At 42.9% G+C, this 126,329-nt stretch overlaps 3 protein-coding genes across 5 annotated transcripts; 2 read left to right on the plus strand and 1 right to left on the minus strand.

Annotated features, from left to right (window-relative positions):
- Positions 1–5,961: 5,961 nt before the first annotated feature.
- On the plus strand, positions 5,962–92,702 carry RNF38 (ring finger protein 38; the record flags this gene model as incomplete). Of its 3 annotated transcripts, XM_080638537.1 has the most annotated exons (13): positions 48,007–48,087; positions 50,022–50,110; positions 51,077–51,198; positions 64,435–64,628; positions 69,356–69,569; positions 71,032–71,199; positions 75,157–75,327; positions 77,142–77,303; positions 79,948–80,054; positions 81,392–81,476; positions 82,949–83,070; positions 84,539–84,638; positions 89,205–92,702. In XM_080638537.1, 10 exons carry the CDS (start codon positions 64,522–64,524, stop codon positions 89,265–89,267), a joined length of 1,299 nt encoding a protein of 432 aa, XP_080494663.1. In that variant the 3' UTR covers positions 89,268–92,702. The 3 variants fall into 3 exon arrangements, with proteins under 3 accessions (XP_080494661.1, XP_080494662.1, XP_080494663.1); XM_080638535.1 differs by lacking the exons at positions 48,007–48,087; positions 50,022–50,110; positions 51,077–51,198 and adding exons at positions 5,962–6,475; positions 42,403–42,473; XM_080638536.1 differs by lacking the exons at positions 50,022–50,110; positions 51,077–51,198 and having other exon boundaries at positions 47,968–48,087.
- Positions 92,703–99,598: 6,896 nt separating this feature from the next.
- Positions 99,599–105,448, plus strand: LOC308232266 (tripartite motif-containing protein 14-like; the record flags this gene model as incomplete). The annotated part of the gene is given in 11 exon segments (XM_080638341.1): positions 99,599–99,664; positions 100,513–100,602; positions 101,494–101,729; positions 102,542–102,714; positions 103,182–103,205; positions 103,208–103,243; positions 103,246–103,266; positions 103,269–103,426; positions 103,430–103,443; positions 103,445–103,612; positions 105,391–105,448. Coding segments are annotated over 11 exon segments (1,044 nt in total).
- On the minus strand, positions 104,304–117,188 carry NANS (N-acetylneuraminate synthase). Its single transcript, XM_080638160.1, has 6 exons — positions 117,041–117,188; positions 115,586–115,801; positions 108,984–109,083; positions 108,564–108,718; positions 107,176–107,442; positions 104,304–105,995 (listed from the first exon to the last, which is right to left on the minus strand). The coding sequence occupies exons 1-6, from the start codon at positions 117,182–117,184 to the stop codon at positions 105,786–105,788; spliced, it is 1,092 nt and encodes a 363-aa protein (XP_080494286.1). The 5' UTR covers positions 117,185–117,188; the 3' UTR covers positions 104,304–105,785.
- Positions 117,189–126,329: the final 9,141 nt, after the last annotated feature.

Consider the following 126,329-nt stretch of genomic DNA (forward strand, 5'->3'; position numbering starts at 1 on the left):
CAGGTTAAGCAACACAGCAGCAGCTCTAGGCTGTGGTTTATTCGATCCAGCCATATGGGATTTCCTAAAATTTCTCTTCTTGCAGCACTGACTGTCTGGATTCATTCCAGATATTTTCCCAGTATCAAGCTTATGACATTCACACCTTCCCTACATGCAATCAGGTACACTGAGGCTTGTAGAACGGAAGACATTATCAAGCATACACTAGATGGGATTTAGGGAACTTGGCTCTTCCTTCTACCTTGGCTACATACTTCTTGAATCATCTTGGGCACATCACCCTGACTTTCCAGCCAGTATCCTTGCACACACCTATGGTCATGGTGAGTTTCAGAGCCTTCCTCTTTCCTGGGTTCAGGAAAGATCTTCCTATTGTATGGCTGACACAAGGAATGAAATGCAGTTGCTGCTGGTCACTTTAAGGCTGATGTTTTCACCCAAGTTTTCAAACAGGGAACCACAGTTGTGATCCTGTCCCACGCAAGACTGTGGCTCGTGAATTCACTAGTCCTTGTGTTTCCCTCTTGCTTGCTAATGTCTTAGTTGAAAGGTGAAACACCAGCTGAGTTCTCTTCCCCCTCTCCAATCCTCACAGACAACTCTCAACCTCTCCTTGTTTTCATCAATGCTCTTTCATCTTTATGAAAAATCTTCCACCCACTGCAGCCATTCTGGACTCTCTTTTGATATCTTATGCATCGCTGGAACAGGCAATCTGTCTTCAGAGTCCCCGAAGATGTATATGCTTATTGATGTTTATTTGTTCCACACTGCCTAGATATACTATGCATTGAGAACAAAACCCCTCTCATAATCACACATCCTCCCCAGTTCTGCAGAGCTGTAGTCATAAAGTTGTAACGACACCTCATCCTTCACTATCACTCACTCTAGGCTGGTGTAAATCAAGACTTCCAACAATCATCTGGGGGGTGAGAACTGTTTAATGTCTTTCCACACCAGTGACTGTCAAATAATGCTGTTCATAAGAACTGCTGTTAAAATCACAAATGACATTTTGGTTCAGTTACTAACGGAATAGCTGGAGTCCTCCATGTGTCTCGTTCATCTGCTTAGCCGAGTGGCTTTGAGAGGGCTCAGTTGGAAAGTAGACCAATAACTTGGTCAACATGTTGACAGTAACTCCAACTGCCTCAGGCAAAGAGGCATTCGTTTAACATAATTCATCCAGAAAATCTACTATTCTGAGAAAGATAAAGCAGGGCTGTGCTGGCCAGGAGGGAAATGCACCTCAGTCAAAAAGAAATTACAATACACATCGTATCTGAAGCAAGGCAGCCAGTGAAGGAGTCCTTAATTTAGCATCCTGTCCCATCTTCTTTAATCAAGCTGTAAGAAATATCTTGCTTTGGGAATAATTTTACAAAACAGGGCTTTTCACTGAGAGAACTGCTGAGAAGTTAAGTAAGGCACAGGACACTTAAACTATTGCATACTTGGCCGCATAATTGTCTCCACATGCTGACAGAATACAGTTGAGGGGTCTCTGGGTCTAATACACCTGAAAGTTATAGCAGACAGCATAGGCTTGTGTTCGAAGTGCTGCGCAGGGCATATTCTGTGGAGTTCCTAAAAGCAATGGGTGCTTAATTTATAATTTCACAATTAGGTTCCTTAGGGTGTAAGATTCACCATAAACACCCTTAATACAGTTAGCTTTATGATCCCCATCTTGAGAGGCAATCAAGCAACACCTATCCCTGCACTGGTTAGCAAGACCTATTCCCCAGGAGGAAGCAACGGTGTGAGCATTAACACTCTGGACACGCTCCCTCTCTCCCCACCCCCCCAAGTCCTCCAGTTTAAAGCCCATCTCACCAAACTGGCCAGACTTTCGCCTCTATGAGACAGATGGATCCAATCCCTTCCTAACAGTCTACAATCATAGAAGCATGTATTGAAATGCTGCCTTTTGCATTTCTCATTCTTCAATGAGGTTCACAATCATAGTATCATAGAACCATAGAATAGTTTAGGTTCGAAGGGACCTTCAAAGGTCACCTAGTCCAACCCCCTGCAATAAGCAGGGACAACTTCAACTAGATCAGGTAGCCCAGAATCACATCCAGCCTGGCCTTGAATGCTTCCAGAGATGGTGCATCTACCACCTCTCTGGGCGACCGTGTCTGTGTTTTACCACCCTCACTGTAAAGATGTCCCATCACTTGATGTCCCAGTGGCAGCTTCAACAACAGACTTGCTCTAGTCCCTGCAGATCAGTCCTTAGCCAGATGCTAAGGCAATGACTCCTACAGCAGAAACTCAGCATTTGACAGGACTGGCCTCCAACTCACAAATTGCAATTTAGGCTATGCCTGCAGTAAGCAGCAGACAGCTGCAGACATCAAAAACGCAGCAGTCGTGACATTAGTATCAGTGGAAATACCTCATACTCCACAAGTACTGCACTCAACAAGGAGAGGTTTACACACTGCTGATTTCATATGTGCTTCTCAACTACTTGAAAAACAGATTTCGGTCTGCAGGAAGCTGGATACGCAATTCTTTCTGTACAAGAAATTTGCAGCTTATTTGCCTTCTGAAGTATATCTATCTGCTTTCTGATGAGAGAGGCATCTTTTCAGAAATCTGACACAACTCCCTCTTGAATTATTTTTTTCAACTAACTGCCATCTCATCAGTCTTGCTTGCAGTAGATCTCTTCTATGTGTCCCTCTCATAATCAGGCACTTCAGCAGCACTGAGGGGTACAAAACAAGAGGTAATGAAGGATTAAGGGTTAAGATCATCCCATTGCGAAGTCTGGCTCACAAACCACAAAGCATTAAACACTTCAGCTGTTACCAGATTTTAGGAGGTGCTTGGAAGTGGGAGTTTAACTTACTCTATTTTTAATGGAACAACATACCTACTATCACTGTTTTCAACACTGGGGTATGGTAAGAACCAAGAATCTGGTTCTTACAACTGATTCTGGCAGACCACTTGTAGATATGGAAATCTAGATTCAAATTCTGTGTTGTTTTTTATGCAGAATTAGTTATGAGGTTTGAAGAAACAAGCAGTCCTGATCTGCAAAAGAGCTTACATCAGTGTGAGATGTTCTTGTAGTGATCATTCTGACTCAAAACAGTGGGTTCTGAATTCACCTGAAAAGAAAAAAGCTCTACAATTCTGAGCGCAGGAGCTTTCCGATCATTACAGTATTACAAATTCATGAACTTTAAAATAAAAGTCACAATAGATACAAAAGAAAAAACATGGAAAAAAAAAAAAAAAGAGAGGAGAGAGGAAGGAGAAGAGAGAAGAGAGAAAGACAAACCCCACTTGTTATAACTTTTCCCTGGATCTGTTTCACGTAAACCATCAATGAATTTAATTCTGGACATCCGTATGTTTCTGGTTCGGAAAATGAGTTAAGATACCAGTTGTTTTAAACCTTAAAAAGAGAAAATCTTGTCTTTAAGTACCTGAAGACTTTAAGCAGACCTGAAGAAGGCCTTCCAAAAGCTTGATGGTTTGCCAAAGGTGGTTATTACCCTAACAATGTATTAGGCTTAAAGGCATTACCTCTTCTTGTCCTATTAGAGTTAAAAGACACGTGGATCTAATTCTTCTAACGATATTATCTTGAAAATTTATCTTGATTTAAATTTAGAACCAACAGGAAGATGGAACTCCTCAGCTTCAGAAGTAAATGAAGAGCAATGTACCAGAACTGTCAAGGCAAATTGTCTGCACAGCTGCAGATAGACAGCCTATAGTCTGGAGTGCATGCTGGATTAAGAGTTGAAGTAGCTCCATACTGCAGAAATACATTCTCTTTGTTTATTTCTAGAAGACAATCAAGGTGCAGAGAAATTAAAATATTGTCTTAGTTGAAGGACTGATGCCATTTTCACACCTTTCCCTGTAGTATAAAATACTCCAGTATTCAAATATGCAAAGTTTTGGAGGGCTCACAAAAAAAAGGAAGTCTGTGTCACAGTGCAATCTCATGAAGTAACTTCAGTACAGGAGCAGTTTTAAAGCAATTTCCCTCCAGGAAGTAAGTGAAAAATGAATCATCACAAAGCAACAGTGACTCTGTTCATCTTTTTGCCATCTGTGTATTGCCAGGATCCTCATGTAGCTGCATGTGCTTGCATGCTTGCATGTGCTAACTCTACAGCAGCAATCTGAAAGACCTGCAGATACGTTAGAAAGGTGATACAGAAGACGTGACTAGAAACTTTGCATTCCACAGGATTGCAATAGAATCACAGAATGGTCTGGGTTGGAAGCAACCTTTAAAGCTCATCTAGTTTCAACTAGAACCTCTCTCCAGCTTTCTTGTCGGCCCCTTTATACACTGGGAGCTGCTCTAAGGTCTCCCTGGAGCCTTCTCTGCTCCAGGCTGAACAAGCCCAGCTCTCTCAGCCTGTCTCCAGAGCAGAGCTGCTCCAGCCCTCACAGAATCTCTGTGGCCTCCTCTGGACTCGCTCCAACAGCTCCACATCCCTCTTGTGTTGTTGCCCCAGAGCTGAACACAGGACTGCAGGTGGGGTCTCCCCAGAGCGCAGTAGAGGGGGAGAATCCCCTTCCTTGACCTGCTGCTCACACTCTGAGGATGCAGCCTAGCACACGGGGGGGAGTTCTGGGCTCAAGCACACACTGTGGGTCATGGGGAGCTCCTATCACCCAACATCCACCCAACACATCACAAGGCAGGAGCTGTTGTAGTTGTTTCCTGTTTTGGGGCTGGAGCCATGAGGGGTTGACTCCGTGGACTTTAAGCAAACAGTCGAGGAAGGCTTTGAGCAGCCGGGATGTAATCGCTGGGACAATGAACCATGTCAGCAGTAAGAAACAAGTCTCCAAGGTGTTGGCCTCTGCGTGATCATGATCACCTCGTCCCACCGCAGCTGAAAGCCTCCATCAATGACATGAAGGAGAGAGGGGAAAGGGTGGCACAGCGGGGTAATGCTGGCAAAGGCAGGATATGCAGAAACCTTTTCCACTCACAGCATTGCATAGGAGAAAGTTACATGCGGTACGGAAAGAATTCTCAATCTGCACATTTCTGTCTCGCGGGATAGTTGTTCTATCGATGACAGCAAGCACATCCCCCCAGCTATCAGATCTTGCCAAATAGCGGTTTTTGTTTGGTGATGCATGTATCGATCTTGCCTCTTTTTGCTCTTCCCGAAAGCCAAACCCCGCCGGCCCAGCTCGGTAAGCGCAACTTTCACCCCAGCAGAGCCGCTCGCTCGCACAGCGCCATTCCCACTGCTTTGAGAGAAACCCTCAGCAGCGTTCCCCGCACCTCCTCATGCCAATGGATTCGCTTGAACGGCGCTTACCTGACACCACCGCCATAAACCGCAATTACCGTGACAAATTCAGGCGTTTATCGACAGCTCCGACTTTTCTGCTCACACCCGACCAAGCCCCGGCGCAGTCCCTGCAGCCGCCCGCACGCCCAATAGATCCGCGGCCTTTGCCCGCTCCCGCGGGCGGTCGGTCTCATCGGAGCACGGCGGTGCTCGGCGCGGCGCAGGTGGGGAGGGCGGTGAGGCATCAGCGGCCAAGGGCCCGCAGCATACCCCGTCGGCGCAACGCGAGGATGACTCCGGGCTCTGCGCGCAGGGTCTGGGTTTGCCTGGGCCGGGCTGAGGCCCCCTGGGCCCCGGGGGGCTCAGCCGATCGCGGCGTGAGCCGCGGCTGACCCTGTCCCTGTACTGCTGCTTCCGTGCAGCGCTGTGCGGAGGGCGAACGGCCTGGGGGAGGCTTCGCGCTGAGCGCTCCCGCCCGCTGGGCCCGGGCGGAGGAAGCAGGCGGGGCAGGACTGCCTCCTGGGCTGCGAGCCGGAGGGCTGCGGTCGCGTCTCCCCCGGGATGGCTCGGCGCCCGCTCCCACTGCCGGTCCAGGCTCTGTCGATGTCTCCCCGCGGGCTGTAACCGGCCCCGCCGTGCCCCGGCGCCGCAACGGAGAGCAATGCAGGTGGCCGCCCGCCCGGCGCCCCGCGGGGCTCAGTCCGACGCCCGCTGCCTACACCCCGCCCGCCAGCGAGACCACGGTGGCGCTCCGCGCGGCGAGGAAAGCGGCAGCGAGCGGCCGCAGCCCCTTCAGCAGCCCGGTGAGGCGAACTGGCACCGCCGATGCGCGACTTCTTCCGCCGCCCCCTTCCTGCCTGCCTTCTCCTCCTCCTCTCCACCGCCCCCCGCCTCCTCCGCCGCCTCCTCCCCCGCTGCCGAGATCGCTGCCGTCGCTTCCCCCTCGGCCGCCTGCCTCCTCCTGCCGCCCCCCCAGACCCGCGCTCGCTTCGGCTTCCCCGGGCTCGCCATGAGCGGCGGCTCGGGTCGTTTACAGCCGACCCCCGCGCTCTGCCCGCCGTCGCTCTCCCACGGGCCGAACCCACCAGAGCCAGGAGCTCGCAGCCAGGGCCGGGGCAGCCCCGCCAGACACGGCACACCCCGCGCCGCCCCGGGCGCCAGGGGCCCACCACCAGGTGAGCGCGAAGGGCCCGGGAGGGTGGTTCAGCCACGGGTGTCCGCCGCCGCTTGGCTTAGGGGCCTTCGAGTTGTCCTCGGCAGCGCCTGGAACCGCGGCCGTGCCGCGGGGTGACCCGTACCCGGGTGGGGTCCGGTAGCTGTGGGACCGAGCTGGGCAGGTCGCAGGGCGGCAGCCCACAGGCCGCGTGTCGCCCGTCAGCAGCGGGGTGCCGAGGCCTCCGGTCGGCTTGGCTCGGCGTTGTGAAGCGCGGCGCTGCGGGTGTCGCCTCAGGTCCCCTCCGCGCCGCCAGCGCTGCCCCGCCGCCGGTGCCGCCGCGCCTCGGGCCTGTCCGTGGTGCGCCCTAGGCAGCGCCGGGGCCTGCCCAGCCTCGCCCGTCCTCCTCCTCCTCCTCCTCCTCCTGCAGCGGCCGCCGGCCTGCAGCCAGCCCGCGGGGATGCGCTCCCAAAAGGGGTTCTTGGGGTCCCTGTCCCTGAACCAGGCGCTGCCCGTCGCAGCGGGCTGCGGTACCTGCGGGAATCCTGCTCACAGCGGCATGTCACCTCATGTTTCTGCGCGGAGCTCTGACGTGCCTTGGAAGTTGGGGTGCCTCCGTGGGAACCCCGGTGGACGCCTTTGGGGCCCACGTGTTCCTGAGTTCCCTATCAGGTATCGCCCGCAGCTGGATCTCCCTGAGCCGGAGACTCTCTGAACTAGGGTCTTTCTGTTTTTCGTGTCCTGGAGCTTCGATGTTTTAAGGACTGGGGTCGCAGTATCTGGGCTTATGTGCTCGTTGTCAGAAGCCAGAACTGCTTCGGGACTGCCTGGGAGGTTCCCACACGCTAAAATTTAAACTAGAGCCTTTGGTGTTTCGGGACTGGGGCCTTTAGATGTTTTCCTAAACATGATTTTGTGAATGGCAGCCAGAAGGAAACGGTTCTTATGTGTGTGTGAAGTCAGGAATTAGGAAGTGATGTGGGAGAATGACAGAAAACCAGACATTCTCTGATCCTAGAGGGTGGAGAAATAAGATATCTAATTATTCTTCCCTTAGAACATATTTTTAGTGATGCTCATGACATGGGGACTGACTGGGATGATTTACAGGCGTTTGTAGTATTGGTGTTCATACTGATGGAAATCTTGCTCTGAAATCACATAAGTTTAATAGACAAGTCCCTCTTGAAATCTGTGGTTGGCAGCATATTAAATCTAATAATTCTAAATCTAAAAAAATATAAAATTAAAATAAAATATAAATTGCCATGTAGGAAGTTGAGGAAGATCTTGAATTTTTACCTTTGAATTGTATTACATGGCTCAAAAATAGCTTTTGCTGTATGCAGTGACCGCGCAGCACAAGGGGAATATCAGTCTCATCCATCCTGCTGTCTGGGCCTTCTAAATAAAATATTTAGGAGAAAAATATTCTTCCAATATATGTCATCTAGACATTGAGGTGTTACCTGATAAAACTGTATTTCAATTTTTTTTTGCTTTTTCCCTTTTAATTGCTTGGAGTGTAGGTGATGACATTATCCTAAGGCATGGTCTCAAAACTTCTCCTAACCTTCCCAGGCTCTTAATAATCTGATAGACAAATTGACCTGGTATGCTACTGCTGAGAGATAAAAGCTTTTGTATCTCCCATGATTTGGAAAATCTTGGTGAAAAAAGGAACTTTTCATATACGCTTATCATACAGTGAATTCACCACAGGCCTAGGTGGTATGCAAGGACCTTACTTAGGAAATGATGAGCTTTTTATTCTGCAAAAAGGGAAAAGGTTTGTCCTGAAGTTTTGGTATTCCCTAGAACAGATCCCATGCTTAAAAGTTCTATGCTGTTACCATTAACATTGTAACTGGTGTAGCCAGAACCAGTTTGCTCAAAACATCCCTCACAGATGCCCTAGTTAACTGATGAAGTTGTATGATATACTTAAGTGACAGTAGCAGATTTGTAATAAGTTAGCAGTAGTTCATTGTCAGCCATGATCTCAAAAATATAGAAAGTATCTTCAGGAAGTATGATCTCTGGTTCTTTTAATTTTGAGATAATGTCATAATTTACAGACAAATGCAAGAGATTTCTAGATTGGGGACGAGAAGTGTATTTGTTTTTCTCCAAAGATGGTTATTCTGATTTTGTGGAAGTCTACCTGTTTCATTCAAGTATTTGCCACCAGAGTAAGAAATATTGCACTGGACCCTGGTGTCAGGGCTGAACTTGGGTTTTTTTTGCTGAGCATCCTCTTGGTCATGCTCTTGAAAGTGGTGCTCTCCTATTGCTAGTCCTAATATCTTATTTTTTGATATAAATCTGTACTGTGGTCTGGTCTTGAAACATTAGGGGTTAGTGAAATTACTGTAGTTTATATGCAAAGGTGGGAGAATGTTTACTATTTTCCCCTCAGCAGAAAAATATTTAGTGATGACTGGTTTGTCTTTTTTTTCCCCCCCTTTTTTTTTTCCATTTTGCTGTTATTGTTTCTCTTGCATTTTTCTGTAGTGGACTAGAAAGTGCTGGACTGAAGAGCTGATTCTTCGTTTCATTCAGGAAATTGATCCTGATCTTAAGAGGCAATTCACCTTCCATAAAGTACTTTGCTTTCACTGGGGTATATGCATCTCCTCTGTGAAAAAGAGAAACTTACCTAGAGGCAAGGTTGGCAGCTAGGAAAAGAGAAGTGTGTCCGTAGTGGAAACAGGTAGACTTTTTCAGCTTCACCTTTTTGGTAAGGTCTGTATTAACATTCTCAGGTTTTGCAGCATTTGGAAAGGAAAGATGTCTTTTGAAAGCTGTGTGAACTTAACAGTACTGGTGTGATGCATATAGCTGATGGGTGCAACTTTTCTTTTATGCTTATCAGCTTTTTGGATGTCGTCCAGTTAACTTTGCTAAATTTAGTCAATACTGCTCGCCCTCCTTAGGTGGCAGAATCTTTAGTTGGAGTGACTTAAAGATTATTGTGTAAGATGCACATGAGGCTGAGTCCTATCAGAAACCATTGTGGGAAATAGTAATGGGAGGTGCACAGTGAGTCAGATAACCTAATGCCTAGTCAGGCGTCTAATAAGTTGTTCAGTTTGGAGATGCTGCTGATGAAAGGATCAGTGCCAGTTTTTAAACATGCACAACTGCAGACTGTGAGGGGATGGACTTTCTTGTGAAGACAGTACAAGTGTGTTAAGTGCAGTAAAAACATGTTTGAATTCATAGTGATGCTGCCTAATGCTGTATACACTAAGCAACTGAAATATAAGTAGGAAAACTCCCTGTATGCTCGTATGAGCACGTGTAAGCTTTTGTACCTTTAACGGCTGTGTGTAGTTATACCACCTATGCGTGGTATGTCTGGTTTGTTCTCAAACTGGAAAGCACTTACAGTGAGTGTCATGCTTAATTCTGGCGTGCCTGGAGGTAGGTGCAAGGTCTCTGATTTATATCACGATGATGCCTTCACAGCTTTATAACCATGTAAAATAAAGCAAGATGGAAAGATAACTTCTTAGTCAGAACAAGTGAAGCACTTTCAGCATGTGGATTATTTTGAAGAGTTGCAATTGGTTTTGATAGATAAAAAACAAACAAACAAAAATAACCCAAAGCTGAAACTAGTTGTAGCACCTTAATTTGAATTGATTGAAGTACAATGTTCCTAAGTAAAGAAGTGGCTTGGTGGTGCTTCTTGTTTAGAGTTACCACAATATTGTAAACCTGTTACTCTGTGTGTTTGTTGCATAGAACTAATCTGTCTTGGAAGATTGTGATTAGCTTTAGTATTTCAGAATAATTTGTTATAATGTTAGTGTGATGGTTTTGCTAGTGTTGAATTATAAAGGAAGATAGAAGGCTTAGTTTCCTACTTAAATTATTTGTACTCTGAACAGATTGTAGTAGTGGAATTAACATTAGCAGACATGCGTTCAAGAAGTTAGCTAGAAAAGATATGAGTTACATATTTGTGGGATTAATTTGGGCAATGAATGCAAATGTACTTCCATAATTACTTTCAGATAATGTACATTCACTTTAAGTCATTCTCAGTGACTAATCTATCACTCTATTCTTTTATTTCACTTTGACTTTCTTTGCTAGATTAACTTGTGCCTATATGAACTGGAAACAATAATATTATGGCCTGAAATTGTTCTATGCCATAAATGTATTGTATGAAGTTACTTTGGAGGTATCTTTTTTGAGTGCAACCACTAACTATCTGAAGTGAATACTAGCAGACGTTGATACTTCCCCATGCTGATGTAGATGTTTACAGGTAATGTGAGATTGAGATAAATGTATTTTAAGGAAAATTAATAAAATGAAACTGATGTGCAGATATTTTAATTAGTTCTTACAGTGTGAGCAATTTTATCCTTGCATATACTTGCATATTTCAAATGTAGAATGTGCAGGAGCACAGGAATGAAAAAGTCTAAATTGTCTCTACAGTACAAATTTCAGTTTAATAATAGGAAGAAGATCAGAGATAAGCGTACAGTTTTGAAACATATGCTCGGCTTTGCAACATCTGCTTGTGAAATAATCTGAACTATCCTTTTGTTCTAATCCATCAAGACACTGAGTATTGTCAATATCTGTTGATTCCAAGTGGATAACCTACTGGAGCTGACCCTTCAGCTGTCAGAAGGACTCTTGAGTTTGGGGACCTACACAGAAGAACATAATACAGAGCTGTAAGATAGCTGGCAATTGATTTTGTTGGAAACTTCACACGTCCTTTGTTAGCAACTGCCTTGCTCAAAGTTGTTAATTGCCTAAAAAAATGGGATAGAGATTAATTTTCTTTAAGAGGAAGGGTGTTAGATGTGTGTGTTGACATTTTTTTACTGGTGTCACTCCATAGGCATTGCAGCTGAAAAGCAGTTTTGGTCTGATGTCTGGTACAGTTTTTGGTTAGAGTTTGTCTGGTTTTGAAGCTGATGATCTCATGTCAGTTGAAGTAACTAGTAACAGGTGATAGGTGATTCAATATGCGGTTCAGCCTCTGTTCAAAGAAAAGGAATGTCACATAAAATCACAGGAATACATCTATATGTGTTTGTGTATGTATTAGCTTTGTTCATGTCCTAACAGTTTCCTCTCATGCATGCCTGATTTTCTGTATTTGATGGCAGTGCTACAACATTTGCATTTTCATATCCATCCCAAGTTGGCATCTCAGCCACATTACATGTGCTATTTGAGCCTTAAGGTATTACTTTCCAAGATGAAATTACTGCAGAAGAAAGTTAGGTAGCACAGCAGATTTTGTGTTCTCACTCCTTCAGCCATGCTTTCACATGAGTGTTAGGGACTGAAAAGTCAACACCCTTCTCAATACATTATGAGAAGTATGTTTGCCTTGTCACAAAAAGTTTAAAATGAGAAATTGCTTTAGAGAATACTAGTAAACATGGTTGTAAATATTGCAAATTCTTGGGAAAAGCTGTGCTCAATTAAAAAAAAAAGTGGTGGTTTTTGTTTCTTTACTTTTTACATTTAGTTTTTACTGCTTATATAGCAGGGTTTTTTTTCACCTCCGAATTATCTTGGCAAAATGAAATCCACAGGTGCATGGGATCTCTTTGACCTATGGTGTTTTTTTCTAAGAAAGATCGGCTTTGAATCTTTTCCAACCAATAACACTGCAGCTTTTTTGCTTAATTCTTGCACTTCAGGTATTCTGAGTGGTCTCTTGCATGGCATCTGCTGCACAGCTGAAGTTCAGATGGAGATGTGTCATCTAAACGTCAGAGTTGTCCATGTTAATGTGATGCAAGACGTGGGTGGGTTAATGAGAAGGTAGAGTACCAAAATGTCATACAACATTGTGAAGTTTGCAGTGGGAGCTACCTTTGCATGAGTTTTCTGTATAATGGTGGTGCTTTCTCCCACCTTTGTTTTTCTGGGTTTTGTCTGGTTTATTGTGGGGTTTTTTTTGTGCTATTTATAGTTTTTAACACCTTCTTGTTGCATTTTTCTATGCTTGTTCTAAGCTATTTTTTTCTTCTTTGTGTATGCGAAGTACTGTGAATGCTCAGTGGTTAGAATTCCCCATTCTTGAGGGGAAAAATGCTGCTGTTGTTCCCTGAGGACTTAAAGCTTCCTTCTGGAAGTTACTTGATGTGTAATGTAGAATGGAGAAAACATACTTTGCTTTATTCAGGGAAAGATGCAGGAAGTGGTTTTTGAAATAGTAAGTCATTGGTGTTTTCAGAAGTGTTTAAAGCAAGGTCAGTGTACAGGGGGTTTGTTTCCTGAGCTTCTCAATTGCACACATGTGCTTCAAATGTTCATTCTTAAAACACTCTTCTCTAGGTCTTTCTCAGTTGAGAGCCTGGCTTCCCAGATCTCAGCTCCAGCTGTTGCTTTTCCCATTATCCCTGGCATCGTGTTTAGGTTGAGCTTATACATCTTCCCTCTCATGCCAACCCTTTTGCAGCCATGATGTATTAAAAACTAACATCTGTGATCAGTCTGTTGGTGGTAAAGTGTGTCAAAACGTTTCTGTCATTTCTGTTGTAATGACCAGGGCTCCCCATCCACACTGATACTCTGTGTTGCTTGCCGCATTGTTGAGCAGCTGGTGTGGTTTTCTTGGACATGGGCTGTCAAAATAACCAGCCTTCAATGAAACACTGTAGAATTTCAGAGCTCAAAGCTCTTGGCACTCGGGCTTGGTTACCAGCTTCTGGGAAAATCACAAATGGCAAATGGTAGTCTTGAAAGGAGATATACTGCATCACTTTAATTGAAAAACAACAACAAAACCAAAACAAGAAACCCCAAACCAAACACACCTTCCTTCCCCTTCCCAAAACCCCAAACCCTTAAAATCCAACCAACCAGAAAAACTTACCAGAAAAAGTCTTTCACTGAATTGTTGTTCTTCTGTATAATGTACACAACTGTAGCACCAGGGTATGCAGCCAGTATCAAAGGAGCATTGATTACACTGTTAAAGGGTTTTTATGATTGTTTTCTCTGTCCCTTATGAATGAGGGAATTCGGCTTTTCCCAGCAATGCTGCTGATCTGTGCTTCAGGGCACAGTTTTTTGGAAGGAGAGCAGGAGGAATGTTGTTAGTTATCTGATATATTTTCTGCCAGTCTGTACGTTGAGGAATGAAGTATGAATTCTGTGAATCTTATCAAATTGCTTAATGATCTGCATACCTGGAAAGCTGCCTGTTAGGAGGACTACTCTGAAATTGTTTACAAATTGCTAAGCCATACACAGTGTTTATTCGCATGGCTTCTATTTGTATGAGAGCCTGAGGAGTGACAATTAAACCACAAAGGATGGCTGGTATATAGAACAGTTGGGTCTGCTGGAGAAGACGTGAAACAGTACTGTATGATTGAACCTGCAGTAAGAAACTGCAGCATAACAGTTTGGAAACATTTGCTGCATGTTTTATTCGCACAGCTCTTTATGTTTCTCTGCTTTGCACCTGGTGTTTGTTCAGGTTCCAAATAAAAACATTAGAGATCTATATTTACTATCTGCTCATGCTCTTGCTCTGCAAAGATTTGTGTTTTAGGCATTCTGCTTTCATTAGGTGCGTGTGCCAGTATCTGCGGGATCTGAACTGTGATGGGCTTTTCTTCCCTGCCTACAGGTTGCCATTTTAAAGTGATGTTTTCATTCCCCTTAAAAAACATACTATATGCCTATTTTTAGTGTGTGCAGACTTTCTGTATAGATCTTCCGCATGGCATCACTTTTTCCCTGTTTGTAAGTTGACATGGCACCAGGAGCAAGCAACAGCTTTTAGAGAGAATTTTTGTGCAGATGTAGTAGTAGATTGTTGAGTGTTTTGGCTCAGAAACCCTGGGAGTCTATGATCCTTGTGGTTTGTGTGCATTTTTGGGCAGGATTGCTGCTTGTGTGATATGATCTGGAAACTGTGTTTGTGATATGATCTGAAAACTGCTTTTGCAATTGATTTTAGGAGGTTGGATGCAGGTTAGATTTGTGAGCAGTTTCAGACATCCCCTATGATTTTAGAGGCTTGGCAGAGAAGTGTGTTCAATTTACAGAAATCTGTGGTTGTGCTTGTGAAGAAGTGAAGCAGCAAACGGTGGTATGTGCTGCAACGGCCTATTTCAAGAAAATGGAATCCAAGATATATTTGAAGTCCTTCATGGCTGTGTGTTGAGCTAGACTGAAAAAAACTGAGGGAGACACATCCAGAATTCTTTTCTTTTTTTACTTTTTTTTTTCATTAAATTAATTTTTAAAACACTATCAGTCTCTTGTACATGTAGCATCTTCCACTTGCTGGCTGTAACTGATCAGTCACCCATGATGCTGAGGCATAGAAGTTGTGTCTATAAATCCTTCTTTAAACCAATAACCTGCAACAATTTTGAGTTGATGAAATGTTAAATGCATTTATTTTTTTCTTCGTAATTTGAAATCAGTGTGACGGTGGGAAGACTTGGTCATCCTGAATGCGGATGGTTGAGCAGTCGAGTCAGTTACATCCTGAAACCTGAAATGGAGTTCTCAGGAGAAAATGTTTAGCCAGTCTGTAAATCCATAATGTGCTGGTTAATTCCTAATATGGAAAAATGGATATTTTCTTTGGAGGGGGGGAAGAAAGAGGAGATGGGATTTAAATCTTACTGGTCCTGTTTTTATGCAGTGAGGTACAGAAAGTACTACTAATAAAGAACTTGAACATTGAAGAAAAACGACTTCAGTGATTTGTTGTATTTTGGCTGCTTCTTTAAAAAGGACATAGTGAACATGAAGAATTCTCCAAAGAGCTGTGAAATTGGTAAAAATAGTGCGACGACAGTGGCTGGGATGGTGTCAGCAGCAAACCCCCCCCCATTACTGAGCATGTCTCTCTGGTGGAATAGTGAACCTCCAGCTAGTTTGCAGGTAACACTGCTGTGGGGACCAGTTGATATGCTGGGTGCAATTCTACTATTAGAGGGACCTTGACATCCCAGAGAACCAGGGACCTGATGGCATCCAACCCAGGCAGATTTGCAGTGGGGCAGGATGACTGAGTGCGGAAGGTCAGGCTGGATTGGTGGGCACAGCATTGCTGGAAAGGCAGGTACTGAGTGGACTGAGCTCCCTTGAGGACACCAGGATGATGTAGGGGCTGGAGCACATCACCTGTGAGAAGAGGTGGAGAAAACTGTGTTTGCAGAGCCTGGTGAAGAGAGGGCTCCAGAGGGATCTCGGCACTCTCTTCCCTTCTCTTGTGGGAGGATGCAGAAAACATAGAGCCAGACTCCTGTGTGCTGTTACAGCAGGGACTGTGAATATGTCTCAGGCTGGAACACATGAGGAAAAAATTTTTTTCACTCTTCAGGTGATCAAGCACTGAAGCAAAGACCTGGAGACATTATGGAATCTATAGCTTTGGAAAGACTCAAATGTTAGGTAGTCAAGGTGCTGTACATTGGCCTGGTCTGAGGAGGGAGATTGCATTACTTCCAGCAGTCTCTCTCCACCTGAATAGCTCTCTATGATGCTGTCATGGGCACATTATCCTTGGGGGTGCCTGCTGTAGGCAGGGTAAATGGAGAAGTAACAGTGGGACTGTGTTAGTTGTAGATGGTCAGAAGTGGTGGTAAGAACTCAGTTTGCTTAGGCATACTGGTGTCACCTGTGTCTTGGGATTTATTTTTTTTTTCCAATCTTGATTTTTTTAACATGATCATCTTAACATGCTTCCTCCCCAGAAAAACTTTTTGTGATGGGTGTTTTGTGTATAAATGGCTTTGGGTAAAACATCAATAGCTGTATTTAAAGGTGTGCTGAATGCAAAGTCACATTTCTGCCTCTCAGTCTTTCTTCCTAATTTGTTTGCTTGCTGTTTGATGTACAAGTGATCTGTTTTCTTCTGACAGGCAGAAGTGTGCATTTCAATTTTAGTTTTTATTTTTTCATTCTTAGAGGTGTAGGGGGTGTTGAGTCTTGTCTCTGCTGTCATGCTTGGTACACTTTCTCAAAAGGTGTCAGATAAATGAATTGAGATGTGTTGTTCAGTAATGGGTGGGTTTTTACTAAGCTTGTAGGGTATGTGATTAAAATATCTACAAATAAAAAAATATAAAAGATACTAATTGATGTATTTTATCCTGGGTTCAGTTATGCAGAAGTACCTGGGAGTTGCCCAGATCTCTGCTTGGGTCAGGATGGGTATCGGTGGGCAGGTAGTGAGCCATTATAGTCTCTCCCCTTGTTATTTCCCTTATCATTATTATTATTGGTGGCAGCAGTAGTGGTTTGTGTTATACCTTAGTTACTGGACTGTTCTTATCTCAACTCGTGGGAGTTACGTTCTTTCGATTCTCTTCCTCATTCCTCCGGGAGCGGGGGGAGTGAGCAAGCGGCTGTGTGGTTCTGGGTTACCGGGTGGGCTTAAACCACAACAGTTCTTTGTGGCGCCCAACATGGGGCACTAAGGGTTGAGATAACGACTGATCTGACCAGAGTGTGTCTAATCATATTTGTGATAAGCGTTCATTGTTTAGGATTAATCTTCACTCAATACAATGTTGATTTATTTGCTGTCAGAGTTGTTGTGCTTGGTCTCAGAGTTTCAGCATGTCATATCTTACTTACAGCCAGTATTTGCTGTTTTAGTGTTTATCAGCTTTGGGGCCTGGGCTAAGGTTATTGTTTCACTGTACTTCATGGTAATGACTTGTAATACAACAGATTTATTGATCATGAAACTGGGCTGTTATGCATCCTCAGTGTGGTCATCACCTCTATAGTATGGGAGGCATGTAATGGGAATTTTTAACAATTATACACCTTTTTCCTTCCTGCGGGGCATCCAACTATGGAGGAGATGTTCCCTCACACCCTCTGCTCCCCCACCAGGCTGTTTACAGTGGGAGTATATTCTGGAAGAGTTAAAGATCCTGAATATCCTTTCAGTGGCCTTGAAAGCACCCTGCTGCTCTTGCTGGGAGCCAGCTTGCTGCTGCATATGCTCTCTATGATTAGCCTACGGTGTGACCACCCTCAAAACACCTGATCTTATCTGATCTCAGAAGCTAAGCAGGATGTGGCTCAGTCTTGTCTAGGGTTAAACAATGATATAGGAAGACCACCAAGAGATTTTCCCTGAGGCTGGACAGTCATGAGTGGCAGGGTGTGTAGGACAGTATAGGCAAGTATCTAGTCCAGTGGGCCCCTCCAGTGCTTTGGAAGCATCGGAGATGGAAGGCAGCTGTATGGAGTCCTCTGCAACAAGTTGCAGAAGCTACTGAAGGAGAGAGTGAATCAAGTCAGTTTGCTGAGGTGAAAGCCATCTAGCTGGCCTTGGACATTGCTGAACGAGAAAAGTGGCCAGTACTTTATCAGTATAAATCATGGATGGTGGCAAATGCCCTGTGGGGGTGGTTGCAGCAAAGGAAGCAGAGCAACTGGCAACGCAGAGGTTGTTGGGCTGCTGCACTGTGGCAAGATATCACTGCCCGGGTACAGAACCTGATGGTGAAGGTACACCATGTAGATGCCCATGTACCCAAGAGTCCGGCCACTGAGGAACACCAAACAACCAACAAGTGGATAAAGCTGCTAAGATTGAAGTGGCTCAGATGGACTTAGATTGGCAACATAAAGGTGAATTAATTTTAGCTCAGTGGGCCCATGACGCTTCACACCATCGAGGTAGAGATGCAACGTACAGATGGGCTTGTGATCGAGGGGTGGATTTAACAATGGACACTATTGCCCAGGTTATTCATGAGTGTGAAACATGTGCTGCAATTAAGGAAGCCAAGTGGTTAAAGCCTCTTTGGTATGGAGGATGATGGCTGAAGTACAAATATGGGGAGGCCTGGCAGATTGATTATATCACACTCCCACCAACCTGCCAAGGCAAGCGCCGTGTGCTTACCATGGTAGAAGCAACCACCAAATGGCTGGAAACATACGCTGTGCCCCACACCACTGCCCAGAACACTATCCTGGGCCTTGAGAAACAGAGTTTGTGGTGACATGGCACCCCAGAGAGAATTGAGTCAGACAATGGGGCTCATTTCTGGAACAACTTTATAGACACATGGGCCAAAGAGCATGGCATTGAGTGGGTATATCATATCCCCTACCATGCACCAGCCTCTGGGAAAATGGAACGGTACAATGAGCTCTTAAAAACTACACTGAGAGCAATAGGTGGTGGGACTTTCAAACATTGGGATACACATTTACCAAAAGCCACCTGGTTGGTCAACACCAGAGGAGCTGCCAACAGGGCTGTCCCAGCCCAGTCGGAACTTTTGCATACTGTAGAAGGGGATAAAGTTCCTGTGGTGCACATAAAGAATTTGCTGGAGAAGACAGTCTGGGTTATTCCTGCTTCAGGTAAAGGTAAACCCACTCATGGGATTGCTTTTCACTCAGGGGCCCAGATATACTTGGTGAGTGATGGGGGAAGATGGGGAAGTCCCATGTGTACCTGAAGGAGATTCAGTCTGGGGGGAAAACAGCCAATGAACTCAATTATATGCTATTGCCTGGTATATAACACTTTTATAGCCCATCAGCTGGATGCCCATCTCCACCACTCTGGGCTTTAAAAAGAAGAAATGTGCTGCCATGATCATCAGCGGAGAATAAAGTCATGGGGAAAGCCAGCAGCAGCAGCAGGACTGTCCTCATGTCACCATCGACTGACCCTGACTTTCCTCCGATCGTCACCCTAACAAAGAATGAAATGGGAATGGGAAACTGGACGAGCTCAGCAGTGACCAGATGAGTTCCATGGTGTTATCAGCAGGCAACAATCCAGCACTGCACACTGTCTCTCCTGTTCTGAAAGACTATTACAAGAGATGGAGCCTAACATGATGGACTGGATGAATTCAGCAACTTTATAGGGATTAGTCCATGGACTAAGGAATGATAGCTCTCTTTTTGTGCGTGTGTGTGTGTGTATATATGTATATATATATACATATATGTATATGATATATATATATGAGATGTGTATATATATGAATATGTAGGTATATATACATACATGTATGTATGTGTATATATGTATATGTGTATATATACACATATATATAAAAAAGACAAAAAGCACTGGTATGTTTTAAAATATGGGATCTGAGCATGATGTGAACGGAATGGAATAAAGGGTGGATACTGTCCTGGTTCAGCTGTAGTAGTAATTTTTCTCCTTCTTAGTAGCTGGTGCAGTGCAGTGGTTTTGACTTTCAGCCTGGGAGCAATGCTGATAACAGCAATGTTTTTCGTTGTTGCTAAATAATGCTTATTCCAATCAAGGAGTTCTAGTCTCATGCTCTGCCAGTGAGGAGGGGCACAAGAAACTGGGAGGAAGCAGAGTCAGGACACCTGACCCAACCTAGCCAAAGGGGTATTCCATACCACAGCACGTCATGCCCAGTGTATAAACTGGGAGGAGTTGCCTGGAAGGCCCAGATCGCTGCTGGCATCGGGATGGGTATCGATTGGCGGGTGGTGAGCGGTTGCATTCTCTTCCCTTGTTATTTCCCTTATCATTATCGGTGGTAGCAGTAGTGGTTTTGTGTTATACCTTAGTTACTGGACTGTTATCTCAACCAGTGGGAGTTACATCTTCCGATTTTCCTCCTCATCCCTCCAGGGGCATGGGGAGGAAGAAGAGTGGGGGAATGAGTGAGCGGCTCTGTGGTTCAGAGTTATTGGCTGGGCTTAAACCACGACATATTTTCATCACTTTCTGTTAGTCTCTGCCTAGCTAGTATTTATGATGTGATGAGTCTACTAAAGCATTAATCTTCTATAGTATTTTTAAGGGAAAACGGTACAACTAAGAGTCCTGTCAGTAACATAGATTATAAGCATAGCAGAAAGTAGGCAAAGAGCAAAAACCTGTGGTGTATTACCACCCCAGGTCATACAGTTCCCACCCAAATGTGAAGTTGGTGTTCTGTTTAAATCTGTCATGCTTGTTCCTTTATCCCTCTTTCTGTGTAAATAGCTTCTGATTGGAGGAAGACTTTGTCATTTCTTAAAGAGAATCATAAGAAATTGGCAGTTAAGTAGAAGATAAATTAGCCTGCACCTGAAGTAGACACTGTGAAGGGAGCTGATGCTGTTCTGTTAGTAATTTATTTTTGTAGTCTTTAAGGGTCTAGTAGGCCATACAGGTTAAATTTCAGGCAGACCCACACAGCAAACAAGTGCTCTGTAAAAGTAAATAAATAGTGATGGCATTGATTTATTTATATTTTTGGTTGTTTAAAAAGCAAACTTGTGGATATAACAATAAAAAGAACAATAATGATGAAGAATACATACCTGGGAACATGGGAGGGGGAGAAAAAGAGAAATTATTAGTTATTTCAGGGAGAAAAAGGTTTCATTTTCTGTTGCGTGCAGCTCTATGGTAATGCAAAGTGAATGAAAAAATTCCCAGCTGCAGTGGCCTCAGTGTGCAGATGCTTCTTGGAACTTTACTTTCGTTTATGTGGTTTGGTTTGTTCATGAATGAAAGAACAGCTTCATTTCCATACCTGCACTTTTGATCATCATCGCTAATCAAGAGACTGAAGCATGAGGCCTCTCATTGTGCGGGAGGTGATCCTCCCTCCCTAACCCTTTCCTCCTGTGCTTATGGTTTTAGTAATGTGTTTGGTGCTTCTTGCCTTGTGTTTGACAACAAACAGGCAAATACAATATAAACAGTATTCGAGACACACAATGAACACTAGCTAGCTTCTCTTTCTTACCAAGTAAAAAGCAGAAAAACTGAATTACCCAAAAGCATACTATCATTTCACAGAATTGTGTCAACCTTGTCCTGCAGATCATCTTGCTATTCTTTTTCTTTTATTTTTTTTTCCCCAACTGAACTGTTCAGTAAAAACATTTTACCATCACAGTTATTTACGACTTTAGAGTTCATTCTCATAAGCTTTCTAGTACAGTTGCCAGTATTGGAGAGAGACAATTTCCTCTAAAAACTGGGAGAGTTGCTGCTTTGGTTAAGAAAATAATATAGAAAACATTGGCAGCTAGACAAGAGGATCTGTGTCTAGAAATCCAGAGCATAGCCTAGTCATTTGGCTGTCCGAGAGCTAACGTTAAATGGCTTTTTGAAGCAGGCTGCTGATAGTACTTGAGTTATAAAATCTGGATTGTGCTTTTCCTCTCAATGTAGCTCTTGAAAGGAGGTCTAGACATAGGACAGTAGTCCTATACAGGAGCATGAAGCAGGGTCTTCCAGTCTTTTATGGCTTCTGAGAGACTGCCTGCACTTAGAGCACTTACTTTAGTTGCTGCTTTGTGTTGGGTTCTTGTTAAAGGATACTTTGAACTCCTAAGATCTCAATATTGGCAGAAGTGGGAATCTTTATAAATATTAAACAGTCCCCAAATTGAGCTTATGACTGACGGGTGTTCTCTCCAGTTCCTTTTTTCCTAATGTTTAGTCTCAGAAGTACATACCCTTGTTTATTTCCTTGGTACTCAGATCCTAACTCCTAATAATCTTCCCCTGCCTTCCAGTTTATCTTATAATTCATCACCTCTGGGTATCTTGAGGAAGAAGAGAAAGAAAGGTATCATTTCCAGGGGATGTATGCAATATTTTATTTACTATTTTCCTCTCTCTGAACTTCTCCAGACCTAACCTTATGTGCTGTTCGTCCTGTAGTTTCAGTTTCCGGGTACCTGAGCACAGAATGGTCTATCATCTGCTAAGTGTTAAGCAATCTAAAGAAGGTTCAGACTCTCCTCAGTTGTCATATCCTGCTAGAAATGAACATCTGACCCTTGGTCATGTTCATAGGCTTGGTACCTGGCTTCTGAACTGGCAAGTAAGGTGGCGTGCTGTTTTGCTTTATGGGGCAGAATCTTTTTAACTTGCATTGCTGTTGTGCTTGGGGAGGCTGTATTTTGCAAGTGCTGCAAGTGGCTAGTACAAAACAAAAACTGGTAATGAAGCAGGACTGCTTTCAGCTTGGAGGGAAAGCATCATAAAGATCATATGTCATATAGATACAGAAAGTATCCGACCTTGTGCCAGGATGTTTCTCTGTTCAGGCGCTTGCCAGTCTGTGATAGGACTCCTGGGGCTGTGGAAGACTACTTGTGCTCAGTGAGACACACAAGGACTGCTGATGGATTTCCTATGCTGAGAGAGGGCCTGCTGTTGGTGCTGCAGGTCATGTTCCTGTTTGGCCTTGCAGCTTCCTGAGGCCACATAAAAGTACTGAACTGCTTTCCAAAACCTAGTCTAGTACAGCTAGACTTAAAAACCTGGAGGGATGTTTGTGGAAGCTGAAGGGTGATCTTGGGTCAAACTGTTCTCATATTGTTAGATATGGATGAGTCCTAGATCAGTCTAGATTGTACCCATTGCTACTCTTGAATGGGGTTTGAGTGGGACACAAACCAAGTAATTCTTCCCATTGTATTACCCAGGCTTCAGGAAGTCATGGTCAGGGACTTTCTGAGCTGGAAGCTCTATGAGGTACATGGTGTTTAGTGGCCTGGACTTTTTTTTTAAGGCAGTGAGTAATGTTTCTTTGTGCACCTTCTCTGTGGCACTCATGATATTCACTCAGTCACCTAATTTCTATGCCAAAGAGTCCAGGTCTATATATTGTCTTCCCCTGCCCCTGCTCTACTTTATCACAATTCTGTGACTCTAATTACAGGCTCTTAAGATTGCAGTTTTAAGGTACTAGCAAACCCCAAGTGTATGGAGTTTTCAGCCTTGTTCTGTAGCCCTGTCCTGGTTTAGCAGTAGCAGTCATTTTTTCTACTGGTGCAGTGCTGTGTTTTGACTTTTGGCCTGGGAATAATACTGATAAAGCCGATGTTTTCAGTTGCGGGTCAGAATGTTTAACCTGACCAAGGACTTTGTGAGTCTCATGCTCTGCCAGGGGAGAGGAGAAGCCGGGAGGAAGCAGGGACAGGACACCTGACCCAAACTAGCCAAAGAGGTATTCCATACCACAGCACGTCATGCCCAGGATGTAGAACGGGGAGCTACCCGGAAGGGCACGTCCTCCTTTCGGTCGGGCTCTTTTCCGGCGAGCGGTATCATATTTTCTTCCCTTGTTATTTCTCTTATCATTATTATTATTGGTGTTAGCAGTAGTGATTTGTGTTATACCTGAGTTACTGGACTGTTCTTATCTCAACCCGTGGGAGTTACATTCTTTCGATTCTCCTCCCCATCCCTCTGGGGAGTGGGGGGGGGGGGAAGTAGACTGCGTGGTTCTAATTTACAGCCGGGGCTTAAACCACGACAAGCCCTTTTCTGCTAATTCTATCAGAAGATTTACAGAGACCATTTCCATTTAAAGGTGGGGAAGCAAAAGGAAGCTCTTCGTCCACAAGTGTAGTTGGGTTTATTTTTCTCCTTGTCTGGGATCTTTTGTAGCTACTGGCACTGAATTTCACCTCGCTTTATTTGCCACTCGCTGTTGTTAAACATGTCATAATTCATAAGTTTTATTTATCTTTCATTTGACCCCAGTTCATGTCTTTTGCTGATCTAAAATGAGGATTCCTTTGTCTAATATTGCAGAGTTATGCTAGACAGCTGAGGATGGGCACTCCTTAGTCAGACTGTTCTGCTTACACTTCATTCAGCACGTTGCACATCATGGAGGTGGCTGGGTCATGTCTCCCTCATATGCTCTGCTGGCAGTGTGCTGCATCTCTCAGAGATGTTCCGGGAATGCCCTGGGGAGAGGGACAGAGGTCTGCAGCAAAGGCAGCTCCCTCTGACTTCACTCATGATTCTCTCTTCTTGCTCCCCTTTTTATCTCCTTGAAGGTATACTTTGTCCCTCTTCCTGATTTTATTTATAGAATCACAGAATCAAATCAGGTTGGAAAAGGCCTTCATGATCATCAGTCCAACCATTCCCCCGGGGCTGCCAAGTCCACCACTAAACCATGTCACTAAAGACCCATCTACATGGTTTGTGAACACTTCCAGGAATGGTGGTTCCTCCACTGTCCTGGGCAGCCTGTTCCAATGCCTGACCACCCTTTCAGGGAAGAAATTGTCCCTAATATCCAGTCTAAACCTCCCCTGGCGCAGCTTGAGGCCATTTCCTCTTGTTATATCACTTGTTCTTTGGGAGAAGAGACCAGCCACCTCCTGGTTCCATCTTCTTTTCGCATAGCTGTAGAGAGCAGTAAGGTCCCCTCTGAGCCTTCTCTTCTCCAGGCATAAACACCCCAGTTCCCTCAGCTGTTCCTCATCAGGCCCTTTACCACCTCTGTTGCCCTTCTCTAGACCCTTAAGAAATTACTTAAAACATTTTCCCTCTTTAAAATGGTTATTAATTTCTTATCAATAGCCTGGATTTTAATTGCTATGAATAATTAGGAAGCTTTTATAGTAACCCTCTCTGCTTTTTCAGAATGATTTATGAATCTTCTGATCCCTCCTTCCCCTGCTTTCTGGGAATGTCTGCTCCGTTCTGCTGCTGGGATCATCTCTTGTCCATATCATTCCTGGAGAGATAATCTTGTTTTCAAGGCAGAGTGTACAAAGCTGTAATTCACTAGAGCTGGATGAAGATGAGAAGATCTTAAACTGCCTGCACAAACCTGTTGTTTGCTGAAAGGAGTGCTTCCAGCTGTTTGCTGTATTCCCATTTTAGCTTGTGTTCTTGCATGTGCTTGATAAGTTTGGGTTCTGGCCACTAACTAAATCAACTTGCTGCTTCCTTGAAATTAGCAATACCAAAAAGTGTGTCTCACATCTGTTTTGTTTGTCTTTTAAACAGAGAACAAAAGAATCCTCTCCATGCCTTGATTATCCTGAGAGCTGTGCACATTTCTTGGATAAGGTTTAAACAGTGCTATTGAGGAAAATCTCTTGAACGTAACTGAAGGTGGCAGTGGAACACTGTGGTCAGTGTCCCTGCTCCAAGAACTTTGCTTTTCAGTGGCAGAGTAAACCATGTTCTTCTGACAATGTTCCTCTGAATATAGTGGCTTCTCACTGGGGCGGTGTCACAGAAGAAGGCTGATGGGCTGAGCCCTTGAGGGCTTTTGCAGTAGTGAAAGTGCTGGAGACCAGAATATGTATCTTGCGTTTGCAGTTGAGCTGGTGGGAAGAGCAAAGGCAAAAGGATAGACCCTGGGGAGTTGCTGTACTTAAATCAGTTTGGTAACCACATCTCTGTTTCCCAAATAAGCTTTCACTGGAGTTCCAAGCTTCTGATACATGGCACCTGCTTGCTGTCCAACCCAAGAAATGAGCGTTTGCATCTTCTGCTTGATGGGGTAGCTGAAGTGTCCTGACTGGATAGCATTAATGCTTTCTAGTATGAGGTTTTCAGTGAGATGTGGATTGCCAATACCATGCTTGTTGGCCTAGATTACTGGCTGGATGTTTAACTTCATGTTATCGATCGTGTATTATTTGGCCATATGCCTCTGGTAGTCAGTAGTCCTCAGGCTGAAAGAAAGATGAGTGAAAGAAATAATTTTAAAAGCACTGCAGTGAGAGAAATGGACATTTTGCTACTATTTTTTTGGGGTGGGATAGCAGATCTAGTTGCAGTAGCAAAGAATTATGGCGCATTTGGAGTTAAGAAAGGAAATTGAGCAGCTGGAACAGTATGTGTGGTATGGAGGCACTGCATGTTCAAAGGGTGAGCTTCCAGGAATGCTCCAGAAACTTCTGTGCGGTGGTTTAATTTTTGCTATATCCATACAGACAGTGGGCAGCTTTTCTGTTTCTTGTTTCTGGGTAAGAAAAGACTCTTTAATGAACATTCCTCAGTGTTAAGGCAATTACCTTACCTTTTCTGCTGTTTTTCTCCTGTGAGCAACACCAGCAGCTGCTTGTCCCTGTAAAGGCTTAACCCTTAAAGCACCTTGTATAACTTAGGAAACTGCAGGTTAAATACCATGGTGTGTGATTATCGCATAAATTATTATAATTTGTTACAATTTTTGTTATTTTGTTAATAATAGAATTGTTATAATCTTCATGGCAGATACACTGTTGATTTTTCCAATGCCTCCTATATCAGTGATGCTCCTCCTGGATAATTTCTTTTAGAAATCCTGCAAAGTTGCCCTGCATAACTTACGTTATGCCCCTCAATCTTTTGCTTTTTCTGCTCATTTGGCCTCCCTAAATCTTCAGAGACAGTTCCTTGTCTAATCACTGACTTTCAAACTATTATCTAAGCTTACTACTCTGTGACATGTTTCCAACATAAATTTCTGCAGCAGATTAAGTTGATTTATGTCTCTGCCTTTTATGTAACCAGATTCTGTCCTGATTTTTGAGTTTTCAGATTTTCTGTTTGAAACTTGTCTATTCCTCCTGTCCAAGGGACATACAGGATGTCATACAAAGGACGAGTGAAGTCAGCTTGTTAGTATTTGTACAGACCAAAAACCTTCTATGCAGTTAGGTTATTTGTGCTGCCTGTTGTGTTAATGCTATTGAAAACCACCTTAAGAACTAGAAAAGCTTTAACTGCTGTCCTGGTCTCAGTTTTAATGTAGTACTTTGGTAACAGCAGCTTGTGTGTATGTGAATTCTTGTTTCAGTAATGGAGTATAACACTGTTGACAAGTACTTGGTATTAAAAACTTGATTGCAAGGTTGTCTTGTAAGAAGTGTGGGAAGAAATGTGACAGCACAGGGAAACCTGGGAGGGGCCGGGGCAGGAGAAGTGTGGAGGTGGCCTCCATAGATTGGCAGCACTTCCCATTGGATTGGCAGCACTTCCCACTGCCTTCCTAGAGCCTTTGGGAAGTGCTGAGTGATTAATCTGGCCTTGTGCAGGAAGGGATGAGACAGAAACCTTTTGCCTGGCTGCTTGTCTGTCAGAGCTGCCAGGCTGTGGCTGGAGACATGTCAGCCGTGACTGCAGAGCCTGCCCGGCAACGATGTTGGGCTGATGGTTTAAGGGTGGTGAGTGATGTGATAGCGCCCCTACAGCTGGCACCCTGTACTGTAATGGAGGTAGTCCTCAGTATAAAGACTCCTTGACCGTTTTTCTGTGGCTTAGCTGACTGGTGTGCATTTTAATAGGTGTTGCTGACTTTAAAGTGCCCACCATTTAAAAAATAAATAAATAAACAAATGTCCACTGGCATTCTTAGTTTCAAACAATGTTTCTGCCTTCTCAGGGAAGCATCATAAGTGAATGCCACAGTGTAGTTAAACCCGTGTTATACATCCATAGAAAATTAACTGGAAGTACCTACTGTAGTTTTATTTTAATTTCATAATTGTCACTTAAAGAAGTAGGCAAATGCCTTATTATTTATGTTTTTCCTTCAAATATTGCTGTTATTTTTCTATATTGTTTAGACAATGTCTTTGTCTATTGTCATTGTCTTTGTCATATGCCTGGTTTTCTGTGTTCTGTGAATGTTGCTTAAGAATTTATTTTAATTGATTATCTTCTAATTATTCACCATTGAAGGGAAACTACAAAAACTGTAGCTGTCTTTTCTTTCACCCACAGGTACAGATAAGCTTGTGAAGTCCCGTATTAACTTTTTACTGCTGACTAGCAGTAGAGTGAGGACTGCAGGAGCAAATGTTGACTGTTGACAGCCACCTGAATTTTTACCTCCCTAGTGGAAGTTGGATGGTTGTGAGTTTGCTCTCCTGTGCCCGTACTCTGTGCTGCTGACTTGCCTGCTGGCATGGGGCACACAGTCCCTACAGCTTGTAAGCTTGACTGGCTAAGAACAAGTGAAGCAGCATTAATTGTTTTGATTTCCTGGGTTGAAGGAGCTCTTTCGTTCGTACTGCCTGGCCCTTCAGGGCGTCATGGTCAGAAAGATGCTCAGGCTTTGGCAGAAAGAAAAGACCCTCCAGTTGCCAGTAGGTACAATTCTCTTGCCGAAGTTGGGGTTAGGAACACAATTAGCTGCCTAGCAGGTACTCATGAAGGTTTTACTGTTCTACTCTGTTAGCTGGTCATTGCTGGACTTTGTTTCATCAGGGAGGAAGGCGTGGAGCAGTGGGAATACCTGTGCCTTAATGTAGGGTTGAGTATTCCAAAAGTGGGGCAGGAGGAAAGGGAAAGGTACAGCACATTTGGAATAGGAAGAGGAGGTAATACCAGTAGAACTGATCATATGGACACTAATAATGGATCTTTCAGGGACATATAAAACAAATGACGAAACAGCAAACCAAACCAAAAGCAACCACTCAGACACCAACACTCCTTAAATCCTAGGAAACAATTAAAAGAGCATTTTCTTTTCTAAATACTTGAGATTTATCTGACCTTCTAATGGAGATTTTTCTGTTGTTCTTGCTTTTAAGCTTGTGGTCATACTTGTATCTCTAAAAATAGTCTTTCCTGGACATTTCTCATTTGTGTCATTGCTATTCTATTGGATTTGCTTGAAAAAAGTGTTCCGGTTGGATGTAAGCTTTATGATCTGGAGTTGTGCTTTCATTGCCAGCTCTTAAGTGGGAGTTTCCAATTAGGGGCATGTGCTTTTGACTCCCCTTCATCTTCCTCTCTCATCGCTCCATTTGTGAGTTTCTTTATTTCTTCTACCCACAGGTACAGGTACACTTGTGAGATCCCATATTAACTTTTTTACTGCTGGCTAGCAGTAGAGTGAGGACTGCAGGAGCAAATGTTGAATGTACAGTCACCTTTCCCCTTGTAAGTCAAAAACATCCTCAAAGAGATCTCTTTTCCCACAATTACTCTTAGAATGGAAGTGAGGCTGACTGTCCATCCTCCAGTTCCCCGAACTGTCCTTTTGGCGTGTTTAGATTGGTGTGGCATTTGCTTTCTCATAGTCATCATGGACCTTCCTTAACTCCACAGTACTTCAGATGTGAGATTAAGCACCATCTCAGTACCTGTGGGTGCAGTAGTTCTGATCCCATGGACTTGCATGGGTCAAGTTCTGTTAAGCAGTTTCTGACTACATCATCATCAGCTAACAGCCATCCTTTCCCATCTTGCACCCCATCCTTAAGAACACACATTAGAAGACCTTGCTGGTGGAACACAAAGCAAAGACACTGAGTACCTCTGCCTCATCGGTTTCTCTTGTCACTAGGTCACATATTCCATTAGGTAGTTGTCCACATTTTGCTTGTTCAGTCATTTACTGTTAATGTAGCAGTAAAAGCTCTTCTTGTTACCCTTATGGTTGCAGGTCCTACTGTAGCTGAGCTTTGCCTTTCCTGCATGCCCAAGCAGTGTTTATAAATTCTTCCTTTGTAGCCTCATCTTGCTTCTACTTTTTTGCTGCCCTTTTGCAGTGAAGTTACACCATGAGTTCCTTTCATGACTGGGCTGCTCTCAATTCTGCTTTATGTCCTGAGTATCGGGATGAACTGTTCCCGTGCATAGAGATTGTCCTTGAAGAACTCAGCTTTCTTGTGACCCTTCACTGCAGCTTTCAGTGGTCTCACCTACCGCTCATTGAACCTGGCTGTCCTAAAGCCCATGGCCCATCCTCTGTTTCTCGCCACCTTCTCTGCCATCAGGATCTTGATCTCCCTGATGTTACGGTCACTGATCAAGGTTGCCAGTGATTTTGATACCTTTAATTGGTACTTTTCTGCTAGTAAATAGCAGAACTGCTCAGCTGTGCACCACCCCAGGTTCCTCTGGCCAGTACCTAACATCAGGGAGGTGCATGTGCGCTTCAGACAGGTGCCCCTTCAGCTCCTGAAATGCCTCGTTTTCCTGTCACTCTAAGTACTTTACTTTCTACTGCCAATTCTTCATGTAACTATAGGACAAAATCTCCCTTTCCAATTGGAGACGATCTGAGTTAAAAAGTGATTTAACTGAAAAAAAAAAATAAATAGTGCTTTTGGTGATGTTACTGTGCAAAGAGATAAGTGGAAAGCATGATATCCTGCATCTATTCACACTGGCTACCTTCTGCTCTTCAAATCCACTGATACTTCCCAAAATTTTGCTAAGTTGTTTTAGTTTTTTGGGTTAGTTTGTTATTTTTTGTGTTTAGAGGTGGGTTCTTTTTTTCGACTGTTAAAGAAACGGAGCAGAGGAAAAATGGTTACTAAACTCAAAATGGAATTAATAGTTTCATAAAACCTGTTTAAAGCTGTTCCCATTACTAGCACTATAGTTAAAAATTTCTGCTTCCACTATAACCTGATCCATGGCAGAATTTATTACTTTGTGGTGAAAATACACTGCAGGCAATAGATCTTGGCATTCCTGGCCAGAGCCCAGGAAAATATTACTGTTTGGTTTCTTTGTTTCCTTTTTCATTTAAAAACATGATTTCATTTTGATGTGAACGAGCCTAGGTAGTGAAGGTTTTGTGGATTTGGCTAGTGTTTGTGGTTCCTACAGCTATGTTTTTGTATGTATAATAACTGCTGGGTTATTAATTCAGTAATGTGATCTAATTTATTTCCATTGTATGTACACAGCATTAAAGTTCCACTTGCATGTTTTCTTGTTAACTGACAGTAAAACTGACGTCAAGAGAGTATCTTGGGAATTTACTTAATACCCATTTTAATATACTTTAATGCTTCCCTGTAAACACACAGACACAGAGCGTGCACTGGAGTCTGTCATAGCTGGAAAAGATGGAGTTGTAGCTTTGGCAGCTCCCGCTGCAGGCATTGCACAATGACCCCAGTGATCCAGGCAGGTGATTGACAGGAAGTCTCTATTTGTCAAGTGACTTTGAAACAGGGTGTTTTGGACAGAGGCCCATTCAGCAGACATTTACTAGACAGCTGTAGCTCTAGACTTTGTGTCTAATTCTGGTTTTGCTTCCTGGCTTCTGCTGTTTCATAGCAGTGCAGGTGGACCTCGTGTAAAGCTTGAAGTCAAGGTTGTGGACAAATAGCTGGAACAGGACTATCAACAAGACCTTTCTGTAGGGAGTCATAGGGGTGTTGTGTGACAGAGTGTAGCTAGTGAGAATTCACCAATAGGACCAGGAGAAGAAGTTCTCAGCACTGACTCAATTTATGTTAGCAAAAGTATATTCTGCCAGTAAAGCCTCTTCAGTCTCATGTATAAAAGTTACGTTGTCTTTTCTCCTCGAGACTAATTCTGTGTGTGTTCTCAAAGGAGACAACAGCGTTATGTACTGTGTGTCTCCAAGTCTCCCGATTGGAGGCCAAAGTGGACCACTGGTGGTAATCAGTATGGCCAAGGCTGAGGTATTGTTTCAGGGAGTCCTTATATCTCTTCTTTGGGGCACTTCTCTTGCGGCAACTGGTGGCAAGTTCACTGTAAAACACAATCTTAGGGAGGTGGTGGTCCTTCATCCTAGAGACGTACCCTGCCCAGCACAGCTGCAATTTCAACAATATGGCCTCCATACTGGTGACCCTTGCCTGTTCAAGGACAGTAACATTTGACACATAGTCAGTCCAATGGATGTTTAGAATTGTATGGAGGCAGCACTGATGGAAGTGTTCGAGGAGTCACAGGTGATGGCGGTAGATAACCCATGATTCAGACCCATATAAAAGAGTAGACAGTACAATGGCTCTATAGACACTAATCTTTGTACTTTTCTGAAAAAAGACAACGTAGAAAGAATTGCGCCCCGCACCCCGCCCATATGACCCAAGGAGACCTTTCACTGTGCTTTTTTGCAACTGAATTTGCTTATCCCACATTGGCCTTTTTAGTCACCAGTGCACTTGTAGTAAGCATGGGTAAAGCCCTTCCCAAATCTTCGTTCGCGAAGTCAAGCCATGATGATGATGATAAAAGTTATCTTTAACCCAGGTTTGCTTTTGAAAAAAAGTATTGTGTATGGTTTTGTTGGGGTTTTTTTAAGATGTTTATGTTTATATACGTTGTCTTCTTGTTTCAAAACTGATGGTAAAGTAATAAAGTTATAATTAGTGTCACACTATGCTCTGTGCCCAGGCAGGTCCCAAAGTTTTACAAGCTATCGTACAGGTATAGTTATACACAGACGTTTAAAAAGAGAAAAAAAGGGAGCTTGCTGTGGTACAATTAGGATTTTAGTTCAGTTGTTTGGTAGCAGCCTAATGTGTAATAAATCTGTCCAGTATAAGCCTTAATAATCATAGAATCACAGAATAGTTAGGGTTGGAAAGGACCTTGAGATCATCTAGTTCCAACCCCCCTGCCATGGGCAGGGACACCCCACACTAAACCATGTCACCCAAGGCCTCATCCAACCTGGCCTTGAACACCACCAGGGATGGAGCATTCACAACCTCCCTGGGCAACCCATTCCAGTGCCTCACCACCCTCTCAGTAAAGAATTTCTTCCTTATATCCAATCTAAACTTCCCCCCTTTAAGTTTTAACCCATTACCCCTTGTCCTGTCACTACAGTCCCTGATGAAGAGTCCATCCCCAGCATCCTTGTAGGCCTCCTTCAGATACTGGAAGGCTGCTATGAGGTCTCCACGCAGCCTTCTCTTCTCCAGGCTGCACAGCCCCAACTTTCTCAGCCTGTCTCCATATGGGAGGTGCTCCAGTCCCCTGATCATCCTCGTGGCCCTTCTCTGGACTTGTTCCAACAGTTCCATGTCCTTTTTATGTTGAGGACACCAGAACTGCACACAATACTCCAAGTGCGGTCTCACGAGAGCAGAGCAGAGGGGCAGGATCACCTCCTTTGACCTGCTGGTCATGCTCCTTTTGGTGCAGCCCAGGATACGGTTGGCTTTCTGGGCTGCGAGCAGACACTGCTGGCTCATGTTCATTTTTTCATCGACCAACACCCCCAAGTCCTTCTCCGCAGGGCTGCTCTGAATCTCTTCTCTGCCCAACCTGTAGCCGTGCCTGGGATTGCTCCAACCCAGATGTAGGACCTTGCACTTGGCATGGTTAAACTTCATAAGGTTGGCATCAGCCCACCTCACAAGCGTGTCGAGGTCCCTCTGGATGGCATCCCTTCCCTCCGGCGTATCAACCGAACCACACAGCCTGGTATCATCGGCAAATTTGCTGAGGGCGCACTCAATCCCACGTTTTGGTTTGTTTGTAGTGCCAAGGGCAACAACCCTGGAAATGTTAATAGACAAACCCTGTGCTACACGTTTTGTGAAGGAAGCATTTGCAGCTGCTTCATTTTCTGTCCCTTGTCCTGTCCCTACAGGCCCTTGTCAAAAGCCCCTCTCCAGCTTTCTTGTAGCCCCATTAGACACTGGAGCTACTCTAAGGTCTCCCCTTAAGGAGCCTTCTCTTCTCCAGGCTGAACAAACTCAGCTCTCTCCGCCTGTCTCCATAGCAGAGCTGCTCCAGCCCTCACAGCATTTCTGTGGCCTCCTCTGGACGTGCTCAAACAGCTCCATTTGTCTTGTGTGGGAGACAATAATTTCCTAGAGATGGCTTGATTGTACACCTTTAACCATGCCTTCAGAACTGATCTTGTTTCAAATAGGTATCTACAGGGTCAGTTCCATAGACAGTGCCCCATGGTTACCTTCTGCTTTATGGGTAGATTGAACATGCAGTGAAAATAAAAAATAAAATAAACTTGAGGTGTATTTAAAATTCTGGTTCCAGGATTTCACTGTTTCTTGATAAAAGTACGGAAGTGGAAAAAGTTGATCATAAATGATTGTTTTTTCCTGTCTGTGTTAAAGGCTGCGTGAGTCAGACAGCATCAGCAGCGTTTTTACCACTGAAGCCTTCTCTTTTCCAGGATGGGCTGTGTGGGAGCTTTAATGCGTTTGTTTCAAACAAGCAAAAAAAAGTCTTTGTGGAAATTAGTGCTGGGTTTGGTGCATGATGCTATACAGGAACAGGGAGCAGTCAACAAGCCACGGTTTAAAGTTTAACATTTTAAAGTTGTGCTTCTGTGCCTGTTTTTTGTTGTAATGATGACAAGTTTGTATTGTAATGGTGACAGTCAATTTAAGCCATTGCATCCAAAAAGAAGTTGCTAGGCAGTTTACATAAGCAATCATTGCTTTTTCAGAGTCTGAATATGATTCTCAGGAGAAGATGAATTTCAAGAAAATCAGTTTGATAATCTGTTTACTAATTCAGAAAAATAAATGGCTTGAAATTTCAGGTAGCTTTTGAAAGATAACTAACATTCAGGAGGCTCAGAAACTCAAGACAGCCAAATCAAAATCATTACTATAAAGTCCAGTAAGGATGGAAATAGAGCATCATTAAGGGTATCCATGAGCTCTGAGCTGCTCATACCTGGATTTTGATGTAGTTGTCCTGAGTTTTTGTCTGTATCTCTTGCTTCAGCTTCCACACAACTGATGATAAAAACTCAATTCTATTAAGATGTAAAGATTAAAAAAAAAAAAGCAAAAAAAAAAGCTTTGTGGTTTGCCAGTTTTATTTTTTGTAGGATTTATTTACTTTCAGCAAAAGTCAGCCTTGCGTTATTGAAATACTTTTCTTTCCTCTTATAACTATTTGCATATGCTATTAAGTATTCTATTTGGGTATCTTTGGGCTTATGGTGTTGCTGTTAGCCTCCTTTTGTGAGATGACAAGAACAGGAAGAAAGTTCTTTTCTTTCTAGTAGATACTGAACTTCCTGGAGGAGAATGTGCAGCTGACTCCAAGCAGAGCTGTCACTGGAGCCAGACACCATGAACTGAAGATGCTCTTCAGAGTGCGTTTGCAATAATGTCAGTGTCTTGCAGTTTTAGTGCAAAATTTAGGATCCTGTTAGTTTGTTAATATATTATTAATTCCTTTTGATACATATGAGAGATAATTCCAGTAGGACTCTGAATCTTATGGCGCAGCAAAGGAGAGGAGAACAGAAAATGAAATGTTTGTCTTTAATCCCTGTGTCTTACAGTATCAACTTCTGTCTCTGTGTAACTAAGTCTCCTAAGAGTCCTGTAGTACAACAGCTAAGAGGAAGAAAGGTTTTATTGTGTAGCAGCAGAGGTAGCATATTTCAAGTAGCAATTTAAGTTGATGTCAGTTCTTCAGAAAATAAGCTCAGAATGATTTTGTTACAAGAGAAGATCTCAGGAGAATGACTGCTCAGACAGGAAGAACTGATTCTTCTGCTCTTCATTTGGTTTAAGTACCTAACTGCCAAGTCCACTGGGAATCAGCTCTTCAGAATCTGTCGAGCTTGTCCCCAGCAGCATTGAAGTTGTCTGCAAAATGTGTAGGTACATCACCCCTTAAGAAACATGAACCGATTGTGGGAATGAGCAGGTTACTGGAAAATTACTCCCTTACCTACACAAAGGTTGGCATATTTGTTAGGAGGCATTTCTCTATGTCCGGGAAGCAGTTGAGATTGTTCAGATTCAAGTATTTTTTATCAGTAATCCCATGGGCACTTCTCTTTCTTGGCTTCCTTTTGCAAATACCCTTTTAAAAAGGATAAAAAGAAGGACCCTTGGAACTACTGACGCATCATCCCAGTCAGATCATGGAACAGACCCTCCAGGAAGCTATGTCAGATCATATGGAAGACAGGAAGGTGATTAGAGACAGCCAGCATGGCTTCACTGAGGGCAAATCATGCCTAACTAATCTTGTGGCCTTCTACAATGGAGCAGTTGTGTTGGTGGATAAGGGAGGTGCAACTGATGTCATCTGCCTTGACTGTAAGGCCTTTGATATGGTCCCATACAACATCCTTGCCTCTAAATGGGAGACATATGTGCTTGATGGACCATTCAATGGATAAGGAGTTGACTGAATGGCCATATCCAAAGAGTTGCAGTCAATGATTTGATGTCCAAACAGAGATCACACAACATTCTTGCTTCTAAATTGGTGAGATGCAGATACCATGGATAGCCTGTTAGAGGAATAAGGAATTGGCAGGGTGGCCATGTCCAAAGAGCTCAGTGCCCACATGGTAACCAGTAAAGAGTGGTGTCCCTCCAGGTTTTGTACTGGGACCAGTACCATTTAATATCTTCATCAGTGACATAGGAGGATTGAGTGCACCCTGAGCAAGTTTGTGGATGGCACCTAGCTGAGTGGTGCAGCTGATTGATAGGCTGGAAGGAATGAACGCCATCCAGGGGGACCTAACAGGGGTCTTGGGTGAGGAGAAGCTCCCCATGACCCACAGTGCGTGCTTGAGCCCAGAACCCCCACCATGTGCTGCGCTGCATCCCTGGAGCATGAGCAGCAGGTCAAGGGAAGGGATTCTCCACCTCTGCTGCGCTGTGGGGAGACCCCCCCTGCAGTCCTGCGTCTAGGGCAACAACACAAGAGGGACATGGAGCTGTTGGAGTGAGTCCAGAGGAGGCCACGGAGATGCTGTGAGAGCTGGAGCAGCTCTGCTCTGGAGACAGGCTGAGAGAGCTGGACTTGTTCAGCCTGGAGAAGAGAAGGCTCCAAGGAAACCTTGTTGTGCTCTTTCAATATTTAAAGGTTGTTTTTAAGACAGACGAATAGAGGCTCTTTACCAAGGCCTGTAATGGCAGGACAAGGGACAATGATTTAAACTGAAACCGGGTAGATTTAGAAATACAAGGAAGAAAGTTTTTAAGATGAGGGTGGCAAAACAGTGGAAGATGTTGGCCAGTTGTGGATATTGTGGAGCGGCTGTGGCTGTCCCATCCCTGGCAGTGCTCAAGGCCAGGTTGGACTGGGCTTGGAGCAACCTGGTCTAGTGGAAGGTGTCCATGCCCATGGCGGAGGGTTGGAACTGGATGAGCTTTAATGTCCCTTCCAACCCAAACTAGTCTGTGATTCTTTGAAATTGGCTTATGCCCTATTGAATGTAAGCCACGTGAATTTCCCTGGGACTGTTTGAGCAGTCTTGTGACACAGGGCTTGTAGTTGCAAAATTCCTAAATGGTCTCTGGTGTCTGTTTACTGGTTGTCTTCCGTGTTTCACACTTAAATGAGAGACTCGGGAACAGTGTGATTTTTGTGAACTGAGTTCATCAGAGGCAGAAGGATAGCAAAATAACAGAGGGGAATGTTCTAACTCTATCCTTTAATGAAACCTATCTTGAACAACTTCTTTTTAAAAACAGTGTATATTGATGTACATTAATTAGTGTATATTAATGTGTATTAAACACTTATGATAGAAGATTTACTCTGGATTGGCAAAGTGAGTGGGAATGATGTTATAAACAGTGTCATATTGTATCCAAATTGAAGAAATGGCTTTTAAATTTCTATTTTAAAGTAGGCCTTGATTGAACTCTAAGATGCTGTGGTGGGAAAGGGAATAGTAAATATCTGTTAATGCATGCATCATTATCGCAGCATTTTCTTAGAATGGACTTACAGTAACAAATTCTATTTAGTATCACTTCAGGAGGATCGCTGCTTAGTCTCAGATCATAGTGATTGTCCTCAGGATAGAAAGTGACTTCCCCATGATTAAATAGCTTATTTGACACAGTGTTTTTTTACCTTACTGCTTTATGTAGTTGTTTTTTCTCTGCTTTTGTCTTATTAGTATGAACCAGACTTCACAACCTGCCAGCAGATTTTGCTGTGTAGTCTTATCAGTTACATTATATCTCTGTGATATTTTGAATACTGGGAGTTCCAGTAAAACAGTGGTACTGTGTTTATGGGTGTACTAGCATTTCTGTGTTAATCAGATTCCTTGATGGTTTATTGCTGCTGTAAAGTTTTTCCCTGGGTGACTTCTTGCTGAATTGCTCCTTGAATGAGGAGAAACTGATCCCCTGCGAGCAGAGCACACAGCTGTCAGTAAGCTTATGGAAAACATTCCTTACTTTTGTATGTGTGCTGTAAAGATACGAAAATACAAATTTTAAAATACTAGTTTTGCACTTGTGTGGAATCCAAAATAGAATTTGAGTAATGTTTGAGATGAAGAGAGCTAATAGTAATGACTGACTTCTGGTGTGTTTCAATATTTATCTTTTTTAAAGCAGCAAAGTTGAATGTTGAAGAATGTTCCAAAAGTGTTTCTCATGCAGTAATTTTTTACAGTGCATATAGACAGAATTCGTAAAAGCCAACATGAATTCTGTAGCATCTTGTAATTTCAAGAATTCTTTAAATGTTGGAAGGGATGTTCATTTTATTCGAAGCCTGACTCTGATTATTTGCTATAGGCATGCTGGTTTGTATAGCTTATGCATATCAATCTTGGCATGGAAATTATTTAATAATTTGGCAATAAAACTTCATAGGCTCATTGAAAGCCTTTGCTTATCCAGTAATACTGCATTGTTAGTTGAGGAAAAATCTCCAGAAGTTTTTACTTGATTCCTGGCTTTAGCTGCAAATCTAGGGTACATGGGAAAGAATGTTTCTGATGGACGTTCAGATGAATCCATCAGCACTTCAGTGTTGGTGTTAGCGTCGGGACAAACACATAACCACCAGAATGGTTATATGAGGTGCTTTATTAAGGCGCCGAGAACCAGGGGTACGCACCCAAATCTGGTTCTAACCCCGTCACATCGCGTTCGCAATTTATAAGTTAGAAGTTTCGCAATAGGTATCAGGGATTACTTCATCAGTCCCTTACGACATCAGCCTCTCCTGCGCTTGCGCGGCCCCCTCTGGTGGTCGTCTGGTGGTCGTCCTGATGAAGTAAGGAGTCTTCCTCATTCTGTCCTCTTTTTACCTTGTTCTTTGGACAAGTCCCAACCATTATGTGGATACAGCATTCTTTTATCTTCCTTTGGTATGTGGTTCAGGCCTAATCTTTGGTTCTGCTAAGTTGGAGTTTCTCAGTATATTCTTTTCTACATTTCCTTTATTTTACAAGGTTATATTTGTTTCTATTCCTAAAGTCACCATTGTAGTGTTTAGTTATAAAGTAGCTAGGATACAAACCAGCACAATTGCAGCATTCAGTGTATGAAGCTTCTCTATTGATTTATGATTTCTAAACACAATCGCTTACTGGAATAGTGTCTAAAATACAGAACAGCAAAGTTACAAAATTTTAACATATATACAAAGGCTTTCTTTGCAAACTGCAAACTTTTCAAATATAATCACTGTTAGAATGGTTTCAGAAAATTTCACCTTCCCCTAACATTTGGATGACTCAGATTTCCACACAGATAAATGCTTCACTTAAAAATATGCAAACCCTTTCAGAATCTGGACCTTGCATGGTGAAACTGGTTGGTTACCAAAGCAGTGCCCTCTCCATGTGTTAAGACTGCTATGAAGGGGATGAGGCTGTGGTTGAGCCTGTGGGTTATGAATCCACCCAAGGTTTGGTTGTTCCCACTTTTCACTAGAAAAGATAGAGCTGCTAAACTTAATGCAGAAGGAGAAAGGCAATAGCCAGGCCAAAGTTGTTTCCTCTTTGAGGTAAGGAAACATCATAAGCTGATAATACAAGCTTATTATTTGCAATCACAGGAAAAATAATAGTACGTAGATGTATTCTATCTAGGTAATGTAATATCTATTCTATTCCCACCACTACTGTGAGGGCCATTCTGTGGACAGTTCCTGAAGTAAACAGTTCAGTTTGTATTTCTAATACAAAAGAATTCAAAGGTAGTTTGACCAAATTTTTATCCACTCCCTACAGTCAGGGCAGTGTAAATTGGCTTATAGTTCTAGTTCTTTTCAGTCCTCCAGCATCATTTTCCTGGTAAACCACAGTTGAGAACTGGTGATTGAATCATTGATTTGAATCTTTGGGATTCTGTCTGTTGATCTTCCTTGCAGTTGGGTGAGAAGTGTTTTATCTTTCTTCAGGTTTGTCTCAGTGTAACCTGTTTCTGGTAAAGGAAATGCTTTAAAAACATGGTAACTCAATTACTGAAAAGTGTACTTTTAAAAAATCAATTTTAAAATTCAGGGAAATGCTACAGGATTTTCTGGATGTACAACTCAGTGTTACAGATTGCACTGCTGTGGAGCAGAGCCTTTAGCTGGTAATAGTCTGTGTCAGTGTCCCCGAAACTCATACCTCTGCTGGACCCATTCAAGCACTGTCTTTCAAAGAAACCGTTTTCCAAGACTGCTTTTGGTGAGTTTGCTGGTGAGATCAGCCAGGCAACTGCTTCAGGGTAGTCAGGATGTGTGTAGTAAAATCTTCATTTTTGGCAGTTAAGGGGTTATATCTTACATGTTGCCATTGTACTATAGGGTATTAGTAGCTGACCAGAAGTTAAATGAAAATGGTGTGAAGACCATGCAAGACCCTGTTTAAAAGGATCGGATCGAATCAAATCAAAAGAAAGTACTGAGATATCCTCTGCTAACTGCATTTGGTTGTCTGTGGTTCTGTTTACAGAACAGTCAAGTGTGATTGAAACATGAAGATAAAATCCAAGCTATATTTTTCTCTTGGTAATGTGGATATTGTTGGAATTGAAGCTATGGCAACACAATACCTTATGGGCTGCTCAGGGGTCCTACCTTGTGTTATGAACTGAAAGCTGTACTATTGCAGCTGGGTATCCATTATAGCTAGATCAAAGCCAACTTATTGTTATGATTGTGTATGTGATTGCTATTCTTGATAAGCCTGTCTGTAGAGCCTGTGATGTAGCGTGTAAGTTCCACATTTGTGGTTTAATTTGGTGGAGAAAACGTTTTAGGTAATGTTGAGGTTAGGTATAGGTTCTGTACCACCTCTGAAGATTTATTTCGTTATCTAAATACATAGATGCCCAAAACAAGTTTATATATATTTGTCGTAATTTGACAGAATTTTATTATTTTCATTATTTGCTGCCTATCTTTTTTATCTTGGACTAATCCAAGAGGCCATATTTTACAACAGTGCTGCCTCAGGAGTAATGAGCAGAAAGTTGTCAAGCCTTATCCTTAACACTGTGTTCTCTTTGGGTTTTTTTAGCTTGCCTTGAGGTCCAATCAATTCCAGTTTCCAGAAAGCACATGGAGTGTTCCTAGTGAAAACACTTGTGTTTTGCATAAGTCTAAATTAAATGGGAAGGGAACTTTGCATGTTTTGAACAGTTTTAAACTGGACCTTTTTTTCCTTTTCATCTTTAAACTTTTCAACTTGAAACTTCAACTGTGTAGTGATACCTCTTTGCTCTCCCTTCCTACAAAAATACAGAGCACAACAAGTTCTGCTGCTGTTAAAGCCAATAGAGCCATAGTCAATTACTCCTATGGCAATTTTTTTTTTTCTGTAGTGGTAAGTCAGAAACAAGCAAATTTATGGAGCTCATTTCAAAATTATAACAGAAGGACCACAAGAAACTGTGGAGAGAAGTTCTAGGTAGATCTTCTGCAAGGAAAAATCATGAAATGGCGTAGCTTTACAAATGAGACTCTTCTTTTCTCCTTGCCTTTTAAAAGTTGTTTTGCTCAGTATTTGCAAGAAGAAGTCATCTTAGGGAAGCACGAATTCAACCATGGCAGTTACCCCACTCCTATACTTCGAGCAAGGAAACAGCACATTAAACAAAACTTTACAGTAGGATTGAGAGTTCTGTAAATGTGTTTGGGAAACTGCATGGATACACTCAAACTTTAGTTTGTCTTCCTCCTTGGACAAAGTCTCAAACCTTTTTAGAGGTGTGCTGTTCTTTTTTCCCTAGGCAAAAAAAAAAAGAACAAACAAAACCTGTGGAAAGGTCTTAAGCAGGCAGAAATTACACTACAGACAAACCAGATATAATTAAAACCTCTCTACATTGACCTTGGATTTTTCCAATCTTTCTTAACGTATCACTGGAAAGAGACTGCTGTTTTGTGGCTACCCAGGGCTACAGGGATCTGGTACAGGACTATACTACCTAAACATGATATGTGCAGTTTCTCCTTATTTATATGTATGCATATGTACTTCACTGCATATATTTGTTTTGGATTGATGAACTCGTTCTAATTCTATTCTGTTTAAATGTTTAGAAAAAATAAATGTGAAAACGGCACACTGCACAACACGTCTCTCTGGTCTTAGTCTGTTACCTGAATTCAATACATGACTTGTCAGATGTAGCTGCTTGGCAGCTAAATCTCTCTCCTGTGTGTGGAAAAAAAAGAATGTTTGCTAAATTGGTCTTTATTTTTCTGTGTGTTCATGGGAATTGGGGTTATTTTAATGCTTTTTTTTCCCCTCCCCCCCTCTTTTGTAGGTAGCATTGGTACATCGTTTCAGTGCCACTCAATCCATCAAGATCACATTTGTAATGATGACAGTGACAAGGTGAGGATTACATGTATGTTTCCTTCACAAGATGCATATCCATTAGGGTTTTTTTATGTGTTGCTTTTACTATACAAAGACTGTTTGTTTTGTAGATGTAGCAGTCAGTTTTCAGAGTTACTGTTTGAACTGTCTCTAACGTATTAAGAAATATATTTTACTCAGCTTTTAGTCAGCTTATCTTTTACTTATCTTTTAGTCATCTAAGGAGAAATTTTTCTTCTAGTACTATATTGTTCTTTTTGCTTGTATCCTTTGCTGTTCTAAACATTGTGATGTGCCATACTGACATCCTCCGTTAATAAAGAACAGTGATTTTTTTTTTTTTCTTCTGATTTTTAAGTAAGGCAGGATGTCTAGTGGCTTCTGGCTTCAGAGGCAGAGGCTAGCTAAGTGCTCAAAGCCTCTTTACAGCAGCTGTATTTTCCTGTTTTGGAGTTGGGAATGTATAGTTTTACAGCCAGGAAGTTTCTGTTCGGCGCTGACAGCCAAACACAGCCCTAAAACACCAACCTGTGTAGTGGTGTGCAAGTGTTCTCCTAACCTTTTCCTTGACACATTCTCAGATTAGCTTGCGTTGGGTCAGTAGAGTGCTGGATATTGAATGTTCAGTGATACTTGGATCAGTGGCATTAAGTGTGGCATACAGAGAGGAAAAGGTCTGAGGCTGAACTGCATGTGAGACATGCTTTCATGTTCCCGTTACTGTTGATGGTTTTACCTTAAGCTTTATTGTCCATAAAGCAAATTGATTAACGTTAATTCAACACATATTACACTGTTTACAAGTATGACACTTTGTATTAAACTTTTGGGCTTGACATGCCTCGAAAAAGGCATGTATGAGTCAAATTTTAAATGACCTTTCTTAGGAACACAACCTGCATGGCAGCACCTTGATAAGTGCGCAAAGCCTTCTGTTTTGAAGTTCTGGAGTAAGTTAATTTTATAGTTGTTCCAGCTTATCCTAGTGCTAGATTTGTTTTCAGTGCAAGTTTCTTTTACTGCTCTATTGCTTTGTGGTTTTTGTCCCCTCACACTCTTTTTTACCTACCTCCTCTCCTTTACTTTTTTTTTTTTAATTTTATTTTTAGGTGCTATCTTAGATTTGAGGCCTAGTTTAACCTACAGATATTGATCTAACAGGCTGCCTAGAACATGTCAAAACTATTTTAAGTTTCCAGTTGATTAACTGGTCAACAGTTTTCAGTGGTATTCGCCACTTCGATTTTTGCTCCTTGTGCACTCTGTTGCTGGAATATTCGTGGGTGAGGAGCAGGTGGGGGAAATTCCATTTCAGAGCCATCCGGTGCACCAGCTTCGCACTGGCATTCCATTGTAATGCTTTTCCTTTCCTGTCATTACATGGAAGATCACCTCTGTGTTAGGTTGATTGTCTTCCCTTAGTTTTATTCATATTGGAGCAATTGAAACTGTTTTAAGTTTGGAAATTCCATTTTTTAGGTTCTTCATAGGTTTGGGAGGAGAGATTAAGCAGGGGTGGTTTAAATTATTTGGCTTGAATTTCAGAAGAGAAAACAATTTTTCTCATTGGTATTGATGATTTTGGTAGGAATATCACTTAAAGATAAAATGCAGGATTTAATTTATGTTAAAATTCTTATTAATTGGGCTTTTTTGTATTCATTCTAGAAATACGTGAAAAATGTGCCTTCTAAATAGTTTGACACATCTTTGATTGGTAAATACGCATGTTTCAGTGAAATTATTCTGTGCTTGAACATGTGTAACTAGTTCTTGCATTACAGAGATAATCCCTGTAATGGATAGTCATTTCTACATCCTAGAAAAATTATAGTGTTTGACTGGCAATCTGCATGTACTTTACAGTAAGTTCTCCACAAGCCCAGTCTTTATTTCCTGGGCAGCAGCATGAGAAGTTCTGCATCACACATGATAAAGGAATGCTGTGATCTGAATGAAAGCAATTCCCAGGCTTCCTCCTCAATTACTTGATTTTGTTGACTTGGCACATGAGAATCTGGAATTCATGTCCAGTGACACCAGCAGGAAATGAAATTGTAAGATTTTTCATGTGTGGCCCCACTGCAATAAGAAATGTGTGTCATTGAGAGCTACATTGGTACTACTAAGTACCTGCTTCATTTTGTAGCACCAAACCCAGTGTTTTGCCTCTTGTTCCATAAGATCTAGTTTAGCTCAGATGCAGAGTACATTTCCCATTTTACTTTGTGTTGCAAAGTGACTGTGACTGACATACATCTTTAAATAACTGTTGCTTTGGAGGTGGTAACCTTTAAGCCTCAGTGCATTACTCTGGGGACCCTTTTTTTCACATTTACAATTTTTTTTATTTCTCTTTAAAGTATAAGCATGTGTATGTTTAATACCTACTATTTTTAAATTAATTAAATACTTAAAGCTGGAGTTGTCATTCTTAAAGTATTAAATAACAGAACTGAATAAATTTCTTTATGGAGCACAGCATTTAGAAGAAAGGTATTTGTAACAAGGAAATATAATTCCTTGGAATATTATTTTGCTTTAATGCCTGAGCAGTGGTTTCCTACTAATGTTAAATAGAGAGATAGATACAGGTATATTACGCTGAAGAGCCTTTCAATCTTACTCAGTTTATTCAGCTTTAAAAATGCTTTTTGTCCTTTGGGTGATTGTTTCACCAGTATTGTACTTTATTTATTATACTTATTATATTATATTATATATAGAATATATAATATATATTATATATTCTATATAAAATATAATATAATATATCATATAATATAATAAATAAATAATATATTATAAATATTATTATATTTATTATACTTATTAAAGGATGCTAGCTCAATTTGAAAAGAAACTCAAAAAGTGCAACTCATAAGTAGTCTTGTGACATCTCTTTTCAGAGGTCTTATCAAATTATCTATTCCTTAGTTCTCATGCAGTTAAAAACCAAATTAACAACCCAGCAATAATGAAAAAATAAAAGCAGCGTGGAAGCAATCCACTGGATTTTTTTTCTTTTTGTTTTAATTATTACTATTATTTCCAAATATTTATCTTGCTTTACTCCTTTTTAACTTACTTTAATTCATTTTACCTTTCTAGTATTACTATTAGATTCACTTTTTATAATATGTAGGGAGTTTCATTTTGCTTGCTACTTTAAGACCCAGCTACAGAACTACATGTTTTGATTCACTGTATCTAACCTTTAAGTTTCCCAGTCATCTTCCATCTCTTTAGTAACGTCTTGTTTTTAAGCTTATGTTCTTCTCCCTGTCTTGATGGATATCCAGTCTTCAGTCTATAATGCAGAGGGCTGCCAACCCTTTAAAAAGATGGTTGATTTTTTTGTTTGGTTTGTTGGGTTTTTTTTTCACAAGAGGGGAAGTATTTTACAAGTTTAATCCTGAAAAGAAAAAAAAGAAAAAGAAATCCACTTTGTTTTTCTCTTCAGATGGTGTAGGGTCAGGTGGGATAAGTCTAGTAGACTCATCCACAGCTGAATTCAAAATGATTCAGGAATTCAGGTATTTTAAGGTCCATCATACTTATTTGTATGTGAAGACTAAATGAACCTTGTGTGATGCACACCACATTGCAAAATGGCAATATTAGGAGTTTATTTTGCCCCCTTCAGTTTCGAAACTGGAAAAAAGATCTTCCTGTCCAGTTAGGACAGCACTAATTCCTCTTGGTGTACCTCATCTTCCCACCCCTTAGTTTCAGTTAATTCTGCGCATTCTTTCAGAGCAGCTTTATGTATGCTTTTTTCATTTTCATTTCACAGCTGGCAGATACAAGGATGTATTTTAGTGATTTTACACTACTTTCATGCCTGGTGAATTGTCTCTTTTAGAGCATGAATTATTTCTATCATGGAATCATGGTTTGGGTTGGAATGGACCTTAAAGGTCATGCAGTTCCAAACCCCTCCCATGGGCAGGGACACCATCCACTAGACCAGGTTGCTCCAAGCCCTGTCCATCCTGGCCAACCACTGATCAACAGCACATGGTTTATTTTGTTTTCCTGGATCAGATCTGGGGGAACATTAATTAGACTGAAGTACAGGGAGTGGAGATGGGTTCAAAACGTGAAAATAGTTGGGGTGGTGATACCTCCAATGCACTGCATGGCCCTGGTGAGGGTGCACCTTGAATCCTGTGTTCAGTTCTGGGATCCTCACTACAAGAGAGACATTGAGGTGCTGGAGTGGGTTCAGAGAAGGGCAACGGAGCTGGTGAAGGACCTGGAGCACAAGTCTGATGAGGAACGGCTGAGGGAACTGGGGGTGTTTAGTCTGGAGAAGAGAAGGCTCAGGGGGACCTTACCGCTCTCTACAGCTGTCTGAAAGGAAGATGGAGCCAGGAGGTGGCTGGTCTCTGCTCCCAAGGAACAAACAATAGGAAAACAGGAAACAGCCTTAAGCTGAGCCAGGGGACGTTTATACTGGATATTAGGGACAATTTCTTCCCCAAAAGGATGGTCAGGCACTGGAATAGGCTGCCCAGGGCAGTGGTGGAATCACTGTCCTTGGAAGTGTTCACACACCGTGTAGACGAGGTCCTTCGTGACATGTTAGTGGTGGCCTTGGCAGTGCTGGGGAAAGGTTGGACTTGATGATCTTGAAGGTCTTTTCCAACACAGTTGATTCTGTAATTCTGTCTTACTTAAGGAGTAGCTCGAGCGAACCGGTTCCGTGGTACCTCCCGTGTCGCTGAGCTCCTCCATCACCAGCCTCCCGGAGGCACTCGCAGCAGGGGCTCATCACGTTTCGCCGGTGGACGTTGCTTCTATGGGTTCTGTTGATCGTTTTTTCTCGGTGTCGCCGTTTGTGCGCGTCAGGAGCGCCCGGAGCTGCGACGCTGCCGCTGCTGGGACGCTTCGGGTCCCCTCCTACCCCCACCCCACTACCCCCTTCCGGTGACGGCAGCGGGTGCTGCTGAGGCGCGGCCACCCCGTGGACCGCGTTCCCGCGCTCACTCGCTCCTTCTCGCCCGGTGTGTGCTGCATCCCCACGATCTGCTGCCATTCGCTCCGCTCCGTGCCGATCCGTTCCCTGCGGGCGCTGGCAGAACGCGTCCAACGGCAGCCACAGCAAACCGAAACCAAAAGCCACAGCAAGCCGAACCCGCGCCTGCGCAGTGGCCGTCGACGTGGGGGCGCGCGGTTCCGGAAAACTAACGTTTCCGGGGCGTCCTGCCGCCGCGGGTTGGCAGCCTCGCTCCACTTCCGGGCTCCGCGATGGCGTAGGCGGGCTGCAGCTCTTTTACCCCCCTTCCGGTGCGAACAAAGGACGTGACGCGTGGAGAGCGGGGCTGGGCCAACAGGGGGGCGGTGTCACCACGCCCCCGGTACGTTCAGTGCGTGCAGGGCCGCTGCCGCCCCTGTGTGATAGGGGATATGGCGGGCAGTAGCGGCGCGCTCCTAGCGCGCAATGTGATTGGCCGCCGAGGCGGTGCTTCCGGCAGCGTTCGGGGGCGGGGCAGGCCCGGGCCGGGCGACAGCGGCGGGGCCCGGCCCGCTCGGCGGGGCCAGCTGAGGAGGAGGAGGTGGTGGTGGCGGCGGCGGCGGCGGCGGCGGAAGTGCGGCCCCCGCACCCGGGACTCTGAGTCCGCAGGTACTGGTGGGGGGAGGTGGGCGACGGGACTTTCGCGCCCGGCTTTCCGCCGGGCTTCCCGCTGTAATTGGCTCTGCCGAGCCGCCATTGGTGAGGGGCGAGAGCACCGTGCGCCCGCGGGCGGCTAGGGGTGGTTGATGCCTCGATTTGCGGATGTGATCGTTTGGGTCCTGTTAAAATCGATTAATGGGTTTCGGGCAGAGGTAGACTTGGAGCTAACTGTAAGCTGTAGTGACAGGACAAGGGCTGATGGGTTCAAGCTGAAACAGGTTCGACTTAAGGAAGTTCCTCCCTGTGAGGGTGGTGAGAGGCTGGCACAGGTTGCCCAGAGAAGCTGCGGCTGCCCCATCCCTGGCACTGCTCAAACCCAGGCTGGACGCGGCTTGGAGCAGCCTGGTCTACTGGAAGGTGTCCCTGCCTATAGTAGGGGGTTGGAACTGAATGAGCTTTAATGTTCTTTGCAACCTAAATCAGTCTGTTATGCTATTCTATGAAACACTGATTTTAGCAAACGTGTGTTCAGGGTATTCTGTTAGTATCTTTCACTACATATGAGTTAATTCCTATTTTTGCATAACTGTTCCTATTTCTGGGTAGTGATGTATAGGAGAAAGGAAAGTGCAGTTGTTAAAAATTGGGTACAAGATGGGAGAGCAGATAGGTGTCATGGCAGATTTAGTGGCTGGTGAGGGTTGATAGTGATACTGATCTTTCTGAACCACCAAATCTCTAGGGAAAAAAAACCTTATGCATACATAGAATAGCAATGTGAAGAAGGTTTCCAGCGAATTGCTAGCAGGGGATAGTCCATGTTCAGTCACAGTTCCAAGAAGTGATGTATAAATAAAAATGGTTTATAAATTGGGAGTCTCAAAATTCTCCTGTGTGAAACTTACTTTATCATCTCTGAATTACAGAGCAGGTTAAAACTTACTTGATTTGTATCTCATTCACAAATAAAAATATGATAAATGCTAAGTTAAAGTTGTAAGTTGATCAGCTCTTGGTTTGCACCTCCAATCACAGTGTGGCATTGCCTTTCGCTGAAAACACAATTTTGGCTTGGAAGCTGATACGGGTGGCTGTGACACCAGTGCTCTTGTAATTTGTGATGTTTGTGAATCAACTTAACTAAATATAGAATCACGGTCTGGTTTGAATTGGAAAAAGCCTTAAGCTCATCCAGTTCCAACCCCCTGCCATGGGCAGGGACACCTTCCACTAGACCAAGTTGCTCCAATCCCCTTCCAACCTGGCCTTGAACACTGCCAGGGATGGGACAGCCACAGCTTCTCTGGGCAGCCTGTGCCAGTGCCTCAACACCATCACAGTAAAGAACTTCTTCCTTATATCTAACCTGAACTTCCCGTGTTTAAGTTTGAACCCTTTACCGCTTGTCCTGCATCCAGGACAAGTCGCTCCCCAGCATCCTTGTAGGCCCCCTTCAGATACTGGAAGGCTGCTATGAGGTCTCCGCGCAGCCTTCTCTTCTCCAGGCTGAACAACCCCAACTTTCTCAGCCTGCCTTCATATGGGAATTGTTCAAAAATATATTCTTTTCAATGTGGTTTATTGACGTAAGAGGATTTATGATTTGAAGTTATATTTTTGATGAAGTCAAAAAGGGCTGTACTCGGTGCTCCCTGGTGGAGCTCCTCTTGCAGCAGGTGGCTGAGCTGCAGGATGCTGTTAATAGGCTGCAAGTTATCAAGGAAGCTGAGAGGAAACAGGACTGCCTCCTCCAGGCCCAAACTGTGCAGGGGCCTCAGGTGTCCCCTGAAGCTCATGGAGGAGTGGAGGAGGCTGTCAACGCAGGAAGCTGGGAAATAGTAACAACAAAAAACAACAAAAAAAAGAGGAAGAGGACAATTTAAAAAAAGGGGCTTCCTCCTAAAGCTGTTGTCCCCACCCAGAACCGCTTTGCTGTTCTGCAGGGTGCTAAGAAGGAAGGGCACTTGCACCAGAAACAACCGGCTGGTGCGCCTGTAAAGAAGATCACTACTGGTGCTGCCAGGAAAAAGAGGTGGGTCATAGTGGTAGGGGACTCTACTTTGAAAGGGACAGAGGCACTCATCTGTCGGCATGACCTGGTCTCGAGGGAGGTGTGTTGCCTACCTGGGGCACGGATCAGGGATGTTGCAGAGAGGCTGCCTGCTCTAGTGAGACCCACGTCCTATTACCCACTTCTGGTGATCCATGTGGGTGCTAGTGATAGCAGTAGGCTGGAGAACATAAAGAAGGACTACAGAGCCCTGGGAGAGGTGGTTAGGGGCTCTGGAGCTCAGATTGTCTTTTCATCAATTCTCCAGGATACAGGGAGAGACCTTAATAAAGCTAGGAGGATTGGCCAAGTTAATAAATGGTTAAAAGGATGGTGCCATAGTCAGGGTTTTGGGTGTTTTGAATACGGGACCCAAGTTAGTAGGCCAGGTCTACTGGGGGCTGGTGGAGCTGATCTGACAAAGAAGAGGAAGGGTGGTTTTGGTAGGAGGCTTGCCAGGCTGGTCAAGGTTTCTTTAAACTAGATGTGTTGGGGGAGGGGGGCATCGTTCCATCCCAACACACCCAGTCAGTTGCCAGCACCTACAATAAATGCTCGGAGCGATGCAGAGATATTCCAGCCACTCCAGTCAATGAGCCGGCTTCCTTTGGAGCTCGGCTCAGATGCCTCTATACAAACACCCGTAGCATGGGAAACAAACAAGAGGAATTAGAGATGTGTGCACGACTACGGGAGTATGATATAGTAGGCATCACAGAAACATGGTGGGATGGCTCCTACGACTGGAGTGTTGGAATGGAAGGTTACAGACTCTTTAGAAAAGCCAGGCCTGGCAGGCAGGGAAGGGGGAGTTGCTGTTTATGTTAGGGATAGGCTGGAGAGTATGGAACTCTTTCTGGGGATGGGTGAGCAGTCGACAGAGAGTTTGTGGGTCAAGGTTAAAGGGAGAGCAGCGATGGGGGACATTATTGTGGGGATCTGTTACAGACCGCCTGATCAAGAGGAATCTGTGGATGAAGTGCTCCATAGGCAGATAGAAACAGCCTCACGCTCACAGGCCCTTGTCCTCATGGGAGACTTCAACCACCCTGACATCTGTTGGAGTGAAGGTACGGCCCGGCACAAGCAATCCAGGAGGTTCCTCGATTGTGTGGAAGACAACTTCCTTCTGCAAGTAATAGAGGAGCCAACAAGGAGAGGTGCCATGCTTGACCTCGTGCTCACCAACAGGGAAGGGCTGGTTGGAAATGTGACGCTCCAGGGCAGCATTGGATGCAGCAATCATGAGATGGTCGAATTCGAGATCCTCAGGCCAGTGAGAAGAGCGTGCAGCAAGCTTGCTGCCCTGGACTTCAAGAGAGCAGACTTTGGCCTCTTCAGGAGCCTGCTTAGTAAGGTTCCATGGGACACAGCCCTAGAGGGCAGGTGGGCCCAAGACTCTTGGTTGTTATTCAAGGATCACCTGCTCCAAGCTCAGGAGTGTTGCATCCCAACTAGAAGGAAGTGCAGCAGGAGGGCCAGGAGACCTCCTTGGATGGCTAAGGAGCTGCTCAGGAAAATTCAAAGGAAAAAAGAGGCTTATAGAAGGTGGAAGCAGGGACAGGCGGCCTGGGAAGAATACAGGGATGTTGTCTGGGAAGCTAGGGACAAGGTGAGGAAGGCTAAGGCCCAGTTAGAATTGAACTTGGCTAGGGATGTTAAGGATAGCAGGAAGGGATTCTGTAGGTACGTAGTGAGTAAAAGGCAGGGGACAACGTAGGCCCCCTTCGGAAGATATCTGAAGAACTGGCTACCCAGGATTTGGAGAAGGCTGAGGTTCTTAATGACTTCTTTGCCTCGGTCTTCACTAGCAAAGTCTCTGACCGCACCACCCATGTCTTGGAAGGCGAACGCAGGGACTGTGAGATTGAAGATGCTAGGCCCACTGTAGGAGAGGATCTGGTTTGAGACCATCTTAAAAGCCTAAACGTACACAAGTCCATGGGACCTGACGAAATCCATCCACGGGTCCTGAAGGAGCTGGCGAATGAAGTTGCTAAGCCACTGTCCATCATATTTGAAAAATCATGGCAGTCAGGTGAAGTTCCTGACGACTGGAAAGAGGGAAGTATAACCCCATTTTCAAGAAGGGGAAAATGGATGACCCAGGGAATTACAGACCAGTCAGTCTCACCTCTGTGCCTGGCAAACTCTTGAAGCAGATTCTCCTGGAAGACATGCTAAGGCACATGAAAAACAAGGAGGTGGTTGGTGACAGCCAGCATGGCTTCACTAAGGGGAAATCCTGCCTGACCAATTTGGTGGCCTTCTATGATGGGGCTACGAAACTGATGGACAGGGGCAGAGCAGTTGACGTCATCTACCTGGACTTGTGCAAAGCCTTTGACACTGTCCCACATGACATCCTTGTCTCTAAATTGGAGAGACATCAGTTTGATGGGTGGACCACTCAGTGGATAAAGAACTGGCTGAATGGCCGCACGCAAAGAGTTGTGGTCAATGGCTCGATGTCCGGCTGGAGACCGGTAATGAGTGGTGTCCCTCAGAGATCGGTGCTGGGACCGGTCTTGTTCAACATCTTTGTTAGTCACATGGACAGTGGGATTGAGTGTGCTCTCAGCAAGTTTGCTGATGACACCAAGCTGTGTGGTTCGGTTGATACGCTGGAGGGAAGGGATGCCATCCAGAGGGACCTCGACACGCTTGTGAGGTGGGCTGATGCCAACCTTATGAAGTTTAACCATGCCAAGTGCAAGGTCCTACGCCTGGGTCGGAGCAATCCCAGGCACAGCTACAGGTTGGGCAGAGAAGAGATTCAGAGCAGCCCTGCGGAGAAGGACTTGGGGGTGTTGGTCGATGAAAAAATGAACATGAGCTGGCAGTGTGCGCTCGCAGCCCAGAAAGCCAACCGTATCCTGGGCTGCATCAAAAGGAGCGTAACCAGCAGGTTGAAGGAGGTGATCCTGCCCCTCTGCTCTGCTCTCGTGAGACCGCACTTGGAGTATTGTGTGCAGTTCTGGTGTCCTCAACATAAAAAGGACATGGAACTGTTGGAACAAGTCCAGAGAAGGGCCACGAGGATGATCAGGGGACTGGAGCACCTCCCATATGAAGACAGGCTGAGAAAGTTGGGGCTGTTCAGCCTGGAGAAGAGAAGGCTGCATGGAGACCTCATAGCAGCCTTCCAGTATCTGAAAGGGGCCTACAAGGATGCTGGGGATGGACTCTTCATCAGGGACTGTAGTGACAGGACAAGGGGTAATGGGTTAAAACTTAAAGGGGGGAAGTTTAGATTGGATATAAGGAAGAAATTCTTTACTGAGAGGGTGGTGAGGCACTGGAATGGGTTGCCCAGGGAGGTTGTGAATGCTCCATCCCTGGTGGTGTTCAAGGCCAGGTTGGATGAGGCCTTGGGTGACATGGTTTAGTGTGGGGTGTCCCTGCCCATGGCAGGGGGGTTGGAACTAGATGATCTCAAGGTCCTTTCCAACCCTAACTATTCTGTGATTCTACGATTTTTTTAACTCGTTAGTAAGAATGTCTGGAAGAATTACATTTTTTCTGTGCAAATTCTTATTAGAATATTAAAAAATGGTCCAGTTAGGAAGACAAATTACTTCTTCAGGGCTTCTGTTGACTTCAAACTTAAATGTTCATGTTGAATTTTAAAGCTGTCCTACATGTTTGTCCATGGAAGCTTACGTGGGTTAAGTTGCTGGTGAATCTAATGAGAATTTGTACAGACCAAGTCTTAGGCTTCTAAAGGTTTTCTTACTTCATCCTTGTGTGTAGCTTCATCACCCCATGCCCCTAAGGGATTTGAAAGGTGGAAATAAGGCTGCAGGTAGGATGTGAAATTTCTTTTTTCCTGTTCTTAGTCAGAGAGATTTTAGACTGTGGAGGATTGCTTATTGAAAGTTCTGGAAAGATACACATTTGACTCAGCCATTTCACATGGAGAAACAGCTCATGGTTTCCTTTTCTATGTAAGCAGCTATATCAAGTTAAATAATCTAATACAGCTAATTTAAATTCTGGCTTGGGCAAGGCTTGTCTAGGTCTCTGATTTGACAGGGAGGTTTTCATGGGTTTTACTCTTTAGCTGCACTTGAGTGAAGTGTGCAGGTTCCTCTTTTACTCAGCTCTTGAAAGGGCAAGGAAACTTCTTTTGCTTTTTGGTGCTGTCTACTGATTTCTGTTTGTTAAAATATCGAAAGTCAGGGCTTTTTTATTGTTAGCAGCAGTAAAACACTAACAGCAGCAGCTCTATGAAAACCTTGGAAAGCGAAAAGAAGGAAAGGAAATCCTTTTGCACCTTGGTGCTGACCAGCCAGTTTGGTTGCAGTGGAACTGTGCCTCATCTGGTAGAAAAATAGTTAAACAGCATACATCTGTCTCACGTAGTGTCATCTGTAGGCACTCCATCTATAAAATGACTTGTGCCTTTACTATTCCCCTGTAAGGAAAATAGCGTATTTGTCTCTTTAATGTCCATGGTTCCTGGTCCTCTGTAAGCACATTTCAAATTTGCGGTCCTAGATCTCCTTACTTACTGGTTCATTTGCAATAACATTGCTTTCTGTAATTCCCACAACCTGAGAAGTGTGATGCTTCATGTGAGTGACACTACATGCACTGTCTTTTGCTTGCTTTCTGTTTAGGAAGCCCTTTCATCAGTCTTGCAATTTTGTTCTTGTCTCAAAAATCTGTGAACACCTCTGTCCTGAGCGAATTCAGCAATTGCATTAACTCAACCCTTTTCTCTCTGCAGGGCCTCTTACCTTTGCCTTGTGCTCTGCCTTCCTGCCAGGTGTGTTGGTTCCTGACAGAAGTGGCCAGATTGTTATTTTACATTGCAGTAAGAGTTAAATCATTGTGTGAACCAGGATGAGAGCATGCATGGCATATCTTAGGGTGCTTCTGAGCACAGATGCTCTGTCTGACAGTTTTTGTAAGAGCTTCAGGAGATGGATTTCTCCTAAACTTATATGAACTGTTGCTAAAAATTAAATGGCCCATGTAGATGTAAAACAATTACTCTGTAATATGTAGTGCATAATCTAAATATAATGAGCTTTAAAAAGAATCACAGAATCATTTAGATTGGAAAAGACCATTAAAGTCATGAAGTTCAGCCATTACCCCAGCACTGCCAAGGCCACCACTAAACCATGTCACTAAGGACCTCATCTACATGGTTTATGAACACTTCTAGGGACAGTGATTCCACCACTGCCCTGGACAGCCTGTTCCAGTGCCTGACCACCCTTTTGGGGCAGAAATTGTCCCTAATATCCAGTATAAACATCCGCTGGCACAGCTTGAAGCCGTTTCCTCTTGTCCTATTGTTTGTTCCTTGGAAGAAGAGAACAGCCACCTCCTGGCTCCATTCTTCCTTTCAGGTAGTTGTAGAGAGTGATAAGGCCCTCCGTGAGCCTTCTCTTCTCCAGACTAAACCCCCTCAGTTCTCTCAGCCATTCTTCATCAGACTTGTGCTCCAGGCCCTTCACCAGCTCCGTTGCCTTTCTCTGGACCTGCTCCAGCACTTCAGTGTCTTGTAGTGAGAGGCCCAGAACTGAATACAGGATTTGAGGTGCAGCCTCAGCCTCACCCTCACAGGGGGATGATCACTGCCCTGGGTCCTGCTGGCCACAGTATTGCTGATACAGGCCAGGATGCCATTGGCCTTTTTGATTGCCTGGGCACAAGCTGGCTCATGTTCAGCTCCATCAGTCAGCATCCCCACGTCCTTTTCCACTGAGCAGCTCTGCAGCCACTTCTTCCCCAAGCCTGTGTGCATGCTTCTGTACATACATAAATAGCCTAATGTGGGGAAAAAATTCTTTAAGTGGAGTCTAATTTGTTTTATAAGTGTCAATTAACCTGTCTGTGTTGATGTACCTGTATTTTAGTTTCACATGCCTAAATGAAAAAATCAATAGTGGATGCACACTGTACATTGAAACTATATGTAGAGAATACGTTGGCATGAAGACAGCGTTCGACTGGACTTCTCTTGAGATTCCTTGCCCCATCAGCTGAAAGAACAAAATTGAAAACTTGATTTCTTTGAAGTCTGGATTTATCTGAACACCTTGTCTTGATGTCACCTGTTTCCTCTTGCCCTAGCATCATTTTAAGTATACCACTATTTCAGTATATTTTATGACATTTGAAGTAATTTCTTCAGAGTGATGAACATATTTTAATGGTACATGTGCTGAATTTAATGTGTTTCAGCCTTGTATATAGGGAAATTAGCCCCTTTTCTATAAACAGAAAAGCATGATTTAAATTTAAAACTTAACCTCTTATTCTATTTACATACCAAAACAGGAATTCAGGACTGTTGGCACCATCATCTGAAATAGTGTTTTCTGTATTGTGTTAGGGGAGTATTGGTGTCAAAACATGGACACTTTAACTCAGATCTTTGTAGGCAACTTGAAGTGGTAGAAAATGATAAATTGAGAATAGAAAAAAAAAATCTTATTGGATACTCTTACTATTTGTTGCATAACTTGTAACCTTTCTTGGTTTAAATAAGAAGGCTTAAAAATACACTAAACATATGTGACAGGTTTTGCTTACTACCATAGAGCATGCTAACTGCAGGAAACAGCTGCAGGAGCAGTGCTCTTTTCATTTACTATCACCCACACCACAGACAAAGTTCAGTTCAAAATTGAGTCCATAAATTGGGATTTTAAAATAAAATTAATAGTTTCTTTAATAGAGAGGGGTGGTATACCTGAGGGGTTTTTCCCTTATTGAAGTTTGTTTGGTGTTTGGATTATGAGAGGTAATGATCTGTATCTGGGAAAAACACCTTGATGTGATATAAAAATAAATGCTTACTATCTTTTTTTTTTTTTAATAATTTAGCAGCATTGAAATGGCTTTCATTCATTTTTATGAAAAATTATTTCACATTTCAATGGATTCTTGTTTGCATGCAGCAAATGCTGCAAGCAGTAGCGAGTAGTGCTCAAATTCTATTTGATGAACTTTGAGATGGCAGGGTGTTTCCTTGATTCTTAAACTCACTTCAGTTTTAGGAAATGAGATGCTTCAGATATTATATATGCATTGTAGCTTGACCTGACCTTTTTGTATGAGCATTGGAACTTGAAAATGAGGAAGGTGTAGTACTACTAAACACAGTTTGCTTGTTTTCTTTTTGCTGCTGAGTGTGCTAGATAGGATGCTGAGATTTTTTCACCTTTTTAATGTTCTTCTGTGTTTTAAATTCACATGCAGCAAAGAAATATTCCAACATGTTTTACAAGAAATTGTTGCCTAAGAAGCAAATTCTTAAGATTGTTGAAAATACTTACTGTGGGAAACTTGAACAGTTTAGGTTTATTAAATGTTGTTTCTTGCATATCCTAAACACTGGATTAAATGGGAATTGCATGTCAGAAGGAACTAACACAGAGAGAACCTTGGGAATGGCTTGTCAGCCTGATGCCAAATAAACATCAAATTCAGTATTCAGGTTATTAGTGTGTTTTGATCATAAATAAAATGAAGAGGTACATTTGGTGGAATATGGTGTATGCTGTTAGTATAGCAATCGCGTGCTTCAGGTCTTTTGCAAAAATGTGTTGTCTGGAGGATTCATTGTCAGTTCTGGTTGCTGAAGAACAACATTGTCCATTGTGCTTGCCATCAGTAAATAATGAATTAATCCCATTGAACATCAGTGAATTAGGGATGGCTCAGAAAGGCTACTGGTAAGTGGGTTTGGTACAGCTGTTAGGAGCAGTCTAATTGATACATACCATTGTATCTCTGAGAAACACAAAAAATTAAATGGACTTGCATCCTCTTTATGCCATGGGTAGTGCTGTTCTTATTTTACAAATTGTGTTCCTTTTACCAAATACTGTGTAAATTTTCTCTCTTTGATAGAGTTATTTAGGTTAGAAGAGACCTTTAAGATCATCCAGTCCAACCATTAACCACTATTAAGTTTTATGTAGAGGACTTTAACAGGAGCATTCATGTGCAGTAACTGTGGAAATACCCTGCTGCCATTCTTGCAGCAGAAATAAAACATGTTTGGAAACCAGGCTCCAGTGTTCTCTGCAGCTTGATTGTGCTTCCATTTCTCTGATATACGGATTACAGTAGAGACCAAAGCTCTGTCTGTGATACCCATCCTGCATTAATGTATAATTGCATGTACATTTTTTTTTTGCATGTACATTTTTACATCCTGACTGCTCAGTGAGGATGTGTTTATTACAGTATATAACAGTTGAGGTTTGTGTACGTTTTCCTCAGTGGGAATAGCTGCTTCTCTCTTCCTCCTTTACCAGACACAGAACTTTTTCTCATAAATGGTGTCAGAATAGGTTTGGTTTTTTTTTTAAACATTGAATTATTTATGTTGCAACTAGTTGATGGGTTCTTGAGGTTTTCCGAGGGTCAGACTGGTGAAAAGATGCCATCTTTCGTACTTCTTCATTGTCAATACTAATGACAGGTTAGGTAAATGGTTGGACACTGGAAGAATCACATTGCCAGGACATGCTGTGATATGGAGGCACCTCCTGATAAAAAATCTCAATTACACTGCACTTCCAAGAGCAACAGGTCAGTTGAATGCAGGTCTGCAGTGAACTCACCTGTAAACTCTATCTTGTAACGCCAGACCTAAGTTAGACTTCTGCCTCTGCTGGTTTCTGGGGTGAGATGGAATGAGACTTAGAAGACTCTCTGGGCCTTGATAACTCCATCCAGTCGCATAGTGACTTTTGTCTTGGTTCTAGTGTCCTGGGGCACAGCTCTTCCAGACCTTCCTAGACCTGAGCTGGTTTATATACTTTAACTGAGCTTAGTCCTGGCCTGTGAATAAGCCACTGCATTTGGACACAACTGTCTGTTCAGCCCAAGAATGTGCTGCTATTGTAGTTATGATCAGAGCTTTAGTAGAGTGAAAATCAGATCACTGTTTTTGGGACTGCTTAGATTGGTTGCAGGTGCGATGTGCAGAATGCTCTGTTTACTAGTCCATTAGATATACCTATAGTAAAGTTTGAAAATGCTTATTAATTTCATGTATCATGGGAAAAATAATTGCTTTTTCATGCAGTTATATGCATTCATAAAGAGGAAACATGCAGCTGCAGATTTCCAGTCACCCTGGCAGGGTTATATGAGGTATATCCATCAGACTGTAGTTACTGTGTAAAAACATCTAAGGAAAAGGCTATGCTTGAAAATTGTCTTTGAGTATTAGTTTACTTATATTATAAAGGTCTTTGTGGACTGTGGGTAGATGTAGTTTGTTCCCTACATTTGAAATTGAGGGTACCTCCTGGGTTCAGCTGTAACAGTTATTTTTCTCCTCCCTAGTAGCTGATGCAGTGCTGTGTTATGGATATAGTCTGAGAAACAATGCTGATAACACACCGATAAGCTTTAGTCCTTGCTCAGTAGCACTTTCCCTGACTGAGATTTCAGTCTCTCATGCCCTGCAAGTGAGGAGAGGCACAAGAAGCCAGGAGGGAGCAGAAACAGGACACCTGACCCAAACTAGCCAAAGGGGTATCCCATACCACAGCATGTCATGCCCAGTATATAGACTGGGGAGAGTCAACCAGAAGGCCCAGATCGCTGCTCAGGTCGGGCTTGGGTATTGATCGGTAGGTGATAAGTAATTGTATTGTGCATCACTTGTGTTGATTGTTTTTTCCTTTCACTTTTTAGTTTTATATTCTTTCCTCATGTTATTTCCCTCATTAGTAGTAGTAGTTATTGGACTATTCTCATCTCAACCTCTGGGATTTACTTTCTTCTGATTCTCTTCTTTATCCTAGCCTGGGGAGGGAGTAGAAGGGGGTGAGCAAGCAGCTCTGGGGTGCTAAGTTACCGGCTGGGCTTAAGCCACAACAAGGTATGGAGCAGTTTCTTCTTGTACTTGTCAGGACCGTTAAGTGAGAATATGCAGAGGGTTGGAGAGAAGAGTGATTTTCAGATATGGTCAGCAATTGTTTTGGTAATAATTCCCTTCTGCGATGGTTGATCATCTGTGTGTGTGTCTATGTATGCAGTCTTTATAATTTGATTAGAAAGGGAGAATGGAAAAGAAACACCTCAAAGGGTGTTGTGTTGGTGAAAATATTTAGTCTTTCCCGAATGAACTGGAACAGCGTTTAGATAAAACATACAAAAAACTACTGCAAGAAACATATACAGCAGTTTAACAAAACATTTTCTAATTATTTATTAGTATGTTTCCTTTAAAGGGTATTTTACAAGCAGGCATACTGTTTAGTCACCTTTGTTACCATTACACTGTGAGAGTTTAGATGGCACACAGATGAAAACAGGGCAGAATACTGGGGGTGCTTGTGACAGGATGACTTTTGGGGATGAGATGGTAGGTTTTGGTATCCTGGCGTAAGTTGCTTCTTTTACTAGCAGCAATCTGATGCCTTTGTTCTGACATAGTTGCCTTTAAAGATGAAGTAATCTATGTTTCTGTTCATCATGCTCTTTTTGTTGAATTAATACCTAAAATAAGGCAGTGCTTTTACCTTATTCATTAAAAGCTCCATACAATAATCTTAATAGCTGCTAGACATTCTACTCTTGCTGCCTGCTGGGCAGGAGAAATTACATAGCACAATAGCTGTGATAAGCAGCAGTAATCCCAGAGAATGTTTTGAATATTAGCAAGATGCAAATAGAGTGGTTTGGGGATTTGCGGAGCTGCTGTTTTTGCTGGAGGTATCATACTCCACAAATAAACTCTTGAACTTAATGACCAATATAATATAGATTGCAAAATGATACTGGCAATAGTAGATACTCCACGTTTGTTGAACATGCTTGTTGAAAATGACATGAAAACAAATCTTAAATTCTACAGGATATGTCTGTCATTAGCTCCCTCTGCTTTTCATCATTCTAGTATTACCTTGCTGGAATCATCACATGCTAATTAGTTTCTTAATAAAAACTTAAGAATAACCACCAAATCTTACTTGAGTTTAGGTTTGTGTTGAGTTTTTTTCGCATTGTTTGCAGATAAATCTGGCTTAGTTTCAAGTTACTTCTTTTTCAGTACAAAAAAGGACATAATTATATTTTAAATCTATACTTATATACATTTTCAAAAATTATCTTTATTTGCTTTCTAATGGGAAACAATTTTGGGTGAAACTAGTGTTGCTTACTACAGAGGGCAATTACCCTTATTATGGGGTTTGCAATAGCTGTGTGAGTGAGGGTTTTGGAGTGATGATAAAGGCTAACTGCTTAGCAGTTTTTATCTCCACTGTCTTTGAAGTGGTGCACTCCACAAACAAAAGGGAAAAATTATTCAAGAACTGCTTCTCCAAAGTAAACTGCTTTCTGCAGGGCAGGGTATATTAGGGCAGGGAGGGAAAGGTGCCAGATTTAAATTGGGGCAGTAGCAGTGGAAGATCCCCAGTCCAAGACACGTATGGAATGTATCAGGACAGCAGTGGTCCTTTTTTTATATTGGTGTTTCATTTAATGCCAGCTTCACTAAACCTGGTGTTTTGTTCCTCTGTTTAACTTTTCCTTTTGCACTTCCAAGACCCCAGCATATCTTATTTAGCTGTGGGTTTATGACTTATGTTTCTCTTTGAGTGGACTTAAATCATCAGGATATAAAAACTCCCATCCTGAAAGCTCCACTTTGTGCCACAAATCATCCTTCTCTCTAACTCGTTCTGTCACATCAGTGAAACAGATTAAATAAGCAACTCTGAATAGCAGAGCACGTCTGAATGGCGGAACAAATGTTGCACAGTTCCCTTATGATTTGTCCGCTAGTAACATTCTCTGAAATCTCACAAAACACATACTTTCACAGTAGTTTTGCTCTCAAGGCACTTGTCGGAGATCTCTTACAGTTTTGTGACGCTGAACACCTGAGGGAAAAGTCACACTTTGCCTGGATATGTACTTTGCGGAACCCTCATGTGCACACATTCGTTTTGAACTATTTTTCTCTAAAAAATTCAAGTGCAGTTAGTCAAAGAGTTCAAAAGAGATTGAGCCATAAGTAGATGTATCCATTGTCAGCCTGTTTCCTTAAAAATATGTTGATAGTTCTACATCTGTCTAATAGATGTAGAATTAAAAAGGGACACCCCTGTTTACCTTATTTTTATGCTTTTGTTGGGGTTGCTTCTTCTTTTTTGACCCTTTTCTGTTCCTTACTTATATTATAAAGGGTTTTGCAGGCTGCAGGATAGATGTAACAGTTATTTTTCTCCTTCCTAGTAGCTGGTGCAATGCTGTGTTACAGATTTAATCTGAGAACAATGCTGCTAACACACCGATGTTTTAGTTATTGCTACGTAATGCTTACCCTGATCAAGGACTTATCAGTCTCTCGTGCTCTGCCAGTGAGGAGGTGCACAGGAAGTGGGGAGGAAGCTTTACTAGTGATTGCTTGAGATAATGTATAGTAGGGGAAAACTACAATTTGTGTTAAAGTATTTGAAAAGGACTGGAATTTAGTTAAAATGGGCACAAGTCAAAAGAGAGGAAAAGTACCTTTTTCTATTAAACACCTGGACAAAACTTTCAGGTGGTAAGGAAGAGCATGCTTGCCGTGGAAAGAACCTTGACAATTATATGTGTTTCACTGGTAACTTACCAAGAAGCAACTGAGAGTATTCAGAAGATGATCAGCCCCTGTAGAGCCAACAACCAGAAGATGCCCATAGACTGGTCTACAAGTAAATCTGAAATAGGACCTTTAAAAACCTGTGGGTTATTGAGCTCTGAGGGGGCAGGTTAGGAACATAAAGCCATTGCAGACAAGTTCAGTTTTCTGTGCATCAAATGTCTGGGGTCATTTTGGTTAATTGAAATAGTGCTGTGGTGGGCTGAAATAGAAGTGGTGGGTTGAGTGGACATGTTGGAGAGCAGGAGAATACCATGATTTGGCTTGCTGACAGAGTGTTCTGTCAGAGAAGTCTGTGGTGTTTGCACTCAAGGATGGATTCACTGTGGAAGTTCCTGTGTTGTTTTTAGTTCTTATGTGTTCAGTTGGTGAGCTCCTGGGTAGAACTTGGTTTTTTTCTATATTTTCATTTATGCTTGTTAACAGCATGGTGTGTGATAATTTTGATAGAATAGTGGGTTGAAGGGCAGGGACATTTATTGCTTTTATTATTTATTATTATTGATATTATTTGCTTCTGGATTCAGAGACATCTGTAGGATCTTTTGAGAAGAATGGTAGCTCTATTTGATGATTCGGTAGTGAAGGAGAGAGGTGGTTGCGTTCAGAACCAACTGAGAATATGACATGGAGGAGATCCTAATTGGATCTTCGTGATTACTTCACGAGTCTTCATCCGCTGATCTTCTGGAATTCCTACAGTTCTGTCTTTAATCAGATAGCCCAAATACTTGATTGCATGAACAGGAGGAGTATGTTTACCATAGTTGATACAGACTCCTACTGCTTGAAGAAAAATTGCAGACAGCATGGCTAACTGTAGCAATGTACCTAGAGCTTGGGTGGTAGAGGAGGAAGTCATCCATATAAGCAAAAGCCCAGATGTGGAACCTACGAGAAATTTCGGTGGCAAGGGCAGTTGTGAAGATAGGGAGGAGAAAAGGGCCGAGACCGGTGTTCATTACTCATATTACTAGCACTGACAACTTCAGGCACTGTGCAGTGTCTGCAGAATTCTAGTGAGGTACATAGACTTAGCCTCAGATCGGTCATTATTTTATTTTCAGGTTATGTGTTAAGTACTTTTAATGAATAAGTAGAAGCATGAAACACCACTGTACTGAGATAGCAGAGTTAAAATAGGCTGCAGTACTCTTTTAACTGTAAAATAAATACAGATGTCTGTATGAACTCTCTTAAGTACAGACCTAAAAGGAGAGGGAAGCAACACAGAGTGCAAGATCTACATGACATCTGCTCATGACAAGTACGGATTACACTGTTTTGAAGACTGTATATTTTTTTCATGCTTCTGTAGCCTATAAATGCTACGGTAGAAATGGATGTAAAATAGGGTCTGCCTTTTTTTCTTCATGTTACTCTCCTCTCTTACATAGTTTTGCATGAATGTTAGAATTTTTATCTTTTAATGCTGCTAAAATATTATTTAGTACTAATCCTTTTAGGGATTAGGGAGCCATCACCAATTTGTGTTGTAAAGATAATAAATAGGCAACTTCTTGAGGGTGTTCAATTTTATGGTGGTTTAGTGCAGTCTTCAGTAAGTCACTCCTAATGGTAGCTGCAAAGCAATACTGAAATGTGGACTGTAATTCACTCATCCGGAGGTGGGTTTTGGTTTTGTTTTGTTTGTTTTTAACTGGCATAGAGCGAAGACAGTCCTAGTCCAAAGCGACAGCGCCTTTCCCATTCAGTCTTTGACTATTCAGCAGCATCACCAGCTCCGTCACCACCAATGCGACCATGGGAGATGGCACCAAACAGGCAGCCGCCTTTGGCTCGGCCCAGCCAACACCACTTCTCAGGGGAACGATGCAACACACCGGCACGAAACAGGAGGAGGTAAGCAAGCTGTGTAGATTGGGGAACAATTTCCTACTCTTCCTGATTTCAGCTCAAGGGAGGTGTATTTCAGGCAGCATTGACTAAATCACACATGGTAAACACATTAACACTTCCTGTGAACTGTAAGTTGTTAGTTGTAGTTGAAAAGTTACTGGAAGTGTGACTGGTGTGAATAGTCAACTCCAGGAAGGGAGTGGTCATTAACATTTTCAGTCATGAGCTTGATTCACTCTGCACTTTAGAAAAGTGCAAGAAAAACTTTCTCATCAGGTACTTCTAAAGATATTCAGAGCTGTTGATGCAGTACTGTGATTTTCACTGCACAGACAATTATTTCCATACATACGAACAATCTAAACAAAAATCAGAGATGCTGGGTGGGGAGTTTAACACAGTATCATTTCTGAGGTGGGTGATTCACATGTATGTAATAGGAGTTAGATTTTCATGCTGGGTTTAGCCTGTGGCTCTCAATAACCTCTCTAAGCAGAGGTTATCGAAGAAGTTCCAGTGGTCATAGAAGAGTAGAGATGTGGATGGCCAGGGTGAACTGGTGCCTGGATGGCTGATAGTATAGGAAAGCTTAAAACAACAGACTTCTTTACTATTCTAGTTAAACTGGTAACCCAAAACACAAGTTTTCATTGTCTCATATTCTGCCTCAAAAATGCTGGGTCATCTAATCAAAGTTAAAACACACCATCACTCTGTTTTGCTTCTGAGAAATGTTGTGGCTTGGTCAGTACAAAATTTAAATGTCTGTGCTTTTTCATGAATATGAAATACTAGACCTAAGCAATATATAACTGGTTTTCTTCTGATTCTCCAAATCAGATTTGTCAACCATGATCAGTCAGGGATGGTTTTGAGGCAAGAGGCCTTAAAACTTGCTGGGTTTTTATCTTTGCTTCAAGTCCATGAAAGCTTTCAGTGAGTGGCATTCAAAATACACAGCTCTTGAAGCAGCTTGTCAGACATCAGAAAGAGGTTAAATTGTGAACTTGCAGGATTATTGTGAAGACAGGAGATCAGGCCTTCTGTGCAGTTTAGTATACAGATGCTCTGCAGGGCCATTTAATCCACAGTGGTTTTAACTGTAAAATGGTTTGAACTGCGATGCCCAGAACGTGCTGTATTTGGCCTTTTTTGATGTCCAGCCAGCCTACATAAATTTCTTTGCAATGTTCATTAATGTCTCCTGCAGAGTAAATACGGTGTGTAACAAGCTAAATGCCAAACAGCTGAATCTAGACAGTGTGGATGTACTGTGGGATGGAGGAGAAAAATGAGATGTGAAGATGATGAATGTTCCCCTGCGCTTTATCAGGGCATGTTTTAGCTTGGTTGCACTGTTGCATCTGAGTTGGCTCTAGGTCAGTTCCAGGATAGTACCACAGCCAGTCTCCTCTCCTGGAACAAGATCAATAAGGAAAACAACACATATGTGTCTTTTTCAGTCTTAGAATACTCTGGGGCCATATAAGAACTAACAATGATTCTCATGGAGCAGATCATGATTCCTTGAGATCATTGTGAGTGCATCTGTTGTTAATGCTTTAGATGAGGTTATGCATGTGCTTTTGAAGCCAGTTTCCCCTTTTCTCTGCTTTGTTTTCTCTCCTTCCATCACAGACTGGTCTTAGAGTTAAGAGTTTCTCAGATGAAGGTAAGATGAAAGGTGCACTCCAGTTGTAAACGGTCATTCAGCTCAAGGGAACAGACCGGGACACGTGCAAAAAAAAGCTCTGCAGTGTTATGTGGTGTGGGCATCACTCTGACCCACCATCACCAGCATTAACTCTTGCCCTACCAGTTCACTCCTGTTGGTCATCACACGCTGTGCTTGTTTTTATCATCTAGATTTTTTTCATTGCCTGGGTTACTACTCGGACAGTATCTCTTTGTGTTAGGGGGTTTGTACTGCGGCTAGCACAAGAGTGCCCAAATTCATTGTGAGGTTTTTTTTCAGATTCTTTGTAAGCAAATAAACACTGTGTTTAGAAAAGTAGGCTTTTGGTATGAATTTGCAGAAATAATGTTATTTTTGTCCAACTGCTTATGATACAGATAAATTATGAATGTAAAAGCATAATGCATGCCTGTATGAAACAGAGGAGGCCCTTCCAACTTACCTTTATTAGTCATTGTGAAATGGGGAAATCTGTGCCATTGCTGTGCCCAACCTTTTTCTGTGCTTCCTTTCCTCTTGAATGTAATTCTGAACTAAAGGAGTTTTAAGACTATGTTGCTGCAAAGAAATGACCCTTGTTAGGAAATACTAAGATGTGCAAACACTAATTCTGCAGTTCTGGGTACCTTTAGATGACTCTTCCTACCTTAGGGTAGGAATGCGTGCAGTTCTCCACCACTTCCATCCTGTCTCTATGTTTTAACCAAACATTTACCATGTTTGTACTGTGCATGTAAAATCAGAGGCTAAGGTTTTTGTGGGTATTAAGGACTTCGAGCACAAGTTCATTACTGATGTTAAGTAATATTTTTAGTTCCATGTCTTGACATTTCTACTGGAGTAGTTTCCAATAATTCAGGAAGCTTGTAGAGCTATGTATCTGGATGCTCTGAATTTTGCTGAATTAAAACTATAGTTTCTTTGTAATTCTGCAAGGGAAGAACAAACACACAAAAAAACCAAACAAACCTCAAAAGCAAAAAAAAAAAACACTTGCTTTTTTTGAGAGGATCCTTCTCACTTCTCTCCAGAAGTAATCCCAGCTTTTGCTGGCTGCTCCCTTATCATTCTGATTTCATAGAAAAGTAAAGCCAGACTTCGTAGGAAAGACAGCAGTAGGAATAGTTTTATGAGAAGCTACCTGGTCGAAGTGCTGGGGGCAGTTAGAAAACTTCTGTTCTTCTCCTTACAAAGCATTGGGTCTGGTTTTTGTAACTTCCCTCTACCCCTGCAGCTTTTCCAAACAGAAGTCCTTGCATAGACATTTTGTGTTGAAGTATTCAGAGCATTTCTGTTTCATAGCAGGAAATAGCAACTTTAAAGTAACCTTAATACTCAAACAAAGTAGAACATCTTTTTGCGTTAATAGCTGTGTGGTTAGAAATCTTATATACCAGTTTCATCTAATGAGAATGTATCCTGAGGTGTATCATGAGGTGTATCAGTAGTACTGAGATGGAGAGTATAACAAAAAGTGTGGGAAAGGAGACAGATTAAAGCAAGGACGTTAGTAAGGTTAAATGTGGCTTTTTGGTGCTTAGAAGAAAGCACAGCTTGTATGTTCATGGTGATTCGTAAAAATAAAAAGACTACACATTTGGTGTTTGTTTATTTTTAAGAATGGCCTGTGTCAATCTGATGTTATGCCTTCTGTCTGACCTGCTGTGAATGAGCATTTTTGTCAGTTCTCAGAAAGGCAATAATGGCATAACATCCCTGTGAAATAGAGCAGAAGAACAGCGGCTTGAGACATCTTATGTAGTCAGAGTAGCATCTGAATAGCTGGTAACATGCTCCCCCTTCCACAGAGAATATCTGTTCCATGCAGCATGAAAGTTGGACTTAAGGAATGTCTGGGATTTACTAGGCTTCAGGGGTTTGTTTTGGTTTGGTTTTTGTAATAGTTATGGGAGCAGTGAGAGTGAAAACTGTTGTTTTCTCTTCCACGTACCTTTGGAGAAGACAAGATCACATCTCCAAATACCTCTCCTCCTTCTTTCTTTCTTCTTCTTCCTCCCTCCTTTCTTCAGTGCAGTTTGGTTCCTTCAGGCCGTTAAGAAAGTGGAAAACCATTTGTCCTATGTAGCTTTCTTTAATTGGCTGTTCCCTCTGGGACCTGTATTATATGTGTTGTGGAGATGGGAAGGCATGTATTGAAAGTAATGGAGGATGGTTTTTGTGCTTTCAGTTCTTCCCCTTTCCAAATAACTGAGAAGTGACTTGATCAGAACATCTCATAGTGAGTTTGGTACTTTTGTGTGCATCATTATTCTGAGTGTTGAACCTGAGCTGCTGGTCTCTGATAAGACAGGAGTCTTAAGTTTAAGATAGCAGCAGCTCTGCTCAGAAGACACACACAATTACATACATCATAATAGAATATATAATTAAATCCTATGCCTGTAGATCAGTTGCTCAGAAGTGGATGCTCTGGTCTAAATCCATCTACATGACTGTTCTCCACTCTGAAAAATTACCACAGTCACAATTTCCCGGGTTCTTCTGGACAGAACTACATGAGGCACTCAACTGCGTAATGACCAGTGAGAGCTGGAAAATGTATTTGTTTCTTCTGTCTGCTGCTTTGTCACCATCGCTAAATGAGCAACCATTCTGTGCCCTAGGTGGAGCAAGGACCCTCTGGAATTCTGTGATCATGTAATGAAGGCTTTTCACCTAGAATGAATTCACAGAAATCTCTTGAAATTTTGTTGTCTTGACTTTTGAGCACTTGTTTTGTCAATTCAGGTGCCTTTTTTTTTTTTAACAGGTTAATATTTACGTAAAAGTTGTCCTGCTGATATCATTTACGGCATTAAGCTATGCTCCATTAAGCACTTCTGTGCTGAAAAAAGTGTAATCTCTAGGGCTTTTAGTAGTTTTGTCATTAAGAAGTTTTATTCCAATCTAATAAACCTGTTCAGTAAAATTCTTCAGTGTAAAAAAAAAAAAGTCTTGATTCTCTTGTGGGTTTAGTTATTAAGAAGGATTTGTGTCATTTATATAATCTCTAATTTTTTTAATGCATTTCCAGTCCTCCAGTTCGACGTCAGAGAACAAGGAGGGATCGTTTATCTAGGCATAATTCCATTAGCCAGGATGAAAACTATCACCATCTCTCTTATGGACAGCAGCAGGCAATAGAAGAGCCTCGAGCCTTTCGCCCACCGAATGTATCTCCTCGTCTGTTGCACCCAGCAGCTCACCCACCACAGCAGAATGCAGTGATGGTTGACATTCATGATCAGGTGAGAGTTTCAGAGAACAAACAGAGGGTTCTGAAGCTAAGTTAATGCTATAAAGGTGTGATATAATGGTTAAGAATGTATTCCATTTCACATGAAATACCTTTCCGTAGCTTAGTAGTGTTTAAATAGCTAAAATACAATATTTAGAAGTAAAATTTCTGTTGCATGTAATGGTTGTCTACACAATAGCAAAGCTCATGATAATAATGTGGCATAACTAAATCAGCTGTCCAAGCCTAATCAACTCCTCCTTAAATTCCATGAAAAATGAGATATGTGGTTGGTCCAGAAAATAATTAATTTCTCTCTGCAACAGCAGTTGGCATAAAATTCTGTAATGGAGAACCTGTAATAGAAGTTTTGGGCCCCTCACTACAAGAGGTGCTGGAGTGGGTGCAGGGAAGGGCAACGGAGCCTGTGAAGGACCTGGAGCACAAGTCTGATGAGGAATGGCTGAGGGAACTGGGGGGGTTTACTCTAGAGAAGAGAAGGTTCAGGGGGGACTTTATCGCTCTCTGCAACTGCCTGAAAGGAGGATGGAGCCAGGAGGTGGCTGGTCTCTTCTCCCAAGGAACAAGGGATAGGACAAGAAGAAACAGCCTCAAGCTGTGCCACAGGAGGTTTAGACTGGATATCAGGAAGGTATTCCTTCATTTTCCTCACCGAAGGGCTGTCAACGGTTGGAACAGGCTGCCCCAGAATTGGTGGAATCATCATCCATGGAGGAATTTAAGATGTGCAGATGTGGCCCTTAGTGTCATGGTTTAGTGGTGGACTTGGCAATGTTAGGTTAATGGTTGGACTCGGTGATCTTAAAGGTCTTTTCCAACCTAGTTGATTCCTTGATTCTGTTGAGGTAACTGTTGTTGTTTGTTAAATCATCGGCAGCAAAAGTACTTTAGTTGCTACACAGTCATGATTTGGGAACTAGAACTGGTTATCTGGACATCCACTTCCCAAACTGCGTGTGCTTGGAATGTGACTTCAACAGCCCTGCTTAAAAGCTGGTTTGAGTTCAGTGCAGGTGTGTTTCATTATGTGTGCAGAGAATATCTCAGTAGGGAGGCATTTGTGTTTGGGACCAAGTGCAAGGTTTGAAGCTGACTCCATTCAAGCCATCTCACAGCCTTACATGTTGATGAACGATTTTACTGCTGCAGCATCTCAAAAATTCAAATTGTGTTCTTCCTTCATGCAGCAAGATCACATCACAATCAAGCTGGATGAACTGTTTTTCCATCCCACCTCCTCTAACTTCCAGGCACCATCCATGATCAGATAGTGTTTCCAGACTAACTGAGGTCTTCCATGGTGATGTTTTACACCTCAGGGACAGAACATTTTGAGAGGTCATTTTTTATTATTAAGTTTCAGAATGACACCCCACATTGCACTGTATGCTCTACAACACCGTTAAGAGTTTACAGTAAGCCGTTAAACACTTTTTCTCCTGTTGCTGCAGATCCATCAGGGCACAGTTCCTGTCTCGTACACGGTGACCACGGTGGCTCCACATGGGATACCACTTTGCACAGGCCAGCACATCCCAGCCTGCAGCACGCAGCAGGTCCCAGGCTGCTCAGTGGTTTTCAGTGGGCAGCACCTTCCAGTTTGCAGTGTGCCTCCTCCAGTAAGTGGGTCTGTTACTATGTTTAATCTTAGACCTTTGTGTGGCTTTAATTGTGTTGGAAATAGCTGTTTTGTCCCCCTCTGGTAAATTGCAGTGGCCTTAGAGCTGGTAAGCATATGGTACTTACCCACTGTGTTTACACAGTATGACTGTTTATAGGATAGAGTCCGGACGTTTTTAATTCAAACTAAATGGTAGTTTATGAAATGACTTCTTAGCAGCAGCTATTCTGCATGCTTTCAGATAGTAAGAGGAAGGATTCTAAGGCTTATATTAGGCAGCTTACCTAGAAAAAAAATCTTACCTTAGAGACCTTGTTCAGGAATTGGGTATATACAAAAAGGTCTGATATTCAAAAGTCGGTTTTCTTTTGAGAAGTAGTAAGATCCTGGAAGATGTGACTTTAAAGCTGAGAAGGGCTCTTCTGTTACTCAAAATGCTCCCATAAAATGAATTAAAGTGTAAATTTTCTTTAATAATGATGTCTCTCTGTGCTTCTCTGGGAATAAAATAAAGTGCCTTACACTGGCTAACTTGCCATATTTAAAGTGGAGATAATTTGAAGTGTTTTCTCAGTATTTTTTATGTATCAACTCGGAGGTAACCACTTTCCAGGTCATAGCATTCTGATGCTACCATTCTGTGGAAATGTCACCATTAAGTGTTACCAGGCACAGAGATGAAGAGTGTACCTTGAGAAGTTTCAGCAGTACAAATGAAGGTTGCAGAACCTACTGGAAGGCTTGCTTCCCCTCTCCCCCTCCTTTTTCTAACATAAATCTGTAATATCATACACAAATACTATATATAGTGTCCAGTCACTGTTTACAGTGTTGGTATAAACACTCACCTCTGCCAGCTGTGTATTTGCCAGCAGTGAAGTTTTCCTGTTGCATGTTTTGTGACCTGAGGGCATGAACAAGCCTGTGACATTGTAACAGAGCCATTGATGGGACCACCTGTTTCTGTAAGCTGCTCATTGAAGAGTGAGTGTAATGTGCATTTGTCTTGACTGGGTGACATTTGTCCACATGAGTGTCATTTATCCCCTGCAATGTCTATTGCAGACAACAAGGTCTGCAGCACACTGCTGGCCAGTCTGGAGTATTTGTGGGCAATACTTTTCGAACTGGAGAAAATCTGTTACGTGAGTCTATGTGTGCCCCTGAGGCAGAATGAGAGACAACAGTTTTCTTCTGGTCAGTGGTGGTGTTAGTGGAGCAAAGCAATCTCAGACTGGGTACACAGAGATTAGAACAGTACTTGCATAATAAATTCAGGAAAGGAAGAAAGCGACATATCCTAAAAAGCAACAGCAGAGAAAAAGCTAAAATTATTCTGGGTCTTAGAGAAATCCAAACAACAGACACTAATAATCTTACCCCCTGCTTTGAACAGGTATATTACTTGTGTAATTCATAAAATGTTTTATAATTCAACAATACAGCAATATTTAATACACAGGAGTTATATTTAATACACAGGAGTAAATCTCTAACCAGGTTGTTTGGACTGAATGTACGACAGTTAATCAAATATGTTGAGAGAATGGAGGCTGTACAAGTGAATATAGAGAATTAAGGTTGAGTTTATGTAGGATCAGCAGGCAGACTCTATGCTTTCTTCTGTTACGTCACAGAATTGATGAATAATGTAAATTAGGAGGGGCTCTGAAGATCACCTCTTAAGAGCAGAACCAGTTTCCAAGGATGGAGAATTCACAACCCTTCTAAAGCCTCAGCTCCAGTGTTGGACTATCCTTGTGGTGAAGATTTTCTTTTGTGTATCTGGTTGAATTTTCTTTGCTGCAACTTGATTGCACTGGTCCTTGGTCCCTCTCCCAGGTAGAGTCAGGTTATGCATACCTGCTTTCATGAAGTAGCTGAAGGCAATGGTAAGGTCTTTGCTTATTTTTCTCTTTCTAAGGCAGAACAAATGAGTTCTGCAGCCTCTTTTATGCAGTATGCTCCAAATTTGTGGGCATCATGCTGCTGTTTCAGTGGACTTATTTCAGTATGTCAGTGTCTTTCTTTGGCACTGTGGTGGCCAAAACTGAGCTCAGGACTTGAGATACAGTTTCACAAGGTCTCAGTGGAGGGGTGGAATCACTTCATTGGACCCACCAGTGAACATTGCTGGTAATGCCCCCCAGCACGCAGCAGGCCTCTGCAGGAGTACCCTGTGGCTCTTGTGTTCTTGTACTGACAGGTCCATGGGAACTCAACCTTTATTCCTGCAAATCTGCTCACCAACCACTCTCAAAATGTCCTGCTCCATTAGTTATTCTCTTCCAGTGCCAGACTTCACATTTGCCTTTGAACTTCACATGGTTCCTGTCAACCAGTTTCTCCAGCCTATAGAAGTCCATCTGAAGGGCAGCCCTGTCCTCCAGCATGTCAACTTGCTCACCAGCTTCATCTGTGAACTTCCCACTATCTGTTTGTTACTTCAACAATATGTCTTTCTCACTGCATATATAACTATAAAATAAACAAATGTCATTCATGATATACCTTTGTCAGTTTTAACACTTCTTGGAAGCATATGTTCAAACAGCACAAGTTTTACGAAAGTCTGAATGAATAAACAAGGAGTTTTCATCTTTTTACACTTTAAAGGTAATGCAGTCTCATTTGCTCAAACTTAAAAAGTGCCATGGTCATAGCACAGGTCATTCCAAACATAAATTTGAGCTATTGTGGTGATCTTCACCATACAGAATCTTGGGATGCAACATATTTTAGTATGTTCCTGAAAGTGCCTTCTGTTTTAAAGAACACTATGTGGTATTCTACCTGCAACTTTATCTTCAACTATTTCAGAGAAAAGTTCAGTTACTTAAATAGAATAAAAAATGTATTTTAATAACAGAAGCACTTGCCTGTTGTGTTTCTTTTTTAGAAAAATGACTTAGTAACTGAGGGTGAAGAACAATCAGCATGTAAGAAACAACAGTAGTCAGATCAAATTAACCTGCAACTCTTTCAGTGCATGTAAGAATTTATGTTTGGTCACAGTCACAGTAAATTGAGGTGATAGTTCCACCTCCACTACTTTTATCTGATTTTAAACTATGTCTCTACCATTTTATACCATTACAGTCAGTATGCACGATATATTTTGTGCGACATGACTAAAAAGAAAAAATAACAGATGAGTGCTGGGTTCTCCTCATAAGTTTTGATAACAGGTGTCTTATTAATGCCTGACATGCTGATGATGGATCAAAAAGCAAGAAAAAGAGAATGCTGTTTTTCTTGCTCCTCCATATCTAGAGTTGGAAGTAAACCCGAACACTTCCGCAAAGCACATTTCTGTTCCCTTGCAGTGCCTTCATCATTTAGTGTTCAGACTTCAGTGCCCAAAGTTTCTTTTGTGTGAGGAATGTCAAAGAGGAGAGAAAAAGGGCTATTTCCCACAGTAGCTGTCACTTAGGGAGCTGCCTTCAGATCATGGGGCTCACCTGAAAGTGCAGAACTGAGCAGATCCTAGGAATTATTCTTAGTGTATGAGGCAACAGAGCTTTTAAAGCACAGTTTTGGCAGCTGGGAGTCTCTCAGCTCCATAAAGAGCTTAACATGGTTGCAAGGCCATTGCTTTAACATGTCATCTTGAAGGTAATGCATGAGGAAAATAAATTAGCTAGAACAAATGTATCTGCTTATCACTTACAAGTCTCTGTAATCTTGGAGTATTGAAAACTGTAACTCTCACTGTACTTTCTGAGAAGGGGCAGTTACTTTGCACCTAGCAGATGACACACTTTGGTACTTCCAGAGTCTGTTCTGCACTAGTCACTGTGTATTAGAATGAGTTACTATTTAAGTGTGCAGTGGAGGCTTTTCCAAGGAGGCAAGAGAACTGCTTTGTTTAGTGATGTTCCTTTCAGAATAAAGAATGTTCTATAGGGGATGTTTGTGCTAGAGACAAAAATATGTTGTTTTCATTTTATTTCAGATGCTTCAGGCGTGCTCAGTCCAGCACCTACCTGTACCGTACGCAGCATTTCCACCCCTCATTTCTAGCGACCCATTCCTATTGCATCCTCCTCACATCTCTCCACACCATCCTCCTCACTTGCCTCCTCCAGGACAGTTTGTTCCTTTCCAAGCACAGCAGTCACGGTCGGTAAGTAAAGCTTCTCTACCCCTCTCTCTGTACAGCTGGTAAGACTGGTTGGGCAAATAGTGCCAATACCTGGGTGAGGAAACAGAAGGATTTTGTTGAAAGTAATGAGGTTTTGTACTTATGCATCCTTAAGAAGTCTGTAACGACTTGGTGTGAAGATGGAAAAACAATTTCAAAGTTCATGGTGTTTCTGTGCAGATTTCATCAGCTGTTTCTCTGTAGGCATTTACTTCTATTGAAAGGATGTATATTTGCTTCACCAACTATTACTTTGAGTATTCCTTTCCCAGGAAGCAGAAGAGAGCCCAGAGGAGGTCGTGTAGTGCAGTGGTGGTCTCAGAGAAAAGTTTAGCAGAGAGAGAGATTAAAGCACAGAATGTTGCTTTCATTACATGCTTTTTCTGTATTCTCAGTTAATTTTTAAATGATCAGTGCTTTTCCTAGAACATTATGACCTTAGGTTGTCCAGACATTAAAAAGCCTCCAGTATCCCTTTCCCTTTTTGGGTTTGTTTGTGGGTTTTTTTTCTCTTTTTTCACTTACAAGAGTTACTGATGCCTTTGCTTAAGCAGACTTGGCTTAGTGATAAAGACAAATATGAGAAAATGTGACTCTGTTTTGGATTTGGGGGTGATTCGACTTTCAGTTGTGGCCTACAGCTCTTGCTGTGAGGTTATGTGTATGCTCATGTCCATTTATTTGCTCCTCTTGACTAGAAGACGCCAGTATTTCACTAAGACAGAAATAGAGAACAGCTTCTTTGTCATTTACAAACACTGCTGAGACTTCTCCATGCCATGCCTCAGGTGTTGTTAGGGTGGTAATCACTGTGTTGTGTTGATGGCAGAACAGCTGGAAAAATACGGTTTTCAGTGGTAATCTTTATAAGACTTCCCTTTAGAAAATGCATGGGGTTTAACTCAGGTTTTAGCTTGGGTTGCTTACTTAGGTTACTGACTAGGCTTGCCTGTCAACTTTTAGCTCTGGCAAAACACTTGTGTCTTAATGGTTTAAGAGTACCTTGTGTTTAAAGCTTGCTTTGCATCACAGGGAAACAGAATATTCCTTTGGTTTGGCTTTCTTAGCTGAATTTCTTGAAATGGTGGAAATCAATGTCAGGAAGAGAAAGGTGTATTAATGAAACACTGACAATTCCTGGTTATTTCTTGAGTGCTTTTGAGCCTGACTGATGTACTATAGTTGACTAGATTACAGTACTGAACTGGAATCTCACACTTCTGAAGCCTCTGGACTGCATGTTCTTGGTAGGACTGCTTGCATGATCCTCCTAGGAAAGCCTTTGCTTGATTGTTCAGTATCATCAGCAGTTTAATCCACTGGACCTGCCATGTTTCCTCTCCACTTTTCAGATTTTTTGGCACATTTTCAGTTCTTGTCTATGGTTGTTTTATTTTTTTCTCCCGCATAGTTGTACAGTGAGAGCAGACTGGCAAGAAGGAGAGCAAATATTTGTCCTGAAAAATGCAAGACACAGAAAATTACAGCCACTGCTATATTTGCTAGCTCGCATAAATTCCTGGTCTGTAAGCATGGCTAGCTCAAAAAGGTGAATTTACATCAAATGTGTAGTGTTGTCTTTGCTTTTTGGTAGTGTTAATAGCACAGGAATTGTTCACAGAGTTACTATGTGAAACTGAGTACAATCATACCTGTAAATTTAATTCATTTATTTAGTGCCTTATAATGACCGCAGCAGCTTATAATATACATCTAGGGTTGCAGTTTTTTACTCAGGAAAAACACATCTTTCTTATTACAAGAAAGCCTCTCTCTGTTTTTTTTTTTCCTTTTAGCCACTTCAGAGAATAGAAAATGAAGTGGAACTGCTTGGAGAACATCTTCCTGTAGGAGGTTTTACGTACCCTCCTTCAGCCCATCCACCAACATTGCCTCCTTCAGCTCCTCTCCAATTCCTAACCCATGATCCCTTACACCAGGAGGTGTCATTTGGTGTTGTAAGTATTGTTTTCTGCGTTACATTATTGTTCATGCTGCATTGACGTGCTTGATCTTTATTCTATAGTACATTTTGTTCAAAAGTGGCATTTCTTGCCGTGTATTCTGTTATTTGCTATAGCTGCATAGCGTGGTATTTACTTTAAGCTGTTTTAATCAAGCCAAGGGTAACTTAATGATACCAGCACACGATTCCTGCTAATATTACCTGCAGAGTGTCATAGCAGTTATTCAGAAAACATTCCATATTGCCACACAGACCAGGACTTCTACTGCAGAAACTAATTAGTGCAGTTTAGAAAAGCTGCTGTCACTTCTAGCTAATTGTTCATTGTATGTTGAGTTTCCACAAGTCAGGGAAGCTAGAGTGCTTTAGAAATTGCTCATCTTCAGAGTGTTTGGTACAGAGTGTTTCCATAATGTAGACTGCATTAAGATGACCAGTGCATAAAGTTGACGAAAGGTTTTAAAGCATATTGTGATTTAAAATTCTAAGTGAGAATGAAATTTTAGGCCCTGTGGCTACAGGATATACAGATAGCTTCTCTTTAATTAAGTGGTTTTGAAATCACTGAACCTATTTAAATGCTTGCTGCCGTCCTCATAAAGGTTCAGATAAGTCTCCACCGTTAAATACTTAGTTCACTGTTAAACTAAAGGTGTACAGATTTTCAGTGAAGTTTTCAGTCATTGTGAGCCACTCTGGAGACAAAAGCACTTAAGAACTTTCATAAACTGTGTTTTATTAAACATTTTTTCTAGATGAATTACAGTCTGATCACAAACATTTTGGTTGGTGTGAGGCTTTCTTGATTTCCAAGTTCAGTCTTTAAAGTAGATAAAGAGCACAATACCATTTTTTGCAGATTATGTAGCATTTGTCCTCCCTGATGCTTTAGCTGTGGTTTGTATATCACTAGCAAGTAGAATAGAGGTATATTACAAGTAATCATGTGGCCTTTTATAAAGCAATCCTGAATCTTTATGAAATTGTATTTTTATTAAAATTATGGTAGGATGGCTGCATTTCTGATTCCTTTTCGCTCAGTGAACACAACAGTTTCTATTTTTGGATTGCAGAATCCATAAAAGCAGTAAAACTGATACTTGCTATATCTAGTTTGTGACCTTGCTTTCAAGAAGACGACCCATGCTTTTTTGCAGTGTGTTTATAATCATATGTAAATTTTATGTATGACATGGGCTACCTATTACTAATATTTCCATTATAATGTTAAGTGGGGGGTTTAGGCTAGTCATTGGTGGTGTTGGGCTTCTGCATTTTCTTAAATTTCAAACATGGAAGAAGTGCATGTTAGTAGACTTCTACTGTCCTTTTGTTTCAAAAAACCCCAAAGTCTCAAGGCCTTGAAATATGGTTCAATATGAGTGTACATGAATTTCGGTTTTAAAAATTATTTAAAAAAAAATTAGTATTTTGGATATTCCTGGGGAAATACAGTGGAATTCAGGTGTCAATTTTTTAGCCATGCATGTCCCCATGTTAGTAGGTAATGCAAGGAATTTTAAGCACTTACAATGAAAACTTCTATGTACAGGTAAAGAGCTTAGCATGCAAATGAAAAAAAGTATGACAAAAAAGCACTGATTTATCCATGGAAACAGTACATTGAAGCTTTAGGCTTGACTGTCTCTTTAGGTGTTGTCCAGCTGCAGAAATTGTACTGATTAAACTCTCATTGTATACTTCAAAGGCTTCAGCCCTTCTGTAACATAAATGTAAATATACACCACTGCATAACAGTTAAGGGGGTTGTTTACATTTTTTTAAGAGGTTTTTTGAAAATCTTTTTAAAGGCTTATTTACTCAGCTGCTCATGCACAAGTCTGCGGAACAGCACCAGATCTAAAACCTGGGCTTTTATATTTAGAAGGGAGTCAGCAGTTCAAGCCCTGTTTCCCAAACCAGCCTGCATGTGGGCTGTCACACAAGAGCTAGATAGGGTTTGTGAATTATCACTTTTTCATATGGAATGGCATGACAGTATGTTTTGTGAGCATTGTTTCAAACTGAGGCTGAGGTTCTCTTGTGTTTGAGCAGAGGCTGGATTTTTTTAATAATGCGTTATTGAAAGTGAATTTCAATATTCAAGTTTCATTTTATTTCGTGATTAAGAAAACAGAATGTTGAATCACAGACTCAAAGACTGGTTGAGGTTGGAAGGGACCTCTGAAGGTCATCTGGTCCAGTCTCCCTGCTCAAGCAGGATCACATAAAGCTGGTTGCCCAAGGCAACCTTTGAAGGTCTCCAAGGAAGGAGACTCCACCACTCAGTGAGCAGCAAGTGTTTTCTGATGTTCAGACGGAGCCTCCTGTGTTTCAGTTTGTGCCCATTGCCTCTGGTCTTGTCACTGGGCACCGCTGAAAAGAGCCTGGCTCCGTCTTCTTTGCACCCTCCCTTCAGTTATTTGTACACATTGATGAGATCCCCCTGAACCTTGTCTTCACCAGGCTGAACAGTTGCAGCTCTCATACATGAGATGCTCCAGTCCCATCTTAGTCACCCTTTTTTAAACCCTTTCTAGTATGTCCATGTCTGTTGTGTGCTGATGAGCCCAGAACTGGACACAAGTTCCAATTCCACAAGTTCCATTTGAAGATTATCGTCTTCTTTCTTGCAGCCTTACCCACCGTTCATGCCTCGAAGACTCACAGGGCGCAGCAGATACCGAACACAGCAGCCACTACCACCACACCCTTACCATCCCAGCCTATTACCTTACGTGCTGTAAGTTCAAAATATATTTGCTTCCATGTAGGCTATTAAGTCACTTGACTTCCAACAAGTCTTGGGATATTCTATGGTTGGACTCTACCAGAAGCAGGCAGAGTTTAGCTGTCCTAGAGAGGAGGAACACTTCCATTTCTGTGTAGTTCTTCAGCCTGTTTCAAATAACATTCACCCTTTTTTGAGGCACACCAGCCTCTGTTTCTGAACTCTTTGTACAATCTTCAGCACATTGCAAAACTTTGTTCTTTGATACTGTGTTACAGAGGCATGGTTAAACTGTAGGATAAAGTCCTAGGATCCTTCACTTACAAAATAAATCTTTTTGGTTCGGTTCTTAATTATGAAATACAAGGCTGAAAGCTTTCTGTGATGTGTTCCAATTAGGCTAAACTGCTGATCTTTTAGAGCTGTTGAATTTCTGCTCTACCTCTGATTAGCCATTCCTGGAAATATTTCAGGACAATTAACATTTAGGAATTAATCATAGTGTGTTATGGTGGACTCTTGGTGTGGGGAGAGGAAGAGGGGGAAGGGAGAGATTTGGGTATAAAACATGGTATTTATTACTCTCTTCTGTTCTGGAAATAAGTATGAAATGTTGTGGCACAGTAATTCCTGATGAGTTCAGTGGAATTTTGGTATATTTTAGTGCTGTGAATTTGTAATTTATATGTCTGTGCATTGAATTTTGATCCACAGTACTATCCTGAATGGTCGAAGCACTTGTTGAATAAAAATAAGATTAAAATAAAATAACACAGGAAAATCTCTCTCTAGCCTCTTTCTCTGAAGAAATTCTGCTTTAACTAGAAGCATGTGAGGTGAATTTGTGCTTGCCTTCAGTATGGAAGTTGGTCCAGTAGTATATGCTATTTATCTTCATTGTGTGTTTTTAGGCTTACAGAAGTTTCAGGGCTTTTTTTTTGAAGAGCTAAGTAAACTTAGAATTCGTTTTCTTTGTTGGTATTTTATCCACTTAAATAAGTAAAATGTATTTGAAGCCAGAATGTGGATTAATTGTCAGGTTTAGCTCTCCATAATGTGTTATAATCAAGAAACTAGTGTTTTATAATAACTCTGAGCCTGGTTAGAAATATCATCTGAAACATGTATGCTATTAAAAAGGCAGCACTCCAAGTATCAAAAAGTGGCAGAATTAGCTTTTTCCTTTGAATCTGTCATGTCTATTCTTCACTTCAAACTTAACATTTTTACCGGTCCTAAGAACTTGCTGATTTGAGAGGGATCAGTAAGGTAACCTTACCTCTGCCAGATGTTTCTGTGCATTCCTTCAGCAAGATGTTGAGTCTTTTCATTGTTTGCTCTCGTGGTAGATCAATGCTTCCAGTGCCACCTGCAGTTGGACCAGCTTTCAGCTTTGAGTTGGATGTGGAAGATGGAGAGGTAGAAAACTATGAGGTTGGTGTGCGAACTACAGCTATCTTTAATGAAACAATGTTGGCTAAAGCAATACATAAAATTGTATTATATTTTGCTTCTAATCCTACTTTTGTCTTTCAAATAAGTACAGAGACTGTGAAAACAAAATCAGAAAAACATCCTTTCAGGGTTTTTTTGCAATACTGGGTATTAGAAGTGCTTAGCTTTATTTTTTTGCCTGTTGCTGTTTCCCAGAATTTGCCGTTCCAGGCTAGCAATCCTCAAATTGCTCAGCTTTTATGTACTACATGCTACTCTTCTACTTTTAAGTCTTAGTTGATTTTAAATACCAAAGAGAAGTGAAGCACTTTCAAAAGAACAGGGTAAGTTACTGATTTTAAGTGTGTAACTTTGCATAATAGTATTAATACAGAATGGTGTCGATGTCATGGATTGATTAAATGCAATGTTTGCAAAACTGCCTTAATGCCTTTCTTTCTTGTCCCTCAGAAGGGTGCAGTAATTCACATCTGTAGATGTAGAACCCTCTTCAATGTCCTCCGTAACTATGGGGCAGTTACAGCTGTTGTATCTTTGCTGGTTCTGAGGCTATTGGGTTCTGTTGGATTTCTCTTTGAACAGTTGTCACCAACCATTAATTTTGCATCTCTTTGCTCCTTTTAAGAGCTCTGTGTAGTTGCACATTTTCAGTTTGATGATGACATTTCTGTAATAACTTCTGTGCTAGCTCAGAAGCAGCAGCATCTTATTTCTAAGGACTGGGACCTTAGGTTTGTCAGTAGTAGAAATTTCTTTGTCATCACTACCATCTGCAGTTTTCACCAAATCTTTTAACTTTTCTGTGCCTTGTTCTTCATCACATTTATGATATTCTCCCTAGGTCCCTTGTGAAGCAGTGCAAGTTACATACATGACAGAGTGCAAATTATTTACATAAGAGGCTTTTGGTAGCAAGATTGGCTTATAGACAATGAACATAAAGTAAAAAAAATTGCTTAAAGCTTGATGGCATGTATTTGTTTTCCAGATTCAGGATAAAATCTCCCTATTTCATTTCAGTAGCCCAAGACACAAAGTGGGAATCAGAACCTGTCCCATTAAATTCTTTGTTTCTCTTACAAGACCAGACTCACATATTCTTAGGAAGAAAATGTGCTCAATTTTCTGGTTATCAGCACAATTAATTTCATAGCGGGGGGGGGGGTGCTTCAGAACCAAGCATTTCCCAAGCTGTGCTTGCAGCAGCAGGGTTAATTGAAATTTGAGTCCTGGAGGTTTGAAATCGCAAAGAGAACATCTTACGTAGTTTGGATGGCTGTAAGACTTTCCATGGGGCTTGAGTTGTAGGGGAGAAGTAAGGTTCTTGATGCTTCTTGATAGACGACTGTTCTTTGCTACCAGCTGAGGTCGTGAGGCAGCCCTGGCTGGAGTAGAACCCAGAGCCTGTCTAAGCAGCAGATGTTTAAATGTGCACTTTCTGTGTTTTGCAGGCACTGCTGAATTTGGCAGAGCGTCTGGGAGAAGCCAAACCACGGGGATTGACAAAGGCAGATATTGAACAGCTTCCATCCTACAGGTTCAATCCAAACAACCACCAGTCAGAACAGACGTTGTAAGTACATTCATCTCTTTCAAAGGTCTGTAATTCAGGTGGCTATGTTTTCTTTATTTTGCAGCCTCAGCTAAGCCAGAAGGGCTTTACAAGCAGCCTTCCAGTATCTGAAGGGGATATTCCTACACGGATGCTGGAAAGGGACTCTTCGTCGCAGACTGTAGTGATAGGACAAGGGGTTCAGACTTAAACAGGGGAAGTTCAGGTTTAGATATAAGGAAGAAGTTCTTCTCTGAGAGGGTGATGAGGCCCTGGCACAGGTTGCCCAGAGAACCTGTGGCTGCCCCATCCCTAGCAATGTTCAGTGTCAGGTTGGATGGGGCTTAGGGCAACCTGGTCTAGTGGAATGTGTTCCTACCTGTAACAGGGTGTTGGAACTGGATGATCTTAAGGTCCTTTCCAATCCTAACAATTCTGTGATTCTATGATTCTGTGTTAGTAAGCAGTTTAATTTTTTTTTTTCTTGAATTGCTTTCAGATCAAACACTATTTGTCCGTACTTTAAAACCTCTATACAGTCTCATATCATTAGCTGTGTTTTCAGTTTAGCTCCTTGCAATTTAAAATAAAATAAAAGTGTTATAGTTTCTGTTCAGCATACTAGACATATCACCTGGGAATTAGCATATGTTAAAATAGAATCATAGAATTGTTTAGGTTGGAAAAGACCTTGAAGATCATCAAGTCCAACCGTTCCCCAACACTGCCAAGGTCACCACTAAACCATGTCACTTGAGGGCCTCATCTACAAGGTTTGTGAACACTTCCAGGAACGGTGATTCCACCACTGCCCTGGGCAGCCTGTTCCAATGCCTGACCACCCTTTTGGGGAAGAAATCGTCCCTAATATCCAGTATAAACCTCCCCTGGGGCAGCTTGAGGCCATTTCCTCTTGTTATATCACTTGTTCCTTGGGAGAACTGACCAGCAACCTCCTGGTTCCATCTTCTTTTCGCATAGTTGTAGAGAGCAGTAAGGTCCCCCCTGAGCCTTCTCTTCTCCAGACTAAACACCCCCAGTTCCCTCAGCCATTCCTCATCACACTTGTGCTCCAGGCCCTGCACCAGCTCCGTTGCCCTTCTCTGTACCCACTCCTGCACCTCAGTGTCTCTCTTGTAGTGAGAGGACCAGTTTCATTTTGCAGTTTCAGTGGCTCTCAGTGTGACTTACTAGTATCAGTAGGGAGTGAACTTTATAGATCGTTATCTCTGCCACTTGAATTTTGATTACATGTCTGTTCTGTTGGTTGTTGTGTGCTCTTATAAGCAGGAATATTTGATTTGTGATTGGAAAGCACAGGGGAAAGAAGGGAAATAGAATGAAACGTTTCTCAGTTTACATTGTCACTACATGTCATTAACCACAGATGTAGGTAACTAGCTACCGATGTTGCAATACCTGTAAGGTTTTGTGGAACATATGTTTGTTGTTCTCACAAGATACATTTGAACTTTGTTGTCTTTTTTAGGTGTGTGGTGTGCATGTGTGATTTTGAGTCAAGGCAGCTACTTCGAGTCTTACCCTGTAACCACGAATTCCATGCCAAGTGTGTTGATAAATGGCTGAAGGTAAGGAAAAAATAAACAAATAAATCCCTATTGGACAAGAATCTTATGTTCAAAGGAGAGTATTTTGCTGTTACACTTTATCTTGATTCAATTTTCCAATGCTTAGGCTAGAAATGACAACAGAGTGGAAGCACTGTCTGCTTATGATCTTTTTATAACAATTGGTGAAGAATGCTTCTTTATAATCTTTGGCTCGAGGAAGAATGATTTTCTTTGATCTTTTTGTTTTCTATTTGCACAAAGCAATAACTGAATTCAAGTAATATTTGAAATTAAGGAAGACTTGAAAACAAAACAGTAGCATAGTATAGGAATTATGAATTAGAGTTAGAGCCACCATCATCACAGAAACTGTTTTACGTATTCTGCATAGCAAGAATCATAAAATGAACACTAATACCTTCCTCCTCCATTTTGTTATTAATGTTACGTGCTGCGGCAAATGTGTTACATGTATATGTATATGTGTTATACATATAGAAATGTAGTTTATACAAATAGAAATTTCAGCATTACAAAACTATGACATAACCTTCCAAGAGAGTTTGAGTGGAAAAGATCTAGAACCAGGGCAGCCAAGCAGCAGGAGAGAGAAAATAGCAGCAGCACAGAAGGTGCGAAGAACAGGAAATGCAAGTAAGTTCATGATGATAGACGGACATCTCTACAAGCTGCGTTAGCTAGACCTACTCTCAGCAAGGTATTGATTCTCATCTTGCATCATCTTTTTTTTGGTATTTTAGTCTGTTCAGCTTTAGTTTAATCTGTGTGTAGTCTGTTGTGTAGAACATTTGCAACTGCGATGATCCTGTATTAGTACAGGATACAGTCCCTAGAGAATGACAAATGGTGTTTGTTGTTTCAGAAAAACACTTGCATTTATGGCTTCATAAAAGCAAGAAAACGCGTATCTTGGGCATACACTAAAATATGCAGGGAATGAAAAAAACCCAAGTTAATATTGACAGCATTCTTTTGGCTAATAAGATATCAAGAAATATGAGAATGATTTTAAAGACTGGGATATAAAATGGAAGAGGAGCCCAAGAAAGTGGGTAAGTTTTCAAGAATCACGTCCTCCAAGCTCAGGAGCAATGTATGCTGAGGAAGAGGAAGTTGGGCAAGAACACCAGGAAGCCTGTGTGGAGGAACAAGGAGCTCCTGAAGAAAATGCATCATAAAAAAAGAGGCCTACAGAAGGCAGAAGGAAGTTCAACAAGGCCAAGTGCAAGGTCCTGCCCCTGAGTCAGGGCAGTCGCAAGCACAAACACAGGCTGGGAAAGACTGAATGGAGCAGCCCTGAGGAGAAGGACTTGAGTGTGTTGGTCAATGAGGAACTCCCCATGACCCAGCTTCTGTGTATGCTTGAGCCCAGAACCCCGCTATGTGCTGGGCTGCATCCCCAGAGCGTGAGCAGCAGGTCAAGGGAGGGGATTCTCCCCCTCTGCTGCACTCTGGGGAGACCCCCACTGCGGTTCTGCGTCCAGCTCTGGGGCAACAACACAAGAGGGATGTGGAGCTGTTGGAGTGAGTCCAGAGGAGGCCATAAAGATGCTGCAAGGGCTGGAGCAGCTCTGCTCTGGAGACAGGCTGAGAGAGCTGGGCTTGTTCAGCCTGGAGAAGGCTCCAGGGAGACCTTAGAGCAGCTCCTGGTACCTACAGGGTCCAATAATAAAGTTAAAGAGGGGCTTTCAACAAGGGCCTATAGGGACAAGACAAGGAGGAATGGCTTTAACCTGAAAGAAGGGAGATTGAGATGAGCTCTTAGGCAGAAGTTCTTTCCTATGAGGGTGGTGAGGCCCTGGCACAGGTTGCCCAGAGAATTTGTGGCTGCCCCATCCCTGGCAGTGTTCAAGGCCAAGTAGGATGGGGCTTGGAGCAACCTGGTTTAGCGGAAGGTGTCCCTGCCCATGGCGGGGGGTTGGAACTGGTTGAGTTTTAAGGTCCCGTCCAACCCAAACTAGTCTGTGATTCTATGAAAGACTGTTAGTATTAGTGTCAGCTAGGTGGAACAATGAATTTTATAATACATAGTCTAAACTCAAATGGGTGCAATTATACCCATCTAAAACTGCCTGTCTTGGCAACATGTGCACCAGATCTGGATGCAAGGTAAGCTAGACAAGATTAAAGCATTGTAGTGTAAGATTGCTGAGGCAATATATTTACAATGTATGGTTTGGGTACATGGGTATGAAGGTGGTGTATAGAAATAAAGATTATTTTGCTTTGAAGATTATAACAAATTACTTGTAACACCAGCCTATTTTAGTTACAGCCCATGCCTAAACTTGCTTACAATTAAGCAAGTATGTGGCTTGTTGATGCATAAAAGGTTTGATCTGCCCTGTGAACAGTACCACCTTCTTAAGCAATGTGAGCAAGTGAGAGGAAATATTCTTCCACAGTGCATTAAGTTGCTCACTTTATGCTTTCCTAAAGCAAGGCTAAAGACTTGTGAGAGAAGATGTAATACAGTGGAGGAAGCAGAATGAAGAAGAGGGAGGTTATCCTTTTGCTTTTCAGAGTACTGTCAGCTGTTAAATTTCACAGCCTTTGGTTATTTGTTAATATCCTAAATCCTTTAATTAACTATAAATACACCAGAAATCTGTTTTTTGTAAAGTAAGGGTTAGTCATCATTCAGAAGGACAGCTTGATAACTTCACCTGTTGTCACCCTGTGGGTTTAAAACCAGAGAACAAAGACAACTTGCCTTTGTACTTCACATTCTTATAGGAAAATGGGAAAAAGACACACCAAACTAGTGCAATGGTTTTTAGAGCATTCTAGTAGCCCTACAGATTCATTATTGTAAATGTGGTTCACTTTAGCCATGTTTTTATAATTAACTGGGTTAATTCATTGTGCCGCTCTCTTCTTACAGCATAAAAATTACGTTGCCTGACAGAGTGGCTAGTTAGAAGGTCAATAACAGCATTACGTCCATCTTACTCCTCTTTTTGCACCAAAGAGTCATGTTAAATGCCAGGAAGGGGGAATAAGTTCCATGAAAGGCACCAGAATGCAGCTGTATTTAAACCTAGTGTTCATGTAGGATCTTGAGAAGTTATTCAAAAGGCAGTGCTGCAGTATCTGTAGTTCTACCCTGGCACAGTGGGTTTATTTCTGTCAGTTCCTGTCAGAACATTACTCCCACTCAACGCTCTGTTTCATCCTAAAAGTGGTAGATACTTTATTATTTATCTAAGCGAATGCCTCTTGATTCATTACTCCATTGAATTTTGAAGAACATGCCTTTCTATTTGAAAAATTATAGTAGCTGCATTATATTGGGGATAATGCGAACACTAAGTGGTGACCAAGAAATGGCATCATCCTCAAGTAATTTCAGAACTGCTAGTGAAAGAGCCAGAAAAGAATTTTGAATTGATTCTCCAGTTCATGCTTTACAGAAAATATGAAGTAATAACTACTATATAAACTGTAAAACAATAGTAACAGTAGTAATTGACAGCAAAAATACATCCTCATTTTAACTTGCATAATTAAATAATGGTTTTCAGTAATAACATGTTGCTTTTTTTGGAATTTATTGTTTGGGTTTGAGGTTTGTGACAGTGGTTTCTGAAGTCTGGCCTGCAGAGCCACATTTCTGATGCTCTCACTTGTATCTTCATTGAAAACTTTGGCCATGTTGGAAAAAAATGGAGCTGACAGTGCTTAGTCCTGCAGTTCTGGGAACTATAAAAATATGGGATTTGGGACAGGGAATAGTTCTCTTCACTCAGCCCTTCACTAAGGAAATGTTTTATCAAATATGTTACGTATTTATTTAGGGCTTTTTCTCACCATTTGGTAAAATGAAATTAGCCTTTATTTGAAAAGGGGAATGAAAAGGCAGAAATACTTTCCCTGTAGCTTAAGGGATGCTGCTTCTCATTTTCCTTATCATTTTAAGGAAGCTATAAAAGTAAAGGGGTCACAGGACATATTTTCAGTGAGTGCTTTGCTCAGTTTAGCCCTCATGGTGTGGTTCCGTCAGGTCATCTATTCCCTCCTCCTCCTTCCCCTTCCCTTTCTCTTTACCAAAACCCTTTCTCTATGCCAAAACCCTTTCACTTTTCCAGTGATCTTTCAGCTTTGACCAAGTCTATGTGGTGTGTTTCTATGAGAATAACTGAATGAGCAGGGTGCAAAGAGATGTGATCCTTGATCAGTAGAGCTTGTGACAGTGTGACACCCTCATATAGGACATTGATTTGCACCCTAGGTCTGGTTTTGGTGGGTTTCTCTGCAGCACATAGTAATCTTCTGAGTTGCATCCACCTGACTGCAATATACTGTAACTAAGAATCTGCATTGATAAACTCACTGTCACTTACATGAAGCCTCATTTGCTCTTTTGCTTTAACTTTAAAGATAAAAGGCACTTTTTTTTGTACTCATAATTTTGAATTGGCAAACTTCATCATACCTTAATCATGCTTTTGTTTTAAGTACTCTTGAGTAGCTTTCAGCACTCACAGATGGCAGTGTCATGTACAGATCACCTCAACAGTGTGTGCCAGTGCAGTAAACCATCTTCTGTTTCTGCTTTTGCAGGCAAATCGGACCTGCCCGATTTGTAGAGCTGATGCTTCGGAAGTGCACCGTGATTCAGAATGACCAATATAAGAGCACAAACCTGGTTTGGGTGTTCCTGTCACGTGTATATACGAACTATCTATTGAACTTACCCATATGGCTTCCAGCCTGCCCTTTACATAAAAGGGTCGATGGACCTTACTTTGCACTGTGTGACTTAATCAATTATAAAGCTTATAACTAGTCTTCACAGTTATGGGATTGTTATACTAACAGAGTGAGTGGAACTCCAAAGATTTTTATTTTTGGGTTTGGTTGGTTGGTTGGGTTTTTTAGCTTACTTTTGTGTGTGCACTAACATTCCCTGGTTTTTGTGTGATCATTCTGAGTGTTGCTGCGAGATTACTGTGGATGTGATCTTTTAGCATGTGCTTTTGTATTAAAAAAAAAAGGAAAAAAAAAAAAAGTGGTAGCTCCAGACCATATAGCAATCTACCTTATATAGAGCCTTCGGATACTGTGAGTGGGAATGGACGGTGTGGGTGTGTGTTTGCTTGTGAGAGGATGCGTGGCGCATGCTTGTGACTGAGTGTGCACGTGTGTCTGAGAACCTATATACCAGCATGTACTGAGAACGTATGTGTGTAGTAAGTAATAATTATGCTGCAATGTATAATCTTGTGTGTTATTTAAACAGTACTAGTACTGTACACTGGTTCCTTTCCTTGTGTTTGCAGTTGCACACTGAATGCGATGGGTGCAGCAATTACAAACATTTAGTATTTCCTCTCCAATGTACTTACAGGTATAAAGACCTTTCTACCTACTGCTCCAACAGCTGTTATGCTTCCCCTTCACTGGAGGCTTTAAATGTGTACCACTAAAGAGCGCAGTGATTGTTCATACATGAGTGACCTTGGGGTTATTAGCGTACGTTTAAAAGTCTGGATTTTTAAACGGCTTATTTACAAGTTATTTTATCAATATAAAGTTGCAGTATCGCACAAATCATTTAGCAATATTAATATTTTCAGTTGCTAATATGAATATCAATGCTTTTATCTTTTTAAATTTTTCCAGCTGGGTTTGCCAGTTACGTGCTTCCTCCATGAAAGGAAGCAGAAAGGACTGAGGGTCTCATGCAAAGCTCTTCATTTTTGGCCATTGTACTTGCTAAGAACATAATCTTTTAGCTTATAAACATTGGCTTTAATTGCATATATTCATTGCAATTTACAAGGGAGTTTGTATACAACTAAAATAACTTGTAAAAGGTTACAGTTTTATTTCTGCAACTTTGTGAATAAAATAAAACTTTCTTAGCGTTTTCTCAGAGAAGCAGAAATTCTTATTTCCTTCATTGTACCACAGGAGAAGATGGGTTTTGGTCACTAGTTGCAGAATTCAGTTGCCATGATGCTGCTTCCTGCCCTTCCTTATTTCATGATGAGTGAGTGTACTGTGAAGAAGGAGCTCCCTTCGTTTTTGCAATCAAGTTTCCAAAGCACTCCACTGTAGGAGAAAATTAGAACAGCACCTTCTAGAACAGTGCTGTGGAACAGGATGTGATAACTTCTGTTCAGGTGCTCTGAATAACCTTTTTTGGGCTATTGCAAAAAAATACAAGAGCTTCCTTTATAACATTCAGACTGTGAACATCATCAGTATGTTCTAGCAAAATATTTAGGTCTGCCTATAATGTAGCTACTCAAAGGATGCACTTTTTATGACAAAATTCTTTTCCTAAATACAATGTCATTGCTTGGGTTGCAGCTCTGCAAGTGGCACAGTCAGCAATATTGCTGCATCTTGCTGCCAGACTCAGCTTTACATCCATTCTTGATCATTTCTCATGCTTTTTTATGCTGCTATGCTTTAGTATTAGTTATAATTCAAACAGCATTGGATTTTCTCCATGCTGATATCCCTCTTTGAAGATTCTACGGACCAGCCACGGCTCTTGGTGCAGATAAAGTGAAAGCACAATTTTGCCCTGTTTCGGATGTTCTTCCTTCTGTTTAGTTATGCAGGTAGTTCTCAGAACCAATGAGTCTTTCCATACCTGTCCATACTTAAAAACACTAAATAAATAAAAACACTGTTACGTGAACTTCAGAGTATTAGAATTTCTCCCCTACTGCAGTGGAGTTAAAGAACAAGCTTTTCACAGTAACACATAGCAGGTTAAATTACATGTAATAGAATTTATTTTTTTAACAAATATAAAATCATGTTGTTTAAGAAGCATAAGCCACATATGTCTTACAAAACTTGGGCTTTTTTATAGAACCACAAAAGAGAAAGTTCTGTGGTATACAGATTTCAGCGTATTGCGACTGTGCTCGGTAGTTAGTTCAAAGCATGGAAAGAGGCCACTTGTTCTAAGCTAGATACAGATGAGCAAGACACATTTTTCTGAGGCCGAGGGAAAGTGGTTCTCGCTCTGGAATTGGAGAAATCCTGATGTGTGATGTCCCTCGTTCCCCAGTAAAACCCCGTGAGGTGGTGGGAGATTGAGGGCCCGAGCTGGTAAAGCTCTGAAATAAATCATTGCACTCTCATGGCTCATCTCTCCTGGAAGGGTCCTGTGGTTTTTGTGGGACTCCTGCAGATGCTTGTGGACTTGGTTCTTGTGGCTGGTGTGTGCGAGCGGCAGCACATGGGGATGTTCAGGACAGCGCAGGAAGCGACGGCCGCGTCCTCCTGCTGCTGAGGGAGGGGGGTGCGCATCCAGGTGCTGCGCACATCTGTGTGCGGTGCTGCAGCCTGACACCGTGCCTGGCAGCCCCCAAACTCAGCAACGTTGTTCTGGTGTTTGTTGCCTTTCTGCCATCAGCTGGCTCCTTCTTCCCAATGAAAATGAGAAAAATTGTAACATGTTTGCTTTATCACATTGTCACTGCTGTGAGGTTGGTTTTGTTTCATAAACTGCCAGTTTGACATTCTGGTGGATATCAAGGCCTACAGATAATTCCAATGTCTCATTTTGTGGCTTTACAAAAAAAAAAAAATAAAGCCTTTTTGTTGTATGCCATTTTGTACAGGCTCCTGAATGTGATTTCACAGCTGTTAATTGCATCGTGTAATTCTTGGGATGAGATTTACCAACTTTTTTAACTGTAGACAACACATTTTTGACTGAGTTATCTTTGGGCCTTTGTAAAAGCTGTGTTGTTTTCCTTTGGTACATTGTTACCTCATTTTCCTACGTGTGTTTCAGATTTGCTAATGATAATGATTGCTTATGGGTTTTGTTGGAATCGTATTTTGTCAAGTGTTTTCTTTAAATCATATGCTATTGTATCATTTAACATGTAGTTTTAAATGTATTATAAATATCTGTAACCAAATCATTTGAAGGCTTGATAAATTTTTAACAAAATTTGTACATTTTTTATGAGAGTTACTAGTAATGCTTTACTAGGTAGTGCAATGAATTATTTTTAATCCCTGTGCCCAATCTCGGAGTTGAGAGAGTTGTTCAGTAATAAATGTATGATGTACACTTACACAGCTCTGTCCTGTTCTTTCTCTTAAGAAGTGGTGCACTCTCATGGTGCAATGAGAGGTGTTTCCTGTCTTCGCTCTTATTGCCTGTGCATGGTCGCATAACTCTGGGTATTGGCCACAGACATGACAGGGGGAAGTTTTGCCACCTTAATCATAGTGCAGGACAGACCTTTTTAATCCTCTTAGGGAGACTGTAAGAAAACCATATGAAATGTTGTGTCACACTGTTTAAAGTGTGAAATAACTAATTCATAGAACTCAAAGTCGTGCCTAAAACATCAGCTTTCTGAAGATATTACTAGCCAAAAGGAAACGTGCAGGAACGGAGGCACTCCTTAGACTCACTATTTGCACTGTCTTTCAGCTGAAGATGCGTATGTTACACTTTGCAATGCCCTAACAATGGTAAAAAAGGCATCCTGAGTAGAGTATGAAACTGAATTGTAGGGAGTTTCATTAGCCAGGGCCACACAAAGCTGGTGATGAAACAGGAAGTTTCATTTTGGTTTCAATGAGATTATGTAAACTTTTGATGAATGTAGTTATTTAAAAGATTTTCATTTACACAGCTTCCTCAATAGCAGGTGTTGGTGATGCTCAGACCCATTTGAAGATCCTCTGGTGTCGATGATGCTTGTAGAGCCTCAGTGACGATGATGAAACGTGACAGTCCTGGTGACTGGTTACAGCTGATACCGGCAAGGTCCTGAGAGCAGAGCAGGGCTTCCTGGTGAATAGTTTAGAATAGCTCCAACTGGAAGTGATCTACAAGGTTCATTGAGTCCAACTCCCTGCTTCTCTCAGGATTACCTAAAACTAAGCCATATGGCTGACAATGTTGTTCAGATGCTCCTTGAATTCTGACGGGCTTGGTGCCAGGACCACTTCCACAGGGATCCTGTTCCAGTGACCAAACACCCTCTCAGTAAAGAACCTTTTCCTCATTTCCAGTCTGAACTTCTCTTGATGCAGCTTCATTCCATTTCCTTGTGTTCTGTTGCTGGTCACCAGAGAGAGCAGATGAGCAGCTCCTCCTCTGCTGCTCCTCTTGAGGAAGCTATAGACTGCCATGAGGTCACCCCTTAGCCTTCTGTAAGCTGAACAGACCAACTGACCTCAGCCACTTCTTGGAAGTCTTGCCCTTGATGTCCTTATATTGAGGCACCCAGAACTGCACTCAGAACTTGAGATGAGGCCACACCAGTGCCATGCAGGGTGGCCAGTCACCTCCATCAACCAGCTAGCTGTGCTGTGCTTGGTGCACCCCAGGGTACAGCTGCCCTTTTGGCTGCCAGGGCACACTGCTGACTCACATTCAAGTTGCCATCAACCCAAACTCCAGATCTCTTTCCACAGGGCTGCTTCCCAGGCTCACACTTCCTAGTTTTTGTATATAACCAGGATTACCCCATCCCAGGGGGAGAATTGGCACTTTAGTTAAATTGCCTGTGGTTAGTGATTGCCCAGGTCTCTGGTCTACCAGGTCAATCTGTAAGGCCTCTCTACCCTCGAGGGGTACCACAGCTCCTCCTGGTTAATAGTGAAATGTGTGTTTGACATATCCTGCTGATTCTTGCAGGGTAAACATGATAAAGTGAAAAACAAAAAATGCAAATAGATTGAATACTGGTGATCTGCAAATGTCACATAAATTCTGTGTCTATTTTCTGTGCATTTTCATGGTCTACTTAGTCATGGTATGTATTCAATATTACATGTACAGTTCTGGCCATCTGCAGCCAAGTAATGCAAACTGAAATTGGGAGGAAGCTTGTATGCTATGAGCAATAGGGAACCTAACATACATGTAGCCAAAGCTACAACCTTGTGCTTCAGTTCAACAGAATCAATACTGACAGAGAAAAAATCATTATTTATTAGTTATTGAGACTGGACTTAAAGAGGGAGAAGGGTGCTGTAAGCTAAGGAATCGTGTCTGTCCAAAAGCAAATGGATGCAAGTTATGTGTGTGTGTGTGTGTGTGTGTGTGTGTGTGTGTGTGTGTATGCATGCTTAGGAGACAAATTAGAAAAAAATGTCCCAAACAGCTTTCCAGCTAGACTACTGAGATTAAGAAGCTGTTTTAAGAACTTAAATTCCTTTATGAAAGGGTTTATGTGACATTGTTTCCTGTGATTGCAAAGAGTTGGCTTTAATGAGGTCTCAGGAAAATGATGTTCAGATTTTGGTACAATATCAAAGTCTTAAAGAAGCTCTCCTCCTCTTTCCCCTGAACAGAACAGTGGGATTTTATGTTGAGAGCTTCTTTCTGGAATGATCTCAAATATAGACAGTCAAAATGCAGTGCTGCCAATTTCCAGGGAAATCCAGGTAAGAGTAAGATATTCAGACTGCCAAACAGAGCTGGCTTTTCATGTTACTGTTCTCTCCACCACAACAACCCATCCATTGGACCAGATGTGCTGCATCTGAGGGTGCCTAGGGAGCTGCCCTTTATGAAAATGCTTCCTATCAAATTTGAAATCTTACGGACTGGGAGAGAGATCCCAAACAGCTGGAGAATGTCAAACCTTCCACCAGCCTTCAGAAAATACTGGATTGATGCTCAAGGAAACTACAGGTCGGTCATGCTGACTTTGATTTTTGGAAAGGTTATGGAGCAACTCCTCCCAAGGCGTATTTCTTTGCACATCAAAGAGGAGCTGCTATTGGCGTGGATTTACCAAATGTAAATCATGCAGACTGTGTCTGTCTCTACCATGCTTTTTTGGGACAGAGTATCTGGATTTATGCCTGGAGGGGGAGTGGAGATGCCCCTTGTCCCCACTGTGGCAAGGCTTTCAGCGCTGTTTGCTACAATATTACATCCAGGTTGGATGAGTGGAGAATTAGATAGATAGAAAACTGGTTGGGTGGTCTCTTCTCCCAAGTAACATTAGGACAAGAGGAAACGGCCTCAAGCTGCTCCAGGGGAGGTTTAAACTGGGTGTTAGGGACAATTCTTTCCTCAAAGGGTGGTCAGGCATTTGAACAGGCTGCCCAAGCAATGATGGAATCACCATCCCTGGAAGTGTTCACAAACCGTGTAGATGAGGCCCTCAGTGATATGGTTTAGTGGTGGCCTTGGCAGTGCTGGGAACGGTTGGACTTGACGATCTTAAAGGTCTTTTCCAGCCTGGTTGTTTCTTTGATTCTACAACTCTTGCATGCAGATAATCTATACGAACATTAAAGAGGACTGGCCAAAAAACTGAGCCCTGCAGAACTAGTGACAAGATGAACCCAAGTGAAGCTGCTGCTCCTGTACCAGGATTTTGTCCTTTCTCTCTGGATGCTGTTCCCTGACAGCTCCAGCAAATGTGTGTGTGCTGCAAACTTCTGAGGTGCAGCACTGGCCTCTGTGAGATTCTGGGCACCAAGTTAATCACAGACAGCAGCCAAATCCAATTCCTGTGAGCTGTGCTGGATTAGGCAGTACTCCCAGCAACAGAAAACTGATCTTTCTGGCAACAGAATTAATCTAAACTCACCATGTACTATGTGTACAAACTGTATGGTTTGTACAGTGGAAGGGGCATGTTTTGTGGTCTGTCACAGTGTTTAGTGCCTGTCTTCATATGGGAATCATCCTCGTGGCCTCCTCTTGGCTTGCTCAGACAGCTCCATGTTCTTCTCCTGCTGGGGACACCAGAACAGCACACAGTGCTCATTCTGTGGCGGCAGGCAGAAGTCATTTTTGCAAGAACTCTATGCCTGAAGCAAGAGGTATTATCTGTCCTAATCTGTTAAGAAAAGAACTCATTATATGCCTTGTAAATCTTTCCCAGGGTATCAGAAACCTGGAGCACATACAAGATTTGCTCATGCTGATTAAGGAGGATATTTCTTAGGAATCCATGTGTACCAAAGCCTGCCTTCCCAGGGATTGCCTCAGAAGTGGGATTTGGCAGTGGATCTCTCCAAAGTATAACTTTGCTTCTCATGGGTTTTGCATCCCCCCTGATAACAAGGCGAATCTCAGCAAGAGCTTCAGAAACACAGAAGGGGCTGTTGCTGACATATGACAGCTTGGTTGCTTGAATTTCTGCCCTCAGTTCATGGACTATTGGGTAGGTGGCTCTACAGAAAGGAGAAATGAAAAGATATGCTTGCATTTTGATCTTGTTTTAGGACCATAGCACAAAAAAAACCGTCAGCAGCACAGTGAGTTCTACATACCCTCATCCCTCCTCCCCTTTGCCTTCCACGACCGCAACACAGTGCTGCCACTCAGCAGTGGCAGGGTCACTGGTTATTGCTGAGCTGAACTAATTTCCTGGCAGTTGTGGCAATGAGAGCACAGCATGGACACAGCTAAGGACAGTACTGCTGCCAAGTTGTCTCCTTGTGACTCTACAATGTGCAGACAGCTCTGCCCTTCTGCCACATGGTTCACCTAGTCCAACTGTCTGACCAGTTCAGGGCTGACCAAAAGTCAAAGCACTGTTGTTAAGGGCATTGTCCAAATGTTTCTTCAACACTGACAGGTTTGAGGCATCCACCACCTCTCTAGGGAGTCTGTTCTAGTGTTTGACAATCCTGTCTGTAAAGAAATGTTTCCTAATGTTGTCTGAATCTCCTGTGATGCAGTTTGAACCATTCCCACAATTTATACTCGTGTTTGGTGCTCCTCTGTCCCAGAGGCGGAATCCAGAATTTGGACCTGTTAAATTTCATCCCATTCATTCATTGCCAAATGCTCCAATCTATCTAGATCCCCCCTGCAAGGCCCCTTATGCCTTGAGAGAGTCAACAGCATCTCTGTTCAGTATCATCAGCAAACTTGCTAACGGTACATGCAACTCCAGATCGTTGATACAAACATTGGACAGCACTGACCCTAGAACTGAGCCCTGAAGAACACCACTGGTGACCAGTGGCCAGCCACATGTAGCCCCCTTTACTACAACCCTTCAGCCCCTGACCTTCAGCCAGTCCACCACCCAGTGCACCATGAATCTGCTCATCCCACAGCTGGACAACTTGTCCAGAAGGATGCTCTGAGGGACAGTATCAAAAGCCTTACTGAAATCCGGAACAGCTACAGCCACCACCTTCCCTTCATCCCCTACACGGATGACCTTATCATAGAGGGATATCAAATTAATTAAGAAGGACTTTCCCATTGTGAGCCCATGCTGACTGTGCCTGGGGATTGCATTGTCCTTTAAATGCCTTTCAACAGCACCCAGTACAATCTCTTCCATAATTCCTCCAGGTACTGAGGTCAGACTAACAGGTCTGTTGTTTTCTATGCCTTTCTTCATCACCTTGCTGTAAATTGGAATACCACTGGCCAGCTTCAAGTTAGTAGAGATCTCCCCAAACTCCCAAGACCTCTGACAGATATGGAGGAGGGTTCTGCTGTAACATCCACCAGTTCCTTCAGCGCTTTGGGATGAATCCCATCAGGCCACATGGGCTTGTGAACATTCAACTGATACAGACTGGTTCTGTACAGTGCTCGCAAAAGGGAAGTCACTGTTCCTGCAGTCTTGGTTGTCTAGCTCAGAGGACTGGGCAGCCCAAGGTCTATCATCAATATTAACGACTGGTATAAAAGGAATGGATTGCCTTTGCTTTTCTTCATCCCTGTTTGTCAGAGATACTTTGATTTTCAGTGTTTCTAAATATGTGTGTTGAAGGAGTTTGCTAGTACACAACCAACTCAGAAACACTGCAAGAAATATAAAGTTTTCAAAATGTCCTAATTCTGTCTGGTTTTAAACACATGCTGTCTTTCCATGATGTTGCAGAAAGCATAGTTTGGGTTTGAGAGTTTATCTTACTTAGTAAAATCAGTAAGAATCCTATGCACCAATACATTTCTGATAGCCTAGCATGATTTCCCATATTTTTAAATGAAGTAGTGAGCAATTAAGCCACAGAAGAATTCCTGCTTTCATTTGCTTAATGAAAAAGCTAGAACACAAAGTACCTCCAGTGCCAGCACAATTAGGACCTTCAAAATTATATTGTTTTTCAGGAAAATCAAACTTGAACGTGAAAATTGAACTGATGTAGCATTAGTAAGACGTTTTTCTAATCTACTGTAAAACTAGATTACTGGTAATATATGGACACAGACAAAGGATTCCTGAAAGTTTGCTTGACTCAGAATAAAGTAGGGCTTCCCTGCATGATCCCTCTGCAAAGGGTTAATGCTGATTGCCTGGGAGGCTGTTGAACGCAGGGCAGCAGATGCTGCCGATGACCAAAATCGGAAGTGAGCAGGGTTTAGAAACTTGTGTCCCCTTTGACGCTGTCTCTAAGAGATCTGCTGACATCTATGGGCTTAGTGCTGCAGAGATTTCAGCACAAACTACCAAAAGTAGCCCAAGCATGATATTTTGACCAGTGATTCTGTTTGCTGTAAGCAGCTACTCTGTGCTGCCCCAGCCAAGTAACACCAGCCAGGCAACATGTAACAATCTTCCCTGGTGCTTTCAGCAAATGCTAGCTGTGAATGCTTAAGGAGATAAGAACTATTGTGCAAGGTCCATCAGCCTGCTCATGCCTGGATCCAAGAGTGTATAAAATCAACTGGAAGGACACCCCCTGTGCTCCTGAATGCAGAACATGGGGTCGGCATGCTGTGTACTTGGTATGTGTCCTGTGAGCCTGGCTGGAGTCTCATCTCTTAGAAATCCTTGCCTTTACAGCATTTTCACTTGACGGAGTTGGGGCATGCAGGCAATCCCTAAAGGCATGTTTCTGGAGTTGGTTCCTCAGGGTGAATGACATGGCTGGCTTGACAGTGCTGCAGACATAGTGTCTCCACTGGTAGGAAGCAGCTCTTTCATTTACCTCTGTAAGGAAAGTAATGCTTAGCCAGAAATGCTTGTGACTGGCATAAGTATTTGCATATGACCAGTGTTATGAGGGAGTGAGTGCTTGCCGTGATGTGTTTTACAAGCAAAGAAGAAAGATTTGGTTTTGTTCTGTGGTCTGTGACAGTCTTTGCTGCAGTAAGCTGGTATTTGTGCATGCAGATGCTCTGGACTGGGTCCCAGCTACAGAACAGGACACTGGCAACAGCTACAGCTCTGGAGCTGGCGTATCTCGTATTTACTGAGAGGCTCTGTTGTAACATTAATGCACGGAGAGCATGGGGCAGCATTGCCTGGGTCTTTGGTGTTACTAATGACGAAAATGCGTCCCTAAGTGCACCAAGACTCTTCAAGCTGCTGGACAGAGGACAAGCCATTTCAGAGGGCTGCGGGTGAGAAGCTGCGTGGCTAGACACAGCAGAACATTAACTCTACCGTGCTGCTCAGTGCACACCACAAGTACCACAGAAAACGTGGTTACCAGCCAAGCTGTCAGTGTTTGTTGTTGCAGGCATTCAGACTACAGCATCACTGTGGTGACAGTGGGGTACTTCTGACTGGTCTCTTGTACAGTGGGAAGCATCCTGAACATCGACTGAGTTTTGACTCTAGGCAGAGCCTCCCACTGATCCTCTGAATAAAACTTCTTGGTTAGCTGCCCTTCAGCTCCTCAGTCCATGAGCATGTAGTCTTGAAGTGCACAATGCCATAGATTGAAGCATGAAAATGCTGTTTTCACCCTAGGGTTCCCTGTTCCTTATGAAGGTGGTACTAATCTGCACAGCTTTCCAAATGTTACCAGTTTAACCACCAGGAGCAGGTGAAGTGTGAAAATCCTCCTGTTCATCACTACTGGCCTTAACAACCCTCATAAACTGAGTGTTTCAGTGACATACTTCTCTGTATGGAAAGCCAGCTGGATACTGACGTCTGTTTTTTACAGATGTTGTTATGAAACTGTTTTATTTCATTCTGTTGCTGTGTAGGAGCTCATGGCATTTTGCTTGAAGGATCTAGAAGACAGAATAGAGCAAGAAGCTGATAACAGAAGGAGCATAGAGCAGGCTGATCTGAAGGTAAAGCGTGGTTTGCTTTTCCACTGGTCATTTTCCAAGGAGAGACATTTTGCTTTCTCTATAGATATTCAAAGACCCAGAGAGCTACTGCTTCTCAGGAAAAGAGTGCATTCCCTGTATTCATCACAACATATTGCTATCAAAAGGAGAGAAGAAGAAGAGTCTCCAGAAGCCTGGCTCTCACGCCCTGATCAGCCAAACACCTCTGGAAGAACAATGTTAGAATTTTTTTTTTGTGGATGAATAGTAAATAGCCCCAGCTACAGATGTTATTACAGCTTCTGTGATGTAAGCTGCATTGCACTGAACTGCATTAGTGAACAGTCTGACTTCAGATTTCAGTAAACACAACAGCTCTGTTGATTCTGTCTTAAGAATGGGAACGTATGCTAATCTCCACCTCATTTACGGATCATGAAACAGCTTTTGCTTTAAATAGGATCTCTAAGGATCTCTGTTACAGAAAATCAGTCATAACTGGTGGGAACTCTGCAGAAGTTTGGGACATTATGGTTTGACATTACTTTGTTTTGGAAGTTTTTCTAGCCCCTCCCTCTCAATAGCTTGCTTTAAAAGAAGGCAAATTGTTACTACTGAAGGACCAGGTCTGCTACTTTTAGCAGTTAATACCTGACCCTGTTACATTCTGGCTGAAACCAGCATTTTCTGCATAACTAAGCATCTTGGAACCTGCCCTCAAGCTTTTCCATCCAGGACATCTGCAGGTAAATCCTGGCTGTGCTCCCTTAAAGGGCAACCACCTGTTTCTCAAGAGATCTTTCAAATCAGTAAAATCCAACCAAAACATAACATTGAAAGACTGGGAGATAAATGCCTGAAATGGTTATAGTCTGTTGAGTATGGGGGGATGCTTTTCTGCTTCGTCTATAGGCACATGCCATTATAGGCAAAAGACAGCTGTCAGTAACTGAGCTTCAGTTACTTCTTTGGGAAGAAGGGAGTCTGGCACAAAACTTCATTGATGGAAAGTCTCAACAAGCCCTGGAAGCACATGAACAGCAGCTACAGGCCTGTCGAGAGAAGCTTGCAGCCCTAGAGGCCTTCTCATGTCAGACCAGACAAATACAGCAGCATGCTGATCCTATTCAGTTGCTGGAGGTGGTATTGTATGGTCTCTTTCTACCTCTTATTCTCAAAGTAAACCGCTCTAGTCACCTTCCCTATAGATCCTTCTGTATGTAAGTAGCATCTTTGTCACTACTTTTTAATGTTCTTTCTGTTGGTATTTTGGTGAACCAGTTTATTTCCTGATTTTTGAGCTGTCAGGTGTTCCTGCTATAGCTTTGATTTCAGGTCTATATGAAATTCATAATAATTTTAAACATACATGCAAGAGAGTCACATGAGTCTTTCAATCTTGAAGACCTGTATCAGGTCTTCCTTTTTTGCAGTGTAATATGAAGGTATGAGGAAGGGCAACCCTCTTGGAAACAGCAGGAGGAAGCCTAAATTGTCTCATTTCTTTAACAGAAAAAGATCCTAACCACCTTGAGCAATAGCCATGATTTTACTGGAGGGGGCAGTGCTTTTCTTTTTGCCTACAGGGAAATGTCAGTTTCTCTTTCCTAATGACATTCACTCTTTTTGGGAAGGGTGTGTGGCCTTGTGCTTATCCCCTGACAGAAGCCAAAGGACCTCATTCTTCATGGGAAGGCCCGTGGTACATTTTCATATCCTTGCACTGTAGCAGACTTGGGAGTTTCTATTGCTGTGAGTGGCCTTGGCATTCTGCTGTGTGTGCTAGCAACGTATCTCCACATAGGAAAAAGCTCTTCCTGGATTTGGAGAGATTGTGTGTGGGGGAGGTTGGAATTTTATTCTTTAGATTGCTTTTAAAACATACCGGCCTTATTTTTCCACTGTTGGGATTTCCCCGAAGGGTCCTAGCCAATGGGTTAATCTCATTTCCATCCTGCAGTGTCCTGGCGGACCCTGTCTCAACCACAACAGCTAGGTTCTTGTCTGACATAGCCCCTGCTCTGCCGGCAGGAGGAGCTAATGTGCAGCCTAACGAGCTAATCGGCGGACTGAACACAACGAGACTTGTCTGTTACGCTCTTTACCTAGTGGGGGAGCTGTCCTTGCTCTGTGGTGTGTGGATTCTGGCGGGGATCCTCTCTGTCCTGTGTATTTCACTTACAAGAAAAAATAGATGTGCTTATTAAACCTATGTCCTTTAAGCACCCGACACTGGTTTCATCAGGCTTGACAGAAAGAGTGAAGGGGGTTGCTTAAGGATGCCAGATCATGTTTTCAAAGGGAGTGTTGGAGTTATTTCCAGAACATGAAAACAGAAAGCATATGCCATCCCAGTAAACTATGGAGGTATACGAAAGGAAAACCTTTGTGAGACATGTAGCAATTCAATATTGAAGTTGTAGGACAGTGTCTTCAAACAAAAATCTCCTCTTCAAAGTCCTGTAGCTTTTTGACCTGTCCTGTGTGACTGTCATTTCAAACTTGTTCAGTTTCATGAGAGATTTCTTTTTCTCCTGGCTTTGTGCAGCTAGGAGCATGACAGCCTTCACCTGATGCTGCAACTGAAGACTGACTCTTAGTAAGCTGTAACTGGAGGAGGATGTTCTACCTTGTGGTCCCCAGAGATTCGGTAAGTTATGGCAAGTGCCTTCCTCTCTGGGAGCCATTATGGGAAATGGACCTTCTCCACATTGGAGCAGGATGGTGGGTTGGTGCAGCATACACTTCCATTGACAGGAAAGGAGACTCCAAAACCTCCCAATGGGGCTGGAACAGAGCATCCTGGTGCTTTAAGAACTTTGAGTTTGCATACTGGACATTTCACTAGGGGGACAGAATCCCTCCCCATAGGAGATGATCCCAATCACACTGGTGGTTTTTTGGATTATGAAGCAGGAATCTTTTCATTCTACAATGTCAGCGATGGCATGGCTCACCTGAACACCTTCCGCTGCAGGTTCATGGAACTTGTGTACTCAGACCTGAGGCTCTGGGAAGGATCTGCAGTTAGGTCAGTTCAGGCTTCAAATCCGTATATAGCAACGTGTACATAATATAACAATATACTGCATATTGTTATAGTTGACAAAGTCAGATTTGGATAATAACTGGACTGAATTAGCTCATAATTAAATATCATTTCATAAAAATCAAAGACTGGCACCAACTGTCGGAATGGTCCCTTCACATAAAGCTTCTGCAGCCCCACTCAACAGCCATTAGCTGGTCCTGTGACAGAGATCCTGAACTGGGCCTCTGAGTAGCCCTGTGCTTCCTGCACAGAGCAGAAGCATGAGGAAATCATGTACCACACCCAGGAGAAGATGAGATGCCTGGAGGAGTCACAGGGGCAACAAGAACACTAGGTCAGTGATTCATTTATTTGTGTGTCCTATTTGCAAAAGGCTCTTTAACTGCAGCTGCACACGGGTATGCTCACATAAAAGGAGACAGCTCCAAGTTTCTGTACAGGGGTAGTTCATTTTTTTCCCAATACATTATTAAAGTTCCTGGGCACTTCTGTCTATGTTTACAGCAGGCTGTAGGACCAGCCCTGCTGGAGTGAAGAACCACTGCTGCTTGGAGCAGGTCAAGTAATCCTGACAGTATTCAAATATTAAAGGCTTTGAAACCATGGCACTGGTGCTGGCAAAGGCAAGGTCTGACCATAGGCTGAAACGCAGAAACAGTACCTTGTTTTATAAGGTAGATTTATTTTTCCAATTTGAAACAAACAAAAAAAGAATCATTTAACAATTGAGCAGTTTTCTTAATGTGAGGCAAGCATACTGCATCAGTCAGAGCTCACATATGGCCAAGCACATGACTCAAAGGATCTCTGCTTCCCAGTTTAAAGATGCAAAAACAGCTTCCTCAGAATTGCAGAACAGTAGACATCTTGAAAGTCAACAGCTCACAGGCACAGAAACACCACCACCAAGCTCAAGACACTTCATCAACTCATGACCAAGAGGTAGCAAGTTCCAAATAACCATCACTAGGTAAATTATTCCACTACAGAAAAATGGAGACGAATTATACCAAAGCATCTCTGTACTAACCATGCTGAGAGATTCAATTGCTGTCACAGGGCTCCTTCCTGGACAAAGGGAAGAGCAGCAAGCTGACAGAAGTAGGATTGCACTTCATACTTGAAAAGCAAGCAGCTGTGCTGCAGGCACAGGGAACACAAGAGCAGCACTGATCACAAGCTAAAGCTCAGTTATGTGATCTGGTCAAGCATTCAGCTTCAGCTGCCTCCAAAGTCGGGGTCAGGGGAAAGAACCCAACTTATTGGCTTAGTCCAGGAAGGAGCTGCTGAATCTTCACCAGCCTTCGGCTTCCTACCAGAGAAGCTGCCCCAACACAGTATCCCCAGAGGTATCCAAATTGATTTAAGATTCCAGGCTTCACCCAGTTCACAACAGATGCTTTTGACATGTTTCTGAAGTGTACGATAAGTTTATTTCCACTGATCCATCTTGGATCTACTCTTCCCTCCTTAATCTGTCTGCTCCTCTCATGTCTTTCAGTTCACAAAAAGTACAAAAAGGCTCTTTCCTTGCCCCTTAAATGGGACCTTTCTACATATCTTAATTGCCTCCTTTCTGGGTAGTGTCTCCTAAGAACATAGCTTTCTCAAGGAGCTCATTATCCCCAGTGTGCAGATTCCTGCAACCCACTGCTTTATCTCAAGACTTTTTTATCTTAAGGCTTACAAAAAATCCATCAGGCTGCACTGTCTCAGCATATGTAAACTTTCATCTATCTCCATTCAACTCCAACTAGCATGCTGTTATCACAGGATGAGGAAGAAAAAGAGAGGAACACCAAAAGGTACAGTTAGAACAACTCAAACTGCAGACAAAATTACCATGATTTACTGTGTTCTTACCAGAAAAGGAAGCTAGACAGTAGCAGAATGTGGTCTTACATGTGGCAAACCTCCAAATTAACCTAGGTTAAGAGGAATGGAGAAAGGAGGAGCACAGTATTTTCTAGATGCAATGCTATACCATTTCTAATAAAATTGCCCTTCGTAATTTATCTCCACTTGCTTCAGAAACTTGAGAACCTGAAAATTCTAACCTGCTTGGATCCTCAAAATTACACCCTTTCCTTCTAATCTACCATGCTGCTGTACTTAAATATATATGATGAAATACAGAATAGAGTGCTCTGATTTAGCACTTTACTTTTTTGACGTGATTTTCCACTGCTTGCTCAGTGATGGTTTCGTCTTCTTCAATATTTGTTTTAACCTTCTGGCCCACCAGATCAAAGATTGCTTCTGGGGGAAATCCCTTGGGCTCTCCCACCTTCACTGTCAGCATGTCAAGTGTCAGTACTGCACCTTCAGGAATTGCTACTTTCGCCACAACGGATTTTCCCAGCTACAGGGGAGGAAAACACAAAATTAAAAAGTAAGTCAAGCACATTCCTAGGCTTAGTATAGCAAAAAAGGCTAAGGAAAATTCTGCAGTTACTTGGGAAGAGGTTGTATAGAACTGCCCTCCTCATTAACTCCTATCCCAAATGAAGGCTGCGTGGTAACCTCACGGTAACTAGGCTCTCTTTCTGAAATCAGATAATGGATCACTGGAATTTTTCAGAATCAGAATGGAGGGAATCTCATTAGACTAACTAGTATTCTAGCTTAGTGTAACAGCAGCTCACATACAGTCACAGAGACACAATATTCCTATTACTACTACCAAGTACTTTGTGCTGGGCACCGGTGAGGCTGCACATTGAATCCTGTGTTCAGTTCTGGGCCTTTCACTACAAGGGAGACATTGAGGTGCTGGAGCAGGTCCAGAGAAGAGCAACAGAGCTGGTGAAGAGCCTGGAGCACAAGTCTGAGGAGGAACATCTGAGGGAACTAGGGGGGGTTTAGTTTGGAGAAGAGAAGGCTCAGAGGGGACCTTATCACTTTGTACAACAACCTGAAAGGAAAATGGAGGCAGGAGGTGGCTGGTCTCTTCTCCCAAGGAACAAGTGATACGACAAGAGGAAAACGGCCTCAAGCTGCACCAGGGGAGGTTTAGACTGGATATTAGGTACAATTTTTTCCCCAAGAGGGTGGTTAGGCACTGGAACAGGCTGCCCAGGGCAGCAGTGGAACCACCGTCCCTGGAGGTATTTAGAAGACGTAGAGGTGAGGCCCTTAGTGATGTGGTTTAATGGTAGTCTTGGCAGTCCTGGGGCAATGGTTGGACTCGACGATCTTAAAACGTCTCTTCCAGCCTAAATGACTCCATGATTCTACTCAACTAAGTTAACCACTGAATGATAAACACAGAACTCCATTACACTGAAAACTGACCACATTATGCTTTGATTAAAATAGTTCATGACTGCCAGAAACACTGTCATTAGAAAATGACGTCTGCACCAACTTCAGTGGTTCAATGTAAGCACTGTGCATGCTGCTGCTGCAGAGTACAGATTTCTGATTGCAGAGGCAGAAACACTGCTGCAATAAACGATTAGCAAGCTGCTTTTCTGAATACAGACTTATTAACCATACGTCTAAGTAAGTTCCAGCTATACATGAAACAAATCAAAACTTACCTTTTCATTGCAAGCCATTTCACAGGGCAGTAGCTGTTTGACTGGAGATCCCATTGCTTTTTCCACAGTACGGATGGCTTTCACCAGCTCTGCCAGTTCGTTGGGCTCCAGGGATGCCTGGTGGTCACTTCCTTTCCATGTTTTGTCCAGAGTCACATGGCGTTCCACCACTTTAGCTCCCAACGCAACCGCTGCCACCGAAATGGCGATGCCAGTTTCATGCCCCGAGTAGCCAATGGGAATATCAGGAAAAGCTGACTGATAGGCCTTGAATCATGACAGAGTTGATCTGAATTACCAAGGTGGCAATTTCAAAGACAAAGCAAATTTAACAGTGATAACTGCATGTCCTGGGTTCAGCAGTAGCAGTAGCGTGGCTCTGATTTATGGCCTGGGCTTAAACCTTGACACTGCAATAAAAACCATGGGAAATTACTGTGCCACAAACAAGCAGTTGGTCATGCTGAAAATTAATCTTTCTTGCATTCAACATGTCACACTGCATTACTGACCATCATGTTCTAAGAATTTCGCTAAGAATTCAGTGCTGACAAGGAAAAGATGGTGTGTTTTATTCTACAACTTCACTTACACTTTTCCTTTTAATTCAGTTGTACTCCTCAAGGTCCTGAAAGGCTCAAAATGTAACTTACATCACTGTCAGTTACACTGACAGAGTGGTGCTCTACTTTCATCCACAAACCCAGTGGACTGGTTAAACTTAACCTGTAGCCAAAGCAGACTCCCCCAACCACATATTTAAAATCTAAAGCAATCCTTTCACCCATGCATAGGGGACAGTCACTCAATCATAGTCAACTAAATGCAGCCACTAAAAATTCTACTAAAAAATAACAGACTATATGTGCATAAAGATAGGCAAGTGCTTGAACACTGGCCAATTTTGGAAAATTTCCTTGCATTTTTATTGGGCATATCCAAGAAATATTTTCAGCCAAGGAAACTATAGACGGGCCTAATCCATTTTCTTCATTACTCTGATATTCACATGAAGCATTTTTAACACAGTTTTCTGTTCTAGCCCCCTGTTTAAAATTATGTTCTCGGTTCCATGCACCTTCTTAATGGTAACAGTCTACATAATTCTTCTTTGCACTACCAGTGGTTGACCTGTCATATGACATAACCATATGTCATATTTTCCTGTTTAGTTGTGAATACTCCAGGTACTACACTTTATAAAATTCCTCAAAGCTGAGTTCTGCTAAAAAAGGATCCAGTGGGTATCTTTATTACAGCACTTGCATGAATTACAGGAAAATGACACATCTTTCTAACTTCTAAGAGGCAAATTCCAGAATGACTAAGATCTGGATCTCAGTAAAAGTGGTACCCTGCACAGGCCACACTCTGGGTTACTCACTGACCGATATAACACGGAGGTTGACATCCTCTGGCTGAAGTGGGTATGCACTGGTGCACTGCAGGAAGCAGAAGTTTGGATTGAGGGGCTTCACAATCTCATAAACCTGGTGCATTGTGTTCATTGACTGCATCCCGCTGGAAATCACCATCGGGCGACCTACCCATTAGAAAATATGTACATGTTTTGTCCTAGGTCGATCAGAAAGCTACATAAGATTATATTAAATTTTTGAAGTAAATTAATTCAGTTCAACTAGGAAAGAAAGCTGGGTGAACCTTTCCCCCTCCCCCTGCCTCCCCCAGTCTGAGGTGGATTTTCCTCTAAAGGTATTTCTAGACTTTTTTCCCAAAATCAACTGGAGGAAATATCTAATAACTGATCTACTGAGACACACTGGGGCAGCTCAAAAGAAAATGCATACCTTTCTTTGCAGTCCTCTCCAAATAGGGAAAATTGTTTGTATCTCCTGATCCTACTTTGAAAAATGGAACATCCAGTTCATGTAAAAATTCCACAGCCATCTGAAAGGAAAAGACATCAGTGCATTTCAACTTACCACTTCAGCTGGATCAAAGTTGAAGAACTACCATGCTGGGATACAAACAACCCTTCAAAACAGCAAAACCAAATTTAGTTTTGACCAAATTTAGATGACCAAATTTAGTAGGTCATATATATATATACATATGTATATATACACACACAGTCATATATATGTGTGTATACCTATATACACACACACACACACACACATATATATCCCAAGTAGCTCCTAAAATATTTACTATTCCAAAGAGATTAATGTCTCATTTTCCTCCAGGTGAAGTATTACCGAAGTGCTTTCTTTTAAACCTCTACGCCAAAAGCAGATGTCACACAGGTTTTTGACTGGGATCCCTGTCTCTGGCCAGGCTCTCTGGTGTCCCAGCCATAGCTGGTCAAGCTGTAGGTACAGCTGCCCAGTTCAGGTGAGCTCCACTGCTCCCCTAGCTTCAAAATGAGCTTGTGGGCCACAGCATTTTCTTTTTGGTACTACCAGAGACAGCAACTACCTGCAGATGGCACCTTCCCTGCTGAATAAAAACACACTGCAGTCACACAGGCAGTCTTCTTACTACATACTTCCTGCAGGACAGAATTACTACACCACAAACAGAAGTTTTCCTGAATAGATCTGTCACTTTGAAAAATTGTGTGAGTATATTGAAGAAGAACCTAGAAAACAGTGCCCCAAAAAGGGAAATCCAAAATGACCCAGAGAGGAGCCTTCAACCCCGCAGGGAGCGGAAGCCCGGCGTCCAGGAGCCTCAGTTCTGAGCGGCGAGGGCCACAGAGGGAACCGCGAGCCCTCGCCAGGCCTTGCCCAGGAGCCGCAGCTCCGCTCAGGCGAGCAGGGACTCACAGGGGGCGGAGCCAGGAGGGACGGCCCCGCCCTGAGCGGGGAAAACCCGGCCCAGGGAGCGCGGGTCGCGGCAGTTGGCGTGGGCAGGGCGTGAGGAGCACCGCTTCCAGGGCCAGCGCCTCTGCTCTGGCTGCCCCGGCGGTGGCAGCGTCGGCACCAGACAGAGCCGATGAGAGAGGAGGCTGCAGCGCAGAGCTCGGAGCGCAGAGAGTGCCTGCACTGGTCTCGTGAGGCGAGGGTGCCCAACGGGCAGGGCTGCGCTCGGTGCTCCCTGGTGGAGGTCCTCCTGCAGCAGGTGGCTGAGCTGCGGGATGCTGTTAATAGGCTGCAAGATGTCAGGGAAGCTGAGAGGAAGCAGGACTGCTTACTCCAGGCCCAAACTGTGCAGGGGCCTCAAGCGTCCCCTGTAGCTCATGGAGGAAAGAAGGAGGCCGTTAACCCAGGAAGCTGGGAAACAGTAACAAAAAAAAAAAAAAAAAAAAAAACACCACCAAAAATAGAAGGAAGAGGACAATTAACAGCAAGTGTCTTCCTCCAAAATCCAATGTCCACATCCAGAACCACTTTGCAGTTCTGCAGGAGGCTAACGAGGAAACACACTCGCACCATGAACAACCAGCTGATGTACTGGTAAAGAAGATCACTACTGCTGCTGCCAGGAAAAACCGGCGGGTCATAATGGTAGGGGAGTCTACTTTGAACGGCACAGAGGCACCCATCTGTCGGCCTGACCCAGTCTCAAAGGAAGTGTGTTGCCTTCCAGGAACTCGGATCAGGGATGTTGCAGAGAGGCTGCCTGATCTAGTAAGTCTCACTATTACCCACTTCTAGTGGTCCATGTGGGTGCTAGCGATATAGATAGCCTGGAGAACATGAAGAAGGACTATAGAGCCCTGGGAGAGGTGGTTAGGGGCTCTGGAGCTCAGACAGTCTTCTCATCAATTCTCCAGGACAAAGCAGAGGACCTTAAAAAAGCCAGGTGGATTTGGCAGGTTAATAAACGGTGGTGCCATAGTCAGGGGTTTTGGTATTTAGAACATGGGACTCAATTTGGGAGGCCACGTCTACTGGAGGCTGGTGGAGCTGATCTGATAAGGGGAAGAGCTGCTTTGGCAGGAGACTTGCCTGACTGGTCAAGAAAACTTTAAACTAGATGTAATAGGGGAGGGGGGCATCATTCCATCCCAACACTTCCAGTCAGTTGCCAGCACCTGTAATAAACACTCAGAGTGATGCAAAGATATTTCAACTGCTCCAGCCAATGAGCCGGCTTCATTTGGAGCTCGGCTCAGATGCCTCTGTACAAACGCCCACAGTATGGGGAACAAACAAGAGGAATTAGAAATGTGTGCACCCCTACAGAGATATGACATAACAGGTATCACAGAAACATGGTGGGATGGCTCCTATGATTGGAGTGTTGGAATGGAAGGTTACAGGCTCTTTAGAAAAGACAGGCCAGGCAGACAGGGAAGGGGAGTTGCTATTTATGTCAGTGATAGGCTGGAAAGTACGGAACTCTCTCTGAACACAGGTGATCAGTCAACAGAGAGTTTGTGGGTCAGGGGGAGAACAGCTATGGGGGACATTACTGTGGGGATCTGTTACAGACTGCCTGATCAAGAGGAATCTGTGGATGAAGTGCTCTACAGACAGATAGAAACAGCCTCACGCTCACAGGCCCCTGTCCTCATGGGGGACTTCAACCATCCTGATTTCTGTTGGAGGGATGGTATGGCCTGGCACAAGCAATCCAGGAGGTTCCTTGATTGTGTGGAAGACAACTTCCTTCTGCAAGTAATAGAGGAGCCGACAAGGAGAGGTGCCGTGCTTGACCTTGTGCTCACCAACAGGGAAGGGCTGGTTGGAAATGTGATGCTCCAGGGCAGCCTTGGTTGTAGCAATCACGAGATGGTCGAGTTAAAGATGCTCAGGCCAGTGAGAAGAGCATGCAGCAAGCTCACTGCCCTGGACTTAAGAGAGCAGACTTTGGCCTCTTCAGGAACCTGCTTAGTAAGGTTCTATAGGATATAGCCCTAGAGGGCAGGGGGGCCCAAGACTGTTGGTTGGTACAAGTTCAGGAGTGTTGCATCCTAACAAGTGTGGCAGGAGGGCCAGAAGAGCTCCATGGACAGATAAAGAGCTGCTCAGGAAACTTAGAGGGAAAAAAGAAGCTTACAAAAGGTGGAAGCAAGGACAGGCAGCCTGGGAAGAATACAGGGATGTGGTCCAGGACACGAGGGACCAGGTTAGGAAAGCTAAAGCCCTGTTAGAATTAAATTTGGCAAGGAATGTGAAAGATAACCAGAAGGGATTCTATAGGTATGCAGCAAAAAAAAGACAGACTAGGGCAACACAGACCCTCTCCAGAAGCTATCAGGAGAACTGGCTACCCTGTATTTGGAGAAGGCTGAGGTTATTAATGACTTCTTAATGCCTCAGTCTTCACTGGCAAATGCTCTGACCACACCACCCACGTCTTGGAAAGACAGATGCAGATACTGTGAGAATGAAGATCCTAGGCCCACTGTAGGAGAGGCTCAGGTTCAACACCACCTTAAGAACCTGAACATGCACAAGTCCATGGGACCTGATGAAATCCATCCATGGGTCCCAAAGGAGCTGGCGAATGAAGTTGCTAAGCCACTGTTCATCATATTTGAAAACTCATGGCAGTCAGGTGAAGTGGAAAAAGGGAAATATAATCCCCATTTTCAAGAAGGGGAAAATGGATGACCCGGGGAATTACAGACCAGTCAGTCTCAGCTTTGTGCCTGCCAAAATCTTGGAGCAGATTCTCCTGGAAGGCATTCTAAGGCACATGAAAAACAAGAAGGTGCTTGGTGACAGCCAGCATGGCTTCACTAAGGGGAAATCCTGCCTGACCAATTTGGTGGCCTTCTATGATGGAGCTACAGAACTGATGGACAGGGGCAGAGCAGCTGACATCATCTGCCTGGACTTGTGTGAAGCGTGGTGAGTGGTGCCCCTCAGGGATCAGTGTTGGGACTGTTCTTGTTCAACATCTTTGTCAGTGACATGGACAGTGGGATTGACTGCACTCTCAGCAAGTTTGCTGATGACACCAAGCTGTGTACTACTTTAAAGGAAGAAAATCTCAAATCTACCACAGGCAGGACACAAAAGTCCTCTAACCACGTCCAGAGGAAACAATGAAATAGTTATCTAACTTGGTCGCTCTTCAACCACCCACAAGCATTTTTAATTTCCTCAGCTCATTCATTGTGGCAGTCAAATCTACTTGGTGCCAGAGAAAGAGTGGCAATGTCCAGAAGAGAATCACATCTTCTTCAGCCTAAGTTTTCCATCATCATAATGATGCAGATTCAACTTTTTGTACCCAGGATGCATAACACCTCTTCAGTAGAGTTTATTCACTAAGATGCATTGTGCATGAAGACAATTAATTCACTCTATTAAAAAGCCACAGATATCTGAAGAAGTCTGCACAAAATGAAGTCTTAACTGACAGATCCCCTTGTCTAAAGTCACTTCATTAGCTAAATATCTCTTGAAAATTGGCAGCTTTTCTGCAAGAGATTCAAGGATCAGGAAGTAATCTTAAACAACAGGGACATTAAAGGGAGTGGTTCCACAGGATCCTGCTCTGTCTCCAGTACACACCGGAACAAGGTAGGTAAAGGTGTTTACTCTATATTTACTTCACACATCACTTCACTGATTTCCTCATATAGTTAAACACACAATTTAACCTTTTCAACATAGCTGGAGTTCCAGAGATCATGTTCAATTTACAGAAGTCGATGTATTCTCAGGAACTCATTACATCCATTTATGCAATGTCTGACATGAGTTCTAAGCTCATATCAAGCAGAAATGCCACCAGAAAAAAAAAGAAGACATAAACATGTATCAGTACTGTTAATTAGCTGATGAGGCCACACACAAAGAAGCACAACATCCTGAAAAAAGAGGGCTCCCAGAGGTGGAAAGTGATCTTAGCTGCTGCACATGAAAGGTGTTCTGCACTGCACGATAGCCTTTATAAGCTGGAGCCTTTAACATCAAGGAGTGTGATTTCCCCCCTGCTAAAGGCATTTGGGTCTTTAAGGTTCCAGATATTCCAAGACTCTTGGACTTACCTACTCTTTTCCTAAAAGAGTATGTGTTGTTCAGCAAGTCCTCTGGACATGAAGAGTACAACAAAAGAAGCATTTCAACACCCTCTTTTCACAGATCTGTTTTTCAGCCCATGGCATCAGGCTATAGCAATTCATGCAAAATATCATTTTGTCTGTCAGACCTCTGAAGTAATTTTTTTATGGTGTTTGGTGCTCCAAACTGGAGCTCCAAGCTGGGGCACAGCAATTCATGGATTTTGGTCAACAGACAGTAAGTTGATAGAAACAGCGAGAATGTTCAGAGGACTAGAAAAGACAGCAGAAAAAGGCTGAAGGAACTGAAGTTGCTTAGTCCAGACAAAAAAAAACAAAAGAAAAAGAAGAGATGTGACCATGGTGTTCAAATACTCAGGGAAGAGATACAAGGAAAGAATGAACTTTTGTCAGTTATGAGAAATGAGCTTAAGCTGATACACCAGGGAGGAGAAAGAGGCACTGAATAGATCACCTTAAAACATTAAATAAATCCTACCCTGGATAAGGCTACTTGCAGAAAGACAGGAACTGTGCCTACCTGATGCACGAGTGGCTAGCTTACTTCTTTCGTTCTTTGGTTCTCTGTATTTTCTAGGCCACAAAGAAAAGTAAACCAATCTGTAACCTCTGATCTGTACTGTGGTTTAACTGCTCCTGATATTTCTAGTTTACACATATCAATTATGCACTGCATTTGTTGCAGTATGATGTAAAATTAGTTGCAAAACAATGTAACTAACATAATTTTGAGACAGGCAATTTACGAGAATTAATGTGTTTGTACCCTAAGGTTGAAAAGCAGCAGACAAGCTCCATGGAGTCCACAAGCTGGTGACTGACTGTTCAGTGCCCCACTGACAAAAAAGGAGTAAATGCTTCAGTAGTAACAGTGCAAGGTGGAGACCCTCCCCATGAGATAAGTAAAAGAAAAGGAATAGAAGCATTTCTGATGCTTAGAAATACCAACTGGGGCCTAGTAGAGAGCAGAAAGGGAAAAAAAAAAAAAAAAAAAAGGACAGATAAATAATAGGGGTTATGTTGAGAATAACTTGAGAAAGGAATCTGGTTTAAATACAAAGGGGGTTTGAAATGCTTGGAGCCAATATACCAGTCAACACTGCAGAGCGGTCAGGTTGCAGTCTTGTTCTAAACTCTCAAAGCTTTTGATTGTTTATGAAGTTCAACAGAGGCCTTTTCTCTAATATGATTTACTGTGCATAAACACCTCAGCATACATGGCAGGTCTTCCAAGATGTTCAGTCATCTCAGTAGATGTTCAGCCATCACTCAGTAGATACAAGTGACCTTGCAGAGGTACAATTACTGTTTTCCTGATTTAGAAATTCAACATTCCCACGTGTTTTATATTCCTTTTAATAGAATAAAGATATATATAGAAAAGATATATAGAATAAGAACACCGAACAACCAACACGACACAACAGCTGGACTCTGCTTGTCATTCCAGCACTGATTACGTACCTCATCCATGCCAGACGCTGTGAAGAAAATGCCAACCTCCTCGGCGTATTTCTGCAGCTCTCTGTACTGGTCGTGGCTAAACTCCAGGTGGCGCTTGTGCTCCCCGTAGGTCTTTCCCCAGGAGTGTTTAGACGCGTAGGGCCTTTCTAAAGCTTTCTTGTTGAACTTGTGCTCCAGTTCGCTCTTCTGGAACTTTGCACAGTCTGCTCCACACTCCTGCAAAACAAGCGGGTACACACTGAGCGCTCACCCCGAGCCTGAGCACAAGGACCGTGCAGCTGATGGGCTCGTGTGCAGTGGAGTTTTCACACGGAATCAGCCAGGTTAGAAAAGGCCGGTAAGATCGTCAAGTTCAACATCATCATCAAATCAATCACAGGAATGGTATGAACAGGAATGAGTGACAGTCAGCCTGCCAACACATGAGTCTTTCTATTTCAAAACGCCTCCATATGTAGCAGAGTAGCAGCCTAGAAAGAAAACACACCAAAAATACAAAACTGAACTGTCTCTTTCTATGCATGCCCCTTATTTGAAGTGGACTTCTGTGGCATTTTCGAAGTGTAGCTGCCACATGGTAACTTCACTTGAAAACAAGCAACAGGATTCTGCAGAGTGAGGACCGCTAACCTGAAATTTGTCTGAAGCAACACAAACAGTGCAGTTAAACTGACCACATTATTCTGAACATATACTCCAATCACAGGTCTGAATTCATCATGCCCTGACTTCTTCAGTGATGATATGCTGTTTTCTAACAGAGGTATATCTAATGGTTACAATACCAGATTTCAAAGCAGCCTGGCTGTCTTACAGGCTGACATGGCCTAAAAGAACCCTAATGCAACTGAATCAAATTGGAGGTTCATCAGCGGCAGTTAGTTGATTCTTCCAATGTTCACCGTTACCTTGTGACACAGCTGGAAGGCTGCTGGTAGCCCCTCAGAGGCTGTGTAATCTGCCCGTGTGTACAGAGGTACCCTGATCAAAAGCATCTCTCCAGATTTCCTGTAGACCTTCAGGCACTGGAGCTGCTCTAAGGTCTCCCCTTAAGGAGCCTTCTCTTCTTCAGGCTGAACAAGCCCAGCTCTCTCAGACTGTCTCCAGAGCAGAGCTGCTCCAGCCTTCGCAGCACCTTCTCCTGCGTGGCCTCCTCTGAACTCGCTCCCGTCCCTTTTGTGTTGCTGGATGCAGGACTGCAAGCGGGCTCTCACAGAGCGGTGCAGAGCGGCGGCAGAACCCCCTCCCTCTCCCTGCTATCCCACCCCACTGCTCCCAGAGGACACTTCCCGCCCTTCCCCGGCTTCCCCGCCCGCCGCCGGTGCCACCGAACTCCCGCTGCCCCGCACCTCGGCCTGAGTACCCGGAGCGGAACGCAGCGTCGAGGTCCGCCGAGCAGCCCCACTCCTGCCCGCCCGCCCGCCCGGCTAGCGGCGGCAAAGCAGCGCTGCACACCTTGGCCATGCGGATCATGCGCTTGGCGATGTCCAGATCGCCCTGGTGGTTCTGCCCTATCTCGGCGATGATGAAGCATGGCTGATCGCCGCCAACTCGCCGCCCGGGACACAGCTCGAACTCCCGCGACATGATGGCGACCATCAGCGCTGAGCCCGCCCGCTGCCGCCAGTGCCACTGCCTCGGCCTGCGGAGGGACAGCCAATCCGCGCCGCGCAGGGCGGGGCTCTACGGCACCACCGCCCTCCCCACTGACCAACTCCCGGGGGGGGGCGGGGCTGCCGGAGATCATGCTGGCTGGGCCGCCAGGCGGCGCTGTGCGGGCGGGAAGCCCGCAGCTGAGGACAGAGCTGAGGAGAGCTGAGCAGCCTCAGCGCTGAGGGAGTGGTGCGGCACGGGCGGGGACAGGCCGGGTCCCGGCAGTCGCAGGGGGTTATGCTGGTACTCGCCAGAGGCGGGGGGGGTGGCGGAAGTGTACAGTGCCGTGCCGGTGACACGTAGCAGCCCGGCCCGGGGCCGGAGGAGCGCTCGGCCACGTACCCGCCCCGGGCAGCGCCTGCGGGACAGCGGTCGGTCCGGGGCAGCTGCACGGGCCGGCTTCCCAGAAAACACACGCTGAGAGATCCTGTATGATGGTTGATAAAGAGGGTTTACAGGAAGGGCTTGGTTTAGCTAAAGCTGTCAGTGATACATCAAAATAAATCAAAAACACGGTGGCAAACCTTACACGTGGTATTGCAAAGCTCCTCTGAACTCAGCAGGTATATGGCATCATGGAATTGTTTAGGTTGGAAGAGACGTTTAAGATCCTTGAGTCCAACTGTTAACCCAGCACTGAAACACATTTAGACCTACAGTTAATAAATCTATATTCAGAAAAGTGGCTTGCTAATTGTTTATTGCAGCAGTGTTTCTGCTCTGCAGCAGCAGCATGCACAGTGCTTATGCTGAGCCATTAACATTGGTGTAGCCCTGTCATTTTCTAATGAGTTCCTATTTCTGACAGTCAGGAAATATTTTTATCAAAGCTTAATGTTGTCACTTTTCAGTGTAATGGAGTTCTATGTATATCATCCAGTAGTTAACTAAGTTGAATAGAATTGATACAGGGGGCTTGATATAAGAAACGCTAGTGCCTGGAAAATATAGAGTTCAAGTATTTTTTAGCTTAATTTAAGTTGTAGAAATAAAACTATGTTATAAGTCTGTGGAATTTAGGGGCCCCACTAAACATGAGTTAATTGTTTCACACTAGCCTTCTAAAGTATAACATTTCACACCATCCTTCTACTTATCAGTTAGTTCAAAGACAGAGCCTCCCAAACATCTGCTAGCTTGGGATACTCCTTGCCTGCCCATCCTGCAATAAACTTTGCAGGAAGGTCACCCTGTTCTAAATCTTTGCTAGTTAACAGAAGAATCACAGATACGGTTGGTTTCAGCTAATTGTGTAACCACTGGGGCGTCCAACTGTGCCAAAGGTGAAAAGTTTAGGAAGAGGAAGACTCGTTTACTTCATCTTGGAAGACCCCTACTCACAAGAGGAAGACTCATTTACTTCATCCTGAGACCCTCGCCCACAACCACGGGGAGGCACTGCGCATGTGCAAAGGACCTTTTAGCTCATTATAATATGAAGCGGGGATAGATCATGAATATGTATAGGCGTGTTAACTTTAGAGGATAAATGTAGCGGGAAACGACACTGAGGTGTGCATACTTTGGAGGAGCTATCCCCATACACCTCAGCGCTGAATAAAAGCAAACCTACTTTACAACTTCAACGAGTTGTGGAGTCAAACCACGTATCAATTTGGGGAGCCAGGCAGGAGATCGTTTGTTCGACTGCAGGATCGGCTGAGGGGCGGATATCCTAGGCGCCCCAGGCCACTTGCCTGGAGGAGCTCTGCTTCTTGCCCGCTCACTGCAGGAACAGACAACAACCTGTGCAGGCTGCGGAAAATGGTATGCTTAGAATCTGTAATTTTGGGGCCTATAGGTCGTAATTTGGGGGCCTATAAGTCGTACGCGTGGCCCGGGGCTGCTGGTAAGGTGTGCAGAGACGTCTGGCACACAGCAAAGTTCCCATTGGCAGGTAGGGTTTGCAAGCAAGGGGCTCGTCGACCGATAGAGTGGCTGCTAGCGATCCTGAGAGCGGATCGGGCGAGTCCGGGTTTTCGCTGCATCCCAAGTTTTGGGAGTCAGGACAGACCTGCTACCATAGAAGCAGGAGAAGGGTAAGCGGAACCACAGTGTGAGTGTGTGGGATCCCGTGTGTGTTTGTGTGTGATTGAGACGTGGCATAGCTACGAAGCGAGTGTGGAGTCCTCATCCGCGGTTCCATGTCTCCGCGAGGAGAGCGGCCGGAGACAGAGTAAGCGTCTATGTTTTTCTGTCCTGTGTGTCTTGCTTGTGTGCAGCATAGTGGTCGGAGCTGCCGGAACTGTCCTGTGTGTTGTGTCTGTATGCAGCATAACAGCCGGAGCTGCCCTGTGTGTCAACATATGCCGGAGCTGGAGCTGTCCTGTGTGTCTTGTTTGTGTGCAGCATAGTGGTCAGAGCTGCCGGAACTGTCCTGTGTGTCTGGTCTGTGTGTAGCATAGCTGCTGGAACTCCCCTGTGTGTCAGCATAAGCCAGAGCTGCCAAAGTTGTCCTGTGTGTTTTGTCTGTGTGTAGCATAGCAGCCGGAGCTGCCCTGCGTGGCAGCATAAGCCGGAGCTGCCAAAGCTGTCCTGTGTGTCTTGTTTGTGTGTAGCATAGCAGCCGGAGCTGCCAGAACTGTCCTGTGTGTCTTGTCTGTGTGTAATCATTAAACGGCATAGAAAGTGGGGGAAGGTCCGGCTACCGCTCCCGCAGTGGATAGCTTTACGCCAAATAGCAGAACTCGAGCCTTTAATAAGATATGCAGAATGTGCATCTAGATACAAGAACGAGGGGTTTCCCTGTGTGCCCTCTGGGAATGTAGCTGTATATTACAGGTGGCATTTCGCTTGGATATTGTGGCAGTGCTCTCGGTGTAGATTCCACTTTTACAGCCACTCAAGGTACCAGTGGGGGGGCAGATATTGCTCGGGGTGTCTTACGAAACTCTGGCGGGTAGGAAATTATAGTCTCCCAATCTGTTATTCTCTGGGACCAGAAATAAAAGGATTACTTTGTGGAGAAAGCCACAAAGTCCCGGAGGACCTCCAGGAAGTTAGAAAGGAAAACTGGGATAGGGTTTGTAAAAAGTATCAAAGAAAATTTGAGGAGACGTGATTACAAAGAAGAAAATAAAATGGGAACAAACCAAAGTAAAGAAATATTAAAAAAGAGCCCCTTAGGGTGTATTTTGGTACATTGGAAAGAAATTACAGGACCCGGGGGCACGGAAAATAAGAGAACCCTGATTAAGTACTGTAATCAATGGTGGCTTCTCTATAAATTAAAAGATGGGGCGAAGTGGCCACTTAATGGGACATTGGATTATAATACTATGTTACAACTAATGTTATTTTTAAGAAGGGAAGGGAAGTGGGATGAAGTATGAAGTATGCAGATATGTTTTTCACTTTAAGAAACCACCCGGAGTGACAGATGCAATGCAAAATTAATATAGCTCCGCCAGATTCCTTAAATTGGGCTTTGGAAAAGGACAGGAAGAAACGGAAAGTTAAGATGGAGAGATGTTGTTCAGGTTGTGATACTGGGGGAATGATGTTTAAAGTTAAAAATCAGTAATCAGGTAGATAGATAGGAAAATTATGTATCGTAAGTACCTCCAAGAGGAGCAGCCTCTGTATCTGTCCTATCACATATTGATAAGGAGGAAGAGACTGCTTGCTGTCACTAGCAACAAGCAGCAGATTCACATTCAGAGTTAAGAAGGGGTTAAACCAGAAATACTGTTGCAGAGGCAGGCATCTGGAGCCCCTGCAAAGCAGGGTGAGCAACTGTGAGAAAGAAAAAAAAAAAAAAAAAAAGGAAAACCAAGGAGGGGAGCTCGGGGAGCTCCTGTGTTTGAGCGTGGAGCGTGGGATGAGTGCTGGGTCAGGCGGAGGTGGGGGAGCGGGCTCTTTTTCTTTGGAACCGGATCGGTGTGCGTGCTATGGGGAGTTCGGACGTTGGGAGTGAGACTGCCCTGGGGGGGGAGTGCCATGGGGTGGCTCCGGTGACTGAATTGGAACTAGACTGACAGGGACCGGGGGAACCTTTCCTAGCAGATCCACTGGTTATAGTGAAGCTAGGGGATAAAGAGGAAGTGGAATTTTTGGTCGACACGGGCGCAACATATTCGGTTTTAAATAAAGCCCTGATACCTTTAGGGGATGAATATATTACTGTAAAAGGAGCAACTGGCCAAAGTGAAAAGGCCTATTTTTGTAAACCATTAAAATACCAATTAGGGAAACAATGAGACATTCACAAATTTTTATACATGCCCATCTCCCCAAAGGCCCTCTTGGGAAGCGATTTATTAGAACAATTGGGGGCAGTCATCACCTTCAATGAAGGCGAGATCACCTTAAAGGTAAATGACCAGCAATATATAGAAGTGCTCAGGTTAATTTTAATTACACACCAAACAGGGGAAAAGATCAGAGAGGATGTATTAGACCAAATATTTCCAGGAGCATGGGCTACAGATATACCCGGAAAAGCCAAAAATGCACCCCCGATACAGGTCAAGCTCAAGGAAGGAAAACAGTCAGTCAGGGTCAAACAATACCCTTTGAACTAGGAAGACAGAGAAGGAATCTGCCCGATAATTGGAAACTTCTTGCAGTTAGGGCTATTAAAGGAGTGCCAGTCTGATTTTAACACCCTTATTTTACCAGTCCGTAAACCTGACGGGACATACCGGATAGTACAGGACTTACGAGCTGTCAGCAAAGTAACTGAGGATCTTTACCCTGTGGTAGCAAATCCATAGACCCTGTTAACATCCCTAACACCAGAGCTAACTTGGTTTACTGTTTTAGATTTGAAAGATGCCTTCTTTTGCCTCCCTCTCCACGAAGCCAGCCAGAAAATCTTTGCATTTGAATGAGAAAACCCTAGGAGTGGACACAGAACTCATCTCACACGGACGGTGCTGCCTCAGGGATTCAAAACCAGTCCCACCCTGTCTGGAGAACAACTGGCAAAAGATTTAGAATCCTGGGAGGCTCCACCTGAAGAAGGAAAACTATTGCAGTACGTAGATGACATCTTAATCGCTACCCAGACAGAAAAAGCTTGTGTGGCCTGGACAGTAAGCCTTTTAAACTTTTTGGGACTTCAGGGATACAGAGTATCCAAGAAAAAGGCCCAAATAGTGAAACAAAAGGTAATTTACTTGGGCTATGAGATAAGTGCTGGACAGCGAACTTTGGGACGGAGCCGTAAAGAGGCAATATGCCAGACCCCAAAGCCTCAGACAGTAAAAGAACTACGAACCTTCCTGGGAATGACAGGATGGTGTAGGCTGTGGATTTACAACTATGGGTTGCATGTAAAGCCTCTATATGCACTCATTGCTGAGGGAAGCAGAGATCTTCAGTGGACAAAAGAGGCTACTCAAGCCTTCAACCAACTAAAGAATGCTCTCATGTCAGCTCCGGCCCTGGGACTTCCAGACGTGAGTAAACCATTCTTTTTGTTTTCTCACGAGAGACAGGGGATTGCCTTGGGATTACTAGCTCAGGACTTGGGCCCATATCAGCGAGCAGTTGCTTATTTTTCTAAGCAATTGGACTCTACGGCTAAAGGGTGGCCTGGGTGCCTTAGAGCAGTGGCAGTCGTGCTGAATGTCCAAGAATCACGCAAATTCACCCTGGGCCAGAAAATAACAGTGCTAGTGTCCCATACAGTGTCTGCAGTACTGGAAGTAAAAGGCGGACATTGGCTCTCCCATCAGAGGTTCCTGAGATATCAAGCCATCATGGTGGAACAAGATGATATAGAAATACTAACAACTAACATTGTCAATCCAGCTTCTTTTCTCAGTGGAAATGAAGGAGAGCCTATACATCATGACTGTCTGAAAACCATTGAGGACACATACTCCAGCCATCCAGACCTGAAAGATACCCCTTTGGACAATGCAGAAACCTGGTTTACTGATGGAAGCAGCTATGTCATCAGTGGAAAATGACATGCTGGATATGCGATCACTACTTGCAGAGAAGTAACACAATCTGGACCACTACAAACAAACACTTCTGCACAAAAAGCGGAACTGATCGCACTAACTAGAGCTCTGGAACTAGCAAAGGGAAAAGATATAAACATCTATACAGACTCAAGATATGCGTTTGGAGTTGTGCATGCACATGGAGCCATCTGGAAAGAAAGAGGACTGTTGAATTTGCAAGGAAAAAACATCAAACATGCACAAGAGGTAGTGAGATTGTTGGAAGCAGTCCAACTACCTGAAAAGGTAGCAATTATGCACATTAAGGCACACCAGAGAGTGAGTTTGAAGCAGAAAGAAGGAAATGAGCAGGGGGACAGAGAGGCAAAAGAAGCAGCAAAAGGAGAGGTAATTATTGAAGGAGCCCTAATTTCTGATGGGAACATTCCTCTGGAAGGTAAGCCAAATTACAATAAGGAAGATCAGAAACTAATTACAGATCAGGATGGAATACTAAATAAGGTGGGGTGGGCTCGCACATCGCAAGGGAAAATAATTGCCCCCTCCTCTTTGTTATGGGCCCTAGTAAGAAATGAGCATCAGAAAACACATTGGGGAGTGGATGCCTGACATAAGTGCCTTCAAACAAACCCCCAAAATACTCCCAAACTTAAAATAGGCCAAATTGGAAGAGGTAATGGACCAGGCCAACAATGGCAGATTGCCTTCACGGAACTACCAAGAAAAGGGGTGTATAGACATTTGTTAATCCTAACAGACACCTTTTCAGGTTGGCCAGAAGCCTTTCCAACTACAAGTGCAAAGGCCCGGGAGGTAACAAAGATATTGTTACAGGAGATAATACCACGATATGGAGTTCCAGCCACTATATCTTCAGACAGAGGACTGCATTTTATTTCAAATGTGGTACAACAACTTAACATTTAGGTATCGATTGGCAACATCATACTCCCTACCACACTCAGTCAAGTGGTCAGGTGGAGAAAATGAACCATTTAATTAAACAACAAATTGTGAAATTGGGTCAGGAGGCCAGTCTACCTTGGCCCCAGGCACTTTCATTAGCTCTGTTGGGAATTCAAACTAAACCAAGAACTCGAGAAGGGTTGAGTCCTTTTGAAATTCTGTATGGAAGACCATGTGGTGTCCAACAAGGAATGTCTCCCCAAGTGGGAGAAGAAACTATGAATAACTATATAATAGAGTTAGGAAAACAACTCAGAAAAATTGAAAAACATGTGGCTGGAACTCGAAGCAGAGGACTGGATAGTCCCATACATAATATACAACCTGGAGATTATGTGTATATAAAATCTTTCAGACCCACAGGAAAAGAAGAAGATCTCGAACCAAGGTGGAAAGGGCCGTTCCAAGTGCTACTCACAGCTTTCACAGCTATCAAAATTAGAGAACAAAATGCCTGGATTCATCATACTTGAGTCAAGAAGGCTCCAAAGGCTCCCTGGAAAATCACATCAAGCGGTAATAACGGACTGAATTTAAACTAACTCGCGAAAGATAAAGTGTTCCATGGATGTTAACACAATGTTACAGTTGTAATCAGAATACACGTCTGGGTATCACTTACTACCTGGATATGAGATAAAGGTAGTGCAAGTGCTGCACATATTGCACGAAGCTTGACCCAATTATAATAGACTTATATATATCTAAGTAGCATAGCTAGTTAAAATGAAACTGCTATTTATATTAACCCCTTATATCTATACCATGGTCCAAGCCATAGAAAAAGAAACATCAATACTGGGGTCGAACACTAATATCTGGCTCACATGGGCAAACAAGACTGGGGTTACTGATTTCTGTTTGACCTTGGCACGGGTGGGAAATCCTTTTCAAACGTGCTTAATTGGTATACCATACTTGAGCCCCTTTGATTTTCAGGGATAGGTAAGGAATGACTCGGTTCTAAATTTTACCACAGTGACCGAAATGGTCAAGAGGGCTCGAGGAACCAGTTGGATAATTGCATCAGCCCAAATGAGTGGAAACCATTCCACTATCCCGATGCAAGAATTCCAACTCCTGGGATCTGACAGAACCAATCAGAGCTGCATAACTTTTAGTATATGGTCAAACAAAGTCCCTGATACTAAGGTAACTAAGGAAAGCAAGTGCCTGGAAAACAAAGGGTTAAGATACTTTTAACTTAGGTCTAAGATAAAGAACAATGTTTGTGTTGTAAGTCTGTGTAACAGAATTTAGTAGTCTTACTAACATGAGTGAATTATTTCTTTCCATCCTTCTAATGAGTGACCATCCTTCTAATTATCAGTTAGTTTGGAGACAGTGACTCCCGAACATCTGCTAGCTTAGGATATTCCTTGTCTGCCCTATCCTGTTATGAAGGTCACACTGTTCTAAATCTTTGCCAGCTATCAGAAACTTGAAGATATGGTTGGTTTCAGCTAATTTATGATTACTGGGGCATCCAACTGTGCCAAAGGTGAAAAGTGCACCCTGAGGAAGACTGCTTACTTCATCTTGAAGACCCCTGCCCACGCCCATCGGAGGGCAGTGTGCAAGCGCCAAAAGGGAGGAGACTTATGATAATTATCTAAACTAATTGTAATATCCCCATGCTCTCTCGGGAACCTAATGAATATGTATGTTTGTGCATAATAAATATCTGCTTGTTTAACCCCTCGGTGTGCAAGTTAGGCGGAGCGATCCCCCCTGCACCCGGCACCGTAATAAACATACCTGCTTTATAACTCTCTCTAGGTTGTAGAGTCTGATTCCGTGTTTCACAGCTTGCTCCTCAAGTTCATTGAGTTCTCTAGGTTTGTCCCACACAAAGCTTACCACCAGCCCCACAGAACAGAAGCACCCTTCTTTCTTGGGTTTTCCTTGTTCAACCGTCAGGTAAAGCATCAGGAAAAAGATCCTCCAGAACACAAATAATGTGGAAATTCTGGAATGGTTTTACAATGCCAGAATACCATTTTGCCTACCACAAACTAAAGTAACAGAAGATTGAGCCCCTGTGCTCCTCTTTATCCTATACTGAAGCAGTAAAATTGGAGATAAAAGGTTAGGCAGCTATATATATACACATACATATATATATAATTCTAATGTAAAGCATGAAAGCACCAAAATTGTATTCTGTGGAACTCTGTGTAATCTCTACACCCCTGGCTCTAAACCAG

The sequence above is a fragment of the Psittacula echo genome, assembly GCF_963264785.1.
Source record: "Psittacula echo genome assembly, chromosome: Z".
In the NCBI taxonomy this organism is placed as follows: Eukaryota; Metazoa; Chordata; class Aves; order Psittaciformes; family Psittacidae; genus Psittacula; species Psittacula echo.

Bases quoted from the DNA above. Each gene is read 5' to 3' on its own strand.
- NANS (XM_080638160.1), bottom strand. From the start codon at position 117,184: ATGGTCGCCATCATGTCGCGGGAGTTCGAGCTGTGTCCCGGGCGGCGA. The intron at 107,443-108,563 runs GTCAGTGAGTAA...TCATGATTCAAG, and splicing joins TCAACCTCCGTGTTATATCG to GCCTATCAGTCAGCTTTTCC. The intron at 105,996-107,175 runs GTAAGTTTTGAT...CCTCCCCTGTAG, and splicing joins AAATGGCTTGCAATGAAAAG to CTGGGAAAATCCGTTGTGGC.